The sequence below is a fragment of the Diplotaxodon limnothrissa genome, linkage group LG22, assembly GCF_057381915.1.
Source record: "Diplotaxodon limnothrissa isolate DT_005_m linkage group LG22, D_limnothrissa_male_GT1.1, whole genome shotgun sequence".
NCBI lineage: Eukaryota > Metazoa > Chordata > Actinopteri > Cichliformes > Cichlidae > Diplotaxodon > Diplotaxodon limnothrissa.
In genome coordinates, this window is record NC_140616.1 from 7,310,921 (window position 1) to 7,435,061 (window position 124,141).

Sequence of the window (124,141 nt, forward strand, 5' to 3'; positions counted from 1 at the left end):
CACGTGTCACCACCTTCTTGATACAGGCTTCCACAGATAACCTGTAATTTTCAGCCTCTTCAGCATCACACAGGGCTGGATTCTGCATAGTGTCGATCAGGTGATTTTTAATGATATCGACCGTCAGTTTTCTCAACACTGGGTCCTCGTCGTTCAGTAACATCAGTAAATGTTTTTCTTTACAGAATGTTTTCTGACGTAGCTCTTGGTAAATGGCCCTGTCCAGATCTTTCAGTTTTTTTTCATGTATATGCAGATCTTTGATCCTGTTGTCAGACAACACGTGTTTTAACAGATACCTGTGGAGTTTTTTAGAAGGTCTGTAGTGCGATTTATTTGCAGCTCGTGTGAGCACAGCATCAATGAGTGCGCTCACATGTTCTTCTTCATCATCATCATAATCGCTGACACTAATGCCAGATGATGATTTTTTCTCCAGTATCCGAAATATATTACTTTTAAATTCTTCTAAACGTGTTTCAGACATGGCTTTAGTTTGTTCGTCCTCGTCATCCTCGGCTCTAACGCACCACGAGAAGAACCTTGCCAGTAGGCTTTTTTTACGGAAGAGGTGATCTTCAAATATGGAAATGATCACCTCTAGGTACGGCTGACCTACGGCTAGCGCAATGATCACGAGATCAGGGCTAATGTCAAGCCGCTTTGTTATGTCTTTAAAAATCACCTTTTCAAGTTTTTTAATCCCCCTGTGTGTGATTTTGAGAGGTTTTTGCTCAACTTGTGCCCACAGAGCTGTGAAGAGGCGCTGCTGAATCATTTCCGATGGCGACACCTTTGCCTCTTTGGAGGCACGTGTAATAACAGCATTTATTAGCTCTTTAACGAGCAGCTGCTCTTCTGACACCGGAGGTTCCTGGAGATCAACTGACTCTGGATCCCCCGGATTCTGTTGCTGGTTGCATGACTGAGGGCAGCACACACAGTGCTTCGATTTCCCCTCGTCGCTCCGTAAAATGTTTACGCCAGGGACGACACTACATTCAGAGTCGTCTTCAGTGGCGCAGCTTTGAATCGCATCGGTTGTTTCAATGGCAGAATTCATATTTTCAAATGATATAACTTTTTTACAATCTGGACTTGATTCTGAATTTTGTGTAAGTTGCTGAGTTTGTGTCTCAGACATTAATGCCTCTTACTCCCTCTTACTAAACTTACCTTGTGACTAACCCTGTGCAAATGGTTCTATTTATAGACTTTTACCAAGGTGATGTCACACAAGACATGAAAGGATCAAAGGGATTCTAGCGCTAAGCCCCGCCCACATCCGATATGACGGCGACGTGACGTTACCCTAGCGACCGCTATACAATGGCGATCCTCAGTTGTTGGGATTGAGTGAAACTTGTTTGGATTCAAACATGTAGCCTGCTGGTCCACTGCTTTAACCCACAGCAAATACTGTTAAAATCCTTCCTTTAAAGTTAGAATGTCAAGCGACCCCCCCTCCGACCCTCACCCACTGTGTTGTTGTCGGGTTTACGGCTGGTAAGCTATGCTAATTTAACTGTTTATGTAGCTTCACTCATTCACCTGCAGACACAGACGGCTATCAGAATGGTCACACGTCTTCTTAGAGGACGTTCCAGGTGAACACGCGCGGTGAGTTACAGCCAGCGAGGAGTCACGCAGTTTTTGCGTGCATGTCTGTGCTCGTGGACATTTGTGAGCAGAAACACTTATTATTAAATTATGCACTTACACTCAGAGTTAGAAATGAAATATTTGTATTAGAGGGAAGGAGTATAACAAACTATAAATGAAGCTAATTTGCACATTTTATTCTGCTTTTCTAATCAAAAAATTGTTAATGCAAGAAAAATATCCAAATATTAACAGGAAAATCTCAAACCAAACTCTTACCACCCCTCTGTAAAATCAATATTTAATATCAATGACTTACATGAAATACAGTTAAGTAATAAAATGAAAGAAAACAAGTGAGCACTACTGCATATAAACTCGACTAGATACATACACATATACACTTGTGCTAACAATTCAAGAAACATTTGGTATATTTTATATCCCCCCTCTGTCCTTTTTTCCGGATCCTTGTAGTACTTTGGTAGTAGTATTGTGGTCTTAGGAGCTGATGTGTCAGTGGAAATGAAAACAGCTAAACTGTGACAGCAAAATGTTAAGAATGCATATTCTCATCCAAGGTGGCATGCTGTGGCTTTTACAGAAATGCAAGCGGAGATGACCACCTCAATTTTTAGAAGCACTCCTTTAATAAAAGTAGCAATGAAACCACCTTACTACACATGAATCTGTATTATTGGCAAATTGCTCTTAAAGTATCAAGAGTATTCTGCAGAACACATTGTTCCCCATCGGTGTTATACGGTTATAAGGTTGGTCTGAATTTAAATGCTTCATATGCTGTTTGAGCTACAGCAGGGGTCCCCAATCCCAGTCCGCGAGGGCTGGTTTCCTGCAGGTTTTAGATGTGTCCTTGATCCACCACAGCTGATTTAAATGGATAAATTACCTTCTCAACAAGTCTTGAAGTTCTCCAGAGGCCTGGTAACAAACTAATCATGTGATTCAGGTGTGTTGACCCAGGGTGAGATCTGAAACCTGCAGGGACACCGGCCCTGGCGGACTGGGATTGGGGACCCCTGATCTACAGTAATGTATTATATTCTAAAATGATGCTAAATGATAAAAATGAAGGTGTTGGCAAAACAGCTGGTTAAACTATCTTCAGCTAAAAACCTTCTGCTAAAGTAGACAGTGAATAATTTCTGTTCCATTTCTGTATTAAAGAGCTGTAAACCATATCACTGTCACGGTTTGGCATGGCAAACCGTGGGGGGTGTGGGGAAGGAGGACCCAGGCGCGGTGCTCTATGTACAAGCAGTACGTTTATTTACAGTGTGTGGAAATAACAACAATAAATCCCCGTGGTTTCCCCTGACTCCCGTGTCGTGTCTCTCCGTGACCAGTCCGTGTCTCAGTGCTCTCCGCTCCCGTGTCTCAGCACTCCTCGTGCTGGCTGCTGTCTGGCGCTCCACACTTCTCCTGGGGACACAATAGATGCAGCCGTCAGGACACATAACCGCGGGCATACATACACTAACTCAGTTCAAATGGATGACTAACGTGGAGACTCACGCAATGATCCCACGTCGGTGGGAGCTCCAAGACTCTCCTAAGTAGCACCCCCGACGAGGCCTGACCAGCAGCAGGTGTGTGGCTTCGGGTGTGGCCAGACCATCAGCAGGGCCACACCCACCAGGCCTGAAGGCGCCCACTGAAACACATATACACACACGCAAACAGGGAGAAGGACAGCAACACCAAATATACATACAATAATAATAATAATAATATAATTCATAACTGCTCAGGGACCCTGACAATCACTGATGAATATCACATTATCAACTTTGATCTTTTTAAGTCTAGGCCAGAGTTTTATGAACAGCCGTTGGGTGATGGCATCAACTTTTTCAGTAGAGGAAGGTGAACTGGCATTTTTATTGACACGTGTCACCACCTTCTTGATACAGGCTTCCACAGATAACCTGTAATTTTCAGCCTCTTCAGCGTCACACAGGGCTGGATTCTGCATAGTGTCGATCAGGTGATTTTTAATGATATCGACCGTCAGTTTTCTCAACACTGGGTCCTCGTCGTTCAGTAACATCAGTAAATGTTTTTTCTTAACAGAATGTTTTCTGACGTAGCTCTTGGTAAATGGCCCGGTCGAGATCTTTCAGTTTATATACATGTATATGCAGATCTTTGATCCTGTTGTCAGACAACATGTGTTTTTTTGTGTGTCCCGTTTGGATCTTTAGCCATAAGAATTGTTGTCTTAAGGCCAAGAAAGATGCCAAGCGGATTTATTTTACCAAGTGGATCATCATGGCCTTGCCATATTGGTCCATTTGATTGACCTTTATTATAATTACAACACGTGTTTTAACAGGTACCTGTGGAGTTTTTTAGAAGGTCTGTAGTGCGAATTATTTTCAACACGTGTGAGCACAGCATCAATGAGTGCGCTCACATGTTCCTCTTCATCATAATCGCTGACACTAATGCCAGATGATGATTTTTTCCTCCACTATTGGAAATATATTACTTTTAAATTCTTCTAAACGTGTTTCAGACATGGCTTTAGTTTCTTTGTCCTCGTCATCCTCGGCTCTAACGCACCACGAGAAGAACCTTGCCAGCAGGTTTTTACGGAAGTGGTGATCTTCAAATATGGAAATGATCACCTCTAGGTACGGCTGACCTACGGCTAGCGCAATGATCACGAGATCAGGGCTAATGTCCAGCCGCTTTGATGTCTTTAAAAATCACCTTTTCAAGTTTTTTAATCCCCCTGTGTGTGATTTTGAGAGGCTTTTGCTCAACTTGTGACCACAGAGCTGTGAAGAGGCGCTGCTGAATCATGTCAGATGGCGACACCTTTGCGTCTTTGGAGGCACGTGAAAAATCTTAATTGCCCATTGTTTTTGGAAAAATCTAAATTGCCCATAGGTATGAGTGAATGTGAGTACGAATGTTTAGCCCTGTGACAGACTAGCGACCTGTCCAGGGCGTACCCTGCCTCTCGCCCTGAGATAGCTGCCATAGGCTCCAGCACCCCCTGCGACCCTGAAAAGGAAAAGCAGAAGTTAGGGGTGGGCAACTCCAGGCCTCGAGGGCCGGTGTCCCTGCAGGTTTTAGATGTGTCCTTGAACCAACACAGCTGATATAAATGGCTAAATTAGCTCCTGAAAATGTCCTGAAGTTCTCCAGAGGCCTGGTAACGAACTAATCATGCGATTCAGGTGTGTTGACCCAAGGCGAGATCTAAAACCTGCAGGACACCGGCCCTCGGGGCCTGGATTTGCCCACCCCTGGCGTAAGTGAATCGATGGATAGATACATACACATATACACTGTGCTAACAATTCAAGAAACATTTGGAATATTTTATATCCCTCCCCTCTTTGTCCCTTTTCCCTATGTCCTTGTAGTACTTCTATTTTGTGCCCACAGAGCTGTGAAGAGGCGCTGTTTAATCTGCAACAGCATCCTGCCATGCGATTGAATTCGTCCCTAACCTTTGGGAACCCTCACATAAATTTTATCGAATGGAAAAAGGTTAGCTTTCATCCTCCAGCTTCACTGTGTTTATGTTATGCTAACATAGCTGTATCGCTAGTGATCTCGTAGTACATCATTATGTACCAGCTAGTCCAACCTCAGTAACCCAAAAAAAAAAAAAAAGAAAAAAAAGTCACTGCTGTTTAGTTTTCTGTCTTCATTTATGTTGGAAGTGATAGCAGAGCTGTACGTTTAAATTTTTTCAAAACGTCTCTCAGTCAGAACATTATATATTATGTTTAGGTGGCCCTTTCGAGATTTTTTTCCATTGATGTGCAGATCTTTGATTGTGTCGTCAGACAACAGGTGTTTCGTCAAAGATACCTGTGGAGTTTTTTTTAGAAGGTTTGTAGTGCGATTTCTTTGTAGCCCGTGTGAGCACAGCATCAACACTGTAAAATTAATAAATACAAAAATAAAAAATTGTTGCGAAAACTTAAACTCAAGGCAACCCACTGCATTTAGATTTTTAGGTTCTGATGGATAACTTAGTTGAAGCAACTTTTCTCCTAAACTTGAAACCTAACATTTTGTTTTAAAAACGCATTTAGTGTTGTTGCTAAAAAAAAAATTTTTTATATCAATTTGGGAACTTCAGGTTCATGCACAAGTTTTGCAAACAAAGTTATATGGTACTATTTACCTAAAAATGCAGCCAAGGCCTCAGGCATTTTTTATATAACCATCTAAATCTATTTACAGAACAATCAGGTGTTCTGCAGCAAATAAGAAGGCACAAATTATTTGTGCCGGTCCCAAAAAAAAAAAAAAAAAAAAAGAAAAAAAAAGTTTGTGTTCAGTATAAGACAGAAGAGAACAGCACAGGCCTAAACCCTGCAGGTCTGACAACAGGAGGTGTATCAGTCCTGTTTTCCCTGTGGGAACAGCGTTTACACTAGAATCTGCTTTTGATGGCTTTTTTGGAGCAAATGTGACATTCAGCAGTATAACTGACACAATACAAAACAATAACTACACTACACACTAACTCTAGCCTCCAAAAACGCTAAACATCACTAATGTCTCACATATGAAAACTTGCGCTCTCTTTCTTTTGCTCGCCGCTTTCCGTCGCGGGTGTCACTCCTAAAACTGCACCTTCTCCCTAAACAACCAAGTGCCGCATGTTGCCATATCATTTTTTTGATTGGCTGACATGGTAAATTCTAACACCAATCCGGTTGTTCAGTCTGACGTCACTAGCCGTGTCTGGACCTAAACTCCGCTGCAGGTTCACATATCAAACGATCACTATGGTATTACTGAGAGTTGAAAAACTGTCTAAAGTCTTTCATCTTTAATAAAATGATCAGCGTTCTGTTCTACCAGGTGTAACAATTGAGTTTAACATCCAGGCACCCATGAAAACGGAATTTATGACATTTAACGGAGTTAGAAGCTAGCGAGCTAACTCCCTGCTAACTTCTATCTAAATACAATATAGCATGTCCTGACTGCGGGGTTTTGGAAACAAATTAAACCCTACAGCTGTTATCACTTCCAGCATAAATGAAGACAGGAAACTAAACAGCAGTGACGTTTGTAGGGTTACTGAAGTTGGGCTAGCTGGTATATAATGATGTGCTACGTGACCGCTAGCGACACAGCTATGTTAGCATAATATAAACAAGCTAACTTTTTTTTTTCCACTCAATAAAGTTAACGTGAGTGTTCTCGGTGGAGGACTCCACCACCCCGTTCACACAGAAACTAAACCACATTTTTTTGGCTAAATATGATTTGAACAAATTAAACAACATGGCAGCGGGGCCCCCGAAATTATTTATTTATTTAAGAATAAAAAAAAGGGGGGGGGGGGGGTTGCCGCTGTTGGTCGTCAGCCATGAGCGAGCTAGCCTATTTTGTCGGGTTTCTTTCGTTCGGTGGTATGGCGAACACCCCCTACATGAAATACACGTAGGGGGTGTCGTGGAGGCTTGTCAGACATGAGCGCGCCTGTTTGGAAGGGATGCTTGTCGGATTTACATTATTTTGTGACATGGCGATTTTTATACGAAAACTTTAAAGCACTATTTCATGATGGAAAACATTAAAGTTGCTCACGAGGGCATTCAAGCAGCACGATTGAGTAAAACAGTCTAGGGGGGATCTTAAATGAGGTAGTAAACACATATAAATGCACATTAAAAGAAACAGTACTTGCCTTCAGAAAGTTGAGATGAACACCTTAGCTGCATCCAGCTCCTGGCGTAAAAAGCCTCGTGTTCGCATTAAGGCAGACGGCCAGGTGGCTTTCAGTCCTTGCAAAAGTGCATCGTAGACCCCGTAGTATCCAAAAATATGACATGCGCATGCGTGCTCAGGCACAGAAAGGCGCCAACAGCTTCAACTCATGTAAAACTTGAATGGACTACTTGCACTAACACTTCCGCGTTCTATGCTGGCAAAATGAATGAATTCAAGTTTTACATGAGTTGAAGCTGTTGGCGCCTTTCTGTGCCTGAGCACGCATGCGCATGTCATATTTTTGGATACTACGGGGTCTACGATGCACTTTTGCAAGGACTGAAAGCCACCTGGCCGTCTGCCTTAATGCGAACACGAGGCTTTTTACGCCAGGAGCTGGATGCAGCTAAGGTGTTCATCTCAACTTTCTGAAGGCAAGTACTGTTTCTTTTAATGTGCATTTATATGTGTTTACTACCTCATTTAAGATCCCCCCTAGACTGTTTTACTCAATCGTGCTGCTTGAATGCCCTCGTGAGCAACTTTAATGTTTTCCATCATGAAATAGTGCTTTAAAGTTTTCGTATAAAAATCGCCATGTCACAAAATAATGTAAATCCGACAAGCATCCCTTCCAAACAGGCGCGCTCATGTCTGACAAGCCTCCACGACACCCCCTACGTGTATTTCATGTAGGGGGTGTTCGCCATACCACCGAACGAAAGAAACCCGACAAAATAGGCTAGCTCGCTCATGGCTGACGACCAACAGCGGCAACCCCCCCCCCCCCCCTTTTTTTTTATTCTTAAATAAATAAATAATTTCGGGGGCCCCGCTGCCATGTTGTTTAATTTGTTCAAATCATATTTAGCCAAAAAAATGTGGTTTAGTTTCTGTGTGAACGGGGTGGTGGAGTCCTCCACCGAGAACACTCACGTTAACTTTATTGAGTGGAAAAAAAAAAGTTAGCTTGTTTATATTATGCTAACATAGCTGTGTCGCTAGCGGTCACGTAGCACATCATTATATACCAGCTAGCCCAACTTCAGTAACCCTACAAACGTCACTGCTGTTTAGTTTCCTGTCTTCATTTATGCTGGAAGTGATAACAGCTGTAGGGTTTAATTTGTTTCCAAAACCCCGCAGTCAGGACATGCTATATTGTATTTAGATAGAAGTTAGCAGGGAGTTAGCTCGCTAGCTTCTAACTCCGTTAAATGTCATAAATTCCGTTTTCATGGGTGCCTGGATGTTAAACTCAATTGTTACACCTGGTAGAACAGAACGCTGATCATTTTATTAAAGATGAAAGACTTTAGACAGTTTTTCAACTCTCAGTAATACCATAGTGATCGTTTGATATGTGAACCTGCAGCGGAGTTTAGGTCCAGACACGGCTAGTGACGTCAGACTGAACAACCGATTGGTGTTAGAATTTACCATGTCAGCCAATCAAAAAAATGATATGGCAACATGCGGCACTTGGTTGTTTAGGGAGAAGGTGCAGTTTTAGGAGTGACACCCGCGACGGAAAGCGGCGAGCAAAAGAAAGAGAGCGCAAGTTTTCATATGTGAGACATTAGTGATGTTTAGCGTTTTTGGAGGCTAGAGTTGGTGTGTAGTGTAGTTATTGTTTTGTATTGTGTCAGTTATACTGCTGAATGTCACATTTGCTCCAAAAAAGCCATCAAAAGCAGATTCTAGTGTAAACGCTGTTCCCACAGGGAAAACAGGACTGATACACCTCCTGTTGTCAGACCTGCAGGGTTTAGGCCTGTGCTGTTCTCTTCTGTCTTATACTGAACACAAACTTTTTTTTTTCTTTTTTCTTTTTTTTTTGGACCGGCACAAATAATTTGTGTGCCTTCTTATTTGCTGCAGAACACCTGATTGTTCTGTAAATAGATTTAGATGGTTATATAAAAAATGCCTGAGGCCTTGGCTGCATTTTTAGGTAAATAGTACCATATAACTTTGTTTGCAAAACTTGTGCATGAACCTGAAGTTCCCAAATTGATATAAAAATTATTTTTTTTTAGCAACAACACTAAATGCGTTTTTAAAACAAAATGTTAGGTTTCAAGTTTAGGAGAAAAGTTGCTTCAACTAAGTTATCCATCAGAACCTAAAAATCTAAATGCAGTGGGTTGCCTTGAGTTTAAGTTTTCGCAACAATTTTTTATTTTTGTATTTATTAATTTTACAGTGTTGATGCTGTGCTCACACGGGCTACAAAGAAATCGCACTACAAACCTTCTAAAAAAAACTCCACAGGTATCTTTGAAGAAACACCTGTTGTCTGACGACACAATCAAAGATCTGCACATCAATGGAAAAAAAATCTCGAAAGGGCCACCTAAACATAATATATAATGTTCTGACTGAGAGACGTTTTGAAAAAATTTAAACGTACAGCTCTGCTATCACTTCCAACATAAATGAAGACAGAAAACTAAACAGCAGTGACTTTTTTTTCTTTTTTTTTTTTTAGGGTTACTGAGGTTGGACTAGCTGGTACATAATGATGTACTACGAGATCACTAGCGATACAGCTATGTTAGCATAACATAAACACAGTGAAGCTGGAGGATGAAAGCTAACCTTTTTCCATTCGATAAAATTTATGTGAGGGTTCCCAAAGGTTAGGGACGAATTCAATCGCATGGTAGGATGCTGTTGCAGATTAAACAGCGCCTCTTCACAGCTCTGTGGGCACAAAATAGAAGTACTACAAGGACATAGGGAAAAGGGACAAAGAGGGGAGGGATATAAAATATTCCAAATGTTTCTTGAATTGTTAGCACAGTGTATGTATCTATCCATCGATTCACTTACGCCAGGGGTGGGCAAATCCAGGCCCCGAGGGCCGGTGTCCTGCAGGTTTTAGATCTCGCCTTGGGTCAACACACCTGAATCGCATGATTAGTTCGTTACCAGGCCTCTGGAGAACTTCAGGACATTTTCAGGAGCTAATTTAGCCATTTATATCAGCTGTGTTGGTTCAAGGACACATCTAAAACCTGCAGGGACACCGGCCCTCGAGGCCTGGAGTTGCCCACCCCTAACTTCCGCTTTTCCTTTTCAGGGTCGCAGGGGGTGCTGGAGCCTATGGCAGCTATCTCAGGGCGAGAGGCAGGGTACGCCCTGGACAGGTCGCTAGTCTGTCACAGGGCTAAACATTCGTACTCACATTCACTCATACCTATGGGCAATTTAGATTTTTCCAAAAACAATGGGCAATTAAGATTTTTCACGTGCCTCCAAAGACGCAAAGGTGTCGCCATCTGACATGATTCAGCAGCGCCTCTTCACAGCTCTGTGGTCACAAGTTGAGCAAAAACCTCTCAAAATCACACACAGGGGGATTAAAAAACTTGAAAAGGTGATTTTTAAAGACATCAAAGCGGCTGGACATTAGCCCTGATCTCGTGATCATTGCGCTAGCCGTAGGTCAGCCGTACCTAGAGGTGATCATTTCCATATTTGAAGATCACCACTTCGGTAAAAACCTGCTGGCAAGGTTCTTCTCGTGGTGCGTTAGAGCCGAGGATGACGAGGACAAAGAAACTAAAGCCATGTCTGAAACACGTTTAGAAGAATTTAAAAGTAATATATTTCCAATAGTGGAGGAAAAAATCATCATCTGGCATTAGTGTCAGCGATTATGATGAAGAGGAACATGTGAGCGCACTCATTGATGCTGTGCTCACACGTGTTGAAAATAATTCGCACTACAGACCTTCTAAAAAAAACTCCACAGGTACCTGTTAAAACACGTGTTGTAATTATAATAAAGGTCAATCAAATGGACCAATATGGCAAGGCCATGATGATCCACTTGGTAAAATAAATCCGCTTGGCATCTTTCTTGGCCTTAAGACAACAATTCTTATGGCTAAAGATCCAAACGGGACACACAAAAAAACACATGTTGTCTGACAACAGGATCAAAGATCTGCATATACATGTATATAAACTGAAAGATCTCGACCGGGCCATTTACCAAGAGCTACGTCAGAAAACATTCTGTTAAGAAAAAACATTTACTGATGTTACTGAACGACGAGGACCCAGTGTTGAGAAAACTGACGGTCGATATCATTAAAAATCACCTGATCGACACTATGCAGAATCCAGCCCTGTGTGATGCTGAAGAGGCTGAAAATTACAGGTTATCTGTGGAAGCCTGTATCAAGAAGGTGGTGACACGTGTCAATAAAAATGCCAGTTCACCTTCCTCTACTGAAAAAGTTGATGCCATCACCCAACGGCTGTTCATAAAACTCTGGCCTAGACTTAAAAAGATCAAAGTTGATAATGTGATATTCATCAGTGATTGTCAGGGTCCCTGAGCAGTTATGAATTATATTATTATTATTATTATTGTATGTATATTTGGTGTTGCTGTCCTTCTCCCTGTTTGCGTGTGTGTATATATGTTTCAGTGGGCGCCTTCAGGCCTGGTGGGTGTGGCCCTGCTGATGGTCTGGCCACACCCGAAGCCACACACCTGCTGCTGGTCAGGCCTCGTCGGGGGTGCTACTTAGGAGAGTCTTGGAGCTCCCACCGACGCGGGATCATTGCGTGAGTCTCCACGTTAGTCATCCATTTGAACTGAGTTAGTGTATGTATGCCCGCGGTTATGTGTCCTGACGGCTGCGTCTATTGTGTCCCCAGGAGAAGTGTGGAGCGCCAGACAGCAGCCAGCACGAGGAGTGCTGAGACACGGGAGCGGAGAGCACTGAGACACGGACTGGTCACGGAGAGACACGACACGGGAGTCAGGGGAAACCACGGGGATTTATTGTTGTTATTTCCACACACTGTAAATAAACGTACTGCTTGTACATAGAGCACCGCGCCTGGGTCCTCCTTCCCCACACCCCCCACGGTTTGCCATGCCAAACCGTGACAGTGATATGGTTTACAGCTCTTTAATACAGAAATGGAACAGAAATTATTCACTGTCTACTTTAGCAGAAGGTTTTTAGCTGAAGATAGTTTAACCAGCTGTACCTATCCGCTGGAACGTTAAAGACAATACAATTACACTGCAAAGCAAGACACAAGTAGGCAAAGTTCTTCATGTTATTCGTGCACGGGAGAGACCGGACAGAGCGCCGTTCCTTCGTCTGACCCCAGTTGCTCTCGTCTGTCCTCCCGTACCACTGTCCTTTTATTGAGGTTACATGAATATGCATAGGTTCATTAACATACGACGTCTACATACAAACAAAGAGTACCTTGCCTGTGTGTGTGTGTGTGTGTGTGTGTTGCTGATCAAAGGGTCAAACATCCTTGGTCAGGAAGAGGGTAGACTAGACCCCCCCCCCCCCCCCCCGGTGAGGAAGTCCAGAAGTTCATCTAAACAGAAAAGCACTTAGACTAGAACAGACGTAGCTACGTTAATCCTACCATAAAACAATTAAGACAAGATGCAACCTCTTCCCGTGCTCCCAGGATGTAGGTGTGGAATACACACCAAGCCTTTTGTAGCCTGCTAGAGATCACACCTCCTGTCACTACACAATTGATTATACACCTCTAAGAATATATGGTTAAATATTTCTAAGCATAAATGACAATCAACAATACAAACTCTAACACCTTCATTTTTATCATTTAGCATCATTTTAGAATATAATACATTACTGTAGATCAGGGGTCCCCAATCCCAGTCCGCGAGAGCCGGTGTCCCTGCAGGTTTCAGATCTCACCCTGGGTCAACACACCTGAATCACATGATTAGTTTGTTACCAGGCCTCTGGAGAACTTCAAGACGTGTTGAGAAGGTAATTTATCCATTTAAATCAGCTGTGGTGGATCAAGGACACATCTAAAACCTGCAGGAAACCAGCCCTCGCGGACTGGGATTGGGGACCCCTGCTGTAGCTCAAACAGCATATGAAGCATTTAAATTCAGACCAACCTTATAACCGTATAACACCGATGGGGAACAATGTGTTCTGCAGAATACTCTTGATACTTTAAGAGCAATTTGCCAATAATACAGATTCATGTGTAGTAAGGTGGTTTCATTGCTACTTTTATTAAAGGAGTGCTTCTAAAAATTGAGGTGGTCATCTCCGCTTGCATTTCTGTAAAAGCCACAGCATGCCACCTTGGGTGAGAATATGCATTCTTAACATTTTGCTGTCACAGTTTAGCAGTTTTCATTTCCACTGACACATCAGCTCCTAAGACCACAATACTACTACCAAAGTACTACAAGGATCCGGAAAAAAGGACAGAGGGGGGATATAAAATATACCAAATGTTTCTTGAATTGTTAGCACAAGTGTATATGTGTATGTATCTAGTCGAGTTTATATGCAGTAGTGCTCACTTGTTTTCTTTCATTTTATTACTTAACTGTATTTCATGTAAGTCATTGATATTAAATATTGATTTTACAGAGGGGTGGTAAGAGTTTGGTTTGAGATTTTCCTGTTAATATTTGGATATTTTTCTTGCATTAACAATTTTTTGATTAGAAAAGCAGAATAAAATGTGCAAATTAGCTTCATTTATAGTTTACACCCACTGTGTTGTTGTCGGGTTTACGGCTGGTAAGCTATGCTAATTTAACTGTTTATGTAGCTTCACTCATTCACCTGCAGACACAGACGGCTATCAGAATGGTCACACGTCTTCTTAGAGGACGTTCCAGGTGAACACGCGCGGTGAGTTACAGCCAGCGAGGAGTCACGCAGTTTTTGCGTGCATGTCTGTGCTCGTGGACATTTGTGAGCAGAAACACTTATTATTAAATTATGCACTTACACTCAGAGTTAGAAATGAAATATTTGTATTAGAGGGAAGGAGTATAACAAACTATAAATGAAGCTAATTTGCACGTTTTATTCTGCTTTTCTCATCAAAAAATGATAATGCAAGAAAAATATCCAAATATTAACAGAAAAAAGTGAAACCAAACTCTCCCATATTTTATATCCCTCCCCTCTTTTTCCTTTTTTCCAGATCCTCCACACGTGACACACGGGCAGCATGGTGGCATGGTTAGCACTGTTGCCTCACAGCAAGAAGGTCCTGAGTTCAATTCCACCATCAGGCCAGGGTCTTTCTGTGTGGAGTTTGCATGTTCTGCCTGGTTTCCTCCTGTGGTCCAAAAGACATGCAGTTAGTGGGAATGGGTTAATTGAAAAATCTGAATTGCCCATCGGTGTGAGTGAATGTGAGTACGAATGTTTAGCCCTGTGACAGACTAGCGACCTGTCCAGAGCATACCCTGCCTCTCGCCCTAAGATAGCTCCCATAGGCTCCAGTGACCCTGAAAAGGAAAAGCGCAAGTGAATGGGTGGATAGATACACATATACACTTGTGCTGACAATTCAAGAAACATTTGGAATATTTTATGTCCCTCCCCTCTTTTTCATTTTTTCCAGGTCCTTGTAGTACTTCGTGGTCTTAGGAGCTTGAAAGAGGATGACTGGACTTCCTTACGTTGTTTGAATACACAGGAAACAGACATTAGCAATAGAAAAACAGGATGACAAACATAACAGCCTTTACTTATGTAGCAGGTTTGTCAGAGAAACTCGAGAGAATTTTCTCCAAGAACAACATCCCAGTGCACTTCAGACTCAGCCACACCCTCAGACAACAACTGGTTCATCCCAAGGACAAAACTCCACGACACGGGGTATGCCGTGCAGTGAGGAATGCTTGGACTTCTACATTGACTGTAGAAACCCGAGAGCCACTCCCTATAAACGCATGGCACAACATAGAAGAGCCTCCTCGACAGGGCAAGACTCAGACTTGCATCTGCAGGACAAAAGTCACACCTTCAGATGGTTTGAAAATCAGCCCAAATAATCACCCCTCCACCCCTGTGCTTTATGGTTAGCATGACGTGTTTGGTCTCGCCTGTGCAAAGGACATTTTACCAGAAGTCTTGTGGTTTGCTCAGATGTGGCTTTGCATACATACATACTGTATTCTTTATAGACAGAAGAGGCTTTTAACATGCTGACTGAGGCCTGTAGAGTCTGAGATGTGGCTCCTGGGGTGAATTTTGTTCCAGGAAGATTATGGCTTTGTGTTAACACACCTGAATGCTCCCCTTCAGAGGTGACAGTCTGCTTTAAAGTAGATGCTCACACTTACTAACGCTCAACTAACCAAATGCATTTGATTACCAGCACCTGGAAGCAACTGACCAGGGGAGCCACCATAGGGGTGGGGAGGCACTGGCCTCCCCTGACAAGACTGCCTTATGTTGGTAATAACTTTAATAAATGTAAGCACATGAGAGAGTAAGACACCCTACAATGAACTTGTCATCGGGTTAGTGTTTCACAGGACTGCAGAGAGCCCTGTGAAAATGTTCTCTTTGCTGTTCATCATCTGCTTTTTAAATGAATAGTTTATTAAATATGAATGTTCACTTGTTCTCTTTTAAATTTAAAGACAGGTGGGTTGTGAAGCAGTTGTTTTGGGCTGTAATTTGTGACCCACCAACTGAAATGAGTTTGACAGCCCTGCCCTAATCCAGAGTGAAATGCAAAATGAGCTGTTAGTATGTATCTAGGGGTGATTTAAAGAGCGTTGCCCTCTCAGAATCAATCCAGACTGATTTAAATAGATCTCAGTGAAGTTGGCTTAGTGCAGGTCAGCGTGTGTAGAAGATCACATGCTCCCTGATGCATACCTGAACCGCAGAAGGTGTTTGAGTGTATTACTGGTGACAAATTGTCCTCATGGCTCATGTGAGTAATGAGGACTCATTATTTGCGAGAGTCACAAGATGAGAGCGTCCAGTACCGGCTGCTCGGGTCTGCTGCTGGCTCAACATGTTCTCATCCAACAGCTCAGCTCGACAGATTAGCCAGAGAGGGGTTGCTGTCGAGTTACTACCCTGGACCTAAATGAGAAGAAGATACTCAAGTATTAGTGTTTTTGTGAACTGCAAAAGCCCCAAATCACTTTGTGTGAACCAAAACCTCGGTGATTTAAGCTAATGTAGTGAATCAACCCCTCTTCTGACAAGACTTTAAATGGTTTTCAGCTCATTAGACACAAATTGCAGACCCTGTTTAATCTTTTGTTGAATGCATACACCTTTGATTTTCATGCATTTCCTCTGAATTATTGCTTCATGGTTATGAGGGAAAATAACCATGAAAATAAAAGGAGCTTTTATTTTGAGTGTGTGTTTGAAACACTGAGAGATGTTAGTGTCTTTGAGATTCTTAATTTGTCAGCTTTGTGTAGACACCTCAGGACTTTGTAGGTGTTTGGATATAAAGCTCACTCTGATCTGCTGATGTCTCTGTGTCTCTCCAGCAAAAGGTGATCTGATAGGGCTTCAGGATGTAAAACAATGCATCTCAAAGGTTGTGGCTCGAGAAGCAAAGAGAGCAGTATTTCCCAATGTTTCCAACATAAATAGGTCCTCATCTGAGTGGACAGAGGCTCTTCTTGGATTTTAACTGTCTCATGAATTCTGAAAAGCTGAGCAGATTTTAGTAAACTTCTGTATGTGTAACTCAACACTTGAAACCTCATGTGTGTCACAGTCCTCTTGTCCTCCTGTGGCAATCTGCATCTCTTTCCTCTCTCTGTGTGAGAGTGAGTGTGGGTTTGTCTCTTAACCTGCTTGTGTGTTTCAGAGATGGCGTTTGTTCCCATGGTTACTCTGGCTACACACCTGGAAGCTGTTTCGTATCATCCACAATCATCCAACTGTCTGCAATCCAGTGATTACCTGCCTGCTCTTTAAGGCTGAAGAGTCCCCTCCGTCGATGCCAGGTCGATGTGTAGTTCGGCTCTGCTGTGGACGTTTCCTCATCTCTGCCAGCCCGTGTGGTGAAACGAGAAAAGAAAAGCTGCGGACGAAATACCTCTCAAGATGACTCTATCTTCAATAAGCCTGTTAAACCTTTATTCTGGTGTCCTGCATTTTGAGTCCAGATCCTTCAAAAAGTGATTGTCTTGCAATTCTACAAAAAATGCAAACTAGAAACGGGAATGGACCCAACACTTGTACTTTCAAAGAAAATAATACACCATCAGACTTCTTTGTCTTAAACTGTGGTTTACCGGCTCCACATTTCCTTCATTCAACCTTGTGTGCACTTGATTCATACTTGTATAACATATAGTTATGTTGGATGACCCATCTGCTTTCACACGTAAATTACAGTGTGACACATAAAAGAATTTAAAATAAGCCACCATGATCTTGAACCTCTGTTGTACTGCGATGTTACATGATACTGGAGGAGGAGGGAGGTGGCAGTGGAGGACTGCCACCTCCCTGTTTCTGGATTTCTGTTTTTATTTCATACTTTATCATTTTTGTAGGATTATAAAACAACCACGAGTCTGGAAAGACCAGAGTTACGTGTCAAGAACACTGTTTTTTATTTTTTTTATGCAGCGTGTCATGAATGCTGAATGGTGTTTATATTTTTATGGTCGTGCGTGTGATCTGAAGATTCATGTGTAGTTCTGAACTGTGAGGGTTTGCCTCACAAGAGGTTAAAGTATTTTGAAAACAAGGTTTTATGTTTAAAGCTTTGAGAAGACTGAGAAAAGTTCTAAGAAATGTTTCATAGCAACTGAGAAAAACTGTAAGAAAATACAAATCTCAAATGATGAAACGGAGTAAGCGGTGAAATTAAATCTTCTCTCTGCTGCTTGCCACAGCAGGTCGTCTGTCTCCATCCCACTCCGTCCTCAGTATCCTGTCACGCCAACCCTCTGCATGTCCTTCACTACATCCATGAATCTTCTCTTTGGTCTTCTTTTCTTCCTCCTGCCTGGCAGCTCCATCTCCATCCCATTATCCCTCCCTGTGCTAAATTAAATAGTAAAATATCACCATGTGGGGTAAGTGGCTGGTCAAAACAAATTATATTACACAAAAGGTCTCAGCTTTACCAACATTTTGATCCAACGCTCATCTTCTAGCCATGAGCCAAAGAATCGGGAGCATCAAAGATGACTTGCACCGAAGCCTCCGGGTTTATTCACAGGAGAGATGGCACCATCTACTGAGCAGAGACGGCTGCTGCAGATACTGTGTGTGTCCACCAGCTTTATCTGTGAGATTTCCATTCATTGTTTTATGTCCAATCACGTCCAACTAATCTGTCAGCGTAGCTGTGTGTGGGCAACACTGATTCACAGCCTTTATAGTTAAAAATAGTTTTCTTTTGCTTCATTTCTGATGATTATTGCAACATCGAGAGTAAGAGACTGTGGTCATTGTGTGGTCACTGTGGTGGGTTTGATAGTTTGTGTTATTTAAATATGCAAACCAATACTTGTAATGCACTTACATAAGAGAAATATGCAAAATGAAGTGAAGTGGGAGTCGTTGTATTATACAAGCCAAGTCGCAGTGAAGTTTAATGTTTCGGCTGCTGGCACAAAAAGCGTGTGGTATCAATTGTATGACAGAAGTGAGGCAAGCATACAACATGTGAGGCCTTTTAAATGAAGTTTTACATTTTTTGTAAATAGCAGGCCTTGAGTCATCCGGCGTCTCTGCCTGTTAGAGAGTATGAGTCAAGCCCTGAAGCAACATTAACAGACAGGGAGGAACAAAACCCTCATATTCATGATGTGTCAGTGGAAATGAAAACAGCTCAACTGTGACAGCAAATTCAGAAACAAACTAAGCCTGCTCAGTAAAAACATTTATCACACAGGGTGTGCACGAGAGTTAAACTTAGTACCTGAACTCAGAAACAGCAGATAAGAAAACAGCTTTTCACGATTTTCCTTATGGAAGTAATGAACACGATGTATTGAGATAAACAATTTGACTATTATTATGCTGTTTGATGATTAAACTCAGTTGACCCATCATAGCAGGCTGGAGACCAACAATGATAGGAATTAGGAACCCCAGAGTCTAGATGGTGGTAATGAAGATGAAGGGGGGAATGATAGAAAAGCAGTGAGATTTACAGTAGACAGAATAGCGGCTGATTGGCTCACAGACGGTGGGCAAGAAAAAGACTGGAGTAGAGTAATGATTGAGTTTGCAAGCGTGGGAAAGTGGAAGCGATGAAGACAAGCAGCTCGAACACCCAGGAAAGCAGGCGGATGACTGATTACAGCTCTTCCTTATTGAACTTACGCATAAGCTTCATTTAGATACATGCTTGTATATGTTTATGTTAAGAATACATATTCTTGCTCAAGGTGGCATGCTGTGACTTTTACAGAAACGCAAACAGAGACGACCTCAACCCCCTCCAAAAAGAGAACATCTTATAGAGTTGAGAAATACTATTACTTATATAGATGTCATCTAAATATTTGTTATTAGGTGACAATGAAGAGTGATGGAGGAATTTTTAGAAGCACTCCTTTAATAAAAGTAGCAATGAAACCACCTTACTACACATAAATCTGCATTATGTGCAAATTGCACTTAAAGTATCAAGAGTATTCTGCAGAACATTGTTCCCCATCAGTGTTATATGGATTACTGCTGTAGGTGTTAAAGGTTGAGCTGAATTTAAATGCTTCATATACTGTTTAATAATGCATTATATTCTATAAAATCATATATTTGCCCGGGCTGCTTTGTGAAGACCACTTATCTTTAAAAACAGGTTTTAATGAGCTCAGAAAAATATACCTACACCTTGTTTAATGACAAAAGAATTACTGATGAATTAAAAAGTTTGTCCACTATCTAACACTGACTGTCAATACGTACAGGAGGATTAAAATCTTAATTAAAAATGAAGGTGCTGTGTTGACAAAACAGCTGGTTAAACTGTCTGTCAATCAAATGATTTCTCATAAATACTAACCTGAAAGTGCGGAGCCTACATCTCTGACTTTTCTAAATCACACGTTGGTCAAGGTGGTTCATATGAGGAAACTTATCTGTGAAGTTGATAAGTCACAGTCATTTACTTCTGTTCCCACACGGCCACTGATGGAAACTGATCTCAGAGCAGTGAAACCAGAGCAGTAGTTTGTCTAGCACATTGGTCCCCCATTGGTTTCACATCAAACCTGCTGGGTTCTTAGCTTGACAGGGTCCAGCTGTTGTTTACAGGACACACAGATGTCCATGAAATCAAAGGAAGCTAAAGATTCCAGTGGCCCCATAAAGCAGAGTTAAGCCTGCTTCCAGAAACAATAGCCAACTGCTGCCACAAGATGGCAGTAATTTTAAGGATGGATGCAAAATGACAGAATGTTTTATAACAACACAGTTTGAAATGAAAGCAGAAAGACTGATTTGACCTTGGAAAAAATTCTTTAATATCTATTTTTAGATTTCACCAGACAGGCAGTGCTTATTTCGAAAAAAATGTCAATAGTTCTAGTTTATCTGTTATATTTAGCCTGCAGTTTACTTTCTTTATCCATACTAAGAACTGTAAGTGTTAGCTTCAACATTAGTTAATGATTTTGGATTTTTCAGCCAGCTATGTAGCTACTTTTCTGCAAGCTGTCAGGTCTGTTTAGCTAACAGTATTATCTGTTAGCTAAACAGGTTATCTGTTTAACCTGATTTTAGCTAATGATTACAGCAAAGGTTTAATCTATAATTGTAGTTGTTACAACTGCTCACCCCAATAACTGTATAGCATAATATTTTAGCTATTAACATCTACCCTTTTGTTAGATATTGTAACTGCAAGCTATTCAGCTAATGCTGCACTAATTTATGACTTTTTTCTTGTTTGGCTAACTGTTTTGCCTATTTGATGTCAACTGCTAACCATAGTTTTACTTAAAAATGATCAACTTTCTTTGTTCAGTTCAATCAGTATGTTTAACTAACAATTTATTGTGTATACATACTGTAGGCTAACACCGTCAGCGGTCAGCTATACTCGAGGTATAACTTCAGTTGTTTTTTGTTAATTTTATCAAGCTATTTTATTTTTTTATCCATACTGTAAGCTAACAGATTCAGCTGCTTATGCATACTACAGAGACTTTCTGACTTTCTGTAATCATTAGTATTAGCTATTGATTTCAGTTGTTGGTCATCATTTTAATGATTTATTTCAACTTTTTATTTTTTTATTTTTTATTTTTGGTCAATTAATCATATTTAAGTCATTTATGTATTTGCTTTAAACTGTTCTAAAAAGGACAAACAAAAACCATCAAAGGTGACGGTACAGTCAGCTTATTTTAGCTTGTGTGCAGGCAAGAAAAAATGGTGTTGTAGTCCACACCTGTTGTGGAGTGCAAATGTGGTCATTAAATTTATTTTTATTACAAAAACAAACTAAAAAAGGCACAAGGAGGCTGAATTGAGGACAAAAATATATTCAATATACTGCTAATACAGCTGTTTGCAAACATCTGCACATGAAGCGTGCTAATGCAGAGCTAGCAGAGAACCAGGAGCGAGTGTATGCTGACCCTAGGCCTGCAGCCAGATCCTGATCTTCAGCAGATAACAAAGACAGGTTTACAGCACTGTAACCTCCATTTCTACCTGTGCATGTTTCTACTCAAGAAACACATTGCATGAACACTTTGAAGTCTCTTTGAGCTGGTTTGCAACATTACTTTGTGTTGTCAGCTCTAAGTTCAAACGCTAAAAGAAAGGTCAGAGGTGTGTCATCAGCATATTCATTTGCGTCAGTGTGTGGGACGCTAGTCTGAGGTTTATACTGGCAACTGTTAAATATGTGACAATAAATTTTAGGACATGTCACAATGTACCAGAAAATAATGCAGTGAGCTGTGTAACAAATTACTTTCTTCAGGGAGTAATTAAGTAATGTGTGATACATTGCTTTTTCTTTTTTTTTTAAATAATAGCCCCAACACTGCTTTTAATTCAATGATAACTTTTCTGCTGAAAGACATTAATCTCCTTTTAAGTCTGCCTGAGATGATTATCCTGCAGTGCACTGAGTATTGCAGTACTCGGTATACAGAAGTAATACATCATTAACTACTATGATATTTTCTACTTATGTTCAACCAAGCCTTAAAGTCAGGTTTAGGGTTATCCAAGTTAGGCAGTTTACAAAAAGGAGGGTTAGCGTCATGTTAACCCATGAAATTCAAATGAAATGGTAGTTGATAAGCTGCAGGCTGAGGTAATATCACTCGGCGCATAGCTGAAATGTCTTTTTGTTTATTTAAAAGGTTATTGTACTGTGTGATGTGGAGTATTTCCACATATTTGGGGACAACCTTATTCATCTTAGACTGGAGAGTTATTTCAAGTTTTGCAGGCTTTTGTAGATAATTATACATGCATTATCTATGAGTGACTCCACACTCGTGTCAGATTGTATTACTCACACCACAAGTGCAGGCTGTTAAATCTACTGTACACCTATTCAACTTCAAAATGCTGGGCAGGGTTGGAGAAGAGAAGTGCTGGACTCATCTCACTGGCGAATTGTTTCTTTTTTTAAAACACACACACACACTTGAATTAGAGCATTTTAGAGTGTTGGGTCAGGCACAGTGCAGGGTCCCTGGAGCTGTTTAGCAGCTAAGTGGCCATAATGCATTTAGTGTAAAGTGAATGGGATTGGGGGGGCTTAGCCACAGCTCTCCGTCTCATTCTTAGAAAGTGCTCAGAGGTGCTAATACCGTCCAGATTTATGCCGCTCATTCACAAGCAGCTCGACTTCTGCGACAAACAGCCGTTCTCAGTCTGAGAAGCTGTCCAACAATTTCTTTTTTTTTCTTACATGATTTATACCTGTCTCTTTGTCTCCCTTCCCCCTCTCTTTGCAGTCTCCTGTCCTTCTTTATTCACTCCACCTGTCTCACTTCCACCTTTCCTTCACATTTTGATTTCCAACCTCACTCTAAGCATTGCAGAGACTTAAATCTCGGGTTTCCATCTCACTCTAATGTCTCTCGACGGCGCCTTACGAAACCAGCCACCCCTCAAAGTTGCTACTCGCCCTACATTTCTTGAATACACACTTGTCTACAGTGAATGAGCAGAGGAAGAGACTGCAGTGCTTCACTATACAGGGTGTTGATGTCTGGAGATCCCACTCACTCTTAAGTGTGTGTGTGTGTGTGTATCTGATTTGCGAGTCACAGGTTCTTCATATGTGTACAGTTAATACATGAAAGCTAAGCCCGAGCATGCGTGTGCAACCTAACACTTAGAATAAACCTGTGTTCTGTTTGTTGTATGTGCAACAGTGCCTGTTTGCATGCTCGAAGAGGCTGTACACACACAAAAGTCGGTGCGTATATATGTGTGTGTGCTACAATCACGCACAGCTTATGTAACGCCCAGGCATGTTATAACTTCACTGCGCCTGCTGTGTGTGTAGGTGCCTGTGTTTATGTGTGTGCCCAGTTGTGTGTAGCTATGGAAGCGTGCCCGCTCGCCTGTGTGTACATGTGCGTGTGAGTGCGCCAGACAGACTGCAATGCCGCAACCAGCCAGCCAGCCAGCTCTGTATCATCACTGACCATGCTCGCCATCTGTGCCTGTAAGCTATAGAAACGGCGTGCCGCACTGCTACACAGCAACGCCATTAGTGTCTTAGGAAACTATGCCTCTGTGCTTCCATCACGTTCCGTGTTGTGCTGTATTCCTCAGGGTATATGCTCCTGCAAACATCTCCCACAGTGTATGTGTGTGTTTGTGCAGGGAGGCCCACAGTGTATATGGGTCACTCTCTCAGGAGCCATAATCCCATGTTTGGACTAACTTACTCACTGGGGTTTCACTCCTTCTGTTTGGCCAAGCTGATGGCAACAAGCATAATGACCTCACCACACCACTCGGTCATTGGCCTGCAGACCTCGGGCCTCTCAGCCAATAACAGATGGCTCTGGTGACGTATAGCCTCCAGTGGCTGTCCTGATTGGCTGAGGAGGCGGGACAAAGGGGCACTGTGCTTTTTAGAGCGCCTCTGATTTGCTTAGAGGGTGAAAGAAGAATGGAAGAAGGGAAGGGAGAGAAAGCATGAGAATTTGGGAGTTGGTGTTTTTTTCTGTGTGGCTCCTGTTGAAACTACACTCAACCTGTGGCTTACATGGATCACAGTGCAGCTGTGCAACACATGGGAACACATGCATATACATAAATAGCACACATGCAGCTAACGAAGCGTACTAAATCTGCTTTAGAAACTATGAGCTGAAGCTGGTGACCTGACATTTTGATCTTTATTAAATCTGATAATGCCATGGCAGTGATTTTTTTTCTTCACTGTCCACTAAAAGAAAGTCTAACCTTTAGTTTGACAAGCCACAGCCCATTTTTCTGCATTAATGTTTATAGCCAAATGTAAACGATAAATAAATAAATAAATAAATAAAGGCAGGAGGAGAGAAAGGTTTCAGTCCCGTCCTGCGTGCCTGTATAGAGTCGCAGACATACCCACATAGCAGCTCTATTGGACGCAGCAGCCTTGCTCTCCGAACAGCTGTTCTGTGTTTTCCCACACTGTGATTGGCCACGATGCGCCGTCAATCAAATTTACTTTGACGTGCGGCCTCGCCCCTACTCGCCTTACGCGGCATCCTATTGGCTACTGTACGCGTTCGTGTTCCGCGATTGGTCGGACGGGCTGGTTGTCAAGGCTTTGGGGCTTCATTCACCATTTTGCGACTGTAGTGTAGAATGTACAGGGCAGTAGTTTTTCCTCCTTTTAAGTTGCTTTGCCGGAGAAACATGAACGGCCGCTAACTGGCAGCTGCGGACGACTGGACACCCTGCCCTATTTTACCCAGCAAACTCATCAGAGAAACACACCGGGGTACTATACATGAGCTCTGGTGAGTACAGGCTGCCTACAAATCTTCTCCTGCAGCACTGCAGTGGGGCTTGTTGTGCGTTTGCTAACGTTGTTCATGTTTACCACAAACAGTATTAGCAGAGGAGCTGATCAGCACAGTTTGCGATATCTGGGTGGCCTGCGAAGAGACCGGAATGGGTGTCTTCTGCGAGAAAAAAAAAACAGGGAGCGGTGCGGCTTAGGCATAGTGAGCCTGAAACTTTTCCACGAGAAAATAGAACGCCATAACAGCCGTTGGACTTTCCAGAAACAGCGCTTATTTACGAAAAACCTCGAAAACTCCTCGCTTGTCATGCTTTCTTCCTGTTTTTTATTAAATCAGCGTGGCCATTTGGATTGATATGTGGTTTTAAAGCGCTTGTAGAGGCCTTTTTTTTCTCCCCTTGGGCTAGTTTGTGGCAACACACTGACACTAACCCCCCTCAAACCACCCCATGTAACACGGCTGCAATTATGCTAATAACGACGAGGGTGAATACTAAATTATCCTGGCACCTTCAGCTATATTTTCACATGGTTGTCACTTTCGGATGGGCCAAACAAGCGACTTTGTGTAGCTGTTTGTCGCTTTAAGGTCGTGTAAGCTGGCAGATATGGGCCATATATGGTGGCATTAAGGGTCAGTATGCCCGTTAAACCGGTTATTTCCCGGTTACGGTGAGTAGAGGATTTCCAAGAGGCCTTGTGTGTTTAGTTGAGGCCTGGTCGGTGCACGCCACGGCCTGCAGTGTTTGGAGTAAAACTGGTAGTAATCGCGGTACTACGAGGGCTTGACACGGCACTATCCAGCTAAAGCAGAGGTGACATCACCGCTTGTTGTTTGCATTTTGTGCTCTGGGGCCTTGTCTTGGTAAAGTTAACAGCTGTTATCTGCTCGGGTTTATGATTATGCATATATTGACCTGCCCTATCGTCATTACAGCTCTGTAGTAAGCCTGTTATGAACTTGAAAAAAACTTTTAGATATCTGTCCACTAAATGTGGATTAGAAACGCACTTAGAAGAGACTGAAAGTTCACTCTGTCTATATTGTCATAGATATTACATTTTTGTATGCACACTTACTAGGAGTGTACTTGAGGTGCCACAATAACCTCAGTATTTAAGAAAATGAACATGTCAGTAATGCATGCATTGTAATATGGTAAATAATAGGTGAATTATTCTATTTTATATTATTTTTAGTATTACAGACTCTCATGCCCATCTCCATTCATAGGTATTTTGGTTTTCATTAATTTGCGAGAAAAGTCAATGTATAGTAAACAAAATTATAGATGCATTTGTCTGATAGCATTGCTTCTTATTTTAGTATTGGCCTACCCTGCCCAAATAACTTTGTAGACGTGCTGTGCAATGTAAGAACACTATCGGATATCATTTATTACAATGCGGGTTAATTAAATCTGGTTACGAGAGCCAAAATATCTGTAAGAGTTCACCTCTTGACACTATAATCTCTCGCAGCTTCTAATAGTAAACACTAAGTGTGACCATAAACATCCTGTAGGGCATACAGTTTTGTATGTATGGGGAATATATGTCCTAGAAGGGTCACAAAAACCATGATTTTGAAAATTAAATATCAATAATGTGTAGTTCTTTTTTAACCAGTATAATCCAAAGCTGCAGGTGTCTTCTATCATATTATGCTTATACATATGACCTGCCCTGTTGTTATTGTAGTTTTGTAGTGATCCTGATATGAACTTTAATCATAGGCTCTGCATATAAGAAAACTAAAGGATATTACACATTGAAGACATCTCTAAAAGGTCACAGCTTGACATTAGAGATCCTTGCCACATATTGTAGTGAGGTTTATGGCAGTGTTGGCATAAATGTTATTGAGGACATAACGTTTTGTGTGCACAAGGAATATATGTACTAGACAAGTCATGATAACCATGATTGTATTGTAAACACCTGCATTTTCAAACTCTCTCATAACCTCCATGCACTTCTAGTTTCATTAAAATATATTTTAACTACTTGCAGGATATCTATTTCAGTGTATAAAATGCCTAGAAAAAAAAATGAAAAATGGTTCAGTGTAACACAGATTAATTTCCTTTCCTATACTTGGACCCATGGTGCTTTTACATGCACTGGTATGCATACACCCCTCCTCAAGACTCTTTCCAAGCTAGGACAACCTTGTTTGGGGTAATTTCTGATAAGACTGGGAATGTTTTATATCGATTAAAGTAAAGTAAAAATCACCCTATGATTCAGTTCATGCGTGATTTCATAATGATTTTGGCACAGTTATGGTAGAAAAGTGGCTTACACTTGAACAGACGCCTATTCAGACTAAATGATCCGTCAGTCATGTTTTTCTCTTTCTCTCGTATGACTTATATCAGCTCCATGGGGCCTACAGTGGGTATTCACAACAGCTCAAATGCTATTCTGCAAGTAAATTACGACTGAACTTGTTACCCCGCTCTTTATGTGCGTCTGATGATTACATGAATGTGAAACATTAAAGCCACAGACCTACTTTACCTCCCATATGGACTCCCTTGCACCATATTTCACTGAGGTTACTGTGTGTTGTGTCAGTTTGCCTTTAAGCTCTTATCGTACGGCCCATGACTCTGACACCAGCTGTTGTACACAGTGCACTACTGAGTAAACACATGTAGCATACCTCTATCGTGACCAAGTAAGGCCAGCTGCCAAATTATTTTATGGTGTCTGCTGTACAGTTGTCTGTCCTAAATAGGGATTTACGTAGAGGCCAGTGATGGCTATGAGCTCTCAACCTCTCCGTGTGCACTATCAGCTATCAGCACATAGATGTTTGCTTTGTGTGATGTGTGTGTATATGTGCGTGTGGCCTTGAGACAGGCGGCACTCATCTCTGAAAATGGATTTCTCTCCAGCCGATATGATGTGTCAGATATTAAAAGGACCTGAATGAATGCAAGCCTTCACAGACAAACAGGAAGGCAGCAAAAGGGAACAGAGACGAGCAGACAGAGAGACCGAGACTAGTGGGAGGACGAATGTAGAAACAGGGACAGGCAGGCAGACATGTAAGTTAACAGCCAAACTGTCACTGACAAGTAGACATGCCTAGTGGTTGGTTGATAGACATCATAACAGAACATTTTGACAGTGACCATCACAGCTGGAGTGAGGAATTACATGACAGAGTATATAAGGGCTGTGTTGACACTCCCTCTTATATACATGTTTCTGTATCTATGAAGACTTCACTTCCCAAAGAGATAAGCTAGAGACCACAGCAGCTACAGCCTGAGGCTAGTCCAGCGCACACCAGCCACACAGCAAACAAACCAGCTAAGTGATCACAGCTAAATCAATCTGTTTTACTTTCTAAACGTGAGTCTGAGCTGTGGATGAGGCTGGTGCAGAATAAGAGATAATCTGAATGACTCTGGCACGGCTAAGAGCGCTGCTGAATGACTCTGGTGTGGAATAGCAATTATTGTGAACAACTCTGTGTTTCTGGATGACTGCGGCACAAAAACGAGTATAGAGACTAAGTGGAAGGAGAGGAAGGAAAACGGGGGAGATGAGAGGTAAAAAAAACCCAAACAAACAAAAATCGATATTGTGGAAAGAGCGAATGCAGGCAAGGAGGATAAGAAAGAAAGCATAGCAAAGAGAGAGGGAGGAATAAAGTAACGGGAAGTTAGGTAATGGTCTTCCACAGGAAATGGAGTTAGTTGTAGGGGCGGATTGCTCTGCTTTGAAATACATAGATAAAGGTCGCCACTGAGAAAGAGAGAGAGAGCGAGAGAGAGAGAGAGAGAGAGAGAGAGAGAGAGAGAGAAAGGGAGGGTTTCAGTATGTGAGCAAAGAAGGAATTCCCCCGCCTCTACTGCCCGGGCCAAGAAGTAGTGTGTGCGTGAGTGTGTGAGAGAGGATTGCATGCAGAAAGGCTTGTCTGGGCAAATTGCAGAATGCTCCTCACTATTTCCATGCTGCGCTGTAAGCCTACATTGTGTTTATCCTACAATATGGCCTCCTGTTTTCAATATGTACCTGGTATGGCTGTAGGTCTTGTGTAATGTGAGTAGAAACTGTTATGTAATGAATTAATGTGTAATGAATTTGTAGATGAGTCATGTTCATTACTACTCTAATACGATGGTGCATCATTTAGCGGGGAATACATTTCTTTGAATTATAATTTAACTGTTTGTTACAATTTTTTTTTTTAATATCGTTGCTGTGTTTTTGTTTTTGACTATTTGCCGTTTTTAGAATGTTTTCAGAAATTACTTTGAGTTGTGTTTCTGTCTGAGTGTCTTTGCTGCACAGGAAACCCACACTCACCTGTTCTTCTCCTCTTTTCAGAGTCTCTGGAATAAGGTGGGCAAGTGCCGAAGTCGCGCAACGAACACGAGACAGGATGAGAGTGAGAGGGCCTGGCAGAGAAAGAAAATAGAGTGAAAGGAAAGGAGGAGGAAATAACGCTGCAGCGCAAGAGAGGAACGTCAAGGAGAATCTCTGGGATAAATAAATAAAAGAGTTGTTTTGAGAAAAAGGAACTAGATGAAAAGATGAAGCCAATAAAAAAGCGCTCCCCTCCCTCCACCCGGGCTAAAGGAGGAAAGCGGCGAGGAGCGGGGGATACCTTGGAAGGAGGAGAGAAGAGAGACTCAGATGAGAACAGAGACAGAAGCAGATCTCCGCAAAACCGAACTCCCTCCTCCTCGTTATCTTCTAACTCACATTCAGAGTCTCCACAGGCGGACGCATCCAGAGCGCGGGACTCTTCAGATGGGGAGGGGAGGTCTGCTGCCAGCAGCGGTGGTGGCAGCAGCCACTGTGACAGCAGCGGCAGCAGTTGTAGTAACAGTAGCACACCAAGCGCCAACAACAGTCCAAACCCCGCCTCCAGCCGGAAAACAGCCACCTTCAAGGCCCGCGTCCCCAAAAAGAAGTACACCTCCGAACACTGCTCATCTAATACTGCTGGTAACTATAGCAACCCTGCATCCAGCACGCCCCCTCCTTTTTCTCTGAGCCAGGAGTCAGCGGGTCCAGGAATCGACATCAGCGTCTCGCATTCTGACGGAAACAGTCAGAGTAGGAGCTTGATGGATGACTTCCACAGTCGTACCACCAGCAGGGAGGGGTCTCAGGACTCCCCGGGACCGCCAACCCTGTCGCTTGGAGGGGAAAAACCCAGAGGAGGTGAAGGAGTGACAGATGCAGAGCAGGTGTCCCCAAGCCCGCTGCCCCGCTGCTCCTCAACAGACACAGCCAGCGAGCACTCGGCTGACCTGGAGGTAGTTGGTGACACACCCCCTCAGATGTCGACACACAGAACGTCTAGTCTCCCTGACGCACTGTCCGATGCTCTGGCCAAAGGCCTGAAGAATCAGCGGATCCTCGCCCGCCAGCTCAGGAGAAGAAGTGATGAGGAGGGAGGATGTGACAGGAGGCACGACTTGGTATTCCGGGCTGGCGTGGTCCGTAACGTCAGTGGTGAATATGGAAGCCTGGAGGTTCAGCTGAACGGGGAGAAGACGTTATGCCGCTATCCTTACCGACATGAGAGCCCCCCAGGGGTGGTGGACATTATCCTAGATGCCCCACCTCCTGGTGTGCATCCAGTACCTATAGGCACCCGTGTCTGTGTACCATTTGGGAACGACGAGGGCAACGAGAGCCAATGGCAATGGTACCGAGAAGGTGTGGTGACACAGGTAGACCCACACCCTGCGGTGGCTAACCGCTACCGTGTCCTGCTGTCTGAAGAAAGGCGTCACTCTCTAGATGATGAAGAAAACAACAGGGGTGCTACCCAGGCAGTATGGGTCTCCAGACAAACACTCCGGCTTCTGGTGCCACCCTGGGACTTGGATTTGCCTTCTGCTGGTGGACATGAAGTAGAAGAGGGGGTAAGAGACAAGGAGAGAGATCGGGAGGAAAGGGAAGAGATGGATGTGGAGGTGAGACGTTTGAGTCGACAAATGACCCCGAGCATGGGATCAATGTTAGGGAGAGGAATGCCCTACCCAGGAATGGTTCCCGTTTCCTCCACATCGGGCCACAGCATCACCTCGCCCGTTACTCCGACTTCAGTCCTCAGCCTGGCTCCTGGGCGAGAGAGGGAAATCGAGAAGGACTTGGAGTGGGAGTCACAGAGAAACCATGGAAGAGAGAGGGAAAGAGAGCGAGAAAGGGAAAACAGTGTCAAGCAGCAGCAGCAGCATCACCCATATATGCCCCTCACCCCTGAAGAAGACATGGAAGTGTCCGGCATCAACATGGTCCAAGTGGGGCAGATTATATCTGGGGGCAAGCCTATGGCAGTTCCCCAACATCGTCACATTGTTTCTAAGACCCCGTCTGGCTACCTCAACCCCCATCCCCACTTGTCTGTGGTGCGAGGCATCGGGATTCCCCCTGCTCACATGACCTTGAATCCCCACCCCTCTCCTTCACCTGTCCTGTTAGGCCTTGACCCAGCAGCTGCAGCAGCCGCAGCAGCTGGAGCTGTCATTACCACCCCTCAGCTCCATCCTCTCCCTCCCATCACCTCTTCCACTACATCCTCCTCCAGAGTGGATAAGACATCAGGGGGAGGTTCTGCCAGCAGTGGAGCAGGTGGTGGATCCGGATCAGGTTCGACATCCTCCTCCTCGTCACGTTCCCGGACTCCGCTGACAGCTGCCCAGCAAAAATACAAGAAGGGAGACGTGGTGTGCACGCCGACAGGTATCCGAAAGAAGTTCAACGGGAAGCAGTGGAGGAGACTGTGCTCTCGGGAGGGCTGCTCCAAAGAGTCCCAGCGGCGAGGGTACTGCTCCAGACACCTCTCCATGAGGACCAAGGAGATGGAAGCCAGTGGAGGGGGCCGGGATCGGGGCGGCGCCAGCAGCACAGGGACCCTAACACCATCTGACCTCCGACTCAGCGGTGGGAGAGCCAGTTCAGAGTTTGACTGGGATGAGACATCACGGGAGAGCAGTGAGGCCAGCAGCCGTGGAGGAGACTCTCGCCCCCGCCTCGTCCTTCCCTCGCTGCTCCCCCAGGACCTTTCTCGCTTCGACTTCGATGAATGTGAGGCGGCAACTATGCTCGTCTCTCTCGGGGGCTCTCGTTCTGGCACGCCTTCATTCTCCCCCATCTCCAACCAGTCACCCTTCTCACCCACGCCATCCCCATCACCCTCTCCGCTCTTCGGTTTCCGCCCTGCCAATTTCAGCCCCATCAATGCTACTGCCTCACTTACCCCACGCCGCCCCCGACAGCTAAGCGGCACTAAGATGGGTACGCCAGGCGCAGAGAGAGAGCGCCATCTGTCAGGGATTGTGCCCACTTTTCAGACCAACCTGACTTTTACAGTCCCGATGAGCCCCAGCAAGAGGAAGTTCGACTCCCACCCACCCCCACCGCTACCTGCTGTCCAGGACTACCAGACCAAACCTGAACAACAGCAGCTGGTGGGTGTTGGGGTGGTGGGAGACCCACCCATGGGCCATAGCCCTGCTGCCTTCAGAGTGCTCTCCCCCCAGAGTCAGCCCACAACACCTTCCTCACTTTCCTTCTCTCGTCCTCGTAGCGCCACCAGCAGGCCACCATCCTCTGCCGCCTCCACGCCTCCACCCATGTTAGTCTCTCCAACTCCTCCTTCACCACTTCCCCAGGAGCCGTCCCCACGCCGCATCGTGCCCCTCCGGGACTCCCCAGTCATTGTACGCAACCCAGATGTCCCCTTGGCCAAATTCTCCGATGGCCCGTCGGGAAAGAGAGAGAGAAGCAGGTCGAGGGAGCACAGCCAGCACACAGCTCCCCCAGGCCTGCAGGCCCCCGTCCCCATCAACGGGGCAGCCACCAACGGGGCAGTTCTCCTCCGCAATTCCACATCCACGCTCGTCCTGGTCACATCCAGCTCGGTAAGGACGTCATTCTTTTTTTGTAATATATGACTATGTACTGCATAGGGTCATAGGTTTGTATTTTATATCTCTAATATTTTAATTATGTCTTTATTAGCTCATATTATAGAACATTTATAGGTGTTAGGGCAACAGAAATAAAGTGAGAAAGCTTTCTTAAATAACATACAACTGGTGTGACCACCATTTTCCTTCCAAAGAGTGATTGTCAAGCTAAAAAGAGCTCACATCCCAAACCCCACAGTTTTTATCAGTTTACAATGAAAAGGATCCGAGCTGTATTTTAGTAAAATAAATATAAGAAACCTTTGTTTGAGTGTTTTACTTATAATGATTCATTCAGCTTGTTTTCACTCCATATTTCTTACACCAGTTTGGCCCCAGTGGGGCTTAGTCTAGTCCTTCCTTCTCTTGAATTAATAAAATGTTACTTGCCTTGTGGTTTTCAAATTGCTGAAAACAAAAGATCAAACAAAATACATTTAAAAGTGAGCAACAATACCTCTTTCCATGACAGTTACTCAAGAAAATCCTGAAACCTTGAACACTTTAATGTAGCGACTTGTCATTTACTTTCTGCCAAATTTTGAACCACATCACTGTGTAGAAGGAAGCAAACATCCAACCGTAAGCATTAATGGTGACCACTCTGCTAAGCTGCCATGTTTGCCATCTGAGCACTTCTTCTGACTGGCCGGTGTGCTTCAGTTGGAAGAAAACATCAATGTTTGTGATTTTTTTTTTGAGTAACTGCGTCACAGGGCTGTAGACTTAATTGAATTTTAATTTAGAGTAAAATTTTGGTTTCTCGCAGTAATAAAAACAAGACAATCGAGACAAAACACTTATTGTCCCACAATCTATTTTGCTGCAATGTTCTCCAGCCCATCGTTTTCCTTTACTTTTTCCTGTCCGTGACAGTCCAGAGTCACTCTCCAATAGACTGCAGGAGGTTTAGTTCATATGTATTTATTATTTATTTAGTTTTTAGTTAGTTTTTTGGTAAGTGAGGATCCCTAATGGCTTATGATTTCCAGAAAGAGATTTTCACATGTATTTTTGCCATTTTGCCTCTGTCAGTGAGAGGGTGGCTGTGGCTACAATGTAGCTGCCATCACCAGTGTGTGAATGTGTGTGTGAATGGGTGGATGACTGGTTGTGTAAAGCGCTTTGGGGTCCTTAGGGACTAGTAAAAAGCGCTATAAAAATACAGGCCATTTACCATTTACTTTGTTACCACAAACGTTTAATGTCATTATATTGAATAAAAGGCGTGTGACTTCTTGACAACTCATACCAAAGCGATCTAGATGGACAAGTGAAACTATAGGCCAAAGACAAAATAAGTAATTTCGAGGTGAACTGTCTCTTTAAAACAGCAACAATTTATGCAGGTCGATGTTTGTTTTAAAGATATGACTGGTAGACTGGTTTGCGTGCATTCCCAGACTGACTTCATGACGTTGACGTCAAGTCTCTGTTGGGGCCTGCTTGTTCCAAAGGTTGTTCTAACTAAAGAATAAATTTGGGACCAATCAGGTGCCTCTGATGATATTCGTGATGAATAAGAATCTCACAATTGTGCATGGGACTGCACATCATTATCACCTAAACCTTGTACATTTTGTATTTTGAGCTGTGACACCCAGAGTTGGGGTAAGGAATCCATTAAAATGAGATTAAACAGTTTTGAAACCATTTCGCACCTGGAAATGGCGTTACCAGCTGCAGGATGTTTTGAATAATCCGAGTTTCCTTAAAATACTATAAATATTTTTTTTGATGTCTCTTCCCCAGTCCTTGACTCCAGCCACAGGGGGCCACGCTTCCCTCTCCAGCCCCTCCACTCCTGGGTCCATGTCTTCTTCATCAAGCTCTGTGTTCTCCTCGTCTGGTTCCGGAGGCAGGGAGAGGGAGAGGAAACCCGAAGGGCATCAAGACGCCAGTGGTGGGGCGCTGCCACAGCCGGTAGCCTGTCATCCCACACCAACAGCCCTGCTGCCCCTCATACTACCAGCAGAGTCGCCTCACCCTGCTCCACGCAAGCAAATCATCATGGGACGCCCAGGGACCGGTAAGAAACGAGGGGGAGGGGGAATGGGAGATCATTTCTTTGTGGTCTGAACCTCTGTTCTGTCAGATTTAGAGTCAGCTGAGCCACACAGCCTAAAGTGTGAAGAGATGTGCAGCTTGTGTCTTATGCACTCTGGCCCAGTACCTCTCACTTTCAGTATCTCTCTAGGATTACAGCTGTGTCATCAATGCTTTGGCTATGACTCATGTACACTTTACTATTGTTCCCTTGCTTTCAGATGGCTTTTTGTTTGTTTGTTTTTTTCTCTTTGTTTCTGTTTTCAGAAAGTTTATAAGAATTTTTCCACTGCTTTGGGCTTCGCAGAGGACTGGTATCTTCTTAGAAATGCTAGAATTTCACTTTTAAAATATTACACAGGCTACAACACGGAAAAGCAATTCCATTAATGTGAAATATACTCTTAGCAAAGAAGTGGAAGAGTCACAGATGAATAAAATACAGATGAAGTGGTTGTTTGTGTTTATTCAGAAGCATTTTCGACCCAAACTTTAGTTCATTTTGGGTCACACATGCAGTTTTTGTTGTAGACTAAGGATATCGTACAGTACAGGGCTTTAAATTTGAATTTTAAAAAAGAATGCCTCCTTTAATTACTTCCCACAGGGGGAATTTATACACTTTGGGGACAGGATACTACATTGTTCTGTTCTTACCTCAGTCTGTGTTGTCGTTCTTCACAGAGTAAATCATTGCCATTCATCATTTCTACTGTCCGTGTGTTTTATGGCTTTCTTTTCCTCTTGCCTCCATGGCTGCGCTGGTAATTTTATGGCTTAGCTCGCTCTTAATGGCCATGCATTCATTACTGGTTCTGCTCAACATTATTATATCTCTGCAACTGTGTGTTAGAATGTCCCACTTTATATGTGCAGGAATTGTTTAAATCATATGCAACACCCACAATCCCACCCTGACATTCCAGCGGTGATATATTTATTTTCCTTTTGGTTATCAATGTTGTCTTAAATTGTACCATCGGGAGAGCCTTTAAAATACCAGCTGTGCTGTAGTTGTGTGAAGATGCCGTTTTGCATGAGGGAGAAAGGAAAGAGAGATTGAGTGCTTGTCCATAATTGGTAAACATAATGAGGTCTGTAAGCTGATACTTATAAGAAAGCAGAATAGCTTAGAAAACTGCTTTCTAATGAGGCTTCTATATCAAGCAGGGTTCAGAAGTAGTGAACTCCATGGTTCTCTAAAGGTTGTAGGCCTGTTATAAATCACTCTTACTAAAGTCTAATAAGACGTGGATAACTCCGGTTCTCAATTGAGACAGATTGTGTCACTAATTATATTCCATTTAAGAGTCAACAGTACCTCACAGATTATCCATTATAGGGCAGATTTGCTAATGACAGAGAAAGTGCAAAACCCCCAATGACTGTTGGGATTTACAAAAGAGGTGCAGTGAAAAGTTAGCAATATTTGGAGGGGTAATTTTATACTCAATGAGGTGTTCAGTGCTCGAAATGGTTGCAGTAGTTGCCACTATGAGTGTTTTTGAAATTTCAGGAGAATCAGGGATATTTTCCATCCTTGTCCTTCCTCACATGGAGTGAATAGTCTGTTTCAAACACATTTGCATTACTGGAACTACGCCTTGTGGTTTAGGTGAAGGAGCTGCCTGCAGAGAGCACGCAGGAGGGAGTGCACATGACACCCACTCTTTAGTAATGAATGCACTGGACAATTATCTGCTCTATTCTCACATCAGCACAATCTGACATCGCACAGATGTTGTATTGGGGAGCTGGCAGGTTGAAGACTGGCAAATGCCCGATCTGCATGTGTCAGACTTTTGCATTCTCACGTGGATTTCTGTTGGGTGACGTGAAGAATTCAGGGCTGCACTGCATGTGTGAAAACAGCTAATTTATTTGGAATAAGTGCGTAATCGCTGATCAAGTCTGAGTGTGTGCCTTGGCTATCCACTGGCAGTAAATTTAGTCTTTAAAGTAAGGGCGCAGTTGAAAGTACCAAGTAGAAAGCTTCACTTGAGTTGTTAGCAGATTACTCGAACCTTCATCAAGCGTGCTCTTGGTGGATTATGCTGGTGATTACTGAAATGAATCAGCTCTTCCTGTGTTCATAAATCGCCTGCCTCAACTTTCCCCTTCCTCTGGACCTTATTTGTGATTTTAGCTGCACACTAATGTGCACTCTGTAAGCTGGATTTATAGTACTATGTTAAATCTGTGGTTTAAAATCTATGCTACAGCCTACAGTGTAGCTTGATCTCCACAGAAATGTAACTACAGGTTACAGCGACATGGATCTCACAAACTGTGACAGGTCTGTTCAGTAATAATATGCAGCGCGAATGCATTTTATTTTCTTAGGGTTTTAGTTTTAGCTATCTTGCTCAGTAGGCTGTAGATGTTAGTTTTTTGCCAGTGTAGACATATACACAGAATATGTGTAGACTCTGTTTGTTCTGAATCCTTTTCTCCTTCCTGTGATTCAGTAATAGTAACTGTTGTTAAAGATTTATTAGCTCCAAGCCCATCATGAACGGCTCGCTTTCACTCCTGATGGCAGAGCAATGCAGACACACCAGGGTGCACCAAATATAAATGCAAACAGTACTGCACTACTACTACAAATTAGTATTGCAATATTCTAACTGTTGTTATCCATGTGCACTAAAGATGGGGACGTAACAATTCTGAAGCTAAGACCAAAACCTCAGTAAAATATTTTGCATTATCCATTGTTCCCTGACCCAAAGCAGAGCTGGTTGCCTGACGAAAGCTGTAATGTTCATGCAGTGAGGGAAATATAAACACATCAGAATGACTGAGTTTATTCTTTGTTTAAGAGCTAATTATGATCAAGTGATGTGGACTGTGGTAAAAAATGATTCTCTATTTTTTGTTGTTGCTTGTGTAATAACCAGAGTTGCTTACAGTTTTGTATATTTTTATTAGTTACATTGTTTAAAAATGTTTTGTTTCTATTTAGTTTTATTTAATTTTTGCTAGTTTCAGTTTTGGTGATTATTATAATTAGGGGCAGATTTAAAGAGTCCAGAATAGCTGGGTGATAGGTTACAGTCATGCAGTGATCCCGGTCTGAGAGGACTCTAGTTGTGTTGGCAAATGTAACCGTGCTGACAAAGACTAAAACGATAAAACTGGGGAAAATTTGCCGAGAATTTTATTTTATTTTCAGTAGTTTTGTTTTCTTTGTTTTCTTTCTTTTTTTTTTCAAAATCTAATTCCTATCTTTATTTCAGTTAAGTAAAAGGGTTTTTTTTCACAGCAACTTTTAGATTACTGTGTTTAGTTCACTATTATAACCTTGGTTTGAACTAAGTTGTAGTTTTTGCAACACACCTACTAGGCAGCTAGGAAGAAACCAGAGCACCAGCACTGATCCAACAGAAATTGTTTATAACACATGAGACAGAAAGTAAAATTAATATCATTTTCTAATTTCACTCGACTGTGACTCTTCTACCAGAAGCTGAGACCAGTTTAAATGAATCTTCTCACCCAGTCAGGTGGTGGGATGTAAGAAAATTGGCTAGCGAGAAATGTAGGTGCTTGGGTTCATCATCTACTTTGTGCTTGTTTCCATGCCAACTTTGTGATATTACAGCCTGGGCAAGCTCAGAAATGTTACTTTGAATATATGAATGACGAAGATTGTTTCCATTTAAAATGCCTGATTTCTCATTTTGTGTCATTTTGATGCAGCACTTTGTAAATCTGAAAACTGAAAGTGGAGGATATTGGCAATTTATAGGTTGGTTGGTTTCACGGTTGATAGTGAGATGATGTAGAAGCAGAATATTTTGCACAGGCAGTCACGTAGACGAGGATAAACATAGACATAGCTGCAGATTAGTTTAAGGCAGGGGTTCTTTAAGTTTTAACGACTGAATGAAGGGAGCCATGATATGAATGAAGGCTACAGAGGATAAATGCACACATCAGACAAAATAACGCTAAAAGCTGACATTTATTTATTAAACATGAAGATAACAGAAAGCTTCATGAGAACCTGCTGACAGAGAGAGTAAGAGATTGCCTGTATACCACATGAACATGTTATTTTTAATCATTAGTTTTATTGGGATTAGTATTAATATGCTTAAATGATTGGAGAAGTTCAACACATCAACATAGCGTCTCTTACCTGTGGCCATTTCCTCCTGGCCAGAGTTTTCTTAAAGCCCGTCTCCATCTCTGTCTCTGACATGTCAAGGGTGGATTGCATGCGATCTTAGCTTGGACTTGTTGATGGTGGAGAAGGTTTTGTTTTATTTATATGTCAAACAGAGAGGCCACTCTCTTTGTATGCTTGTTTAAGTGCAGAGTGTCGACACTCGGAGTCCGTCAGTGCTACGTAGAGCTTTGTTCAAGGGGCAGTGTCAAAAATATGTGCATTAGCTGGTAATGTTGGGTGCTTTTATTCATGTCTTTGTTCCTAAGTAAACAGCAGTTCTGATATATGTATAAAGAACGTCTTTGTCATAAAGTAAAAGTGTATTAACAGCAAAAATTGCGCAGTAGAGCCACTGTCTGTGGTTCTTTCTCTTCATCGTGAACTTTGCTTACATTTCCTTTCCTCTTTAAACAATTAATTAGCATTTGATCCACGTGTGATGTCATCCCCATCAGGCTATGTGTTTTTGGCTTTTTGGTATCTGTAGCCTTTGCATTAATTGTACTGGTTTTATCGTGTGTGCAAATAAAATGAACCTTGAATTTGGTGCACCCACAGGTCAGTAAAATATTACTGAGGGCCACCAAAAAAAATTTGTTCTTCTAGTGGGCACTTGAAAGTGGCTACAGAAGCAAGTTAGTCCCCACAGATAAAATGTTAAAATGTTGAACTCTACATCAGAAATAAACATGTTTACACCCTGGCACCGCAAACTATTTTGGTCTTTATTGATAGTTACCACATATATATAAACTGTATGGGGGTGATTGTTTTTTAACTCATTCTCTTGGATGCTGGTGAGGCTGAAAGTTAGGTTCAATTTCAATTCAGTTCAATTTTATTTAGACAGCGCCAAATCACAACAACAGTCGCCTCAAGATGCTTAGTATTATAAGGTAGACCCTACAATAATATATGCCGAGAAAAACCCAGCAATCATATGATCCCCTATGAGCAAGCACTTTGGCAACAGTGGGAAGGAAAAACTCCCTTTTAACAGGAAGAAACCTCCAGCTGACCCAGGCTCAGGGAGGGGCGGGGCCATCTGCTATGACAGGACAAAAGAAATGCTGTGGAAGAGAGCCAGATATTAATAACAAGTGATTCAGTGCAGAGAGGTCTGTTAACACATCGTGAGTAAGAAAGGTGACTGAAGAAGAAATACTCAATGCATCATGGGAATCCCCCAGCAGCCTACATCTAATGCAGCATAACTAAGGGAGGATTCAGGGTCACCTGATCCAACCCTAACTACGTGTATGCTTAGAGGCTTGGCTGCTTACATTGACAGCTCTCCTCATTAACTGGACGCATTGAAAACTGGTCCGATCCGCTGTGATTGGGGCATTGGTGCCTTTATAGCATTTTTAATGCAGTTGTCTGACAAATAATATGGTTTTGCTGTGTAGTTATTTGTCTAGTTTGTGCTCCAGTCTGGATGAGTGAAATTGTGCAGCTTAATTAGTATATTACTATTACTAGGTAATAGTTTATGGATGCAGCTCAACAGAGTTTCCCCTCATCCAAATATGGTAACTTCCCGAACCAAGATGCCATTTTCCCAGATGCAAAAATGCAGGATTCAAAAGGTGGAGTCAAGAAAATGATGGATGGGTACAACTGTGTCTTTATCCATGTTTTATGTTCAGTCTACACTTTAAAGCCATGAACACAAGTGGTAAAACTATCAGCTTTGCTTCTCGAGGATCTTTGAGTTCCTTATGTTAGGATTTCATATCCTCCTTTGTGATTAAATGATAATATCTTGTCTTGAGTCAAATGTTAAAAATGACTTTAAAGTGAAACAGTTTCTTCTGAGGAATGAATATCGAAAGCTTTGATACATCAGTCGCTCTGGCAACCACTCAGACCCGCTGCTCGCTGTGTGTAATCTGTGACTCAGTGTGTGTAGTGTCACAGTTATCGAGTGTGCAGCGGGTGTCACCCTTTTTATATGTGTACGCATGTGTGTGAGCACGCGTGTGTGTAAGGGAGTGATAAGGGGTGTTTCACTTTAAACTTAAAAAGGGCGAGAATATCGACATGTCTAGACATGCAAGACTGAGAGCGGGAGTGCAGAGAGCAACAAGGACATTCACACCTCCTACACACAATACACACACAGACACACACACACAAACAAACATGCAAGCACGCACACTCGTTCCAGACAATCAACAACCTCAGACAGGGCATTAAGGGCAGGTCCAGCGTGATATGAATGTGTTTCATTGCTCTCAGCAGAAAAAGGAGCAATCGTATTGCTGGCGTGTTGTCATGGATACACTGTTTCCACCGGTAGAATTAGTGCAGTAAAGCGTTCAGGCCTGAGCTGATTACTGGTGTGCACTTTTCTCTCCCCCCTCTCTCCTTCTCTCTCCCTCTCTCTCCCTATCACATCCCTCGCACTGCTGCTAACAGCCACCTGCCTCTGTAGCATAACGTTTCCTCCGCCGTACATTTTTTAAAACACCTAGAGCCATCGCGGGCCCAGAAACAAACACAGAAGAAGGCAGAGCAGGCCCCACGGCTGAGATCTCTCCTAAATATAGCCCAGCTCAAGTGCAGCTGCATTAGCATCACAAGTTTCATTACTGCTCTCTTTGAGTGCATCTGCAGTCTTCAGTGACGGAGAAGAAGGAGGAATAAGAGCTCAGAAGTAGCTCAGGAGCTGTTTTATTGCTATACTTTCCACCCACGGGAGTGATTATTAGGAAAGGTCTAGTGGTAGTAACGTGCAGTCATGGGTCAGATGCATAGTTTTCCCCACTTTAAATCGTGTGCAAGTCTTTATCAGTTCAGCCTTTTGCTTGTCACTAAACCAAGTAAACCAATAAAAACATCTGATGTAGATATCCGAGCAGTGCTTCTCTGTGATAGTTTCACAACTCACTACTGTCAGTAGTTGATCAGTGCACTTCACCTCTTCCGGGTGTTAGCATTTCCTTAAAATGTTCAAAGTATCTCTAGCCAGGTTTTTCATAGCTAAAATAACCTAAACCGAAAAATAAAACTACCCACCGTTGCATTTGGCCATATTCTGGTATGTCACAACCACAGAGAGTATAAAACGTGGACATAATCACCATGACATCACCCACTGGTTTGTGAAGGCAGTTATGAAGCCTTGCGCCGAGCATTTTCACTGTCGCCATCTTAGTGTTTTGAAACTGGATGTGATGAGTGAGGGTTAGATCTCGCTAATGGCTTGTAATTCACAAGAGACAAGAAACCCCCTCCCTGCTCTCACCAGTGAGCTTCAAACTTTGCTTTTTTGACAAAGCTAATGGTTAAGACCTCCAAGTATGCCTTCGCCTTAGTTATCCCGCTATAGGCTCATGCTGCTGGGGACTTCCCCTCTTTTTACTAACCATGTTTTATATACCACAGCTGCATGTCTGTCTTTGTGTCTCTCTTTTTTCTCTCCCTTCAACCCCAAACTGATCACAGCAGGTTACTGCCACTCCCTGAGCATGGTTGTGTTGGAGGTCTCTTCCTGTTAAAACAATGTCCTTCTCCCCGCTTTTGCCAAATAGTTGCTTGTGTGTCTGTTACAATACCATGTTTGCAATGTAAAGTGCCTTGTGTGTACGATATGTTTAAATTGAGAGATTTTAGCCTTTACACACATGTACTACACAGATGAGCAGGTCGTAGTAGTAATTATTGTAATTGACCACATCTGTGGCTGGAAACAGCCAAATGTGTTGCATGTCGACAGTTTGAAATTCACGCTTCTTTCTATTGTTACAATAATTCGTGACATTATAACTGTATCCTATTGAGCTGCTCTTTTAAACTAGCAGACTGTCATTAGTTACACTTTATTTGAAAGGGTCTTAATTCTCTTAATTTGGTCTTATAGCCAATTCAAGAAATGTCTTCACTGAATATTCTACAGTAACAAATGTCTGCATCAGGACTTATTTGATTATTAGGATCCCCATTAGCTGTAACACAAAGCACAGCTATTCCTTCTGGGGTGGGCGTGTATATTAACACATTTTAAAACAGTGATGTAAAACAGTGTGACTTCTTTTAACTTGTGGATGAGGTGTAACCAGTTGCCCAGAAGTCATGTGACGTGTCATATAGCTGTGACAGAAGTCTGTATGAATCGGTTTATCACAAATGAAGTGTGTCATGTGTTTCAGTCAAGCAGTACACATAAATAGCCATAGACCTGCCTGTAATTTGCCACACACAGAAATCCAGTGTAATTTTGTTTGGGATTGTTTGTTTATGTCTTGTGTTTATATAATGAACGGTTGCTATGGTTGCTATCAAATGTTGTCTCTGCTCTTCCTTAAAATGTCTGCATCAGCTGATTTGTCCTCGATTGAGACCTTCAATCTCGTGGGTTTAAGAGCAGTGCAGCTGGATTTTACCTTCAACCGACTAATGAGGAAAACAACAATAACGTGTGTGAATTGTTTTGCATTTAAGGACTTTCCCGGGCATCTTAGCAAAGCGTCTTGTGGTGTATAAAGAATTTGAATAAGCCTCACTTCCTCAACTGAAGTTCCCTTTACAAACAGTAGTATAAACTTGGAGAAAGAAGTACGGAGTCCAGAAGTCTCAGTGCTGTGATGCTAGTCATGTGATCCAAGAATCTGCATCTAAAGGATTTCTTAAACACAGTGAAACTAACAGCAGCTACAGTACATCCAAGATGCACTTCTTTTTCTTACTTGTCTAGCTCAGCAGTATCTAGATCTTCATTTAGAAGAGCAATAGCTGGCAAATGGTTAGCTATATTTAGACCATTTTAATACTTAATTATATAATTATAAATGGAAATGGAAACTGGACATGTCAGTGCTGCAGCGAAGAGTTCACCACCAGTTCGTTTCCACCAGGCTGGACTTGAATCTGGACTAATGGAGGCAGGGGAGGAACAGGGAGCTGGGAGGAACTGAAGCTGAACGCTTTATCAAATAAACTCAGTAAAGATGTCTAAAATACCATGCCTCTGTAATTAATATAACTAGAAAGGTTAGTGGTGTATAATTCAACAGTTTAACAAGTTTATGTAGCTTAGTTTCCATTAACCTTGTGAGTCTCTTCTTTTACATGCTAGCTTTGTGTTTATCAAGTTTATGTTTAGCAGGTTTCGTTTCTGCTGAGTTTACCACCTTGGTTAAGGATATCAGCATGTTCACGTTCACTAAGTAGCCTGAAACACAAAAAAACAGCTGTGGTGAATGGGAATGTTTTTGCTTTTACAGGATCAGTCATTAACAGACAACCGTGCAGGGTTTTTCTCCATGCAGGAATCTTTTGTGCACCCCAAAAATGCTTTAACCCAGAAGGATATTGTAATAAATATACTGAAATCAAATTATGCTTGAGCTTTTCATTCGCTCAGCAGTAAAACACTGTAGAATTTGGTCTATAAAATGTTCAGAAGGAGCATAAGAAAGCATTAATTTATGTCATGTAAGGCCAAAGAATCACTTACTTTATGTGAATTAAACATGCCTACTGGGATCCCCATAGACCCATTTCAGCCATCTCAGAATGAGTGGTGGCAAACCAGTGTTTACCAGCATCCAGACTCATCCTCTGTGAGCTATGAACACTGAGTAAAAAATGAATATTAGTCCAATGTTGTTGAGATGTTTTAGTCTTTAACAATATCCTGGTTCAACACAGTCGTTGCCATTCCAGGGAAATATTGGAAATACATAATTATTAGGGCAATTCATTGGACTAGGGCAGTTCTTTAAATTATTTTATTTGTATGTTCAAACATATTGTGAAATATTTGTATTAGGGAAAAAAATCTCTAGTAAAGGAAATTACTCCAGGAAAAATATGTACCCAGTGAAGGCTTGACTATAAAATTTACAGTAAATGTATGTACGTATGAACGTTATGGCATTCTGTTTCTTTTTTTAAATATTAATTGTAACTTCTTTTCAACATCTCCTTTTATTTTACTTAAGTTACTGAAGCAACCTTGCAAACAGGTGTTGTAAAATTACTGTTAAAAGAAAGACTGAGCAACGAGTTTTAGTTTTGAAAAGTCATCAAACTGCCTCTCGTGCCAAGCTCCTCTTTCAACCTGATATCAGCAGGAATATATATCACGTATGGTCAAACAACAACTTCTCTGTGATTTTACAGTATGATTTAGGGGAAAAATACTGCTGGGTCCTTATTTTGGACCCATGATGCATTGTGACCTGTAAGATGGCAGCAGGAGAAGTTGCTCTAAACTCTTTGAATTTATTGCATTTTGTTTTACGGTGTCGTTTGTGTCAGCTTGAAATAGATCCCACTACAGAGAGAGTTCAGCTGAGAGTCTGAAGTTCGGCAGGGGTCTAGACAGCGAGTAGACTGGAGTCTGGAATCTGTGTGGATAAAATAACAGGTTCCCTCGTCACATCGCACACCACATGACCCCTCAACTCTCATTATCCTGAGGGCTCATCTGCATGTGTGTGTGCTGGAGACAGGTGCTGACTAGGTGACTGAGTACACAACTCCATTCATGGTCTCCAGACACATTTTGTCAAAGTGTGGTTTTTAGTATCGCTTCAACAGTCACACAAGACTTCACATGCTGCCAGCGGGCAGAGTGATACTTTCTGTTTACAGGCAGTGATACTGAGGCAGATAAACATGATGACATTTCACTTTTTCTCTCTCCCTCTTTCCCTTCTCTTCCCACAGTTTGGACCAACGTGGAGCCTCGGTCGGTGCCAGTGTTCCCTTGGCATTCGCTGGTCCCTTTCCTGGAGCCCAGCCAATCGGGAGCAGCTGCCCAGCCCGTTGATGGCCAACAGCTTGTCAATCAGAGCAAAGGTACCAAATGACCATATTCCTTTTCTGTACACACAACCTCGTAAGGTTTTACCTAGGAGAGGTGTGCCGAAGATGGATTCGTGCCCTAAAAACAGTTTTATAAACAGTTTTCCCACAATAAAATATTCATAACAGGAAACGGCATGCAGGGATATGTTCTCAAATAACGCCTGCCAAAACAATCAAGTACAAATCAACAGCCAAGTCAGTGTTTCCCAAAACAGTTGCGACAGGATTGCAAATCACCACAGTTGATGTTCACACCATTATTATTCTCGTAACATTGTTGATAACACTATTTATTGAGTCAAGTACTGAAATCTATTCAAAGACTGATTTGAGCAGGTGGGGATTGTCAGTAAGCTACAAGCTAATTTGGAAACAGAAATCTCTTTTGTACACATCTTAATGGGATTTTATTTTAGGCCCTTTAAGTCATATTTTTAAGAGCTGTAGGCTGTTTAAAGAGGTTCTGCTTACCACCTCTCTATTTATATCTGCTACTGGAGTAGCTTTGCATGATTCACAGTTCAAAATAAACAAGTAGCTTTAGCTCCTCCCTCTTCAAGCCAGCTTTCATCTGATTGGCTGCTCCTTACAAATAGAGGTTTGAACAGCAGGAGGAAACCAAAAGTACTAAAAACTGTCTCACACCCAGCATTTTGAGCTGTCTGAAGCCTGAGCCTTTCAGCCACAGGGATTTTACATGTTAACCTCATTATTTGAGACTTCGTCCATGTTTAATATGATCTCTACCACTTTAACAGTGCATACCACATATGAGAGAAAATAAGGGTCCACTTTAAGACCTGCTTCGAAGGTCACAACTTAAAATTGCTTGTTTTATCTGCTCAGAAAATCAGAGTAGCTGGTGATAATTTCCCAATGAGCTGACCTGCTCATGAGTGTTTAGCAGCATTTGCTGCACACACCAGCATTTTCAGCCAATGTTAGTGTTTTTATAAATACTTAGCCACCTAGACATCACTCATTAGTTTTTGGATTACCAGTTTGAAGGTTAGAGTTTGACGTTTGGCCCAGTGCCATCTCGGCTCTGTGAAACCGAAAATGACTATATTTAGATGAGAGAATAGAGCTAATCAGCTAATGCCTAGCTAATTTGGTTAGCAAAGTGTATCTGTTATATACACAGACTGTATAAGTGAAGACAGTGCAGTTTTGATCACTAGTTTCTACTTCTACTGAAATGCAGCACAACGTTTATTGTGCAAATTAGAGTTTGAAAGCAGTATGAAGCATGGTGTGCTTTAGGGTGGGCCTACTAAGAGTTGCTGTGTAAGCATGCAACGCCTCTTAGTTTCTCTGTGAAATCCACCATCACTTATCATGTGTGGTTTCAAAACATCAAGATGACGATGCAGAAATACTGAGCTTGAGGCTTCACAGTAATGGTAAACGGTAAATGGCCTGCATTTGTATAGCGCTTTACTTAGTCCCTAAGGACCCCAAAGCGCTTTACACTACATTCAGTCATTCACCCATTCACACACACATTCACACACTGGTGATACCAGTGGCACTGAACTGCTCATTTGGTGACAGTCGGTGGTTATTTACAGTAAGTGGCTTTATTATCTTAGAAGTCAGCAGGGTTAAAAACAAAATTTTCCTTGCTGAAGAAAGTGAACAGCCAACTCTTTTGATGATACTGAGAAATACTTTTGCTAGAAAATTAGAGAAATAACATCGAGAAAACAAAAGTAATATTAAGAGAGTGAGCAGAGAAAGAAAACCCCACTCTGTTTCGTATCTGTGAAAGTGGAATAGATAACTTCGTTGGACCCAGATCACCATGATCAGACTGCACCAAGTTACAAAATGAACATCATGCTGTATTAAATAAAAAATAAAATTAGCTTTGGAGACTATAAACTCATGAGGACATTATTTGCTGAGGCCTTAAATCATGTAATTTTCTCATAAACGTCTGCATCATAAGACTTCTGTTTTTGCCACTCCTGGATCCACTTTTTAGACCCAAAAGCTATGTCTTATTTTATTTTGTTAGATTTGTTCACCACACAGCCTGACTGACTAAATGCTGCAGAGAGTGTTAGCTAAATAAGTAATGGTGAATTCAGAAGTTGAAGCCAGTCTCTGTAAACCCGTCAAACCTTGAAAACAGAATAAATACAAGGAATACTCGGCTAAATCTTTCAGTCTGTGGATTTAATGGACGCACTTATTTGATGTACAGATTTAGATTTTAACTTTTCAGAGAACAGTTTCTTTATGTTTGCCTCCATCTTACACAAGTATTTTTGTTACTACAGCAATAGATTATAACATAGATTGAGTCAGAGCTTGTCACACCTCCCACAGACAGTTGGCCAGAATACCTGCCATCAGCAAGCTGCATGCAGAGTAGCCCCGTGTTTACACATACGCCACTGTTACTTTCATAAAGCTTCTCCACTAACTGGCACATAAATCGCTTTTTTTGGATAATATTTTCAGAGCCTCGCTGTGCTGTAGCTCTGGTGAGTGACGGGCGGTCAGGTCCTCCAGACCTGGAGAGAGGATCGCCATCATGTCCACCCCCAACGAATGACAATCCTCCTACAGACAGGGGTGGGGTGGACAGCGAGATGGAGAGTGACACAGATGACCCGTAAGTACAAAATGTTTGTTTGTTTTTTCATTTTATGCAGAGTTTCTTTCTGGCGAGTGATGTTTCGACGCGTACAGGGTCTTTTCATATGTTTTATTTGCTTGGATATTGAGGATTAAAGCCATAAAACGCACTACAGTCAGCTGACTTCAGTTCCTGTGGGCATCAAAGGACAAGCGCATGATTTGAAAGTGCATTAAGACCAGGAAGTACCCACTGCTGTTAAAGTGACCTGGAATTTCTTAATTGTTTTTTCTTTCTTATTGTTTTAAAGAGTTTTTATTCCTGTGAAGCACTTTGAACCTTTATATATGATTCAAGACTATAGAAGTGGTTGTGAGTGTACATGAGTCCAGGAGTGCCATGGGATTTTAAGTCAACCAAGCTTTATTATTTTAACTGCACAAATGGAATTTACATACATTCAGTGCCCTGAATGACACATCAAAGGTCCTGATTGGTAGAGAGGACAACATTTGTGAGGGGGAAGATTTCTTGTGTGGAGAAAACAAATAAAAACCCCTAAAGATGAAACAAAAGCTATCAGGAGAAATTACTCCAAAAGTTTCCTGTTTATGACTTCAGCTGGACTGGGGGTGTCAACGGCTTTCAGCATGAGTGTGTCATTTGTTTTTGAGGAGGTAACCACTAATGCCATTGTGCCAAATGAGTTAGAAAGGCACTTGAAGACCAAGGGTCCCCTTTCAGAGAAAGTTTGGCTACTGTAAAAGAGCACAGGATGTTAACTAGAGACGGCAAGAACGTGTGCTGGATTGTGTGGAACTGTCAGATGATGAGGAGTGGGGTTTTAGTTTTAGTGGGGCTTATTGCAAAAGCGTCTTCATCTGACAATAAAATCAAAATTGTCATTCATGTCATTCTGGATAGCATAAAGGGCTTTTTCTCTGCAGATGAAAGCTTGATTTCTCTTTGAAGAAAAGCTAGAAAACCACTGAGCTATACAAATAAAAATGGCCCGACTCTTTGCAAACAACTGCAAAGAAGGCATGCGAACAAAAACACTAATAATGATGTGCCTGCTGACCTCAAACAAGCAGCCAAAGCCTGATTTTTAACACGTAACAAAAGTAGAGCTGAGGCTTGTAGCCTCCATTACAGCACAATCTGCATGGCCACAACATTTTCCTGCGAAGTGCACTTTGTTCTGTTTGCCCTGTGTTGATACTTAAACACTAAAAAAAGCTCATGTGTGTAACCTCATTAGGATAGAGGCTTGAGCCTGTGTGTGGGACTGTAGCCTAGGATTCATGTGGTTCACTGGTAATGATGCAATAAGTCGTCTCAGGCCATGCACACAAAATAAGGAACCACAAGGATAACGTTGTGTCTTTAAAGTCTAAGCTCTTATCGATGATGACCCCAGCCCATATTCTGTGCTATCAGAGTATGTAAATATTGCTTTTGTTAAGCCGTTCTTCCAAGTGTTGGCAATGAGGAGGGGGGAAAAAGTCATTCTAACTGATACGCTTAAAAAACAAGTTGCTTTTTGCTTTTCTCCAAAATATACAGTTAGAGTTTTAAAAAAAATAGCAGATTATATGTAAGATATTACTTTTTTGAGTACAGAGGCCAACATTTATGAGTGCTGTTGGAGAAGAAGTGGAATAATCACAAAAAACAATAGATTGAATTTAAATTCAAGTGTAGAGGGTAGCGTGGTCCCCTGACCAATCAGAAGCCAGTCGACTGCCGAAGCGGTTTAGGTCTTATTTACATGCAAGTGCAGTCTTTATATCTGTCTGCTACTCACATATGAACTCAGTCACTTCTTAGAGCGAAATAGCAAACAGTCTGGAAATCTGTTTATCAGTAGCTGCTTGCTGGTCCCCTCACTTGCTGCTGAGGATATTTTATTCTAAAGTTTTTGTGTGTTTTTTTTTCAGAGTCTCGCTGAAACAACAGAGTGTTGTTAACCAGGGACCTTCTGTCCCTTCGTGCTCCATTTAAATGGTGTCAACTCATTTTGAGCAAACACTTCATACATAGTGTTTGTTTCCTTTCTGCGACTCTCGGTATGACTCATGAAAGCGGGTAGTAACTGTGGATTATATTAGATGCAGTTTGTCGGTATAGTTTGAATCTCCAGCTTTAAAACTCTCAAGGACTCTACACTTGGAACAGGTGTATTGAAATCCACCTTTGCCAGCAGAATTCAAAAGAAACAAACAACTTTTCTATCAGCTGCATCGGTGTGTGTGTGTTTAAGTGTGTGTGTGTGTGTGTCTGGCAGGAGTTGTATAGTCTGTGCTTGTTCATTCCTCTCAGTCTCAGGCTGTGTCTTTACATCTGGCGGGGTTATTGCTCTTTCAGAGTGACTCAGACGAGCTGCGCGGCTGTCTGGCTGGTAGTGTGGTTATGAATGTTTCAGGGTCACTAGGCTCACAAAGGCTGCTGTCGCCAAAAGAAATAGATCAGCAATATCTTAACGTTACACTGCTTACACCTGTTATCTGCCTACATCTCAATGGAGAGGACAGCGGCATTAATAAAAACAAAAAGTCTGCACATTTAAAAAGAGCCGGTATATTAGCTCCACTACCCTGTTTTTATGTTATTCGTTATCAGCCTCTTGTTATCGGTCCATTCCCAGTCTCTTGCTTTCTTTTTCTGCTTTTGTTCACTGCCACACAAAAGTGAAACATCCCCCTACACAAGCACATTCACACATACGCCTATAAACAGTACTGACTTTACCCAAAGTCCTTCTAGAAGAAAGTGTCTCCACTTGGCAGTTGTTCCTGTTAGCAAACACTAAGGCCCTGTCTGAGCGAGTGGGGAGAGAACCATAACTTTTGCTGCATGTAAAGAATCGGTAATTAAATCTGATTAAAAACTGGCTTAAAAGTCAAAAAACTCCCGACGTTGTTTCCGTGAAATCTGCCAAACTCCCAGACGGAAGCTTGTGTGCCATGTTTAACGTGTGGTTTAAACATGACCATGCCATGAGAAAAACACTATTTAAATTATTTAACCCTCAAGTCGCCGAGCTATTTTAGTTTTAGTAACTGTGACCTCCTTACCTTACCGTTAGTTGCAGGCTTATATTTAAGATTTTTGTTTGTACGTGTGCAGAAACATCTTCTGCAACAGCAAATGTTGCTACGCTAAATCTGTTAGCGTAGGTTTGCTTCAACACACAGACGTGGGAAATTCCAATCAAATCAGTAGCTGTGATGTCAAAAAGCACATATATATTACCGTTGGCCTTCCCACACCAATGGACCAATTGTCATTAAAAACAATGAACAGTTGGAGTAGAGGTGAAAATATTTCCTCACATAAATTTATGTCGGGAAACTTTTTTACAGTCAAAACTACCACATCAGCATATTTACATATGTGTCTGGGGCAGTGTTGGGGAGTAACGGAGTACATATGTTATGCTATGCCCTCTATATTTTTGGTAATCCCACGCCGGTGGAAACCCCAAACAAAACACGCATTAAGAGGCTCTAATGCCTGTGTCTCAATCTCACGGCCTATGTCACCTCTACTTGCGGCCTGCATAATGACGTGACGAAATATTTTTAAAAATTATTGTTCAAATAATTATTTTTGTGTTACAGGCATAGCCTCATGGGCTAGTAACCTTCAGTAATAGTAATAATTCACACAGCAATAGTACATTTATGTAGCTGTAAAAAACATGATAATATATTACATTACTCTCATTGAGTAATGTAACGGAATACGTTACAAAATACATTTGGGGCATGTAATCTGTAATCTGTAGTTGAATACATTTTAAAAGTAACCTTCCCAACACTGGTCTGGGGTCATGAATTGTATATTTGGCTACTTGAGGGCTAAGAGCGAGTATCTAATTTTGAAGACTTTGTACACTGTATGGACAAAAGTACCGGGACACTTATACATGTCACCTATAGGAGCTGCTCAGCCTTCACAACATGGGTTTCATGCTGTGAAGCTCCCAGTGCACAGTTTTCATGCTGATGTTAATACCAGAGGAGTTTTGAAACTCTGCAGACTGTTGAGTCAGCAGAACGGCGGTAATTTTAACACCCTTTGCGCCTCAACACTCGGCGCTCTGTAGCTCTGCGTGGTTTGTCACTTTGTGGCTCAGTTGCTGTGGTTCCTGCAGTAATACTACCTTCATTTGAGAGTGGAGAGAGGAAATCTCACAACGCATCTTATTACAGCACCACGCTCAAACTCTGCAGTGTAACCCATACTTTCACAGATGTTCGTAAAGGCAGACCTCATGGCTCTGTGTTTGTGATTTTATACACCTGCGGCAACGAAAACACCTGAATTCAAACATTAAGAGATGTTTTTACATTACTTGTTGTCCATATAGTTACTCCTTCATTACCAGCTCAGTCCAAGTCTCAGCAGAAAACCTGAATAATTCTGCACTAATCCACGTTATGGGCCACAAACACTGAAGATACAGCGAAGATACCTACACCTGCACTATAATATCGAGTTACTGTCATGAATATGAGTAGCCCACGTGTTTCCTGAATCAGCCATCGATCGGCTCTATGAGGACAACCACTGTTCCAAACTGCCTGATTGAGAGTCTCAGAGTACCATGTCTCTGAGTCAAAACTAACTTTATGTTCTTCAGCATCAGAAACAGAGACAGTACTAAACCAAATACGTTACATTTAGATTTCATAATGCCATGGTGTCAGTTATATATAACATTCCTGTTTTGGGTGGCTTTGGCATTTAATATAATTCAGCAACACCATCAAAGAGGTTTTCAACCTTTCACAAAATGACTGTGTTATCAGAGCTTAAAATGTGTTTTTCTTCATCAGATCTTCAAAAGTAACAGGAACACAAGTCTCTTTGTTTGGATCAATCATGCTTATGTATGTAACCTTCCCCAAAGGCTCAACCCTGATATTCTAATCAGTTAATAAAGTAAAAGTCTTAATTATTATTTTCCATACGATGGTGCTGTGTTGTTTAAAATGTGCTATAAACTTGGCTTTGTTAATGACTGTTTTGAGGGGTTTTCTGTGTAATATCTTGGCAGACATTTCTTAAGCTTGTTATTCCGATAATATCTTTTTACCCCATCCTAACTCTCTGACTCATTATTGTGTTGTTTTTTTTTATATTTCCTTGTTTCCCATAGCTTAATCATTATCTCCATGGACACTGTAAATATTACTCTTGTGCCTTCATCTGCTTTTGTTTATTTATTCTTTCTTTTTCTTGTGTTTGCCATATTTGCCAAAAATGTTGAGTAGAAAAGAAAAGGAGAAGAAAAAAAACACCATATTCATGTAGTCACAGCTTGACACCGAGTTCACTGTCTAACAGACTTTCTGTCTGCCTGCTCACAAAAGCTTTTCTTCTAAACAGAGTTTTTTATTATTATTTCCTTTTATCTGACACCAAGTGTAGCAACAAGATTTCCTGTGTTTCCTGTCGCTCTCAGGAAAAAGTCTGAGAGTCAACACTAAACTATTATTCTTCTGCAGACGCCCTCAGATAATCTTTTCTAATACTGATAACTGGTATGTTCACATTTTAATTCTTAGTATTTCTACATTCCTGTAAGTTTCATTACTTTCCCCCTACGTCAAGTTTAATATCATAATTAAAAGTTAAATTTTCCAATTAATCGACACTAAATCCGTCTTTTGTTTTTTCTCATAAAATGACCAGTCATGTCTTTTGAAGATAAGGTTAGCGTTTCGTTTACTTGTCATTATGAAACTGCTCATTCATACGTAACAAAAAACTGTCATCAGCTGCAGCAACAGCTGTAAAATCATGTTTTTCTATTGTTGTGTTGATAAAAATAATCTAATATTGTACAGTTTAGTTAGGTTTCTGTACTTGAGTACAGTGAACTCTTATCAACACCTGTACAGTTCTTAATAAATTCATTAGACCACCGCACAATGAAAGGTTTATTTCTTAGCTACACTAAATTAACAGTATTAGTAATGACCAAAATCATTTTTTATGTTTCTGTAGTGGTTGTTCCACCAGTATGTGCAATCTCTTTAATCAGAATTGTATTTTTAATACTAAAATGTACATTTTCAAATGTACTGCTTGACGAAAAACTCAAAATATAGTAATGTCCATGATTATTTTTTGATTCACATGCCGAATTACAGTTATTTACACGCATTTATGAGAAGAAAAATTTGTTTTAGAAGTTAAATGTCACACTTGATTAATGTCTGACTTTTTTCTGAAACTCAGTTAGTTTTTTCTGTTTTTTCCCTCTAATCAATACCGATATAATTTTTAGTTTTACACAAAGCTTTGACAGATTTTTAAAAATATTTCTGTTTTCTTGGTGGTCTATAAAAAATCGTGTCAAGCAATGAATGCATATGGCTTATTAACACTTTCTCATCCCTGTACCGATACCCATGCAGTTTCTGCTGATCCAATACAGTCTTTTTCACTTTCGTGAGCAACTAAAATACTAATACAAAGAAACAAAAACTAGATAGAATCAACACTCAGTCTAACCACTATCTAAATTCACAGATTAGTTAAGCTTTTGTGCATTCTGTCAGATTTCTTTTTTCTTTTTATTATCTGATGCTTGTTTTCCTCTGACACCACTGCTCAAAACAGCAAGCAAACACTTTGATTCACCAATACTTGGAATTTAAAAAAAATGCATTCAAACCATTTTTTTAGCTTGTGAAAGAGTTTATTTTTGGATGTTTCTTCCTTTGGTGATAGTTAATACTTCCAGTATTGTATTCACAACAACAATCTCTGTTTTCTGCAATCACGATCACCTTATACTCATGGATGATTATTCCATGTTAGGTTAAACAAACCTGATCCCACCTGATACCCTCATAATCAGCTAATTTATTTATAATTTTAGTTAATGTGAGTTATATAATAATTACAAAATTTGAACTTCATATTATGAAAATGTTCTGAGTTTCAGGCCCTCAGAGTACATAGAGGTGGGTAGTGATTTGGTCCCATATCTGCCATGTATGACTGTTAAAAACTGTAACCAAATCTAAAGCCAAAATCATGTTTTAGCCCAGCATGTTAGAGACTCAAAGCAGCCTAATATAAACAACAGTAATGTTGAAATAATATTAAAAAAAGTAAAGCACATCACTGCATTTACCATTTATTTTAACTGCTGTTTACAGCAGCAGGTCAAACTAATGTATGTTTATGTATGTTTGGTTCCCTTTTCCCAGAACCAGTTCAGTGTCTCGGGGGGGAAATGCAGTTTCGTAGCAGAAAAAGCCGTTTCAGTGGAACTCACTGAATACATTCTCAGTAGTTAGCAGGCTTAATGATAGCGACGGTCGCTTTGAGGTGTCTGCACAGAGCTGAAACGCTACTAAAAGACAATATCAGCCACAGTCTGATCACCCTGCTGCCCTGTGGCAAGGGATACAAAAGTGTTTGCTGCTGAACCACAAGACTTTGAAGCCGTTTGTTTCATCAGTCTGAGACGACTCATCCACCACATTCCACCACAAACCTTTATTTCTATGACTTAATTATTTATTCATTAATTTATATCTTTTGTTTGGTTTTTTGTGAGTAGCAAAGGGGATTTTTTTAAAAACCCAGCCTTGTTTTGATAATTAGAAATTACCACCGAGTCTCGAAGAGGTGAGAAACGTCGTGCCAACTAAATTTACAGCAGATGAAAGATACACGAAGTGGAAAAAGCAACACAGATGGAAAGAACTGCTCCATTATTTCATGATTGCATAGAAAACTGCAGGTAACCACTAAAAAGGAAACATTTTTTGTGGTTTCTGCAGCACGACATTTCATACTGGTTAAGTGGTTACTTCATATGAAACGCCACAGTGAGCTGAACCTTCCCTTCCTGCAGCAAATTTGTGAAACAAATTTAAAACATATGAGGTGGAGGAGTGAGATATCTGAATAAGCAGGCACTACTGCATCAGAGACCCTTCTGCTGCATTGCTTTCCTGACTTGGAGTATGTAGCCACACTAGTATGCTTTTATATTTAAAAGGTGTAAATGTTACTCCAGAAAACCCTAAAACACAGACTTGTGATATCAGTGCTGACCTAGTTTTAGTTTCCATACTCTGGGATTGTTTTATAGTTAGACTGGAGACAGATTCGCTCCCTGACTGGGGCTTATCGCTCTCAGAAAATAAACATTAAAGCCAGGCTCACATATGCCTGGCGATGTAAGTCTTCTCACGTCTGTATTCATTTTACATTTTTGTGTCATCACTTGATGATGGATACTCATCCCAGTAGGACTCTAATGTGTTGCTATATTCGCTTTGTAATGACGAATATATTTCAAGTGTCACAATTTCTAGCCAAAATCACATTTTGTTAGAATGACTTTTGCCAACTTTGAGGATCAGTATCATAAGCTATGTTGAAATTTAAATAGCAAAACTGAACTGCATTTTAAATGTTCCTGTGGGGTAGGGGGCTGTTCATGAAAGGTCTCCCTTTTACATTTATGATACCAGGATCATCTTCTATCTAAAGTTATTGTAGGGAAAAATGGGAATGTCGAAGGTGGTCCTCACAAAGGAATCTCTGGTCTTTCTTTTGAGTTCTTCTCCTGTAATATTTTCTGTGTCACTCTGCTTCCTGTCAATGCAGTCATTCGTGGATGGATATTATTTTTTGGGAAACTGTGGTAAAACGTCTGGACAGAGGATAAAGCCTCAGACTGAGGAATCTCCCTTGAATTCCCGTCTCAGTCAGAGTCTCAGTTTCACTTTTCTTTTTGTGTGGATGCAGGTTTTCCCCGGGTTTGGCCAACGATCCATCGCCTTCCACTGGAACCATTAAGAGACGCACACAGTCCCTCAGTGCACTGCCTAAGGACGGAGACAGAAAGGTCAGTCCGGAGTGCACCCAGTCAACCAGCAGACAAGATGTAAAAAATAGAAGTGGAACACCAGATGGTGATTGCTTGTTAAATGTCACTACAATAAACACTCGTGTCCTCTGCCAAACTTTAACCAGAGGGAAAAGGACCACATCCGCCGTCCCATGAATGCCTTCATGATCTTCAGTAAACGCCACCGGGCCCTGGTGCACCAGCGACATCCCAACCAGGACAACCGCACAGTCAGCAAGATCCTGGGCGAGTGGTGGTACGCTTTAGGGCCCAATGAAAAGCAGCAGTACCATGATCTGGCCTTTCAGGTAAACAAACACCCTCAAATTCTTCTTCTTTCCTCCTATTTTATTACTTCTGTGCTTTTTCTTGTAATGAATTGGTTAAATGTTTTGAATTGAGTTTACTGCTAACAAGTCTAACACATTAGCCGCTGTAAACATCCAGTTTCAAGTGGCTTCTCTGTAATTATCAGATAAAAAAAAACTGGGGGAAATTTCACGAGCTGTGAAATCTGCACAGCTGGTATTCAGAAACTGAAACTGCATCAACAGAAAGTTGAAGACCTTTTCTCCTCCTCCTCCTCCTCCTCCTCCTCCTCATCTTTCTCCTCATTCAGGTGAAAGAGGCCCACTTCAGAGCCCACCCAGACTGGAAGTGGTGTAACAAGGACCGCAGAAAGTCTTTGTCAGAGGGCCGGGGTACCCCAAAGGAGCCACGGGAGAGGAGCATGTCAGAGAGCATAGGTGTGTGATGATCACCTCTAATCTGCATTTTTAAGCTAAAGGGAAAAAAACCATCTGTGAATCGCTTCGAACCTTCATAAGTTCTGCAGTGAATTTTAATACCAACTGTTGCTATGAAGCATTGTTTTTTTTAGATCTTCACATAATTTATATGTATAAAACGTATCGAGTTTGCTAGCTGTAATATAGTAATATTACGAAATTTAACAATTTTTCCAAGCAAGTCAAAAAAATACTGGTGAACTGTACAAATCCATTTCTTACTCAGGTGATTTTACATTTTCATACCCACAAAAAAAAAATCACCACATCAAAATGCAAAGCAGCATGAGCAGATTATAGAATGACCCCAGTCAGCTGGCAAGTTCAGATCAGGGGCCATCAGCACTCTTACTCTCACCTTTTTTGTCTTGGTGTGACATAAACATACCACTTTAGGTTACACCTGTGCTCTTTTACCCCTCCCTAAAAGCTCAAACTCACTCTGTTTTCAGGAAAGACGAGTCAAAGAGAGCTGTTGTTTAAAAAGCTCCATCTAGAGGAAATAAAACTCACAATGTTTCTCTAGATGAGCCAGGGGAAGGCTGAATATCAGTATTAAATTATCACAAAGTCATTGTGATTAAGATTATTTGCTATAATGGAGGAGCCTCGTCTTCAGTAATAAAGGGATTTGCTTGTATTTTATTATAAAATGCACAAAGCGTTACACACATTTGTATCAAGTGTCAGGCTTTTGTTCAGTATGGACAACAATAACTAAACCCCTCGACTGTCAGAATATAAAGGAGCGTTTCTGAGTATAAACGTATTGATTTGAAGCTGTATTGATCCGCTCCTTGATGATTCAATGTGATATTTGATCTTTGTTCTGAGTCTGCTCTTCTCTCTTCCCCAGATGCCCACTCAGAGTCCCAGGTGCTGGAAGGGAAGGGGGGAGGCTCGGGATGGCCGGGGGCATCGGAGCGTCGAGGAGGGATGTTTGGGGGGCCGTCTCACCGTCCCCGAGCCTTTTCCCAGAGTGCAGTGCACACCCTGGAGCAGAGGGAGTGGGAGAGAGACCTGGAGAAGGTGCGAGGTTGTTAATCTGTAGCTGCCAGGCAGCAAACAGACTCAGGAGATTTAAGACTCTGAAGAAAGCTGTTTCAGATCACTGGATACCACCAACTGGTTACTTACCAAACAGTGTAATTTCTCAGAAAAACACCCACGTAAATCTATTTAATGTGTCAAGTTGAGTGTATTTAACAAGTTTCTTAGAGAAAAATGCATCCCAGAGTGAAATGAAGAAGCAACAGAGTGAAGTAACTTAAAGAAACCCACATGAACTCAGCGGTTGCAGTGTTTGTGTGTGCCTCTGCACGCACACCGCAGACGTGTGTCCCTCAGACCGCAGAGCGTTTTGGCCGAATGCTGTTCAAAAGCAGTTCAAATGGACTCGCTCGATGCTTTGTGTGAGGGCTCGAGTTGTTGCTGCTGAAAACCCAGTGGAAGCTCTGGGGGAGAGCAGCCTCCAACTTCAAAGGTTTCGTCTTCTACTTTTTGTGTGCCTTTGAAGGTATGAGACTGGTGTTTGCTGCTTCGCTCCTAATCACAGAGGAGTAGGCCTACATGCGAGCGCTTTTGTCTGAAGGCGTTCATCTGATGCCACGGGCGTAAAGAATGTATGCATGCTTTAATAATAGCTGCATTACTTCTGTCTGATTTCTTTAGAGTTTATAAACAGCACATCTTCCAACACTAACACTTTTTTCACGGGTTTCTCCCATATTTTAAGACAATCCTGTTTTCCTCCATCTCTCGGGGAAACTCCTGGGAATTTGTGCGAGTCTCAGACTTTATTGTAAATAACTGGAACACATGCATCTGTTACCAAGGTTACCTCGTCTGCCAGATTGTTTGTGAAATGCTGTCTACATACAGAATTCACACACCACATGTAATTTTAATGAGATTTTAATCCATCTGTAACCCACAACATGCATTAAGAGGTGTCTGTTTCACAGCAACATGCATCAGAAAGGTGACTTTAAAACACAGCAAAATAAATAATAATGCCTCGAGCAATGTGTGCGAGTTGCTGACTTCAGTGAAGTTGGAAAGAGGAACCTAGACCAGGATATGTGCACACATTAAACTAATGTCTAGGTCTGCTTTCTTTCATCTGTGCAAAATCTCTAAAATTAGAAACATCCTATCTCAGACGGATGTGAAAAATGAGCTCTTGCATTTGTTACTTTGAGACTGGACTGTTGTAATTTCTTACTATCATTAGGTTGTTCTAAAAGCTCCTTGAAAAGCTTGAGCGAGGCTCAGTTGCCGCAGCGAGAGTACTGGAAAGAGAGATCATATTTCTCCCGTACTGACTTCTCTTCTTTAGCTCCCTGTTGAATCCAGAACTGACTTAAAATCCTTTTTCTCACATACAAAGTCCTAAATGATCAGGTCTTGCTGTAGATTGAGAAGCCTCATAGTATGATATTATCCCAACCGAGCACTTTGTTCTCAGACTGCTGGCTTAATTGCGGTTCCTCGAGTTTCTAAAAGTAGAATGGTAGGCAGAGCCTTCAGCTATCAGGCCTCTCAGCTCGCAGTTTGGATTCAGGAGAGAGACACCGGCTCTACTTTTAAGATTCAGCTTCAAACTTTCCTTTTTGATAAAGCATATAGTTAGGGCTGGATCACACATTCCTGAACCATCCCTTAGGTACGCTGCTATAGCCTCAAGCTGCTGGGGGACTTCCCGTGATGCACTGAGCATTTTGTTCCCCCCTGACCTTTTTACACACTTTTCACTGCATCTCAGTAATGTTTGTCTTCTCTCTCCCATAGTCTGTGGTATTTATTTGTCTTCTATGCTTTCCCTTTTTTACTTTTCTCTCCCCCGACCATCCCAGGAGATGGCTGCCCTTCCCTGACCCTGATTATGTTGCAGGTCTCGTCCTGTCAGAAGGGACTTCTTCCATCCTACTGTCATCGAGTGCCGCTTATTTATCTTACAGTATAAAGCACCTTAAGGCAGCTATTGTGAATTAATGCTATAGAAATAAAACTGAATTGAACAGCCACAACTTGAGGTTTACAAATCAATTACTCATACATGAAATATTGTAAAACCACCAAAGATACCCCTCCCCACTCATATTAAATTACACAACTAGTTGCAACCAAATTAGGACAAATAGTGATATCTCTGTGTCATGAGAAGAATGTGCAGGGACCAAAAACACAGAGTAGTTCCAGATCACTGGTTATACTGCAGGACGTAGCTTAAAAATGATTTATTTTACATTTTTCAGGGCAAACTTTATTTAAACATTCAGTAACTTTAGTGGCACTCTGTGTCACAATCACTATAAAATACTCTTGTCGTCCTAAAAAAAATAAATCTCCCATATTTTGGACATAAATGTTGGCTGGTGTCATTCAGTGTCGGTGATATATTTTAGAGAAATCACTTCATGTGCCGTCTTTCTTTCTCCACTTTCAGGAGGACGGCACAAGTTTGTTTCGCGGCCGTCCACCGCCTCAGTCGCTGTACCAGGGTGGGGCCAGCGAGGACGTGACTAGCGATGAGGAACGCATGGTCATCTGTGAGGAAGAGGGAGACGATGATGTCATGGGTGAGTGAGATTATCTGCAGAGTGATTTTAGTGAGGTTACAGTTTCATAACCAGAGAGTAATAGTTTCAGTTCCCATGATGGCCAGTAAACTTCTGTTTTCTTACTCAGTGTGACTCTGTCAGCAAATACCTAATGCTTGAAAAAAAAAAGTGTCTCTGTCATGCAGCCATAACACTTCAGCTGCTAATTGCTAGTCTTAAAATATCACGACCACAACAGCACATAATTCCCAGTGTAGCTGTGAAAGTCTGCAGGCAGCCTTAACAACCTTTGTCTCATTTGCTCTACAGAAGAAATCAATTCATAGTCATAGGTGTAGATTTTCCAGTCAACCTACAGGATACTTCCTTTTCACTATTATAAACATGTGTGTTAAGATAAGATAAGATAAGATAAGATAAGATAACCTTTATTAGTCCCACACGTGGGAAATTTGTTCACTACTATTGTTTCACTACGCCCAGTAGGAAGCTGAAGACTTTTGTTGTTAAAAAAATAATAATAATGACGTGACTCATAAGTATAACAATGCCTCTGACAGGGCAGGTCTCTTTCTTCATCATTAATCTTCCTCTGTGAGCTCACACAGCTACTAGATCTTTTGTGACACAAGTAAATATCCCTGTCACGCACACAAACACATGGTATTAAGGATCTGCAGGAGAGAGCATGCAAATGCAGGAAACTGAGGCAAGATTAATAAACAAAAGGCAAGGTTTAAATGGCTGATAAATACTTAGAAGAGTCCAGTTAGGTCCAGTATTTCACAATAAAAGCAGAAATCTAAAGCAGACACATAGAAGGAAAAACCATAAATAGCATTAAAAAATGGATGTAGCCACCATGATGTCACCCACTGGTTGGTGAAATCCCACCGTTTTGGTGTGACGAGTGTGGGAATGAAAGGGTTTACAGCAAAGGCCGTTTTCACATGGACGTCTATATAACTGGAACCAGAGGCATCACCCCCTGCTGGTCATTAGAAAGAATGCAGGGTTGAAGCTTCACTTCTGAAGTGACGTTACCGCCATCTTTTTTACAGTGTGTGGATAATACTGAGAAAAACTGAAAGCTGAGAGTGGAGAGACAAGAATACAGTGGGTATATACACAGGACTGAGTGGACACAACTGAATACAGATGAAACTAATGAGGGCGGGGCAGCAATCACAAAGGAACAATAGGCAAAGAGAACGTCATCACCAAAATAAAACAGGAAATAAGAAGAAAGAAGGAGATTGACACATGGACAAAACAGGAGACAAAGACAAGGAAATATGACACACTTTGAAATAGAAGAAAGAGTATCAGTTAAATCGAAACAGGGAACATAAAGGAAAGGAAAAGGAAAAAAGACCTGACTTAGAATAGAAAGAATTCATTCATCACTGAGGTGAATACGGGACATAAGCACAATTAACAAAAGACCCAAAGGAGGGCAGAGTAGTGAATCGTGCCTGCGTGTGTGGATTCAGCAGGTGTATGTGAAATAAAACAGGAATAAAGAAATCAGAAATCCTCAGAGCCTCTGTTCTATTTTTAACTGTTATGAACTGTAATAAAGACATTTCAGCCAAAAATTCATGAAAAAGCCTTAAAGCGCTGGATGCTCTCACACATGAGACTTCTCAATGTGTCCACCACTCGCAAACATCCAAACAAAATCTAAACCCATGAAAGGTTTGAAGTGTGCTGTGTGCGTTTTGTGCACTTGTGCCGATATTTTTTGAAGAGAGTAAATAAGAAAGAGATCAATGAAATTGATAAGGCTAAAATGTTTTGTAGGTGAATAAAGAATAATTATTCTAATAATAAAAGGGGTTGTGTGATATTTCACCCTCAGAAGATTCATGTCCTGAAGGCTCCATCGACCTCAAGTGTAAAGAGAGGGTGACAGACAGCGATGAGGATGAACCAGATGGACAGGTACGTGCAGGGTTTAAAGAGATGTTCATTCAACATGTGTTTGTCTTATTTGACTTGTTCTTGGAGTCTGTAAAGTTTGAAATTTAGCACAAAGCTCTTTCTGTTTGATCGAAAGTGATTCTGAGTCATCAGCGTTAAATTAGCATCATATTGTTGGTGCTTTATTTTAAGGCTTTTTCTGCATTTCTTTATTCCCATCGAGCATTAAAAACCCACAGACTTTTCAAAGTTACTGTAAGTTGAGAAGAACTTCACATATTAACTTTCCCCCTTTGATCTCTGTGCTTCTCTCTTCCCTCCAGCATGGCTTCCAGCCTGTGGCTCGCTCCTCTCTCCCCTCCTCCTCTCCCTCCATCATTCACTCCGACTCCTCCTCGGCTAAAGGGAACGGTGGCGGTAACGGAGGAGGTCCTGAAGACGGGTCAGAGAAGAAGAGAAAGAGAGGCGCAGATGGAGGAGAGGATGAGAGCGAGGGAGCCCTAAAGACAGAGCAAGCGGCAGCGGGTGGAGGAGAAGGAAATGGAGGAGGTGGGCAGGGTGTCTCCTCTCTCTTCATCGCCCAGCCTCCTCCACCGCTGGCCCAGCAGAGTTTGACCCCGGTCGGCGTCCGCATGGCCCCCACGATGGTGACTAACGTTGTGCGCCCCATCGCCAGCACGCCCATCCCCATCGCCAGCAAGCCGGTGGAAGGAGCCATCACCCTCAGCACCCTGCCACAGGACAAGAAGGCCACTCTCCTGATTGGGGGTGGAGGTGCTCAGCAGCTGCCGATCACAGCAGGGGGTGGGTACCTGTCGTCCTCCTCCCCTGGTCCAGTCAGTGTAACCCCTGTAGGAGGCAGCAGCCTGCTCACTAGCCTAGGTCTGGGACCCGCTCAAGCAGTGGAGCTCCTCTCCCTACACATCCAAAGCCCCCTACCTGTCCTCCAGCTCCACCCCACTGCTGCCACCACCTCTTCTCTCACACCTCCCGCCTGCCCCACGACCCCGGGACAGGCGCAGTACATCCTGCCCACCGAGAGCCCCTCCTCCCCTCAACTCACTCACCAGCAAATCCTCTCCCTGCCCGCAAATGCCGCCCTGGCCAATGGCGTGCACTCGGGGGCGGGAATCAGAGTCAGCCCCGGGACTAGAGGTGAGACAGAGAGCAACGATTGGCTGAGAGAGAAAAAAAATGGCAAAAAAAAGTAAAAATGTCTTTCTTTGATTTTTCTTTCTGCTGCTCTTCCCTTCACTACAGTAGATTTGATTGGCTTACATAAACGGGAGATACATGATTGACATGAGTTATGAGTGCCCGCCGCCCGCCCACGTCCTAATCACTCTCTGTTCATAAGAAGCAACAGGACGTCATTCCACCTTGTTATCAGCAAGGAATTTCACTAGCATCTGTAGCTGAAATGTTCCCTCCGTCTCAGCGTGTCTCCACCCACCGCCGCTCCTCTGATGTCTTCACCTCCCCTCTTTTGACTCGATTCATCTGTTCCTCACGCTGAGTGATTTAATTCTCTCTCTCTCTCTCCCTGCTTCTCACTAATCAGTCCAAACCCAGTCGCCAGTCTTGCAGAGCAAGATGTTGGTTCCCATGGCAACAGTGAGAACCGGGTCTACTCCTCCTCATCCTTCCCTGGTGGCTCCGCCTCTTCCCGTGCAGAACGGCCCTGCGACAGGAAACAAGGTAAGAACACGGTGTCAGAGATAAATACCTGCCAGCCTGGTGGCTCGGAGCAGCAGCGACGTTAAAACCCGAGTGAGGCGACAACAAAGCAGATGACACGAGGACGTCCACGCGTGTTTTACTCATCTGATTTGGAGCAAAATTTTCTTTTTGAGTAAGAAAATTAGATTCACACATTACAAGCAGCCTTTTACTCTTATTTGTGAAGTTGTGTTGAGCGTTATTTAAATTAAAAGATCATAAAAACTCCACGTGTAGAATCATCAGTCAAATCTGATGTCAGAGTGCTAAATTTGCTACAAAATGAGGTTTTAAAAAGCTTTCTTTCCTCTGAAAGTGAAACTTCTACCTCTTACTTCAGCCCTCTTTGTGTTGCAGACTTAGGGTATTTTTCAAATCAGAATAATTTGAATGCCATGTCTCCTTTTTATAATATCTCTTTCAGTGCTCAAGGACACCCGATTTGTATCGTTAATCAGGGGACCTATTATGCTGATTTCCATCTCCATGTTTCTTTCTTGGACTTTATTTACAAGACAACTCTTATCTTATACTGAGTCAGTTCATGCACCATCTGAAAGAAGCTATTTTATCTCTGTGATGACCATATAAAGATATCAAGTCTTTTGACAGATCTCTATAAGCTTTTTAATTAGATGATGGTCGTTAACATTAGTGAGAGGGGCTGTCACATTTGTGGCTTTGTTTCTAATTCTTAGGAAGGAATTAAACTTTCTCACAAGAACAGAAAAGTTTAGTAATTTGCTTTCACACCGTGACCTGAACTGAGGGCGAATTACATGTACGCCATTGCTTTCTTTGTTTTTCGAGCTCAAAGGTCTGCTTGAGATGTTGTTATAGGCTCAGAAACCCGGCTTTAATTCTTTTGATTTCTCACAACCATGAAAATACATTGTATGTTTATAGCTTTTAAATACTGGATACATGACAGAGAGATGATAAAATATGAAACCTGTTCTCTAAAAAACTGAAACCTGGTGAGGAATTAATGGTGTTTTTCTGATTCCCCCACTCCAGATCATCCAGATCGCTTCCATGCCTGTTGTGCAGACCAACGTCCACCCTAGTGGTGCAGCAACAGTACATCCTGGGAGCCCCTATCCTGTTTCCATGGCAACGGTGATGACTCCCGGTGCTGCGCCCCCACAGACCGTTCTCCTGACCTCTCCACCCACCAGGTCAGTAACACAGGCCTAACACCTGAAAGACAAGCAAAACGTGCCCTGACTAAACTTTACTGGACTAATGAGTGAGCTGGTCAGAAAGGACTCAGAGACACTGGAGTTCAACAACTTTAAAAGATGCTGTCAGATATTGATTTTGGCTGGGTCATGCCATCGCTTAATGTGCTGCAAATGCAGATAAAGAAAGTCAACACTTTGAGCACGATTTAATTCTCCATTATCCCTTGCAGCCATGTGAACTATGACACCAACTATAAAAAGCCTTACACTTTGCAAAAGAGAACTGCTACATACGGAGAAGTTTCTGAAAGTTTCTTTAAAGCTGGAATCATGACTGAGTATTTTATAGACAGTAAACAAATTTACACCCAACATTTAAACCATATTTATTAAAACAAACCCAATAGTTATCTGATCCAGCTGCAAATAAATATTTTCTTCATACAGACTGTACAGGGGATGAATTTTGACTTACGTTTTAAGTACTGTTAGCGTCTTAAGTTATGTAACTACACAACTAACGATACAACTAATGATACAGCAAGCAGCTAACTGATCCAATTTTAGAGCCTTCTGGAGAATTTTAGTGCATTTATGCAACACATCACATGGTTTGCTGTGCAATTAATTATACTAACAGACTGTGTGAGTTAGCTTTGGTGAGTTAAATTCTAGTATGCTGTTAGTCTGTTAGCAGATATGTGTCTGTGCATTGCAACCATACAGTTCATGGATGCAACTGTCTATTCAGTTACTTAGCTCTCCACTCGCTTGTCTTGTAAAACAATAACAGGGCTAGAAAACAGCATGGGAAAGGCAGGATAAGAGGGCATGAACACAGTCTGACAAAAAACAGACACGTTAAATATACACAGAGGGCTGACTGGGTAGCAAAGCAAAGGTGAAAGCAGTTAAGAAAGGCAAGTCAGACAATCAGGAAAGGAGGGAAAAGTAACAAAGGCAGGAAGTTAGATTGCATTAAAACACATGACTAGATTGCATTAAAACACACGACTAACCTAACTTTCAGAGTAAAATAGGCCGATTACTCACTGGCAAACACGAAGTCAAAGTCAGATAACGCAGAAGGAACTAGAAAACACAAAACCGACAAATTAGGACCATGATGGCGGTGGCTACGACCGTCTTTTACGTACACTAATCATTTTATTATTATTTTATATATTTTTTCTGGTCACTACTGATATGGCTTTTTTCTCGTCCAGGATCACGTATGTTCAGTCAGGTCCAGGTGTCACCACGGCAACGCACCAGCAGGGTCCACAACCCCCTGGTCCTGCATATCTCCAGTCTTCTCTGGCAACCCTGGGCTTCACCGCCATCGCCCCAGCTCCACAAACCCTGGTTCAGCCAGTCGTTGGTCAGCCTCCGCTACTCGCCCCAGCTCAGCCTCTAAGCTGTCAATCACAGAGCTCTCCGGGACAGACAGCGGGCACCACCGGTCGTCAGGTAAAAAGAGATTTGCACAGTATCAAATATCACTACAGTGTAGAGGTGTGAGAGAGAAAGTAATGATAAAGATGTGAAAACAATTACAAAATCAGTCTTCATGTACATGTTTAAGTACCAGACTTCTTCTAAAACAGACCCCAGACAGTTCAAAGTGACTGTCTCACCTGCTGAAGGAGTTCAGGGTGGTAACGCCCTCCTGTTTGTACTCTACATCCATGACTGCATTCTCAAACATGTCGCCATCATTGAATGCATTAGAATTCATATTAGAGAGGAAAATCAATAATTACTCAGTGTGGTGCACAGAGAACAAGATGCACACTGTAGGCTTTGTAGCCCCTGTTTTGGATGAATTCCCACCATCTCTCTCGGCAAAGTCTAAGTCACCACAATCATTAATCCCATATTTGGACGTGGCTGTTAATTTTAGAGAAAGAGAGGCCTTATTCTAACTGGAAACATCACAAACCAGTATGAGATGTGGATTTCCAAAGATCAAAAGGCTCAGCGGGTGAATAAACCCACCCAAAACATCACAACATCACTGGGATCAGTGAACCAAAAAAAGAAACTGTCCAACCTGCTGCCATCTGTCAAGCAACACAGAAATAAAGTAAAAATAACTATATTAACCCAACTTAAGTAATTACTAATTTATTTTATTAAAATGCTAATAAAAAAAAGTACTTCTGTAACTCGAGGCTGTAGCTTACTTATACCACTTTGTGTTGCCGTCAAAGTCACTGCTATCTTTTGGTTTTTCTTTTTAAAACACACACTACAGACTAGTTTTCCTCACTCGCCAGTGGAATATGAAATAGTTAAACGTCATCCGAGCACAAAACAAAACAAACACACAGTAATCAGCCTCAACACTAAGCCCACTGACAGGTGAAGTGAATTAGATCATCTGGTTACAATGTGATGGTCTTCTGGGAAACCTCGTGTTCTGGCACAGTCCACAAAATCTTCCCCATCAAGCATCAAAACAAGCTGGACATACAGATCCCAAAAGTATCGTTGCCATTGTCCAGGAGTTCACGGGACACCAGCAAGGACCCGGTGCAGGGAGGGGTCAGACCTGTTTTTGGCAGCATCGGGTGGAGTGTCTTTTCAAACACTGTTGTTGTTCACTTCAGTCTATTTCACCCGCTGACATGCCTGGTTTCCTGTTTCCTTCTTCAGGTACTAACTGCCATCTACCCTGCACCACCCGTTGCTCTGCCCACTGGTGTGGTCTCAGTGACGCCTGTGCCGCCTGCAGGGGCGGCTCCAGCTCAGGACGTGGCGAACCCTCCCTCTCCGCTCGCTGTAGGGCTGCAGGGTTCAGCGGTGGCGACCCCTCACCCTGGCATGGGAACAGAGGTGGAGGTGAAGCACGAGAGCCAGCTGGATGCTCAGAGTGACACTCAGGGGTTGTCGAGCTGTGTCACCAGCTCCTCGATGGGCACCTGTACAAGCAGCATCATCGCAGGTAACGGTCCACTGATTTAGAACACTGGTGGATTTATTTGTACTTATCTTATAGTGTAGTGTGGGCTTCATCAGACGTCCACTTCTAAAGGAAAATTACAGCAATGTGCAAGTTTTTTAACTGGATAAGTAATTTGGTAAAAATGATCTATTTTGTGTTTTAGTGAAAAAAGAGGAGGACACCACTTTGCGCATCAAAGAAGAAAATTTGAGGGATGGATATGAGAGAGAGAGACAAAGTGAGATGGACGACGAGCGAGAGAGCTGTGAAAAGAAGCGAGGCAGAGAGACGGAGAGAGAGGAGCTCAGCACGGGCAACAGCAGCAAAGAGGTGAACAAAGCCGCATGGGGCCTTCACTCATACTATAATAATACTTTTTATATCTGAAGTTTTTATCTGTTTACCATATGTTTCTCCGAGTGAATCAGAATCAAATCAAAAAATATCTGTGAACGATACAGATTCTTTTTCAGAACTTGTGTGAAGTGATTTTGGAGGTTTTCACAACAAATCACAATTTTGAAATACAATTAAGAGATTTTTGAACAACCACAGATCAAATCATGGTAGTCGAGATAAAGTGATCATTTTTTACATTTCACTTTTCTCCCACGAACCGAGTTCCCCGTCCTGAAAGGTCATGCCAGCTCCAGATGCTGCCTTCATCTACCACTATAAAATTAAAAGGAGGACTGGTGATATTTCAAACAACATATAGACAGATGCGCCTTGAGATTTTGGCTCGCCCTTCAGTGTGCATTGGGAGTGTCTGTAAGTCATTCACTTAGAGGAAGTAAAATGTTTCGACATTTGAGCCTGAGAGAGAATCAAAACTGTTGCAGCTGCTTTTGTCTCTGAATTGCATCAAGTGTCCGTCATGCAGTCTAATTCCAGCAGCTCTCCTCTGTCATCCTGCCCCCCGTCCTCCACCACAGACATCCTGCAGTGGAGGTGTGAGCCAACAGAGACCTCTGCTTGCCCACACAAGGCATCCACACATCAAACCTTTTTATTTTTTTATTCGAGTTACGTTTAAAGTTCTTTGAACTTTAAACCTTAAGTTATTACAATTATTACAATTATTGGCCAAAATCATTCTGCGTTCACAGGAGAGTTTAAAAAGCTCCTCATGTCCTCAGAAACAACCACACAAACAGTGCAACCTTTAACAGATGAAAACCTCTCACTCTTTTCCCAGGCTGGACCTCGTTCCCCACCTCCACCACTACCCTCAGGTTTGGACCCCCCTCCTCCTCCACCTGTAGAAAGAGATCCTCCCTCTTCCTCAAAGAAGACCAAGTTTCGGCCCCCGCCACTCAAAAAGACGCCTGACTCTCATGACAAGTAAGTGGGCTGATAAACCTTTATGTCAGAGGACTCCTGAGATTCTAGCGTTGCTTCTTATATTTTCTACAACTGTGTGGGTTTGTTGGTTTAAGCAACCTCAGATTCGGACTGTATAAACTGATGTGAAACAGGTAAGTATGCATTTTAATGAAGCCAGATTCCATCTCTGGCTGCAAGAAAAGCTTTTATTAAAGTCCAGATCTGGTCTCGCCGTGGTCAGACTGAAGTTTCATAGAATCGTTGCCAAATCAGAGAAAAATAAGCCAAGTCTGCCAGCTCTTTCTGGCTTTCTGGTCTTGGTAAAAATAAAAAAAATAAAAAGACTTCCTTTCATTTTAACAGTTTACATATTTTCAAGCTGAGAGAGCGCATACAACAGGAATGAATCTTATGTAATTTTGGCAGCTTGAAGGGAAACTAGCAGCACCCTGGACAGGACTCAATTTGTTGACTTTATTAATGAGCACTTGTTTTAAAGCGTAGTGGCATCCAGGTCTGTTTTTAGTGCACGGCCAAACCTCCAACTTTCTAAGATTATGGTGGAAACTCTGTTTACTGAATGTGAGTGGGCAGAGTGCTTACTCTTGATGTTCTTTATTTAGATGGTAGGAAAGTAGCATGGAAGCCGCAGAGGCGAGAAAGTCACGGCAGAACTCGGCCTTAAGGAATGCGAATACATTCAGAAGTCGTCCCTTGATACTTGAACCACCGCACAACTGGACTGTGTTTGTGTGTGCAGGCTCCTCTCGGAGACGTACTTTGAGGAACGCTTTGCTGAGCTGCCAGAGTTTAACCCAGAGGAGGTCCTTCCCTCGCCCACTCTGCAGAGTCTGGCCACCTCACCGAGAGCAATCCTGACCAGCTACCGCAAGAAGAGACGCAACTCCACGGGTACGAGTCAGAAATTCAGAGATGACTCCAAACTTTAGATCTGAACAACTGATATCCTGTGGAACAAAATCTCCACATTCAAAGTCTCTGTTCTTCCTCTTTTCCTTTGCTTGCCTTTCATTATTCCTCACGCGTCCGTCTCCCTCCAGACCTTGAGCTGACTGGGGAAGACCCGAGCTCCCCGAGGAGAAAGACTCGTCGCCTGTCCAGCTGCAGCTCAGAGCCCAACACCCCCAAGAGCGCCGCCAAGTGTGAGGGAGACATATTTACCTTCGACAGAGCAGGTATGACGTGTACGGCACCTACAACCTATCGAGAGATGCCGAGATGGCCTGACGCTGGTCTGATGGACCTTTCTGTGAAACCAGGTCCAGAAGGCGAGGTTCCCCCGGGAGAATTGGACAGGGTTTCGTACTCGTCTCTGCGCAGAACACTGGATCAGCGTCGGGCCCTCGTCATGCAGCTGTTTCATGACCATGGCTTCTTCCCCTCAGGTAAGCTAACAGTAGATAAGACATGACGTCACAGGAGAAGCAACAAACTAAAGCTAGAATCATTATGTAGTGCAAACCTGTTAATAACAAAAGCAGTAATGATGAAAATATGTCACAGCTGTGTGCTTCCACCAACAACTTAAAAAGCAAAATCACTGTCAGACTGAAGCAAGGAAAGAAGAATTTGCATTTTTCAAATTATTATTTAATTATTTATTTAAGTGGGAGTTTCCATCGCTATTTTTTCAAGAAAGATGTTTACAAAAACACAGACAACACAGTACAGACACTTAATACAAAGAAATACACCAGACTTCAGAATAATCAGATAAATTACAGTCCAAATAAATATAATCCTTTAAAACGCTGTAATGAAATAAGAAAATGTAGCTTCATACATTTTCTTATTTCTTAGCTCGTCCCATTCGCAGGCAGCAGAGCATTTTAATGTGTCTATCAGAGGTCTACCTAATGTTAAAATGTCCTGTGAATGGACTTTGGTATGCTATTTAAACGTCACAACAAGGGTGCGGAGGTAGACCTTCCCACTTTTTTATAAAAGATACAATGATGAGTGAGAAAAGCAGCAGTCTGTGACGAAGAGAATCGAGGGGCTTTCAAAGTGCACAAATGACATAAACATAATTTCCTTCTCACTCTCCTCTCTCCAGCTCAGGCCACAGCTGCCTTCCAGGCGCGCTACTCAGACACGTTTCCCAACAAGGTGTGCCTGCAGCTGAAAATCCGCGAAGTCCGTCAAAAGATCATGCAGACGGCCACGCCAGGAGCCCTCGAGCCCGGAGCGTTGGCCGAAGCCAGCCCCGCCTCTTCCCACAGCTCCTCTTTTAATCAATCAACCCGGGAGGATGCAGGGGTGGAGCAGCAGGGAGACAAAGGGCGGAGCCCCGAGGAGCCGAAAAGCGAAGGATCGTAAGCTGGAGAGGGCGACGGAGCAGAAGAATGGAGGAAAGACAAAGAGGGAGAGAGAGGAGTGCGTTAACCAGTGAGGTCCTATCTACTGGCGCTAATCTCCATCAGACCTGGGCAGAAATGTGGAATGTGGTCACAAATAATTCAAACTACTCAAGGCGCGCTTGGATCATCTAATCAGACCTTTAAAAAAAAAAATCAAAAAGCCTCAAATATGGTCAAATCACATGCAAGTCACGATGAGTCAAGTGCTTCTTGTATTGTTTTCGCTGTTTATTTTCCAAGTATCCAGAATGTCTTTAGTTAACCCTTTTGCCCGGGTCTGCTCTCAGCACATTTGTACAGTAGTTTGTAGTTTGACACACAAACTCTATCTCTCTGGCAAACACACACATGCGTACAGACACACACACCAGCCCTGGTGCATATGTAATCTCCAGCATGCACATGATCCCACAGAAACACGCATACACGCTTAACAATCAGACTGTTACTCTTGGTTGGCAGCCCCCAGGAGTTGCTACCAAGGACCACGACACACAAAGGCACTTTGTCACTTATTGTGCAGATGCAGTTTGCTGTTGCCAGCCAGCCAGCCCTCAGATGCCATTGACTTGACCTCTTTCTCGTCCTCCCACTCCTCAGCACAGTGGTCAGGACATAAAAACACAACCCCAACGACCTCCACTGATATTTCACAGCCCCTCGATGCTGCAAGACAGACAGCACACACACATACACAGTACACACACACAAACACGCGTCCGTACAGCGTGAGTACACAAACACAGTCAAACACCACCACCAACCCCACCCCTTGGTCTGACCAAGCCATCGGCCTGCACAGTTTTTAGTGATTGTAGTGAGAAGAGAAACTGAAAGCATGAAAGAAAAACAAAACAAACAAATAAAAACAAGAAGGCAGGAGTCGTGATGTAGTGTGACCAATCTTTGCACCTTCAGTTTATTGCCATTATGAAAGACTCGAGTCCTTACTGGCGGGAGCTGATGATCTATATGTCTGTATGTCTGCCGGGGGTCATGACCCCCAAAACCTGTGCGAACAGGCACCATAAAGAGATTATGTAAAGAGACTTTTAGGTTGTGAGGCTTTGAAGAATCAACGTTAAACTTGACACCGACCAGCTCCCAACAGAGCACGGAGAAAAAGGGCGGGAGAAGGAAAAACTGGATGCAAGATTCATATTCCAACGATGGGAAGACGTGATAGCGGTGAATACGGACAACATGACGAGAACCAAACTTCTCTGAATCTCCCCCCTCCCTCCCCCCATGGATATGATGTTGCTTTCTCTCATTATCGTGGAAATAACCAGTTTTAACGTGGCCTGTTTTTCTCTCTCGTGGCTCTATTGTGTTTCTTCTCCAGCATAAAAAAATAATAACAACAAAACTCTGGACAAATAAGGGGACAAAAATCAGCGTGTGCCCCGTCTCTCCCCTCCCTCCCCTCCCTCTACGATTTCTCACCAGACACAGAAGCGGGGGAGCAGGGGCGTTTGTCGTTTTGTAAAACGTTGAAATCAGGTGTTTGCACAATTTGTGCGGCCCTCTCCGTCTGGGGGCCGCCACAAGTTAAATCAGGAAAGTATTGTTTTTAGAGATTGTTTTAGTAGTTAAAAAATAATAACTTGTTCCTTATGTTATCAATCACCCTTTTCCTCCTTCCCTGCTTTCCTCCTCAGCCCTCTCTCTCTCCTTCTCCCCCCTTTACTGCTCTCCTCCCTCCGACCCTCAAGTGTTGTCTGAAAGTGCCCTTAAGCACTGGTCCCGGGTCAAGCGCTATGTAGCTCAGGATGGTTCTGGTTAGGGTTAGTTCAGGGAAAGCGGATCCTAGACCAGCACTGGAGGGCAGTCTCCGGAGCCCTCCCCTTGTCCCTCTCTTCTCGACACTTTATCCTTTCCCATCAAATGGTGCAATAGGACTTTTTTTTTTTTTAAATGGGTGGGTTCTTTTTTTTTTTTTTTCGGGGCAAGGCTCTGTGCCATAGATATTAAACCCAGTCAGACAGTGAGAGGGATGAGCTGTTGTCTATAAATATGGTATAAAAGAAAACAAAAAAGAATCACGCAATTATTGTTCTTGTTGAAGCGATAGAAAGTATAACTTACTAAAAGTCAAAGACAATTTTTAAATAGCACTTTTTGGCTCTTTGCTTCTCGAGTGAAGAGTGGGGGTAGTTATTATTATTATGGGTATCTCTATAATTTCTCTGTATACAGTTGGATGTGTGAAAAACAAATATATATACCGGTATTTCCATATATGTGCATTTAGGTCTGTGTTTGGGTGTTGTGTGTATGTTTTGGCACATGCAGGTAGCGTGTTATCACGACCAACCTCTCGTTCTTTCACCACACAGCAACATTATCAATAGTATATTTTTCATTGTATCTACATTCTATATTCTACTCTAGAGACAGTATTTTTATAGTCACCATGACTATTTTGTCTGCCATCTTGACTGTTATCAAACCCAGTTGATTCAGGATATATGTGAAATATATATATATATCTATATATATAGATATGTAGATATATCTATATATATATATATAAATACACACAGGTAAGAAGAAGACTATCAATTCACATTACTTCGGGGTTAGGGCTGTAAAGTGTCTGTCTGCATGCATGTGCAATCACATGCACGCGTGCACACACCCACACAGACGTATGTGCATACACACACGTATGCGTGTACACTGTATGATTGTGCTTAAAAATAAACTGTCCTTACTTTGGAGAAGGAAATTTTAGGATGAGCGATGTGAGTGTTATCTCATAAGCAGGCATGTTGACCATGTGCAATATTTCTAAACAACAAAAAAAGACTAAATATTGAAAATATTAAAGTTCTAACACAACCTCTTATGTACTTGCATTTATTTCATGTCCCTGCATTTCTTGAGTCTTTTATAATGTCGTGTGTCTTATTTGTGAATCTGTGTCGGTGGGAGATGAATCTCTGCAAAAATCATAATGGCAGCAAAATCCCAAAATCCCTGGAACATACAGTGTGTGCTTCTCCAGCTGGCCTTTATCGAGCATATCAGTGTTGAAAGTGCTTATTGGATTAGAGCAGCCTTTGAGATTCAGGTCATATTGGGCGAGAAGCTGGGTTAAGTTAAGGAGACCTGGTCAAAGAGCTTTCAGTACAGTAAAACAGATGCTCTGTGGGAAGCTGGAGATAACACCTGGCTGCCCACTTCTGAACCCTAAATAAATCCATTGGCCTTCATTAGTTCTTTTTTTTTTTTGTTTACCCAAGCAAGACATAACACCAAAGGCATGAAATAAAATGGAAAAAATACATTTAATTTAAAGGATATGCTGTTAAAGATTTAAACGGCACAGCAGTGTTGAACCTCACAGTGATCGGTCATTGAGTTTTATTTGTATTTCCAATATTTATGTTACTTTTATTACATTTTTACAAAGAGAAAAATTAATATAAGAGTCCAGGCTGTAATATGAACTAAAGTAAAAGGGTGTGAGTTATTTCCGAGAAAAAAAGCTAAATTCTGTGATGTATCTTGAATTTTTTGTTGCTTTTCTACAAATGTTATAGTTTTACATTTAAATTTAACTGTAGCTGCGGCTCTTTCTGGCCTACATCCCTCCTGTTAATCCAGTTGAAATTTGTAGTTGTTTTGATTTGTAAAATTCAGAGCGGCAAACCTAAGTAGCGGTTGGCTCTAACTCCATCTCCCAGGTGTCATTGCGTGCGGTCTGTTTCTAGGTGTCTAGCAACAGCTATAAGCCCAGACAGCCGGCGGCAACGGGAGCGGTGTTTCTTGGTGTGTCTTTGGTGTGATTGTTCGTTGCCGGTTGTTCATAAGTAATAGTGGTTTAGCTGAAAAAACGGTGAAACAACAACCCTGACCCCTGCACAGAGATATGAGCGGCAGCGGGCGGCCCAGGACCAGCTCGTTTGCTGAGCCGCCAGGTGTTCCAGGAGCCGCTGCTGCGTCCGCCGGATCAGCCGCTGCCGTGGGGAGCAGCACAGGAAAGACCGGGGTCTCGCAGGCCTCCGGTAGCAGCTCGTCAGGATGCTCCAACCTTAAGCTTGCCAGTAAGTTGTAATTATCTACTAACTCCTTATCAGAATGTGCTGAATCAATATGTCATATTACAAGTTACAAACTAAAAACTACACACCGTCGTTATGTGTCACAGCGCAGAGGAAAGTCGTTATTTCTCCGCGAACTGGCTAGCAAGGTTACTAGCCTGCTAACGTTAGCCACTTGTTTTGTACATTACTAGTTCCCTGTCCGGCCGATGGCTCTTTTCACCCCGTCTGGTGTCAAGACTGTTTCACATGCCATCATTTTAATCGAGCAAAACTAAAGCACATTAAAGATTTGAAGTAACTAACTAATATGTGTTTAAAAGCTGCAAGTGGGTTGGATTTTTTTTATTGTGGTCATTGTGGCTGCTGAGCTGTTAAATCAGCTCCGTTGTTCTTTGTGACCAAGCTAGACTGTAATACCCCAAGTTGAGTGCTCAATTGAAGGGTCTTTTGTAGGTGTAGCTGAGAGTGCCATTAGCTAACAGTCTGAATCCACTGGTGGAGCGTCAGGGCGGAAAAGTTGCATATTCACCAAGGTCACCTGCGGGGTAGTGTTAAAAAAAGAAGCTTAGCAGCAGGTGGCCGACGCCTGGAGGATGCAAGTGATCCACGTCCAACAGCAGAGCCCAAGGAGTGGGTTTCCTCAGTCTGAGGAGAAATAATAGTATGCCCTTTTATCACTGTAGTAGCGGGTGTAAGCAGAGATCTATGTGTGTGTGTTAATCCAAACCTTATCATCCATTTGCAGCCACTGCCGCGTCTCTTGATATTAGAGCCCAAAAGGGAGGTCATCTCCAGTTCAAAGCCATGTGACCCCTAGTTTCTCTGCAGCAGAACAACACAGACTGATGTCCTATCAAATGTTGCCTTTGGCAATTTAAAGATACTCTTTTGAATGGTTGATCAGGTGTTTTTTGTCATGTTTGAGCAACCTGCAAGCTATACCTGGAGGCAGAATTTCTGTCAGTAGGATTTTCCTGAATATATCACCAGGACTGTGATATTTAGTTATTTTTATTTTTTTAAACAAGTTCTTTTTGTAAGTTGGGTAAAAATACTTTAATCCATTTTTGTTCATCAGAAATAATAATAAAAAATAAAAAAAAAACACCTAAACCTCTGATATGCTTAATTGTATAGCCAGCCTCACTCCCAGCAGACCACAGTGAACCCGGAGCAACGTTGACACGTGAGGGAATGAAGTGATTTGGGGGATTAAAATTAAACTTGGACATGGAGCTTAGTCAATGCAAAGTTGAATTGTAGTGCTTCACAGATGACTGACAAGCCTATAAAAAAAAAAATAAAACAAATGAAATAAAAAGTAGAGAGTAAATTATAAAACCAAACAGAATAAAATACAATAACTTATTTTATTTATTTTAAACCATACATGCCTTTTCAAAAGGAGAAGGGAACACAGGAAGGTAACGCCCGATAAATATTTGAAAGGGATTTAACATTAATTACATTTTGAAAACTAGATACAGCAAAGCCAATTTAAAAAGTGGTAAGCTATGTCTATAAATCATACTTAATCACAAGCCAGGCTGAAGAGGCCGGTTTTAGATTTTCTATTTCAGTGATTGTTCCTGTGATTTGAAGCATAAAAAGTAAAAAGCTGCCCCACCTGGTATAATGGCGTATACTCTGAGAGCATATAAGACACATTAGGGCTTTTTTCTGGCTAAAAATGGACCTTTGGGGCAGTGATGACTGCAAATATAATCACAATTTCTTCCAGTATATGTAAGGCACAGAATCTGTGTTGCCTTACTAAAGTCTACATTAAACATTAAACACCACTAACAAGAATTTAAAAAAAAAAACAAAAACCAACAACTTTGAAATCATAATCCTGCTGATCTTTCTTTAGGTAGAAAGCCAACACTTTTTTTGTTTTTTGCTGGAAAACTCCTGGATTTGTGCAGCAAAGGACCGTGTAGGGCCTTAATGCGTACCATCCATCTTGTCCAGATAAGCACTCAGGCTGCTGTTTTTTCAAAGACTAGATAGCTGAGCATTTTTCAAGCCTGCTTTAAAAGCTTGGTCACTTGGAGAGATAAAGAAATGGTTTCACTTTTGTGGCATTTTTAAGGAGATAAATGGCAGATCTGGAGATAAATCTCACATGAGAAAAGTTCAGCTCTGAGGCTCCGTCCACACTAATGCGTTTTGAAAACACATCGTTTTCTCTCCATTTTGGCCTCCCATCCACACCGGATGGCGCTTTCCCCAAGGAAAAACGCAGCGTTTTGAAAACGCTCTGGAAAACGAATACATTTGAAGACGGTGCGTTTGCGTCGCAGTGTGGACAGTGAAAACGCAGACTTTCGAAAACGATGACGCATTTTAGTCATGTGATGCACTCATGTGACTAATTAAACAAAGATAGCGGAGGGCATTATACAGCAGTTGTTTTATTTGCTCTCAATTTTGACAGCCCTTTTAAACATTAATATCAGTTTGTACATGCTCCAGATAGCTTTTCTTCAAATTCTTTAATTCTCACTCGCTTTTGCAACTTTGTACTTTTGTGTTACTTGCAGCAACATCTCCACCTCATTGTTAGTCCATTTGAAAAACTCTGTGCTTTTCCTCGACATTTTGCCGCGACATTTCAACGAGCCGGAAAGTAAATAAACGGCTGACAGAAATGAGGCAGGCCGAATCTTCTTGCGCTTCACGCATGCGCGGTACTGGAACGTAGGCGTTTTCTGCCGTTTCAATGTGGACGCACAACTCTGTGAAAATGACTGAAAACGCTACTGTGGACTCCGAGCGTTTTTCAGACGAAAACGCTGTTTTCAAATCTATCCGGGCTAGTGTGTAGCCTGAGTCAAAGTCCACAACTAAATCTCTAACGCGTTGGCTTGTTTTTCAATGGATCTGTCTGTATAAAGACTGGAAAACATGTAATGTTGAGGCATTTCCTTGATGTTATAAAATACCGGTATTGGTCTAATTTCAGTCCTTTGCTCTAAATATGGTACTTGTTGTTGGTAACTCTTAAAGATGACATTTTTACCTCACTGTGTATTAAACAATGAAGAAAAATGCACCTCCTTATAGCTTAGATTAAATAACAGGTTGCTTACCCACCTGGTTACCTGCCAAAATAGTTTTAATTGGTGTGGAGATGTCCTGAAAACCTTAGTTTTCTGCATTAAGGCCCTGTGTGAATGTACCTCCTGAGCTGACAAGCCCTGACATGTCTTTGAAGTGAAGGAGGAGGACTAAAGACATGCTGTGTACAGTAATCCTCTATGATTACATTTTTGCTGAAATACGCTGTTATTAATACTTATATAATCACTAAAATATTTCTCTCTTGGAAATTAGAGTACCAGCATCAGAATTGATGCTAATATTATGGGCTGCTTGACAGTGAATTTAATTTTTTTGTGTGTGTATGTGTATTGTAGAGTTTTTCTATTCAAAAGAGGAAACAGGTCCTGCTTCCATGAAGCAGAACATTTCTTCACATCGTTGTATAATTACCTTGTCGGCTGCTGTCACCGCTGCATCCAGGAAGATGTTCTCTTTTCCTGTTTTGTTTTGTTTTTTTTGTATGGTCTGTGAGCAGCACCAGGATTTATCTCAGGTCTGCTTCATGCATAAAGTGTAATTCCTTTGCAGTGTTTGAAGTTTTATAATGCAAAATACAGTTGAGGATCTAACTTCTAGTTTCGTGCTCATGGAAATCCGATGTCAATGCTGGATGAATGATATGAGGGCTTGACTTTTGCAATGCAATATATAAAATTCAGAGCATCATACCTGTACAGTGGAGGTTGAACATGTAGGACACAAGTCAGGGGCAAGAGACCGTTCGCCTTCCAAGTAAAAGTTGTGATTTTTGAAATGTGTTTATCCATCGGTAAAACTGAGAAAGAGTTATCTATTTTCATTTATGCTTACTGCTTATTCTTAGCAAGCAAGTTGGGGAAAAATGCAATTAAATTAAATCCTGGATGTTTGTCCTTCACACGAATGATGCCACACCTGTAACTGTGAAGCTTTTGTGTAGGTTAACAATGTCAGTATTTCAGGCTGTCTTTTAACTGTAGCAGGTGTTTCCTGGCTTAGAATAGGCCTTGCTGTTGAATAAGTCTGTTAACTTATTCAACAGCATTCATGCGTGTTTCTACCCTTTGAAACATTGTTAAATACTAATGTTGTTAATAAACGAGTGCATAATTCCCAGTAACACACATTTAAAACATTTTTTTTTAATCTGATCCACACAAATATTTATTTTGTTAGGATTAGGTCACTCTACCTGTGACCTGGACAAGCTTTAGAAAACGGACAGCTCAGTGTCAGACTGTCAGTTTGATAAAGTAGGAAATGTGTGTTGAGTCACTATCTCTTCTGTGAAACACTGCAGAGGCGTTTCTGATACAATCATGTGATCACCTCAGGCTTGAGGGTATCACAAGGTTGGTAACAGCTACATTGATTTTATGTAAAGTTGATGTAAATCAGCTTACAGTTTACTCACAGATGTAACCTCAGTGTACCGGGAAGTGGACATGTTTGTTTTTTGGTTTGTTTGTTTTTTTTATGGACATGTTAAACATAACATGAGTGCTATACTCTAAAACAATAGAAGCCTCTTTCTTCCACCAGCAGTTCTCCCCACAGAGCAGATGCCCTGGTTAGATTTTTTGGAAGATGCTGCTGCATTAAACTGCATATTAATAAGGTAAACTTAATTCTCTTGAACTACTTTGCTTTAAAGTGTGGAGTTCATCTAAGTGCAGTTTGTTTCTTGTGTGTAAAGATATTAACACAGAAACCTGCTGCTTAAGTGTGGCAATTCAGACTACTTCTTGCATAGTGTAACCCTCAGCTGACTAAATTATTTGGCTTATAAATGACCAAGTACGCTTATTTATGGTGCCCATTTTATTCTGTATGGGACTTCAATGTATTTACATTTTGTTTTCAAAGTTTAAAAGGTGTGAAATTATCTTCCATTCAATTAAACTGTGTCCACACCAGAAGTGATTTGCTGCACTGTAGTGACCAGAGATCACAGAATGTACATATTTGGCAACGCAAAAGTGGGCGGGACCTGAGATAAACTTTTCTCAACTTGCAGCAAATGACTGAAGGGGCTACCAGTGAAAGTGTCAAATGTCATATTTGTCATAAGACCTAGTGGTAAATAAGGTAGAGGCTTACTAGACAAGATGGACCTTGTGATTTCCACAAGTGATCATCATCAGTTTCAAAGCGATGCACAGTGAGTGAATGGTTTTCTGTGTGCATATGAATCCTTGTTTACTCAAGTTCTGTTTCAACTGTGGTGTAAAAATTTTCAAAAAGGAACGAGGGGCAAGCTTATTGATGGCATTTAAAAGCAGCTGGAGATGAATGGTTCACGTTGGGTTTTCAGACAGACAGGAAAAAAAGGAGAGAACTGAATAGAAGCTTAACACTCGGTGGTTAATGCTGACAATATGTTTTGATTCCAGCTTACTTTTCCACTGGCTGCAGATATTTGTAGGTTTCTAGCACAACTCTATTTCCGCAAGTAACATGAGGGGAAACTTGTTGTGATGCACCATTACCAACTACATTACTAAATCTATTTGTGTCAGTAATACTAGAAAAGGAACACTTAAGGTGGGTACAGTGTGCCCTTATTATTTTAACACCAGCCTTTTATCCTCTGTTGTGCTTCTGTTTCAGAGCAAGTCTAAACAAACACATGGTTTTTAGATGTGTCGTATTTAAAATATTTGCAGAGAAACATTCAAAATCAAGAGTTCTGCAGCAGTAAATCTTGTTCTAGGTCTATTATCATATATAACGATTATGGGTGGGAAATTACAATAAAATCAGAGTGTTTATTGTCGGGACTTGCATGCAAGTGTTCATTTTCCTTGCCACAACAATGAGCCACTTGCAGTAAAATACAACGTATAAATATACAACCAAATTCCTGTTAAGAAACATTTTTTGATTAGAAATATCCCAGTGGGAGATAAATGTTCAGCTGAGGTCATTATTAATTTGACTTGGAGGTTAGGAGGAGTAGATGCAACACGCATTTTTTGATCTGGCTACAATGTATCAGCCTTTAAAAAAAAAAAAAAAAACTGCAGCTGAATTGGTGTTGGTGTGACAGAGTTTGAATAATGGCATGCATGCAGGGATTATTTCCTCCTGGAGACGCGTGTTTCCCGTCTGTGAATGTCAGGTGAAAGACAGGAAGCCAAGCGGTGACACACAATGCAGCGCTGGTAGGAAAACACTGAACCATGAAGCGGTGATAAATCAGGAACTCTGACGAAGACGGAGAAAAGGCTTCATCTTTATCGTGATAGATTAACAGCCTCGAGCAAGTTACAAGCCCGTGGAAATTATTTTTCATGCTATAAAAAATAAACAGCAGCAGAAGGGGGGGGAGCAGCATCTAAGACAGTTGCCCTACTTTTAACCTGGACAAGTGAGTGTGTTCATCAGGGTTCAGAGCTTGAACCCAGTCAATGAGGTAGGGAACCCACTGACACGGTCACGCTGCAGGCCTCACGGTTTCAGCTGTAACAGATACTGCCATCGTGTCATTTGGATAACCAGGACAGTTTGCTGTGTGGACACAGACATGCAGGAACACTAGGGTATGCAGTTCTGTGTGAACGAGAACAATATCAATAAGTGCATTGTCTTGTTTGGTAAACAGAGCATTAAGTGTGTGGACATAGAGTGGTAGTGACACAGAACCATCATAGCTACATGACAGTGTTGCCCCATTATTTAGACTGCACAGATAACACAGGAAAATTAAATTTAAAGTTAAAGCAGGGTTGTCATATTAAGTTTAACCAATGGCCACACAGAGAAATGGGAATCGGATCAAGGTTCAGACATAGATTAAGCCTAATCGCAGACCGTCAACACAGGTTTTCATTGAGTTTTTCGTTTAGACTGGGCCTAGGCCTAATCCATGTCTGGGAAACCTGCTGATGCAGTTTATTCGAGGTTTTTCCAGGCTCAAATGAGTCTTTAAGGGTATTGCATAAAGGCATGATTGATCCACATATACTCAAAACTAAGACCCGTCAATTTGCCAAACAAAAATGACATTTTTAATCTTGAGTTTAGTAAACCCCACTGAAAACACAGTATTGGTGATTTTCATTTGGTGGAAACCCAAAACTACTTTGGTCTGTACTGGAAATTTCAGAACTAGTTGACAGGAACAACAGATGATTCCCAAATTTTCATATACAAGACAGTGACTTTTCTGCACGAGGCATATCTTCCTATGAGAATTAGTACTTCTAAACTATGATTCTACTTGGACTGTTGAGGAAACGTTTTGTGTGTTTGTATCCCCCCCCCCCCCCCCCTTTTTTATTTTTTTTTTTTTACTTTTATCTGTTTGTTTGTGGTGGTGGTGTTGATGATGATTGATTGAAGTGTACATGCTAATTTATCAAACATTTTGACACTTAGAAACCTTGTTGGTAAAAAATAGATGTGAAAGGAAATTGGGCCGATGTTGGAGATGCTTTACACTTTTCTCAACTCCAAGGCATGCCTTATCTGATAGAGAACAACCCATGCATTTAATTTCTTTTTGCAGTATTCTGATATTTCTTTCTTTGTAAGAGACTGGGGCTCATCGGAAGAATGTCACCGTCCTTCGGTCTGTGATTCAGTTTTTGCTTTCACACCTCGACCAGCTTTGACCTGAGAGAGAGTCACGGTTTCAGCCACGTATGCAGGATTTCTGTTCTCAGGATTATTTTTACATGCAAAAAATAGCCTCTTTTCCACCAGCACCTACTCAACGTGACTCTACTGAGTTTCGATTGTTTTCCATTATAATTGATTACTACCTCAATGTGGGTGGTGGTATTATAGCAAGGTCCTGTGACATTTTTATGCAAAACAAACACAAAAATGGAGGGCACTTGTGCGTAGCCATTTTCATCATTTCCAGGTTTCCACAAATGACTGGTTTTATTCCTGAAAGTTGCCCTCATGACTCATTGACTGACGTCACTCCCTGGCCAATCAGTGGCGTGCAGTCTGTTGATGGCACATTTTCGGCTCGACTCGGCTCACTTGGAAATCCGTTCGAGTAGGTACTAAAAAAGTACCTGGTACCAGGTTGTACTACCACCTAATGGAAAAACCTAAAAACAGTCGAGTGAAGTAGGTGCTAGTGAAAAAAACGGGCTTTAGTGAGCGAACATCTAGCTGACAGGAAACGAGGTGATGGGAAAAACATGAAATCATGTGTGCAAACCAAAGTCACCACCTTAATGATTGAACCATTCGGGTAGGTTAGATGTCTGGGTAATTGAACCTCAATCTGAGGCTCACGTGTGAAAATGTTAATGGCAGAAAAGTATATTTCCTCCATTTCAGTTAAACAATAATTGAGTGAAATGCTACAGTCTTCCCATTATACTGGAGGCTAATATATGGCTGATGATGCTACAAAAATAATCCTTTTATGTTAGGCTGTTATGACTTAAAAAAAATTTATGAAGACAAAGAAAGTGGCTGGCCTATTTTTGGGTCCATTCCCACTTTAATTAGTCACAGCGTCTTGAATATGAACTCTGTCTTTCGCTCCTTCTTCCTTGGAGGGTTTTGTAAAGTTGACAATCATTCACAGGCTGTCATTAACCTAAATAATCACCCGGCCAGTGGAGAGACAGCCCAGATGTAAAGGCTGTTGGCAGTCAGTTGAATGTCAGGAGTGCTGTTTAGTTTGTATCCTAAAGGTCTTTCATTTCTTTAAGTCTCATAGAAATGAGCCAGAGGGATGACAGGACATTTAAAACCTCCTTATAACTGTTCTGTGGTCTGCAGCACAGTTAACCGCACTATACCTACAATTTTTAACATGCCTCTTCCTGCTTGTTTCCTAGGAGACAGCGGGAAGGTGACAACAGTCGTGGCCACACCGGGTCAGGGACCAGACCGCCCACAGGAAGTCTCCTACACTGACATCAAGGTGAGAAAGAAAGAAAAACTGAAGCTCTATGAAATTACAACTTTCTTTTTCCAAGTCTTCTCCTCATTTTTGTTTTGTCTGTTGAGGATGGTTTTACTTAGTTGCTGCATATTAAACGCACAGTTGTGAACAGCACATGTAAAGCCCCCAGTCTATGTAGCAAGTAGAGACCAAACACACTTGTGCAGAACCAAATGCTTATACGTCTTCTTTGGTTTCTTTTGGATTTTTAAAAATCAGAACAACACAATTTCAGTTTTCTTGAAACTAAAAGAAAATGTATCAAAATCAAACCACTTTTAAGGACTTCTGATTGGTTCTTAGTAGCATCCAGGTTTTTTCCCCCCCCTTTTCTCCAAGAGCAAAATGAATTTATAGTTTATGTAGTTTGTAACAATGAGAAACTGAAGTTGAATCAAACAGTTGGCGAGTACAGTGCGCTTGTCCTCCATTTGTCATTGTTGGTGACGCCACCAAAACATCCAGTCTGTAGGAGAGTTTCAGCTGATGGGTCATCATGATACAGCATCAAGCAGATTTTTCACTGAAGCTGAAATATTTTCAACCCACACAGACGCATTATTGCCACTTTTCTTATTGTCTAACAGAAATTTTTGGCAAACCAAATCGTGCATAAACTTTGTATGTAATCTCAGCAAAAACTGCCCTCGTTTGGTATGACAAGGGCGTTAAAGACGTTAAATGGGATCTGTCGTTCTTATTTCCAACTTTATATTTTTATTGGATTCTCGTGATTAGTTTTTGATGAGTTAGTTTTCATGAGTTTTTAAACGTCACAGGTTTTAGTCCTTGAGGGCCAGTGTCCTGAAACTTTTAAACATGTCCAGCTGCAACACAACGGAATAAAATAAGTAGGTCATTAGCAAGACTATAGAACTGCATGCTGAGGTGGCAACCCCTAACCTAACTCAAGTAAATTAAAATACATGTGTTTGGAAAAATGTACTCCTAAAAGTACTTTAATTGCACCATGTTCATTCACTCATGAGCTACTGTAACATCACCACCTCAGCATGAAGTTTCAGAACACTGGCCCTCAAGGACTGGAGTTTGACACCCATCCTATAGAGCTACCAGTGGAACAATCTGAATCCTGAGCTTTTGGCTCACAGGGATAAGTCAAACGTTATTTGAAACTTTAATCACTGCATGTGGAATTAATAAGGGTATTGGTCAATGCTGATATTTCCATAATTATTCTGCCAAGCCATAAAAATGCATGATTTTAAAGGCGCACATTCTTTTGCTTGTGTCTTTGGAAAAAATGACATAACTGTGTCAACTGTAGCCTGAAACTACATAAAGAAGAGTGTTGCACAGAGCCAGGCTGTTATCACTTTTAAGATTACTTAATGGCTCTGTAGGTGTGTGTAAATTCAGATTTATCACACTTTTATCACAAAGCCAATAAAATCGTCATTTAGGCTTATCAGAAATACTTAACTTGTCTGATGCCTGCAGCAGTGGAACGTTATCATTATATTTGTATAATTTGGCAAGAGTCTTAAGCAGAAATAAAATCTGACTACAAACATCTCAATGTGCTTAATCGCCATTTTTAATACCTGTAATTTTAATACCAAAGGATTTAAATGGGAAAATTGCCAAAGAATTTTGATTTATTCATGTACTGTTTCTGTGCTCATGTCTGACTATCCATCTATCTTTTGTGAAACAGTCACAAGATTTAATCTATTAAAACATTTTCTTGATCATTAATTTCCCCTCTTATTTATTTTTATAAACAAATTTTCTACATATGTCCACATAGTTATCATTTCACAGAAGTCCCGCATGAGACCCTTAACACTTCTGTTAGATTACTAATGGAATTTGGTTGGACACCATAAATCGTTAGGTTTAGGCATGAGAAACTACTTCATTAGTTTTATAAGAATAGGCTGAGGTAGGATTAACAAAAAAGGAAGATTGTTTGGATTTAAATACATAAGTTGCTATTTTATAATTTAAATTTTGTGGTTGTTAGAGTGACAGATCTCCACTGAAGAGTCATCATATGCGCTGTAGGCTTGAAAAAGACTTTCAGAAAAAAACAGACTATCAGTCAAAGATGGATAGAGCCAATTTATTACTGTTAAAAGAATGGAAACACCAGCAGCTGCAGCTTTCAGGAAATTAAATAAATGTTTGTGGTTGATCACCTGATGGGCTGTCCTTCAGTCTGACTCTCCTGTTCTGTTAAAACCTTGCAGGTCATTGGGAATGGGTCGTTTGGTGTGGTGTACCAAGCTCGCCTCATCGACACACAGGAGATGGTGGCCATCAAAAAGGTTCTGCAGGATAAGAGGTTCAAGGTAGGCGTGTAATTTAGTTTCTGTAATAATCTTATCAATGGCACCCCCCTCACCCTCCTTGTTAATAGTTTTCGTGATCACTTTGTTTACTTGGTTTCCCTCATTGACTCATGTGTCTGTTTGTACAGAATCGGGAACTACAGATCATGAGGAAGTTGGACCACTGCAACATTGTCCGATTACGTTATTTCTTCTACTCTAGTGGCGAGAAGGTAAAAAAAACAAAAGAGTCATGGTACAGACTACTCTAAAGAGAGCTGAAAGAAGAGATGGTGAAACAAAACTAACATAAGTTAAGCTATGGTTTATGGGGCGATCGTGGCTCAAGAGTTGGGCGTTCGCCTTGTAATCGGAAGGTTGCCGGTTCGAGCCCCGGCTTGGACAGTCTCGGTCGTTGTGTCCTTGGGCAAGACACTTCACCCGTTGCCTACTGGTGGTGGTCAGAGGGCCCGGTGGCGCCAGTGTCCGGCAGCCTCGCCTCTGTCAGTGCGCCCCAGGGTGGCTGTGGCTACAATGTAGCTTACCATCACCAGTGTGTGAATGTGTGCGTGAATGGGTGGATGACTGGATATGTAAAGCGCTTTGGGGTCCTTAGGGACTAGAAAAGCGCTATATAAATACAGACCATTTACCATTTACCATAAAAAAAATAGACATAAAATAATTAAACCTCTCTAAACTCCCAGTAGTTTCAGTATGTCGAAACTATAAATAAAAGGAAATGGTGCATGTCCATAATACATATACAGATGCTCAGATATAGCATTAAAAAAATAACCCAACCCTAAAAAGGGGAAGAAATTAGTTTCTTTTACTGATAAATATAGAATCTGATTTAATGTTGCAGAAGTAACTTACTGGAAATGTTTTGTATCAGCGTGCGAGGTTATGCCAGGCTTGTCTGTCTGTTTGCTTAGCTGTCTTAAACCATAAATGCTTTAACTACAGTTACCTTTGTGTCAATCCCTCCATCCTTTGCAGAAGGATGAAGTGTACCTCAACCTCGTGCTGGACTTTGTCCCCGAGACAGTCTACAGGGTTGCCAGGCATTTTAACAAGGCCAAGAGCATTATTCCTATCATATATGTGAAGGTAATTCTGCCCCTAATTTCCTTCCAAAACATTTCCATGTTGTCCAAGTCACAGTATTTTTCTGTTGAAGTTTTTATTCTCCAAAAACTTCAAACATTGTAAAGTTCAGAATTTCCTTCTTGTTTTCAAGAATCTCCTCAGGTCTCCAGTACAAATACCAAGCTTTATGCTATTTATGCCTCTTAATAAATTATTTCTATGTTGTCTGATTTTTGTATTTTGTGTTGACCTCCAACAGGTGTACATGTACCAGTTGTTTCGCAGTCTGGCTTATATCCATTCCCAAGGTGTGTGTCACAGAGACATCAAGCCCCAAAACCTGCTCGTCGACCCAGAAACTGCCGTCCTAAAGCTGTGTGACTTTGGCAGGTAAGCTAAACCAAAAAAATTTCCACACAAATCAGAACTTAATTTAACAGTAGTAGCAGGATTACGTTTATCTGCCTTTTAAGTATATATATTTTTTCTGAAATCTAATATGGGAAGAATAACAGCATTTCTAATGCTTAACACTTAGATTCTGTTCTGTGAATCAAGTTCAACATGCATAGGACTGCAAACAGTCTGAACAGGGTAATGAAGGTGGTTGTCACCTCAATTCAACTCATCTAATCTAGCTATGAGCACATTCATGTGAAAGACTTGGAGTTTGCTGCATGTGATTAATTGGAAACGAGGACACGTCAATGGCTATTAGAGCATTATACTTCACAAAGGAAAAGCAAAGAGTAATGTTGTAAAAATACAAAAAAGTTAACCATAAAACAAGCAGAAAGTAACACAGCTGCTGTAAACGTGTGCTGAGAAAAGCCCTGTACAGAGTGTGAAGTATTAAACAGTGATGTATGGTTTCATGCGTCTTATATTAGATCCAGAAATGACAGCTGGCAAAAACTCAAGTTTAGCGTCAGGAACACGGCTCTGTTTTTATTTTTGGTAGTATTTTATTTTTTTTATTCAAATGCTTATTTTTCTGTTTCACAAGCCTTTCTCCTGCACTCAAGCTGCATTACTGATCTCCTCTTCAGTATCTGCAGATGATGATCAGGCATTTGGTTGAAGATCAGACTTTAATTACAATGTTTAATTAGTTAAATTAAGACGTTGTTAAATGAAAGGACTCATATGGTGTGTAATAAAGTGTTAATCTTGCTCTGCCCAGTTGTGTTAATCTGTCTGATAGAAATAAACTATAATTCAAAACAGCAAATGCCTGATTGCAAATTTTATAAAAGTCATCAAGTACTCTTTTAAGATTATATTGCTTTATGAATGTTTGTATATCATAAAAATTGTTTTCAAATTTTGCTTGCTGACAGAAGGGGAAGGTAAAGGAAAGAAGTTAGTCCTCAGAGTCTATATTTCTCTTTGATGCTCAGGGAAATATAAAAACTTCCGACCCTCTTACTATCTGCACACAGAGGCATCTTCCAGGAATAGTGTCACTATTTTCCAGACAACTGAGTGCTCAGTAGGGAGTCGTTTGGTATATATTGATCTCCTATCTTTCTTTTTTTCCTGCCGTCTTTGTTACCATTTAACGTGATTCTTGTGCTTCCTTCAGCGCAAAGCAGCTTATCCGGGGTGAACCAAATGTGTCGTATATCTGCTCACGGTACTACCGCGCCCCAGAGCTGATTTTTGGCGCCACAGACTACACAGCAAACATCGACATCTGGTCAGCTGGCTGCGTACTGGCAGAGCTGCTGCTCGGACAGCCCATATTCCCCGGCGACAGTGGAGTGGATCAGCTAGTGGAGATTATCAAAGTGAGTTGTTTGTTTGTTTGTTTGTTTGTTGTTTTGTTTTTTCATTTAAGTCTTTCTGCACCATTCATTTATACTATTAAAATGTAGTCTTGCAAACACTCTGTTTGAAGTAAATGTCTTATCCTCCTCTTCTGTTCTCAGGTGTTAGGAACACCAACAAGGGAACAAATTCGAGAGATGAATCCAAACTACACAGAATTCAAGTTCCCTCAGATCAAAGCGCATCCTTGGACCAAGGTAAATAACACCTGAGGACGAATAACAGCAGCACAGTCAGTTTTCTCCAGGTCTATGCTCTCTGGAAGCAGGTGCACTGTGAATAAGACCGATCTTTTGTCTGAAGTGAGAAATAAAAGTTATCACAGTTTCATCAAGTAAATGAAAAATGTTATGTTGGTAGTTTCTTGTTAATTATATTGATGGCACTGACTTAGATGTCAAGTAACAGTCCCAAAAAATGAAGTATTGTTGTTCATAATGTTAAAAAGAAAATGGCAAAACCAGCAGTTACAGCTTTTATACTTTTTCAGACAAAATGAATCATTTCTGCAAAAGTAAGTTTTAAGAAATGATTTAAAAGTAGATGCAGAATTTGCTAACCTCGGTTCTTTTGCAAAACAGTTCCTCAACTGCAGGGTGTCTAAATTTCCTTTAGTCTGACCCGAGGAACTTGGGCAGTGACTCAGTTTTTGAAGGGGAGTTGATGTGTAATATAGTCGGCGAGCCCATGAAATGCTTTACATTTAAAAGTTTAAAGTCATTTCTGTATCTTAACTGGTAGCTACTGTAGTGTAGCAGGGATAGGAGTCATTTGGTCTTTGGTGTCATTAAGTGTATTTTCAAGTGAAGTCTCGTTCAGTTTGGTGCCCAACGTCCTCTGTAAGCCTCCTTTATGGTTACTGCAATGGTATGCATGACATCATCACAGCCCTGGGAATATTTACATTGGTGTTTGTGGCACTCTGGACTTGCTAGTTTTCTCCAATACAGTAGGTGTTGCAACCTTTTCACCAGCGCTGGTGCAGAAGAAGTCAAAACAGGAAATGAAGCAGTCACAGAGGTTTTCTCCAGCATGTCTCATATTTTCCAGCTGTTGCAGCTTCTCTCTGTGTGCATTGCTATATGTTGCTGTAGAGCTGTAACACACTCGTAGACATGGCACCAGGTTAGAAAAACTGAGATACCAAAGCACGGGGCACCTACAGCTAGGACATCATTTTTGTTGATGTACCGACTGCTGCTTCCAGTGCAACCATAAAGTGCTGCCACTCAGAAGCAATCATTAGGCTCATCTTTATTGGTAGGTTTATTGAATTTTAAAGCCCTATAATTTATCTTTTCCCTTAAAAAAAGGACCTAAGGAGGAGGAGAGTAGAAAACCTCTTTTAGGTGCACAAGTTTATTAGAGTAAAAAAGAGAAATCCTGTGGTTGTGAGGATGAGGCCACATGGACTTGAGGTGTTTTTAATGTTTGATTAACTGAGATATACAAAAAGTATATACTCAGCATGCAGCCAAGAGAAGAATCCCTTGTAAATTTACTACAAAGCAGCTGGCTCTACTTCAAAAGCTGCCTGCTGTTGCCTTTGTAGATGCAGAACTCCTGCATAGAAATGACTGTCTGTCATTTTGGGTTAACTTTGGGTTAACTTCCAGAATGGAAGAAACCCTGCATTGCATGACACTGGTTAAACATACTGGCATATGGAGCTTGCCAGTATGTTTAACCAATGTCTTGCCAGTATCAAAACATGTTGCTTGATGTCGGAACTTTTGAAGAAAAGCTCTCGTATTTCCTCAGGTGTTTAAACCTCGCACCCCTCCAGAGGCCATTGCGCTTTGCTCTCGGCTGCTGGAGTACACGCCAGCCTCACGCCTCTCCCCGCTAGAGGCCTGTGCACATGCCTTCTTCGACGAACTGCGCCAGCCAAACACGAGGCTGCCCAGTGGACGAGAACTGCCGATGCTCTTCAACTTTAGCACCACAGGTAGCAGAGTTAAAGTCTCGTTTCCTTCCCTTTTTTCTTTGCTAATTGTTCAGCTAAGTTGTAGCTGCTCTGCATGATGATTCTATGTCTGTAACACGACTTTAAAGTCAGTTTGTTCTGCGACTGCTGAGGTGTTCCGGTTAATTCAGTATGCCTCTTTTGTTCTGTTGAATGACACTGCGCTCTCCTTATGACTCAGCGCTAAATAAAAACTCTCCTTTTATTCTCTGCAGAGCTGTCGATCCAGCCTCAGCTGAACTCAATCCTCATTCCTCCTCACGCTCGCTCTCACACAGCTGCTTCTGCACACGGTGGGAAACTCTTATTGTAATTTTACTGACACTGTCAATAGCAGCTGAGAGGGAAAAAAACTGAAATATATTTTTATGTTTTACCTTTTTGATTTTATTTTTTTAAATCCAGACACTGAAGAATTAAAACTCTTAAAATTGTCTTTATATTTTTGAAAACCATCTTTATATCTCATGGAAACATTTTAATAAGCACACCTTATTTAAGTCCCATCCTTGATGTCCCCATCAACATCGTATATTTGTATAAATTTGAACACCTCTGTTATTTTTAGTTCATACAAATCCTTAAAATGCCTTGTAGGGAATTAAACTCATTCACCTGAAAAGTTTATGATGGCTATTTGGTAAAATTGAGACAGGCTGCACAAAATTCTCTAAGTTTAAATGCCTTAAATTAGTTCTTCAAAAGTCTTTCAAAAATATTATGCTGTTTGTACGTCTCAGCAGTAAAAATCTTATGGTTTTGTTGTCACCCTGCTGGGTGGGTGGGCGGTCAGCATGGACACCAAAGTTTGTAAATCCGATTACTCGAGAAGGAAGTCGCCTAGGACTTTCAAATTGAAACTTAAGCTACTGTTTTGTACAGATTTAAAATAGATGCAAAGTTGATTTTAAGGCCTTAAGAAGTTTCTGAAGATCTTAAGAGTCACCTTGTGTATTTAAAAAAAACAAACATAAATCTGACATAAATAGTTTGAAATAGAAAGTTTGGGGGAGCGGGTGTTTTTATTTTGTTTTTTCTCTCCTGACACAAGATGGCAGCACTACGCATAAAATTTCAGACTGATTATTTTCTATTACACTGTCTGATGTTTACTGCTCTGTAAAGCTTCAATTTAAAGCTCACTGTACCTTTTGCCTCTTCTTCCTCTCCCCTTCAGATGGTACCGGTTCAGATTCATCTCAACACAGTTCAGTACCAGGATCTCTCAACAGCATCTGAAGCAGCTTCTCACCCATCTGCCTGCAAAGCATCACCACGTTTTCTCAGACACACACACACTCTGTGTCCACAGCTGTCCACCATGCTGCTTTGCTATCTTCTTCCATGGTCTGTTTCTGTACAGTAAATCCACTGAGCAAACCCTTCGTTGTTTAGGTGTCAGGGTCGAAACTACGACAGGAGATTGTTACACACACCGAATCGTCCCGCTGCTGCTCGGGTGGTTTTAGAAGGTTCAATAGTCGGGGCTGGTCCTCAGTATTATAAGCTTTTGTTAACCATTTTTTTTCATTTTTGTTTTCTTTGTTTTTATTTATTTGGCTAGGTAAAATCATTATATACCTGTTTTCCCCCCCTCACTTTTAAGATTATTTTTTTATTCAGTGTTTTTAAATGAGTGCACGCTGCCTGAACAAGACTAGAACTGGGCCCCTCATCACAGGTCATCACAGTAGGACTTTAATTTAACTCAGGATGGGAGAACAGTTGCAGGGACATTGACATTATTTTAGTCCAGTCCTCTACCTAAGTTACAAATCAAACCTTCAGCTGTTGTTGTTTTAGCTGCAGATGGAAGAAAAAAACAGGCCAGTGCCAGATAAATGTCAGTTTGCCTCGTGTTGGAAACGAGCATCCTTACAGGTGTGTCTGCTAAAGGAACTAAACGCTTCTCTGACTAAACTATATATACCCAACAAGGAAGGAGTCTTAATTTTTTTGAGGCTTGAGACCCTTTCTCAGTTTTTAACCATGTTTTTACTTTTAAAATTAGGTCCCACATTGTCGGCCACAGAGGCATATTTGTAGGAAAGGGCACTTAAGTGCAACTCGAAAAGAAGGCATCACTTTTCAGGAAATAGTTTTAGACCTATTAGGGTTGGGGGAAAAGAAATGGCCTCCTCAGAAATGTTTCTAGATGGCTGGACAGAAGCGTGGCTGCTCGTTCTCCTTCTTCACAGGTAATTTGGCTGCGTTCGCCTGATCATGAAATGTCAGGAAAAGGTTCAGACAGTACTTTTAGTCTTAGATCAGTGTTGTGAAAGAAGATTGCAAAAGTTCCCCATAATGTGCAAGTGGAGGTGGAGACTTTATATTAAAAAAAAAAAAAAGTCTTTTCTTTAAGCAAGCAGAAAAGGAAAACTTTCAACCTTCCCCAAAGACATGTTTGAATTTCAGCCTTCTCTGGAAACGGCTCTGTGTTCTGCTGTTTTAACTAAACCAAAAACGTAGTTATTTCTTTACTATATTTCCATATTTGCTTCCTTTTTAAGATTCAATTCTGTGATATGAAGTCAGTGATATGAACATATAAATTGGTGTTACAGTCTGAAATTATTCAGACTTTTAATGGCTTAAAAACAAGAAGCAGAGAATTATCTGATTGGTCCCTCATCCGGTTTTTGTAGTTGTGTGGATATGAAAGCCTCGAAACTTCAGTTAAAACTTAGCAGAAAAATTGATTTAGATGCAAATCATGTCCAGATATCAGAAAGCTGTTTTTGTCTTTTTTGGGTTTTTTTTTTTTTTTTTTTTTTTTAAATCCTCCTTGGTTTGGAAATGTGGCGCTTGAGTATTTGTCTCACTGTTGATTAAAGGCAGCAGAGAAACAAATGAAAGCTCCGGCGAGTTCGTGTTTATTTATTAGGTTGTCTTTGGATGAGATTGGAGTTACTCTAAAGTCGTGGTGATGGTGCGAGGATAAATGGAGCTGGGCTATCAGCTCATCAGTGCTGACGTAAGAGGAAGCATATCTGTAGGCAAGCAGGGAAATCCCTTTAAGCTGAGTGTGTGTGTCTGTGTGTGTGTGTGTGTGTGGTACTCCTGTGTTCTTGAGGACCAACTCTGATTTAACCCCCGTGATGGTGAGGATGTTCTTCCTGTCCTCACTGCATTGTTTTGTTTTTTTTCTTTAAGTAGTTGGAGCCCAGAGAGTGTGTGTGTCTGTGTGTGTGTGTGTGTGTGTGTGTCTGAGAATACTCCCACCTACAGTCTGAACAGCCAGTGTTTTAGGAATAGAGCAGCCAACAATACTGATTTTTAGTACACAGACCACTTGAAAGTTTGTAGTATAGTATATTTGATACTATTGTACCATTGCCTCCACCTGCTCTTTTCCTCCACCCCACCTTTTTTTTTTTTTTTTTTTTTTTTTTTTAAATTGCTCCACACATTCACATTAATTTTACACAAGGAGAATCACTCTTCCCCGCCAGCCGCTTCATTTGTTTGTGGCGCGTTAAAGCCGGCTGCATCCCCCTTTCTCTGCTGTAAGAGCCCAACCAGCACGTTTGATCGACTCTGCGGGTCGACAGCGTTCACACGCAGAGCTGTCAGTCTTTTCTGACGCAATGAAAAGCTGTGACCAAGCCTGAGGAGAGGACTCAAATGTGGCTGGTTTCAGAAGCCATTTTACTTCCTAACTCCCCTCCTCTTATCGCACGTGTAAATATCACTGATTTTTATTTGTTCCTCTTTTTACTTTTATTACAGAGTTGTTTATATCTTATTTCCCCTCATTAAGCTGTCTTAGTTCCTGCATTTTTGTAAATAATTTTTTTCACTATCCAAAATGTAAATACTGCAAAAGTGAAAAGGAAAAAAAAAAAACAGCCACTCCTCATGTTTGTTGACGATCTTTCTCTCTCCTTCTCTTTCTTGTGTACCAGTGAAACTGTTTAGTAGCTCGTCCTGTTTCTCCTTTAGTCCTCTGTGGACTGACTGACTGCTGAATGAGCCTCTTATAAGGGTTCTGTTCCATAATGCTCTCTCTCAGCTCACCGAGTGTGAATATAATCAGCTAATCTGACGCCTGTAAAGGACTGAGCCATTTAAAAGCAGCATCCTGGGTTTGAGTCTATCCCGAGAAGCCAGCCAGTGACGTCAATAAATGTGAAATGTCCAGAACATTAAACCATTAAAGTGAGACTTAAGGGGTTTATTTTTGATTTAAGTGTGATTATATCTAAAAGAGCTGTTTATGTACAGGATGTTCCACTTACTCCCACCTGCACTAATTCAATCCTCCAACAGGTCCTTTTCCTGCAGCTTTTCCCAGAAAGAGGAAAAACATAAAGCAAAAGAAAATCTCTTTGCAGGTTGTGCAGGTCATATTTACAGTAGTCATTACCTTTTGACTGTAGATGGCGAACACCAGCAAGCCTAATCCTTATAGCACAGATAAAGTAATGCACTCATTTTCATTATTAGGCTAAGTAATTGCTCCTGTTACTGCTTCACAGGGGGTAGAGTACAAAGTACAAGCAGCCCATAACAATTCAGTGAAGGTCAGTGCACAGTGTAGTTATTTTATTCCTCACACTCAAACGCACCACTCTCACTCATTTCAGTCATAGAGTTTGGTTTGTTAAGCACAGACTGTATATAAAAGATGGACGTAGCCGCTGATTCTGAAAAGCGAAGCCAAGGTTCTGGTTGCTTAGATGACCCATCAGTGTATTTATCACCTCTTCACACGTCAGTCATTGGTATCCTTCGTTTCAGTCGCTTCAATCACTCGTCTTGAAGTGTAGTTTGTTTTTGGACACGCCCACTTGTCTGTTGTTACTGCAAGTCTCTGAACATGGTGCTTATTGGTTAACAAGTTGCGATCTTGCTTTTCTTTCATTTCACAGTCGGGTCTACCCCCTCACTATGATGTCTCGTTACAGAAAGCTAAGATGGCGACAGTGAAAATATCTGCTCAGGGGCTTTATAACATGACCTCACTAACCAACGGGTGACCTGACAGGAGTTATGTCCATCATTTATTTACAGTCTGTGGCATAAAGTTGAAAGTTAACTCTTAGCTTCTCCAGCTCCAGTTAAGAACTTTTATCAGAGTTCATAAAGCTCTTTAGTGTTTTTTGTTTATTTTTATGTGTGGTTGTACTTCCTGTATTTCTTGCCTTGTAAGTGGAGCAGGTTTAAAAAGCACCTGAGATTTACATGTCCTACTGAGTTATATGATGGTGCTTTATTAGGTGCCTCTGTGTCTCCCCCATTATACGAAATGTGTCCTTCAGTGTTGGCGCTCTGAGGCTTAACCACAGCTCCAGTTGTCATCGTCATAAGGAGCTTGGAGGAGTGTTGGTGACTTTCCAGGATTAACAGGTTTTCACTTTTGACTTTCACTTGCCTCAATCTATGCGTTTATAAACTGCTTGGTTATGGTTTCGGAAAATTTTCGTGCTTTTTACCCAGAGCATCACAACACAGATGCCAGCAGGTTTGACAATGCAGTCTTAACTGACGCCTCGGGATCAGAGCGAGCGTCTCATTAATTCTCATTTTGGAACAGAACTCTTTTTGCTTGTGACAGTTTGCAAAATATGATTACTGTGCAGTATCGAGAGGAAAAGTGTCGAGCGATCTCACAGGTGTTTAGTTGGGTTAGAGTCCAGCTAGTACTCAACATGTGGGCATTTTTGTGTTTATGCGCTGTGTGGCATTCAGAATCGCTGCTAACGATCACAACAGGGTGGACATGGGCGCCTGTGTTACGACAGACCTATCAGGTGTGTGTGGATGTACATTACTGACAGTTTCATGAAGTCTGAATCTCAGAAATTGTTCTTAAATTCTCTGAAAACTCAGATGTTAATATTACCTCCTTTAAAAAAAACAAATCACATCTGTTAATTTTTTATTTAATCTGTTTACTTTAGTGTCACTCTGGCCCGTAGACCACTGAGCCTGAGTGCTGGAGGGAGAGGGAGAGAGAAACAAGTCTGTCTCTGTTCTGTGTGCGTACGATATGGACTCATTTACTGTAATAAAGTGATGAAACTGTGTCACAGCGTGGGTTGTCTTGTTTGTGACTTGGATTAAAAGTTAAAAAACATTTATCCACAGCTCGAGCTCTTTGTGGGCCAAACCTGCAGAAACAAGCTTGTCCTCAGACTGAGATGTCTCACTTCTGCTTACTTTGGTAGACCGTCACCTAATACATCACTTTAAATCACATCCCTGATTAAAGGGTGAACAATTATATTGGACTCTGTCTGCGAGTAAATTTCAGTGTCTTGGTATCTTCCCCCCCCAGTTCCTTGCTTAAAGACCTACTGTGGCTTGAAGGGCCACAAACACAAGTTGGGGGCCCCACCCAAGAGGGAAAATGAAAGGGACACAGTTCAGCATCAAGTCTGTTAAGCTTCACGAATATTGATCTTGTCAGTTAAGTAGCAGAGAGGGTTTTAATCACTTTAAGCTTCTTTGCTGTCAATTAAATTAACTGGTCCACTAGAGGTTCAACAATCAGACAACCCCCAAAAGGAATGGTTTCACAGGTGGAATCCACTGACATTTTTTCCCCTCCTCATCTACTCTGGGGGGTTGTTTTCATGTTTTGCATAGTCTACTGTCACTACTGGTAGCTGTACCCTACAGAGGTTGTGCAAGTAGTCCAATTTCTGGATTCACAGAAGTACGTCCCATTGCTAGGTTTGCTATGTCACCCAGCACAGCACATAGAGGAGAGTCCAGGAGACGGACAGTTACTCGACAGCGTGTTAGGTCCTTATCAGTGTGACCAGTATCTGGTTTTACAAGTAGAGACAGAATGAACACAAAACCCCTTTTTCCCTTTGATAATTTTCATTTGTATCACATGATGTTGCATCCTTTTGTTGCTAACACATCTATCTAGAAGTATAGATATCCAGGAGTCTTCCTGTTGAGTTGTTTTCAAAGTATTCCTTTCTACACAGCATCTCAAGGGAGGAAACTGAGTTTGGTGATGTCCCTTTGGGGGGCTTAACCTACAGCAAGCTGGACTGAAAGGTTTGATAGCACAGGAACAAGCTCTGAGCACAAGCTCCAGCTGTGTAAAGAAGCCCCTGAGCAACCCAGCACATAACAGCAGGGTGCAAGAAGCTAGCAAGATTACACGGGTCTTCCAGATACAGGCAGACAAACTCTGATGATGGCTAACCAACTGGGCTCAGTAGTGGTGAACAACCAGAGGAAGATGGCTGTGGTGTTAGATGTAGCTATACAAAGTGCTAGCAATATCAAGAAGAAGGAGCACGAGAACCTTGAGAAATACCAAGAGCTGAGAAAGTAGCTGGAGAAGATGTGAAGGGTGAAGGCAACAGTGGTCACCGTGGTAATCCAAGCCCTCGGTCAGTGACCCCCAAACTGAGCGAGCGACTCCGGCAGATCACAGGAATGTCATCCAAGATCTCTGTAACAGGAACAGCAAACAGTGCGGCACTAGGAACAGCAAAAATACTGCGCAGGACCCTCAAGCTCCTAGGCCTCTGGTAGAGGACGTGAGCGTGAAGGATAAAGACTCGCCTCCATGGCAATTGTGTAATTTTTTTCATTATATATAAAAAAGAAATTATAACTTATATAAATTATAAAATGTAAAGAAACTCTCTGAATTAAGTCTATTGTCTATGGAATACCAGCACTTTTCCCAGGGAACTGTCCCCCTGAGTTTCATGAGCACTGGGAGCGATGCTTCGGATTCTTTAATATCCCCCGGCCTTGGATAGATGCCGAGGTAACCGTGTTACATCATAATTCTACTGAAGACCTTCAGAAATTACTCAGAAATCCATTATATTTTTCATAGTTAAAAAGTAACTTAAGCGTGCAGTTACCATTGAAGTCTGAGGCACTGTGTTTGCCTGTGATGTGTCTGCTTTTACAGGAATATTGTCGGTCATTTGGTGCAAACCTTGCCTCCATCCATGAATGGGATGAGTATTATTTCGTAATAAATCTCATGAATGAAATGGGATACAATGGTCCGGCCTGGATTGGCGCCTTTGATGCTGTCAGGGTAATGTAAAATGCAATTAATTGTTATTATAGCAGAACATTTATGCTAAAGAATGAATGTCTCCCTGCTTGTTGTAAATACGTGCCTTGACTGTTGTTGTGATTTTATTTTTACAGCTGAATTCTTCTTACATTGCTTGACGCTGCTTGTCTTTTTTGTTTTTTACAGTTTGGAGATTGGCTATGGAGTGATGGTTCAGTAACTGATTTACTCATGGCCCCTGACTTGCTAAAGAGCTGGAATAAATGGGGACGTTGCCTTGCAATAGGTATATTGTAACGTGACTAAATCAAGTGACTGCAGAAATGCATTTTGAAATATAAAGCAGAATGGTCACTCCTCTTGTTTTCTTATCAGATTACCCCACACCGAAACGTCATCCTTGTGGAGAGAGTCTTCCTTTCATTTGTGCATTTAGACCAGGGCTGTGTTAAGCACTTACCTGCAATCAATCACATTAAACCAAAATCTAAAATTCCTTTCCTTATTTGCAAAATAAAAGTGGTTTCTCTTCAATCATAGCTCAGTTCTGTTTTATTTATTTATTTATTTCTCTTCGTGCATTGCCCCGGGGTACATCAGCATAATATGTATATGAATGTCATGGTACAAAGGAGGGTTGATACAGTCTCATATATGAATCGGGTCTGCTTTTTATTTTCATAAAATGTCGACTGTTTGATGAGGTCTTCTCTCATGGTACCCCCGGTATAGATCAGTGTCATCAGCATACAGCAGGGTCTTTACATCAGGATAAACAGAAGGACATGATATGATCTAAACAACACACCCAATAACACTTTGCCTTGTGGCTTCCCTCATGGTTAATGTACTCCTAGACCCAGTGCCAAGCCTGGTTAAATGGTGAAGGCTGCATCAGGAAGGGCATCCAGTATACAATCTTTCCCAAATCAAACATCCAAAATCACAGTATTTCTCTACCAGACCAGATGGAGCCCTGATTAACAACAACTGCCTCCTGTGCTATTGGCTAATAGTATGCCAGTGGAAACGGTGATATTGTTGACACTTAAATGTAGAGACTATGACTGGTTAAGAGAGAGAGCAGGATGATATGACATGGAGAAGGAAGGTAGATGTGTGAAAAAAGACCAAGAGGAAGAGAAACAAGGCTGGGAGCGTTAGAAGTAGATTTAAGGTGTTCTATCATGCTGTAGATAGGAAGAAAATGGGGTAGAGTTAATCTTGAAGGAAGAGCATGTTAGTAATGTTCTGGAGGTACAGAGAGAGTCAGACAGGAGTTTGAAACTAAAAAATTGAAGGGCTGATGTCAGTGTATATGCCCCACAGATTGGATATCAATTAAGAGAAAGAAAAATTCTGGAGTAAGTTGGATGAAGTGATAGAGATTGTAAAATGTAGCTAGGCAGCATCAGATGATAGTCTGTCGGACAACTTTAGAAATCCAAAAGAAGTAGTGGGTGAAGACAGAGTCAAGGATTAAATGGTGGAAGTACAAGAAAGGAGAATGTTGAGAACTCTTCTAAACCACTCTCTGAGGTGTTTGAAACATCCTCTGGACAGAGGAAAGAAAATAAGGAGACTTGGTGATGTAATGAGGAAGTGCAGGAAAGTTTTCAAAGGAAAACAGCAAAGAAAAAGTAGGATAGTCAGGAAGATGCATAAAGTTGACAGGAGTACTGAGAGGCGCCATGTACAACAAAGAGAGAGGAGGAAAAACAAAGGCTTAAAAATCAGAATACCTTTATAATCCCTAAGGAAATTATGTGAAAATTAGAGTAAGTTGTATCGGAGGCAGGACATTAAGGAAAGAGAAAAAGACTTCCATTAATTGGGTGGGCTTTTGTTTTACAGATTGAAACCAAGCATAAAATGAAATAAAAAATCACAACTATAATAACTCAGGTGTATCACAACGTCACTCGTTCGGGGCTAGATAGTTATCTCTGGATGAACGTGAAGCTCCGCCCCGGTCCAGCAGGGGGCGCTGCTGGTCTCGTCGCATTTCAAAGCTTAGATAAAAGCCTCCGCAGCTTCCTTTAGCACATTAAAAAAAAGAGATAACGACAAAGGAGCGAAGGCAGAGCCGCATCTCGAAGGTAAAACCGCAGAAAAAAATCTTCCTGTTAGGGACCTGTTATTTATTCTGGCGTATTTTAATCCGGATTTGTACTCAACACTGCTTCGTCTTTAGTATAAAAACACCGCACAGCTCTGTAACTCGCGATCACGTGTAATATCAGCTTCCCTAGCTAGCTCAGCTAACAGGGTTAGCAAGGCGGCCCCGGCTGAGGAGAGGCCCGCTGGCGGTGATGACGGTTTTCAGCTGTTTATTTAACATTTTGTCAGGAAAACAATACAAAGTCAGTGGCATCAGTTAGTTATTAGTAACCTGTTAGAGGCTCTCTCCTCGGTCGTCGAGGGTAGCTGCTGTTAACGATCTTTAAAGGACTGAAAGTTGTGATGATTTGACGCCTTTACTTTACCATCTTAGTAACGCCCCCCAGGCAGTTATGTTTGAAGTGATAAGTAAATCAAGTTTGGTTGTTGGTCCCCGGGACCATAAAATCTGTGTTGATGCGTTTGGAATCGCTGTATAATTCAAATCGTTTAAAATGTGTGAAAAGTTGTATCTGCAGTCGCATCCAGACACTGCTACAGCAAGTCACCTGAGAGATTATTTTTGAGTAGATATATAATATATTTATAACGACTAACCTGCCTACATTTTCGATGATTATATCAGTAACTCTTCTTACTACTGACACCGTAGTACTGCAGTCACATCATCTAGTTGATCTTCTGAGGGTACGTGAGGTCACATAGTCCGGTTTCAAGCTTCGGTCAGTTCCTCTCGCATTCAGTGATCCTTCTTCTATCGCATTTGGGGTGATGATATCTCTCCCTTGCCGTAGCACGTGTGTTGTACCTTGTCAATCTCTAGCTGTGAGAGCATAGGGGGGTCTAACCTAGGTGGGAATCAAACGTGCAACTCCCGCTCCAAAGGCGTGAAGACCATCTGACTCTGCTAGATCAAACACACCTGGTGACCCCACAATAATAAAGGTCCGCTCAAGAAGAGATTGTGGCTGCTGGATCACTTTGACAATTAAAGAAGTCCGTAATCATATAATACAAATGTTTATTTCTGAAAGGTAAAATCTGGCACTTATACAGAACTTTATGGAAAAAGTTGACAAAGTAAATTTTTACAAATGTATTACAGCTATGCCACAAACATTTCAGTCAAGCTCCCTTCACCAGAGAGTAATTCAGTGTGCCAATAATCCAAATCAGTTTGATTTTAAGCCTTTATTGTCTGAAGAAATAAACTCTTAACATGTGGTTTTCAGATCCCTGAAGATACTTCGTTTAATGCAAAAGAAATGCACGACTATAAGGTAGGTTCTTGCGCCGTTATAACTTGTTGCCGGTCGTTCCTGCAGGTTGAAGCTGAGGGCCATGGCTCGTGGGCAGCAGAAGATTCAGTCCCAGCAGAAGAACGCCAAGAAGGCAGCAGAGAAGAAGAAATCTCAGGGCGCTGACCAGAAGACTGCAGCCAAGGCCGCCCTGGTCCACACCTGCCCTGTCTGCCGGGTAAGAAACAGCCACAGCTTCTGCCGAAGCTCGCAGAGGCCTTTCACCTTTGTTTTTAAAATGTTGATGCTTCATATTTTAAGATGTTAAAACAACCAGTCAGCAGCTGCATACGTCATGTGGCTGGGTTTGTGCATGTGAGAGACGAGGGAAACTCTTTAGAGCAGTGATTCTCACCAGCACTGTAGAGATGTAAGACAGGTTTGTCTGTATGCACTAATTTCAGTAATTGTCATAGGTTCAAGTTAATTGCATGGAGTTTATCGTAATGGTCACATAAATATCTCGGTTAAGTGCAACCAGGGCCAGAGATGGAAAAGGTCAGAGGTCATTTAGCTGGGTTTTTAAAATGTAGCTGTTCTGCTTACAGAGTCTGAAGTGATTGAAAGTGGAAAGTAGTTTGCATCCACTTTGGTAATTATTCAGCTGATGGCCACAGATTAGGTACGTTTGAACTTTCTTACCTCCTCAGGTTCATGTGCACATGTGAATTATTAAAGAGCAGGTGGATCAGTCCAGATGTTACACCTTTTTTTTTTTTTTTGTTTAAAGGGTGTCATTTGACATCTTCCACTGTTAGGCTGTAGCTACAAGCTGCGACAGTCTCAGATGTTAATAACTTGTTAGCAGGATTGATTTTACATGAATTTTAGACAAGATTTTTTTTTTTGTACTGGAAGCTTTTTGGCTTCTGTTTGTTGTCTAATGTTAACCAATCATGGGAAGGCTTTACCTGCAGGTAAATGGTCTATGTGGAAAGCAAGAGAAACACAGTGGCTGAAATTAACTGTAGAAATTTGTCAGCTTAGCTTTTTAAAATCTGCATCCTAGTTTGAACTGTAAACACTGAAACACAAGACAGGAAACCAGGCTTGACTATCTTTCTGCCATCAGCACCGGAAACCCCAAAACTTTGAATTTCCCCCAGAGGCTCAGTCAGATGATAGCTGATAGTTTCAAACATTGTTAAACTCACAGTGCTGGTTGGTGCATTTTCGGTTAAGTATTCTTTAAGGGCTTTGCCCCCAGTCAGCAAACACAAAGTGGTCTGAAACACGTAAGAAAATAGTTTATCTGATAAAGATTTTCCTGGATCAGAATCCAAGTACAGTAAGCTTAACATACTTAGGTTAAGTAAGGCTGCTGTTGCCTTACTTAACCTGCTGTGCCAGGGGAAGTGAAGCCCTGTTAATGGTTGGAATGAGACCTTTTTGGTGTTTTGTTTCTCATGCTTTTACTGTCCTCCTCCTTTCAGACACAGATGCCCGACCCCAAAACCTTCAAGCAGCACTTTGAGAGCAAACATCCCAAGTCCCCCATGCCCCCCGAGCTTGCGGATGTTCAGGCATAAAGGACTGCTGACTGGACCTGAATCTGGGTGAGTAGTACCTGTAGTGTTTTAAAAAAAACAGTGTTTCCCACTCTCCAGGTTTCAAATTTAGACCAGAATTTGCTCTGCCAGGTTGCTTACTGGTCAGATTTGTGTTGTATGATGTTGGATGCACTACAAGTCCTCCTCGGACTGCAGCTGGCGTCGGTAGTCCTCGTTTCTGCTTTGGAGACCGGCTGTGAGTTGACGGGACACTCCAGTTGGAACCGAAAGCAGATTGAGAACTTTCTTGATTCTGTTTAAATTAATATTGGAGTGAAACTACACAGCAAACATGAGGAAACTGTGTTTAAACTGTAAACATGACCCCACAAACTGTTGCTTACAGATACACAATGACTACGGATTAAACATCGACTCGCGGCACCTGAAGGACGTTGGCGACGAACGCTGGGACCTCTCAGAATTCACGGACATCGGGTTGAGAAGGCGGGACGGGGCGGATGTGTGTATGTGCTGTGTACGTACATGTTTGTGTAAGAGAAAACAGTAATGATGGGGCAGGCGTACACCAGCAGCCCAATTTTATATTTATTGTGTACAACTACCTTGTTATCCCAAGTTGGGGAGGGGGGGGAAGCAGAACCAGCAAGATTATCTGTCTGCTTACACTGAATCAAAATTGTGACTAATGACGGGGATCTGGAAAAGCTTCAGTAGGATGTAAAATAAAATTTCTGAATGTGTGTCTACCTGACAGCCGGTTCTATTGAAACGGTGTCGTCCAATGAGGCGACGGCACATTCACTTCACTCCCACATGGACGTGGCTCTGCTGTCGGGTCAACTCTTCAGCTCTGATTTTTCTTTCTCTCCCCAAAAAAAAATCCCAAAATCGGCTCCTTAAGGCGACTAAACGTTTCCTTTAACTTCCTGTCTGTATGGTCGGACTCCACAGCTTTGCCTCCTCCATGCTGCTGCTGCTCCACAGGTGTCCACACTCGGTAACACCTTACAACAGTACCTCACGTTAACCACACAGCAAGTCTATAACGCACTCTTTTTCAAATCTCTTCCACTTGGACTTCTCAGTGTCATCCTTCTTGGCAATAACACCCCCCATCTTTGTCCCGCCTCAGTTAAAGCAGGAGTTGTTCTGTAAACCAAACACGCAGCTCTGTGCTCAGCGATGCTTTCAGCTGTAGTTTGAAGAAGCTGTACGTAGCCCCAAAGGACTGAGAGAGAAATCATTTAGTTCCGAAACTGCAAAAGATAAGAGTTAAGGATTTTCTTTTTGGGTCTTCTTTAAATCACTAGCAAGCAAAAATAATTTGTTTTCACTGTAACTTTTTTTTTTACCCTTTTCAATAAATTGAAAAATGTATTTAATGTGATCGGTCTGCTCAGATGCCTTTTATTCTGCATGAGAATCGTTTTTGTTTTTAAATCAATACAGTTAGTTTGTGTGTGTATTACTCAGACTGTGACTATTAACTGTCTTTAACTCAGACTTGCTACTTCAAGCTAACATATAAAGAGGTTAAGTTAAAAGTTTGGGATGGATTTGCATGAAATTTTGTTTTAGAGGCGATGATTTCAAGACCATTTAGAAAATATCAACTAATCTGGATCCGGACTCAAAGCGAGGTGTGGAGCAGTCTTGGTCTGCTCCTGCTGAAATAAATGCAGTCTATTTAATTTAACATGAGTATGCAGATATTTATAGACAATAGAAGAGTTCTGGTAATAGACATGTTCTGGTTTGAATTATTAGTCTGAATAATGTTAATTGGACAGTCGTGATCGGAGAGACACTGGTGACAATAACAGGTGTGACTCTGTAATTCTAGCAAGACTTAACAGCTTTTTAAGCTTAATATATTTACGCATTTGCAGCACTAACTAAATACAGGTAAATTCTCATGGTTGTTGGTGAGATACAGCTCAACAGTTTACTTATATAAAACATGCCTTCAGGATAAAATCTGTGTTATTGTTAAAGAATCGGAGAAACCGCAGAGCTCCAATTTGATTTTCGAGCAAACATAACGTGCTCCAGACCAGCTACATGTTCAGCGTAAGTCACAGTTGTGATTTAGCCTTGCTAAAAGCAGCACTCACTGTTCCTCCACAGATTTACCAGGGTTCAGTCTAGAACCCGGTCCTCACATTTTCACCATAAAATAATTTATGATCCCAGCGTTTGGAGCACTGATGTTCTCGGCTTTGGGAGTGGCTACTGCAAATACTCCAGTACACCCTACTGTTTCCACACCGGGTGGAATATTGCAGCTGTGTGCAGGACTGCTTATACATAAATGTGAAGGCACTTCCTCCGTGGAAAGCTCGTCTCTTCTGTCCTCCAGATGCATTTAAGGACTTGAGACATCCAGGCGTCAGGCTGATTTCCAGGTTTTAGGCAGGATGATAGAGACGCTGGTAAAAAGCCCATCATCACGTTTACTTTCACACCTGTTGAGACTCTGGTTTCACAGCAGCTGGCTTCAGATTGGACTCAGGTTACAACATGTTTGCATTTCACTTTAGTGGAATAACTAGGATTTGCTTAAAACTTGCAAAAATAAAATTAGATTATTTACACGCCTCAATCTCAAACTGATAATAAATGTACTGTTTATTTTATATTAACTGAATACAGTTTAATAATCTCTTCATATAGATTTTTCTTATAACAACAGTAGTGCTGTCAGTTAACAAAACCAAAAAAAATTATCAGGCATCACTGATGGATTTCCTACCATCTAAAATCATCTGCCTTCATGAGAATTTAAACCTTTCTGTAGTAAACTAAAGTTTGTGGTTTGATGCTGATAGATTAGCTTTTTTCAATTTGAAAATGTATCAAAATAAGAGAAATGCCCAAACATTTGCTCGTAACTTCCCTGAAGAAGCTAAGCGATGTTCAATGTGTACATTTATGCCATTTCTGCAATGTAATCGTGCGCCGCGAATCGATTGTTTTTGTGAAGCCAAAGAGTCTCGGAAAATGCTGAAACACTGACAAAGGAGAAATCTGCGAACTTTAACTCTGAAAAACGGGACCATTCAGACCTGCTGGATGAGATTTGTTGGTCCATCATCATCCAAACTGTTCATGTTTCTGCAGCGTCTGGAAAAATAAATCACCCATTATACATTTTCTTCTAAGCGGGGCCTCGGCCACTCATAGACAGCCGCAGGTCTTGACCACCATGTTGCGATGCTTTTTGAGGATGACGTTGTTGTTGTCGTCGTAGAACAGGACGGAGATTGGGCTGAGCTTCGTGGGGGCGCAGCACGCTTTGGGGACCTCGTCAGGCTTCAGGATGTGAACCTGCCAGAGCAGAGTGAAATACAGTTAATGCTGTTATACTAAAGTATGTTTTAGATATGTAACAGAGAAGGGACAAAAGTAAAGTCTATTATAATATTTAGGTATGTTGTAATCAGGTGTTTACAGGAGTTAGAGTCTGTTGGCAAGTTTTAAGGACTTTTATTTTACCAAGATGTCCAACTGAGACCCAGATCTGTTCTGCAAGAGAAGCTGGTCAGTGTGGCAGCCATAGAGACTCAATATTACCCTTTCTTCATGGTACCCATCCCTCGAGCCTTTCTCCATTTGAAGCAATGAATTATCAGAGATTGTAACATCTGGTCCTCTTACTGAATCAGTTCGTGTTTCTTTTGTTATTTCAGTTAAATTAATAAAATAAAAGGAAATGCTCCTAACTGAAAAGATCCATTTCATACACTCCAAATTTGTCCAAACATTTGTGATTAGGATTTTCTTTCTTTCTTTCGCAACAATTACCCACAACTAAAGAAAAACAGCCACATGCCTCCTTCACCACATTTATTACAGTGTGTAAATTCACAAACCAGCTACAAGTGCAGATCTTTCTGTAAAGTTTCTGCAATGTTTGTTAAAATAAAAACACTTCAGATCTGAAATCCCACATAAAAAAGAATGACCTGAAAAAGTAGTTCAGCTCTAAAAGACTGCAGTAAGAGACTGCAGAGGCGCAATGATAATATATCATAGGCACAAAAGTAGAGGCCACAAATCCACACCTGCGCAAACCCAGATGTATGCATCAGCGGTACTCAGTAGTGTTCAGGAGTTTACCCAGTGGCACATTCGGATGCAGGAGCTGGGACTGAACCATCAGTCGCCTCAGTGGGGTTAAGGTCTGGCTCTGTGATGGCCAATATGTGTTTGAAATGTTCCTCAATGATTCCGTCAGGGAAGCAAAAATCCACTGATGGAATAAACATGGTTGCTCATGATACTCAGGTGGTCAGCTGACCTCATTTTTTGGAAACGTGTTAAAAATGCACAATGTTGTTTTTGTTGGTCGAGTAGTGCGTACACACATCACCATGACACACATCAAGCCAACAGGAGCAACAAATTGACTGAGATTACTACACGAGGGGCCCGCGGGGAAAGGTAACAAGCTTCACGGTGTTTATTTTATCTGTATCTGTATTCTGACATGGCCGAGGTCAGGATGTGATTGACTCGTGTGTACTGACCACTTGCTGGATGAGGGCGTGGTTGGTGGCGTTCATGCAGGCGCCCAGAGGATAAAAGCACTCTCCATCACAGTAGTACGCCGAGTATCCAGTAGGAGCCAAAACCCAGTCCTGAGCACAAAGACACAATTATAGTTTATGATACAGAAGCTACAAGTTTTATCTAATCTATAAAGAAATGTCACGTATGAGAGCGACACATGAGACGTTATATCAAAGATGATTTAACTTTTATAGGTCACTAGTAAACAGATGATTAACACCACGAGTAACAGGACTGACCTTCCAGCCCAGATCGCTGAAGCTGACGTAGAGTTCGTGCTTTTTACAGGGCTGACCTCTGTTTTCAGAATTACGTTCTGAAGGAACAACAGAAAAAAAGGTGAAAATTATTTGCACGATAAAACAACGAGTTAAAGGTTTCAACACGGTCATCAGTAAGGCCTGTAATCCCAGAGTGTGATTGGCCGGAGCCTGACCTTTGAAGTTGGGGACTGGGAGGTCGTATTTGGGTTTCTTCCTGCGGGGATGAGGTTTAACGGCTCGCGGCGGCCGACACGGGACCTGGTTCTCCCTGAAGAAGGTGACCATGAAAGGCTGCTTGGAGCGAGGGCCCCTCCGACCCACCAACCCAATCCACCCTCCAGCCAAGGAGCGGTCTGAAAGAAAAGTGTCTCGTTATATAAAACATATAAAGGTAAAGAAGCTGGCTAATAATTATGGAGACCTTGATACAGGGTGTTGACCTCCTGAGGCCACACCCTCCCTCATTACATAAATACACATCACCTGATCTGCTTAAGTCCAATAAGCGTTTAAGTTTTTACAGCTTGGAGTTGGAAAATATAATAAAAACTGTGATATGGTCAAAATACTCCCTACTCACCAAGCCCAGTATAAGATAAATACGGATTATTTTGAACTGACTCATGCAAAGCTACACTTGAGGAGTCCAAGGGTGAAGATATGGAGCTGGAAATGAAAGTAACATGACCTGTTTAAGTATTTTCCACTGATTAAAACCACAGGGCAGGAAAGCAGGAGATAGTTGGAGGTTACAACCATATAAGGCGAATTAATGGATCTAATGGCACTGATAGAAATGAGCATCGGTGTTGGGCCCAGAGGCGGACCCACCTTCTTCTGTCTCTACGTAGAGACGTATGCCCATGTTGCTGCGGGGGTGGACGAGCCAGTGGTTGGAGGCTGAGGTGACGTCAAAAGCCAGCCAGCCCTCCTGCCCTGCAGGTACCGACTGCATGTCCAACAGCACCAGCTCTGGCTCTCTGCAGGAAGAGGACGTATAGAAATTTAGAATTTAGAAGAACAGCTTGGTGGTTTCACATATTTTGATTGAGCATACAATCACCAAAATTAACTATATGGTCAAAGGTCTTTTGATCTTTTAGTTGTTTTACACTTTACGTAAAAATCTCTGCAAGGTTAGGATCTGAATGCTTCTTCCAGCTCTGGTGTTTTTCTCCAGCACACGCAAGTAAACTTTATCAGTCTAGACAATCGTAAACACTCGAGTCAGCCTGTATTTATCAGTTTGACAGATGACGTCCTTTACGGCTGTTATAAACAAGACTTCAGATGGTCTTATTTTCACAGACTGCAGCCAGGCTCGCGATCTTTGAATCTGTGTTTTCAGTGTTGCTTTGATCTGATTTGACCTGCTGATTTCATATAAGGTTATCGGTCTAGTTTTGTGTTTGAACCAGTTAGTGTAAAAACAAAGTAGGGCTGAGGCACAGGGGGGGGGGGGGGGGGGGTGTTTATAGGCTTATACCCATAAATTTAAAACAACATAAAGACAGGCTAAAGCGTCAGAAGGCCTAAAGCTGGCCGTGTGGGACTAAAATCAAGTAACTGAGACCAAGACTGAGAAGGAGAACTACCGTAAAGGAAGAAAGACATAAAAGTGAGAGGAAACCTCTGTCTATTCTCTCGTTTGATCTCGTAGACGGAGATGTGCAGCGTTCGGTTTGCCCTCTGACCCACCGTCAGCGTCTTATAGATACGAAACTCTGCCGCAGTCACCGTCTCACCCTTGGGGAGAGGGGTGAGGTCAAAACGAAACTCCTTCCAGTAGGGACGAGGCTGCAGGAGGTCACGCTCCTGCTCCACTGCACACGGAAAGAAAGAATAGGGGAGATTCATCAGCATGGCTTTTCAGAAGGAACAGATTTGTTTGAGAACTTTAAATAGAGTTAGATTGTAAACATTTAGATGATTTGACAGTAATGCTGAAGTATTTCAAGCATACATTCTGGAAGATGGAGGCACAGATGCTCAAGCATCATTCCTGGTCAGTGCATGCTGGTCCTGCACATTCATACAAGTTTGTAAATGAGGGCAGTTTCTTTCAGAACACCAGAATAAAGCAAACAATCAAAGAAAAAAAGGATAAACTAAATAATGCGATAAACAAAAACAAAAAAAAACTCAAACAAGGGGAAAAAAAGCTACCAGGTGAAGGTTTTTGGACCAACACCAGTCGCTGTCGGTGCCAACATCAGATTACAAACTGTTCCTGTTGTGCAAAGAACTGGGGGAAAATGGTTTCATCCAACCAGATCTGAACGGTTTGTCTGAGGAGTTTTAGTTAACAGCAGATGAAAGAGGAGAAAATGTGTGTAACTGTGGAGCATAAAGGAGCAACAAAAGTGAAGAAGAGGAGCAGCAGTGAGCTCATCAGGAAATGAGTCAGAGAAAAGGACAGAGGGAAACAGTGATGAAAGAACTATTCACATCTTTGTAACACAAGTAAAAGATCAGACAGAAAGGTGATCATTACAATTTATTCCTCATTATTTTTATTAATGATAATTTACTGCTGTAGCTGCAAAATGTAAAAGACAATTTAAACTACTGTAAAGTGCAAAAAAATAAAACAAATAACTATTATATCCTTCACACAGAAAAATCATACCAACTAACTGCACCCGAGAAGCAGAACTCAAGCAAACATTTCCCCCAAATGTATAAAAGACCGACGTGTTTCTGTTCGTAAGGTCGCAGTTTTAAAATTGCATTCTTTTATTGCCCACCAGGGGGCGACAGCGCTGCCTGCAGCTCCGTCTCGCCGTGACCCGATGACTCATCGGCTCAGTTGCCAATGGTGATTCCGTGATAAAGGAGGGTCATCCAGGGACTGTCAATTACAAATCAGGTGACTGCTCCCACCTTTTGTGGCCTGCACTACAGGCTGCACGTCGTAAACACATTCTTCTTAAAGGTTTCAACTATTTTTTCCTTCATAGTATTAAATAAATAAGCTGTTCGGTTCTGTCATTTATTCTTCTAGCGAGGAACAAGCGCTTCAAAATCATATAAACACTGGAAAATACAGAAAAAAGACAAATAATTACAGGAAAATGTTGTTTACTGTAGTTTGAATACAGTAAACACCGGTCATCCTCAACATTAATCTGAGGTCATCATATCTTTTGAGCACTTTCGTTTGTGAGCTAGGACAGTAATTAAAACTCGGTCTGATGCATCTTGTGGATACTCAAAAAGCCTTTGTTGAGTTCTTTAATTGGACAAAGTCTTTCTAGAAGCAGGCCCCGAGAGTCTGCAGCCACCCTGAGAGTGATCTAAGTTAACTAGAACCAGTCAGGTCGAATAAATACTGGTTAAAACTTTGCTCGGAAACACACCCTTTAAGAGCTTTTCCTCCCCCTGAAAGTTCAACTTCTCCCTCCATCTTCCCTGACATGACTTTTATTTACTTTATTTTTTAATCTTTAGTTTTATTTTGTTTGTATTCATTTGGCTTTTTAAGATTCATTCGATCTGCAACAGTGTGCCATGATCCTGGGCTTTGCAGCACAGCGTTGTTCTGAAATTAGATTATTTATGTTACTTCACCTGTCGGTGATTTTGTAACTGACGGTGATCAGCGAGTTTAACAGCTTCAAACCAGGAAGATTCGAACTTACAGTTTTTTCCTGGTTGCTTTGCTGTGTGAAGTCCTTTTAAAGCATAGCAGTTTTTCTCTATGAAATGCGTTAGCTTTATTACTTCATGCAAGTCCTCACATGCACACCTGTTCTGCACTTTCTCAGCACAAAATCAAAGTATTTATCCAAGTACATGCTCCCGGGATCGCCTAGTGCCGACATTTATGACCGTTGTTATGATTTTTGTCATATTTTTTAAATCATAAAAATGTTTCTTGAATTTATCAGTTTACTTCACTCATAAAATGATCAATAATCACAAAGCAACGATTGAGTAAAATGCAACTGATTTATAAAATGAAATGTTTATTTATTCAAACTTGTATAAAATGAAAATTTACCAATCAAGTACAATTCATTTGATCAGATTCCAATAAATTACATTTTTACATATATTGGGGGAAAATGCCAGTTTTTAAAACTCACAGATTAAGTTGCAAAGACTCACTTTTAGTTTAGATTTGGGGATGGACAGTAAACCCTGATCAGAAGATCTACTGGTAACATTTGACTGTTTGGCTTTACAAACACAAACGGAGCCATTACGAGATTTACTGTATAAACTATAATGGTAGCTATAAATGACCACACTTGGTGACTTGAGGGTTCAGCTGAGGTGCCCTGCTGAAGGGCACATCAGGAGCTGCTGAGAACATGCGAGCATGAAAAGTCCTTCAGGGTTTGATCGTGACTCACAGGAGGAAACCCGAAACATGACACGAGGTGGAAAATGCAACTGAGGCCTGAATCTGTAAACGCAGAGGTGAGCAAGTGAACACACGCCCTCATACATCAGCACAGCGAGTGTGTGTGTGTGTGTGTGTGTTTGGGGTTTGGTCTACACACACACACACGCACACAGAGCATGTTAAATAGAGATACTCAGCAGAGGACACCCCTCATGGGTTGGGCGTGCGCATATCAGCACACACACACACACACACACACACACACACACACACACTGCAGCAGTAATTAGAGACACTTAGTGCTCTGAACCGCAGCAGCTGCTCCGCACACACACCACTAATTGCAGCCCTGCCTGGTATTTTTAGTGTCGCTCCCTCCACAGCAGTATTTTCATCTCAATTCAGACCGTTGGCTTTTTTTGTGTGTCAGTGGGCCTTTAATTCTAACCAGCTGTGTCTTCCCATTACATATGCACAGACACACACACGCTCGCCTGTTTCATTCAGCTTACACGAACCACACGCACTGATTCGATTAGTTATTCGAGGAGCTGCTAAATATATTTGGTGTGTGGTTGGATGCTTCGTCTTTTTGTTGTGTGAAAGTTCACACACTCAGCCTGAGGTCTTTATTTCCTGCACGATATCTCGAATGTTCTCTGTTCGCCTGATGTGTTTTAGCCGCCCTTTTAAGTACGTTCAGTGAAGTTTTAAAGGTTTTCTCCAAAGGAAACTCTGTCCTGAGCTGTAGGTGATTATTAAAGATATGAGTCACCTCTGTTTACGAAATCGTGCTGCTTTGGGAGATGACACGCTATGCTTCTGCAGCGCCGACTGATAAATTTCAGGGTGCTTTTTCTTTTCCGTAGCAGAGCAGATTTATGTTTTGTTTCTGAAAAAGCAAACCTCTCATTTGAGGCAGTTCATTAGAGACCCCGAGCAGAGAGGGGGTGACGTTTCCCACGGTGAACTGGGTGCAGATCACCATCGAGCAGGAGGAAGGAAACCATCGGGAAGAGGATGTTTAATGTTCAGGCTCGGACAGATAGGCATCAGCGGGGCTGCGCTGTCGTGTTGGTGGACGCATAAACATCCACACACGGAGGCCAAGAGGCAACTTTCAGCAGTATATTGTTTTCGGTATTAAATGTTATGAATTTTCTTAATGGATTAGTTTTTTGTTTGGGCTGCAAAATGTTAGAAAACACTGAAAATTCCAAATCAGTTTTTCATTTCTGTTCAGCTTCACTTTCCTTTCTCTGAACTGTATAAACATGTTTAGGGTCAGTTTAGTGTGTACATGCTGGGTGGTCACTGTCAGGGCCATGTCAGTTAACATATAGTACAATATAAACACAATCTTCCTCATGCTGGTCGTGTTGCAACATTTAACCAAACTGCATTAGTATTTTTTTAACCACATAGTATCATTTATTCCCATAAAATCTATAAAAATGTTTTTGTTTGCTTGCTTCTTAAATAATATAGTTGCTTAGAACCTTTGTTGGTGATGGTAAACTACATGAACTCATGTAGTTTACATGAACACTTTCTTGGTGATGCTCTGTTTTTGTCCCCTATTAATTGACCTCCATCGAGTTCACGCTAACCAACATTTCTCACCATAATTAAAAGATGGGCATAATCAGTGTGAGCATCTCTGTTTTTAAAAACGACATCATGAGAGAGAGAGAGAGTGCAGTGACTTTTCAATCACACTGTAAACAGCTGCAAACCTGCTTTATTGACCTTTTTTATTGTAAAGGGGACATAATTTACCAAATTGACATCATGTAATATTCGATGAGACTTTAATTTAATGATCTTGACCATAAACGTATCAGGAAAGTGTTTACTGGGGTCATAAATAAAGCCAGAAGCAGGGTGGTTTTACAACCCAGTCTTCAGCAACAAGGGGAGTCGCCCCCTGCTGTCCATTAGAAAAAAATGCAGGTTTAAGACATGCTCTCTTCCACAGCATGTCTTTTATCCTGTCTTCCTTCTCTCACCCCAAGTTTCTTCCTGTTAACCGGGAGTTTTTTCTCCCCACTGTCGCCAAAGTGCTTGCTGATAGGGGCTCAAATGATTGTTGGGTTTCTCTCTGTATGTATTATTGTAGGGTCTACCTTACAATATAAAGCGCCTTGAGATGACTGTTGTTGTGATTTGGTGCTGCATAAATAAAACTGAATTGAACTGAATTAAGGCTCAACCCAGCAAAATGTCTGAACTAAACTAAAAATAACAATAAACTTAATTTCATATGCAACTACAGTTAACACTATATTTTAATGATAATTACTAACTTCCTGCTTGAACGTATTGAAGATTATGCCCAGTTAATCCATGCAGCCATTATTAATGAAAGCTGAGTAAAATGATCTAAACAAAGGACATTAAATACGTGGATCTGCTTCAGAGTGTGGATAAGAAGCAGCCAATAAAGGGTTTAATTCAGCCCACTGGGTGGTTGAAAAGTTTTATATGAAGAGAGGTTTACTTAAAATATACTTCTTAGTGGCTCATAGTCCGTTTCTGTCATGTCAAAGCTGTCTTACAGATAAATACTCAAAGTATGGCAGGCCTTTATAGCTGACAGATCTGCAAAGGAACTGTGGTGAGGTGTTTGACTTCCATAACAATGTTTCTGTGTGATTTCGACTGAGTGTGGAGAAACAGACATTTCAGGCTGTTTCATTCTGAACAGATGGTTCAGGATGTATTTCTTTACACCAAAGGGAAACAGACTGGAGATGTTTTAGGTTGTTACGGTGTTTTGGTGGTCTGGACCACATGTTCAGACAATCCCTAAATTTTGATTGCAGTTTACAAAAGTCCACATAAATCTGCTAAGACACGAGCTGAAACAGAGATGTGAGGATCTATGAATGAGTTCCTGCTGAAGCCCAAAGATGATCAGCAGGCAGAAGAGCAGCTGAAGTTTGTGACCATTCCTTCACATCATCAATGCCAAACGTTTCACCTGCATAGTTTGTGTGTGTTTAAATCAACAAACACTTTGCATGCACCAGGTTTAGTTTTTTCACCCTACTTAATGTTAAATTGGGCTATTTGTGCCCTCAGAGCTAAAATTAGTTTGATGCCCCTGATTTGGACAGATTTTCACCTCTTACTTTAAACATCAAAGTCCTTCATCTAATATCAGGGGAGCAGCAGGGGACTGAGGCTGGTGGATTTTAGGAACCATGAACTGAAACGTAAACCTACCAATAAAAATCTGTTGTACTGACAGCGGGTTTAATCCGCTCTGCTGGGGGGAGAGTTAGAGGAAACTACATGAGACTAAAAATTATGGCACTGTCAGAGTCATCAAGCTCACACACTGTGTAATTTCATTCCTCTGAGTTTGCGTTTTGTAGCCAAACCACAAAAAAGCAAAAACTGTCCTGTCATTCAAACCTGATGATAAACAGCGTTCCTCTCTTTAAGCTATAAGGAGCAGTCCAAAGCTTAGACCGTTTAGTGATGCCAGATGAGAAGACCGATGCCACAGCTTTACCTACAGATGTTAGAGAATGAAAACTGGAGGGGGAAACATCTGGGCTGGTTCAGTTTCAAGGTAATAAAATCTACTTGATGCCAACTGTGACCCTAATTATTACCAATTAACACTTTAGATCTTGTTTGTTTAATGGCTATAATAAAACGAAACTCAAACCTAGAGATGCACCAACATATCAGCAAAACACTGCCATTGGTTTTGTTGGTAATTCGATCACAGTTACTGCGATGAAGACTTTAAAATGATTCAGTTATTTTTCTTGAAATTTCTTTGTTTCTTTGACATGGGAGAAATATGAAGACAAACAAAACAGAAAGACAACTTCAGAAAACTCTGGCACATCTATCAGTTACATTTTTCCTGTAAATATCTAAAGAGGCTGAAGCTCCAGAAACACTCGTGGCTTTCACCGGGGTCAAGAAACATCAGTACCTGCTGAGAATGACATTTCCTGGTTTTAAATGTCTCGCAAGTCTTGCTTTCACAAACATTTACCTGACCGTTTCATAAAGCCAGTTCTACTGGCCTTTTTGATTCTAATGAGGACCATAATTTACAAAGTGAACATCGCGTTGTATTAAGTAGGACTTCAAATTAGAAACTGAGAACATTAAATCATCAGGAAAATGTTTCTTGAAGTCAGAAATCAGGTGAAAAGTAGGGCTGTTTATCTATAGACTTCTACAGTAAGCAGAGGAGTCGCCCCCTGCTGGGCATATGAAAGAATGCCAGTCAAAGACACTTCCAGACCTGGACGTTAGGTGCATATTTTATATATCAGCTACGGTTATATTAAACGATTAAAGGTACATTTTGTAAGTACTCGCTGCAGAATTTAACTAAAATGTTTACCACCAGGGGGCAGCATTTTACACAATTTTCCCTCAGGTTTTACATCACACCAGGCTGCCATTGTGCAATTTCTCATTGACTTACATGTTATATAAAGGTGACGCTGATTCACTGCACCATCTTGTGGTACAAATTGGTATTACACAAAAGAAAAGCATGGCTCTAGTTTAGCTACACCTGGTAACGCTTCACCCAGTCGCTGATGTTTTGGACATAAAGTCATTGTGTTGATTGCCTTAGTTTTAGGAAAACAAGTACCTTTAACAGTTTTATGACTCACCCAGGTTGACGAAACTCATCACCGTGTCAGCCTCGCTGACTACCGTCCCCAGCGGCGGTGTGTGCGTGCTGAGGGTCGGCAGGGCCCCGCGGTTGACCTGAGGAGTCCCTTTAGATGACCCCTTGAAAGGTGTACTTGCAATAATCTCATTGCCTTCATCCTCATCAACCGACATGGCGTGGTACAGGTCCAGCATGAAGAGCGGCGCAGAGGATGGCGGTCGCAGCGGAGGATGGGGTCTTGGTCTCCCCGGGAGACCCAGGATGGTCAGGATCTCCTTCTGCATCTCCTTCTTCTCTCGTCCACTAAGCTTCCGGAAGCTGGAGGGGACCACGGCCTCGGCCTGCTGGCTCCACAGCGAGAGGGAGAGCAGGAGCAGCAGGGAGAGGAGGAGCAGGGTCCAGGGGTGGATGGCGGACGTGGATCTGGCGCTCCCCGTGTGCGTCCGTGTCATCTTGGTGAAAAGGCAGGAGAGGCTGTAAGAGACGGCCGAGGCCATGACTGTAGTCTGCCCCCGATTCTTCTCAAAGTTTCCCCTCACAAATAATCCACTTCCCTCCTCGCGTCCTCTCTCACCTCCACCAGTGTGACCAGCCTGACCACCACAGAGTGCTTTCTGCTCGCTCCTGTTTGTGCCCCGACTGCTTCAGAGTCACCACAGACAAATACAACCTTGATTTATGCCCAATGTGTTTAGAAAACAGCTGCCTCTGGACAGGATGTGTTTACAGCCTTAAACTGCCTGTTTATCCCTCCCTGCCTCCCTCTTCTACCTTCTCTAATCTCCTCTCATCCACTTCTCCCTCACCTCTCAGCCGTGGAGCAGGAGAAGCAGAGATAATGAGAGTGAGAGCATAATTACAAGCTTTTCAGATGTGTTTTGGATATAGACAAACAATGCCCCTATGGAAGATTGCTCGAGGCTTTGAAGTTGTAAACTTGCAGGATGGAAAGCAATTTCAGTGATGAGCAGGTGCTGCAGAAATTGGAGTGAAACCGGAGAGCTGTATCATCAGGTTAGCTCCGACTTTTTCTCCACCGCACAAGGAAATGAAGCTCGCACCTGCAGTGAGCCAAAGATTAACCCGGGATACCTCACGAGGACCATCTGCTGACGAAAAATAACTTCTGGAAACTTTTATCCAGTCTTCCGTGAGCACTTATTCATTCATTCAAGGCCGCTCGCCTCCCACACGTCTCTGGGGTGCCAGATGTCTCTCTTAATCCACTTTATAAAAATTGTTTCCTGACTGTAAATCCTTGAGAGGGGTGAGAGGTTTCTCCTGCAGTCCTTCGCTCAGCGTGAGCTGTGCAGCGCTCTGAGTGTTTGAAGCCTGAACAGTTGTTCAAGACCAGAAGGGAGTTTCCCTCCCAGCCTCTGCCTCTCCTCTTTCAAGTCCTAAAACTTCTCTCTTGTCCTGCTTACATCTCGTCAACCTCCCCTCCCAGTGGTCTCTTTGGGAGACCTCATCTCTCTCCTCCTTACCTCCACCCATCTATCTTTTCATCCTCTTATGACTGCTTCCTTTCATTGCTACTCCGCTTTAAGTGTCTGGCTGCCAGCTGCCTTGTTTAATGCTAAAACATCTCTGTTCGCTCGGTGAGTCAGAAGTCAGGAAGTCAGGGAGAAGCATTTCTTTACACATGTAACCCTGCACAGAGATGCCAAACTGACGGAAAGGTCGTAAAATAATAATATCAAGACAAAAAGGCAACGTTTAAAAAAATAAACCTTTTTAGAAGTTAGCAACAAGTTAACTTTAAATACACCTGCGAATAAAATGATACCCTATTTTAGTTTTCACTGATGGATTCTGGGGTTTTTTGGCTCTTTTTCAACAAAAACAACGGATGAATAATGACTGTAAATGAAAGTGCCAAAAACCGCATTTCCTCTCATGGCCACGTGAGGCCGGCTCTACAAACTCAAACTAAAAACTGTATAAAATCAAAGCTTCTCAGTCATCCAGGCTATGGTTGTCTTAAATGGTTAAAATGATGGCAGCTGGACAACTTTGTGGTTCATGAAGACGTCTCACCTCTCGTCCAAGAGATTTACAACCTGATGGAGAATCGTAAGGGCGTGGGAGGTGGTCCTGAGAGTCGTTGGCCCACCCTGTAATCTTCTGAGTCATTAGGAGTCACATGACCCAAGGCCAACCTGGCACCTAAAGGAGAAAGGACACTCGTTAGAGGATGCTAATCTTCACAGTTTGGACCAAGAAGGCAGATAGTTTGACAGAGTGAGGTGGTGGTTGACAACACCGACTATCAGACACCCACCATACTGTCTTGAGATCATTTTCTGGACGATTCAGCCGCCACTCACATCTACACCCACATGATCTTAGTAAGTCTCATGATGGCGGGTGGGCAGTGTCTCACAAAGGCTTCAAGTTGAGACATCGTCACAAATTAAAAAGATTAAGCCTCTGAAAGGTTTACTTGGTTTATCTGGAAAGCATGAAGGATGAACTCTAAAAAGATCTCAGCAAATATAGATGTATGAACCTATAATCCACGTTTACAGGCAAACCTTGCTGTTATACCCTCCGTTTCCACTGCATTTTATTTCAACTTGAATCCTTTCAGTTCACTTCTGTGAGTTGGATGAATGTTTGTTTCCCTCTGTTGCCAGTTTCAAAGCTCTAAAATCTCCAACATCGATGTGTTATCTTGGCTCAGAATTAACGTCTAACATAAGTCTGCTTTTTTTCTGAAGCTGCAGGTTTCCCGTTAAGCTATTCATTAGTTCACAGAGCCTGTCGTGCAGCAGGCCTAATGCAAACACACTGTGTGCATGTGTGCGACTCTAAATCAAAAAGACTTGGAGGGAAGAAGTGACTCAAATATAGTAGTGAGGCTCAGGCCTGTGCCAGCTCGTGTTTGTGTACTCTTTGCTTCAAAGCGGCCTGGTACTTGCGGTCACTTTGAAAGGCATGAATAACACTGACCAAACCAAAGTGACCACGGTTCATTCTGTCCTGGCCGAAAGGGCGAGTCCCAAATGCCAGGAATTAACGCTCTGCCCCATTTTGTTTTCTTTTGCTCTTCACATCTGCAACTTTATGGAAGCCTCGTCTGGAGAGATAAAGGGGAGGGGGAGAGGAGTGAGAGGAGATGAAGAGGCGGAGGTGAAAGAACAAACAGGGAGTTAAAGAGGAGAGAGAGGAAAAAAATGTGCCCGAGTGCCCTCAAAACCATACAAACCCAGCATAAATGAAAAATGACATTCCTGCGAGACAGAAGTGGTGGAACAGAGCGAGGACTGTCATCAGAGGGAGCAGTCTGGGATGACAGATGGACTGCAGGCAGGACGGGCGTAGATGGATTGAGAGTGGACAGAAAATGAGAGGAGTGCGAGTGTGAGTGTACACACAGCTGCAGAGGGTGGACTCAGACCTCATCATCTCCGGTGGAACCACCAAATAAACAGGACGGAGTTATTTTCAAATCCTCCATCGCCGTCTCACACCGACACAAACTGGGGAGCTTGAACACGACAAGAAACACATCAGGACCGAGAGGAGGGAGCTCAGATTATTGAGATTACTTACTCCACCACCTCCTCCCCTGGGGTTAGCGACTCATCGTGTACAGGAGAGACGATCCAGTCGGGCGTGCCCTTATCTGTAACAGCGTAATTACCTAAGAATGTCCGGTGTCTGTGGGCCGCTGTCTGCATGAGTGAGTGAGTGAGTGTGGGCACGCACATGCAAACCAGAGAAATCGGAGACTTAAAGGCCTTTTCCATTAATTAGACTAGAAA

General features: G+C 41.7%; 4 protein-coding genes across 5 annotated transcripts; 3 read left to right on the forward strand and 1 right to left on the reverse strand.

Moving 5' to 3' along the window:
• The first annotated feature begins 24,881 nt into the window (after positions 1 to 24,881).
• Positions 24,882 to 76,188, forward strand: cica (capicua transcriptional repressor a). Its single transcript, XM_085346820.1, has 22 exons — positions 24,882 to 25,051; positions 29,404 to 32,957; positions 34,758 to 35,034; positions 45,904 to 46,035; positions 48,514 to 48,667; positions 57,419 to 57,518; positions 57,647 to 57,829; positions 58,141 to 58,267; positions 59,166 to 59,338; positions 61,758 to 61,890; positions 63,734 to 63,816; positions 64,119 to 64,950; positions 65,357 to 65,493; positions 66,532 to 66,692; positions 67,925 to 68,168; positions 69,357 to 69,645; positions 69,809 to 69,975; positions 70,844 to 70,989; positions 71,732 to 71,883; positions 72,033 to 72,167; positions 72,252 to 72,377; positions 73,049 to 76,188. The coding sequence occupies exons 2-22, from the start codon at positions 29,610 to 29,612 to the stop codon at positions 73,309 to 73,311; spliced, it is 7,362 nt and encodes a 2,453-aa protein (XP_085202946.1). The 5' UTR covers positions 24,882 to 25,051; positions 29,404 to 29,609; the 3' UTR covers positions 73,312 to 76,188.
• An 898-nt stretch (positions 76,189 to 77,086) lies between these two features.
• gsk3aa (glycogen synthase kinase 3 alpha a) lies at positions 77,087 to 96,042 on the forward strand. Its single transcript, XM_085347028.1, has 11 exons — positions 77,087 to 77,404; positions 86,302 to 86,387; positions 88,622 to 88,723; positions 88,852 to 88,935; positions 89,705 to 89,815; positions 90,054 to 90,184; positions 91,380 to 91,584; positions 91,726 to 91,821; positions 93,386 to 93,572; positions 93,806 to 93,883; positions 94,768 to 96,042. Exons 1-11 carry the CDS (start codon positions 77,230 to 77,232, stop codon positions 94,827 to 94,829), a joined length of 1,317 nt encoding a protein of 438 aa, XP_085203154.1. The 5' UTR covers positions 77,087 to 77,229; the 3' UTR covers positions 94,830 to 96,042.
• A 7,599-nt stretch (positions 96,043 to 103,641) lies between these two features.
• LOC146609308 (transcriptional regulator ZNF706) lies at positions 103,642 to 107,909 on the forward strand. 2 transcript variants are annotated; one of them, XM_085346251.1, is made up of 4 exons: positions 103,642 to 103,697; positions 105,045 to 105,195; positions 106,451 to 106,573; positions 106,914 to 107,909. In XM_085346251.1, exons 2-3 carry the CDS (start codon positions 105,061 to 105,063, stop codon positions 106,544 to 106,546), a joined length of 231 nt encoding a protein of 76 aa, XP_085202377.1. In that variant the 5' UTR covers positions 103,642 to 103,697; positions 105,045 to 105,060; the 3' UTR covers positions 106,547 to 106,573; positions 106,914 to 107,909. The 2 variants fall into 2 exon arrangements, with proteins under 2 accessions (XP_085202377.1, XP_085202378.1); XM_085346252.1 differs by lacking the exon at positions 103,642 to 103,697 and adding an exon at positions 104,591 to 104,664.
• Positions 107,910 to 109,708: 1,799 nt separating this feature from the next.
• bmp8a (bone morphogenetic protein 8a) lies at positions 109,709 to 120,871 on the reverse strand. Its single transcript, XM_085346877.1, has 7 exons — positions 120,373 to 120,871; positions 112,997 to 113,189; positions 112,198 to 112,346; positions 111,540 to 111,719; positions 111,343 to 111,419; positions 111,061 to 111,171; positions 109,709 to 109,858 (listed from the first exon to the last, which is right to left on the reverse strand). The coding sequence occupies exons 1-7, from the start codon at positions 120,869 to 120,871 to the stop codon at positions 109,709 to 109,711; spliced, it is 1,359 nt and encodes a 452-aa protein (XP_085203003.1).
• Between the last annotated feature and the right edge of the window lie 3,270 nt (positions 120,872 to 124,141).

Coding starts and splice junctions, on each gene's coding strand:
- LOC146609308 (XM_085346251.1), top strand. CDS start 105,061: ATGGCTCGTGGGCAGCAGAAGATTCAGTCCCAGCAGAAGAACGCCAAG. Junction 105,196..106,450: donor ACACCTGCCCTGTCTGCCGG/GTAAGAAACAGC, acceptor TCCTCCTTTCAG/ACACAGATGCCCGACCCCAA.
- cica (XM_085346820.1), top strand. CDS start 29,610: ATGAAGCCAATAAAAAAGCGCTCCCCTCCCTCCACCCGGGCTAAAGGA. Junction 70,990..71,731: donor ACGCCTGACTCTCATGACAA/GTAAGTGGGCTG, acceptor TTGTGTGTGCAG/GCTCCTCTCGGAGACGTACT. Junction 72,378..73,048: donor CCATGGCTTCTTCCCCTCAG/GTAAGCTAACAG, acceptor TCCTCTCTCCAG/CTCAGGCCACAGCTGCCTTC.
- gsk3aa (XM_085347028.1), top strand. CDS start 77,230: ATGAGCGGCAGCGGGCGGCCCAGGACCAGCTCGTTTGCTGAGCCGCCA. Junction 89,816..90,053: donor TTCCTATCATATATGTGAAG/GTAATTCTGCCC, acceptor GACCTCCAACAG/GTGTACATGTACCAGTTGTT. Junction 91,822..93,385: donor AAGCGCATCCTTGGACCAAG/GTAAATAACACC, acceptor GTATTTCCTCAG/GTGTTTAAACCTCGCACCCC.
- bmp8a (XM_085346877.1), bottom strand. CDS start 120,871: ATGGCCTCGGCCGTCTCTTACAGCCTCTCCTGCCTTTTCACCAAGATG. Junction 112,347..112,996: donor AAACGAGAGAATAGACAGAG/GTTTCCTCTCAC, acceptor CTCTTCCTGCAG/AGAGCCAGAGCTGGTGCTGT. Junction 111,720..112,197: donor CTACGTAGAGACAGAAGAAG/GTGGGTCCGCCT, acceptor CTTTTCTTTCAG/ACCGCTCCTTGGCTGGAGGG.